Source organism: Trichomycterus rosablanca, chromosome 1, assembly GCF_030014385.1.
Source record: "Trichomycterus rosablanca isolate fTriRos1 chromosome 1, fTriRos1.hap1, whole genome shotgun sequence".
Taxonomy (NCBI): Eukaryota; Metazoa; Chordata; class Actinopteri; order Siluriformes; family Trichomycteridae; genus Trichomycterus; species Trichomycterus rosablanca.
In genome coordinates this window covers 32,162,378-32,306,556 of record NC_085988.1, presented here as the reverse complement: position 1 = coordinate 32,306,556, position 144,179 = coordinate 32,162,378, and the positions used below count along the sequence as shown (strand labels likewise).

Here is a 144,179-nt window from a genome sequence, read left to right as displayed (position 1 = left end):
AATAATATAACACACTAATACATTATAATTTATATTATAATAAAATAATACAATACAACACGTTTAAAACTAGAATGAAAAGGAACTTGTTTGAAAGTAGAAAACAACGTTTATAAGTGAGATAAAAAAAATCGAAACCTTTTTATAAATTAAATAAAATATGTTAAATAAATGACTTGTTTATAAGCAGGTTAAAAACTACAACATGTTTATGAGTGGGGCACAAAAATGTTCATTATAGCCTAAATTAAAAAAAAAACAGAAATTGTTTGTGTAAAAAACAATTAAAAGTAGAAAAAATAAAACATGTTTATACAAGATCGAAACGATTATATAACGAGAAAAATCTTCACCGAAAAGAAAAGAATCAGAATATGTCACAAAAAAGTAAATAGTATATAAATATGAAATATTATTAACGGACCACAAAATATATTTAAAAGTAGCAAAAAATCTACTACATAATTTGCAGGTTCAGAGAAACCCAGTCATTTTAAGTAGTAGACGAAACAATACACCGCAACGAATGGGTCGTATACTATTTTATTTAATGACAATTAGTACATCACAGTTTTAATTAACTGTTTATTAAATGCAGCTTGTACTCGGTGTTAAATAGATGTGAAACCTCCCGCTTATAATCGTCTAAACTTTTTTTGTACAAGGTTTTGGAACACTGATATAAAAGGGTTTTCAATTGGATGAACATATATAAATAAGAAGCCGCTATTTGCTGTGGAACAGGTGGGGTATTTGACATTGGAGCTCCCTCTACAGGGACTCAACATAGTCCCTGTATTTTGGATACATAAAAACTTCTTTCCTCACTACAAACGGAAAAATAAAACATAATTTTAAGTATTTTATTTGCTCACCAGTAAAATGCTCCGGCTTAAATGCATCCAATATCTGAGATAACATAATACCAATAGATGGTAATAAACAAGTTGTCTTCTGTTGAATAAATACACTTTTTGTATTAGAAACAGGCTAAATGATGTAAAAGACATCAAACCTTGAAGCTATTGTGCTTTTAGAGCTTTTGCTCGGGTGAGAAAAGCAAAGGACAAAAAGGCAGTGGACATGTCACTCGGGTGGACAACCTCTATAGAGAGGGAGGAGGCCCAGATTTCATGGCCGTTTATGAGTAAGCTTTCTGAGGGAACTGCATTCAGTGTAACACAAAGGCAAATCGTCTGGATGCTGGAACAGGAGGGCAGACCGGGGGCCTTTACCATTCACCCATCACTGGGCTAAAAATTCCTCTCTCTACTCCCACAACCCTTTTCATGAGAAGTTACAGGACAATTATGGTAATAGTTCCGCTTTGTTTGGGCTAAAGGAGAAGGCCTAGAGGCCAGAGAGTTCTTATTCCACTTGACATTTACGCCGGCCTTCTTTCTGTTTGCACACATTCTGACTGATGCAAGGTGCTAGTCTTGTATAGTTCTGAGAAACAGCTATTACTGGGAAAATGTGAGGAGATTGATGACATTGTACTAGTACCACACTCAAATCAGCTAGTACAATAGAAGTACTAAAATGAATTTCCGCTTGTTGCTGGGGTGATACCTTTTGTATCTTTAGTCTGTATATTTTCATATTAAAAGGTATCTATTACACTGTTATACTCTATATGACCTATATGTATCTTCCCACATTTTGCTAATTTCATTTCTGAGAGTGTAGGTTAGCTGATACCATCTAAAATAAGTCTAACCTGCAGCTTAGTCAACTAACTCGTGGTTGGGAAAACAACTTTTCTTACAGTTTGAAAGGCTGTACGTTATTCATTATAAAGGCCCAGAATTTAGACACAGTGTGTGAACTAATAAGACACAGTTTCTTCTTCACTTGAGAAAATATGCTGGCACTCATCTAACACAGTGGTGCCAGTTTCTGCATGGTGGCGGCTGGCCAAGCTCTGAGCTGAAGTCAATGAGCAGCGCAGTATGGATCTTCATTTCAGCATCACAGCTGTCCCTGTTCTTTGTTCTGCCCTATTTCATGGGGTGCATTATTTGTATTTTGGGCTATTATGTATGATACATTACCTCGGTTTCGACTGGTGAGACAGTTATAAGTGATATCTATTTCTATAATATGTGGGACGTCTATGAGCATTGCATTTCTTATAATAGTCACACAGGAAGCTTAATGCATCCTATTTAGAGTATACTTTAACTTCTGTGACATATAAGCTTAGAGGCCCACATAAAAGAAGACTGCAAAAACATCCTAGTTTTTCATGTTCACACTGTACTCTGTGAAAACTCCCATGACCTTGAGAAATAGGTAAGACCTTAGATCACCATACGATTAAACAATCAAACACAAAATAGAACCCTCTCATCGAGCTGCACCCCATATGACCATGGGAAATTGCATGGCTAATATAATTTTACAGGTGGATACACAGGAAGATTAGGATGTAATTACAAGCATTAAAATGTCAACCTCAAAGTATTCCCTAGAGTTGCTCTCACCTCCTCTTCAAAATGGTCTCAGTGTGTATCAAGTGGAGGGAGAAATATACAGTTGGTGGACTATGAACTTTGGTAAACATACATTACACGGGTAACACATGACCAATTGTAGAAATAGAGAAAAATTAACAGCGCGTAGCATGTGGGGTTAAACAGTTAAATCCACATCCAATTTAATTAACTTGCTTTAATTGTCTGTCATTTATATACCATTGAATCATTTCCCTGTAGTTATATTACAAGTTTAGAAGGTATTTCCCAAAGTTTATTCACTTTAAATTGTTAGGATCTCTTTTTATTCTGCAGAGGTTGAAGATAAGGGTGTTAGCTTAACTACATGCCTCACTGCATCAGTATACAAGTTCTTTGAAGAGATTTTGTCTGACACTCAAAAACCAAAATCTGAAGTGACAAGCTTTACCTGAAGCTATTTTTCATTTAAACATGTACACTCTGCCTTTTGGTTCCTTTCCGACACCCTGTCACAGCTAGGTCTCAAACACGTGTGCACCACCACTGCAGCTGTCCAAACACCCTTCACGCAGTATTGCGAAAATAGCACCAGACTAACCAGGCCACCAGACCGACCATGTCCCAGTATATGCTCATCTTCTGGATGGAGGGTGAGGTGTGGCCTGCTTGCTGGAAGATTATATCTGGCCCTTGTGTTGCCTCTATCACGCACACTCTAATGAAAAACAAACACAGTGATACAGTGTAACAAGGTCTACAGGGTTTAGTGGCATAATGTAACACAAAACATACATTCACCGGTCATGTTATTAGGGACGCTTGTACACCTGCTTATTCATGTAATTTTGCAATTGGCCAGTTATGTGGCAGTAGTGAGGAATGCATACTATCATTCATCAAACACATAAATGGGAGTGGCGTTGACAGTGGTGTGGTTGCCAGTGTCCGATGAGCTGGTTTGAGTATGTAAGAAAGTGTACATGTTTTGAAATTGTCTGTTGTTTATAGAGTTAACACAGAATAATGCAAATAAAAAACAAGTATTGATTCAGGTAGAAATGCCTTGTTATTGAGAGAGGTCTGAGAAAATGTCCGGACTAGAACTGATGTATAGGAAGCAAATGGAGGAGCAGAAAAGCATATTTAAATGCATAACACATCAAACAAAGGTAGACGATCACATTGGGTTCCACCACTGAAGACAGGGTTAAGCACCCATTTTCCAATTATTAAATACATGCTGATCATGTACATATACAATTATGGTTAGCACGTGTAGCATATTGGTAAGAGCCTGAGTTCCCTGGGTTCATATCCTAGGATGGGCTCACAAATTCAGAGGAGTCATGGCGTAACATGAACCTAGCTATTGGAGGCGACACATCAGTCTCAAGCCCCGATAAATAGGAGGGTTGCATTGGGAAGGGCACCTGGAGTGAAAACTGTGCCAAATCAAATACCCGGACAAATGATTTGCTGTGGCAACATCTAATCAGCAGCTGAAAAGAATATTTTATGTACATGTACATTTATGGTTGTAGCCCAGAGGTTAAGATACTGGACGTTTGATTAGAACTTAGTAAAAATAAAGGGGGTTTTTGATACATGCAAACAATTATAAGTCTACATGATTTTCAGTTTAAATAAAAAAACATTTAGTTCTCTTGACAAATGTCCAAGTACATAACCTGTAATAAGCAATGTCGGTAAGTGCTGACAAGCTTTAGTACATCTCTTGCTGAATATTCACCCATTTTCTAGTGCAAAGGCACCCATCTCATTGAGGTTTGATGGCTTTTGTGCTCCAACTGCTTTCTTTAAATCCCATCAAAGATTTTTTATAGGATTTAAAGTTGGAGAATGAGAAGTGCTCTCCAGGATACTTCTTAGGATATTCCTTAACCAAGCTTTGGTTGTCTTGGAAGTGTGCTTGGGATCATTGTCTTGCTTAAAAGTTCAGGTTAGTTCCTTCTCTTTCTTTCTTAAAATGTCTTGTTTTTGTGAATCTATGGTGTCAATCACATGGTCAAGATTACCAGTTCCTGCAGCAAAAAAGAAATTACTGACCCACTGACTTTGTTTTGGCTTCTTAGATCCAACATAATTATGTTTTTGAATTTGTGGCAACTGTTTGGGAAAGGTCCTTTGTTGTTTCAGCATGACAAGGGAGATGAGGGTAATAAAGATAATGTTTACTGGTCTGTCTAAAGCCATGAACAAAAATTTTGAATGTTGCACTGCTGGGGTGGTACCTCCAGGAGTACATATTTTTACTGGTACATCAAAGTCATACGTAGATACAGTACAGTTGCAATTGGAAATATTTAACCCCCCAAATTAAATAATGATTTATATCTCAGAACCTTTCTACAGAGTAAAATTTTGGTTTTAAATCAGTTGAATGATTTGAACAATTTGACAAAGAAAATGAATGATGTAGTATTTTTAAGCAGCAGAATATTTTGTTAACACTGCCAAGTCACAGTTATTCAACCCCTAGATAATACTGCTGACCTCAAAACCTTCTGCTAGTCTGTATGACCTAAAGTTGGGTTACAACATGATTGAACCACTGGGAATTCAATAATGTGTTAAATAAACACCACCCAGAGATTCACTGTCTAGTTTAAAAATTAAATAAATGAATGAATAAATAAGAATTTTTTTATAGTCTAGGACACCTGAGAAGGGTTTGGTTAATGCTATTTAAAGGCATAAGCTGCTTATTACACACCTGTTTGGACCTGTTGAACCTATTAGATGGATTATAGAAATATTGCTTTTCTCTTCATTTCTACTTTAGGAGATGTGTTACTCCTTTTCATCAATCTGAACAAGAAAGGTGCACTTGTCAGTGCACTCTAAGAGCTGGTCCTACAAATGAGGAGGGCTGCATCAGGAAGGGCATCCGGTGTAAAAACTGTGCCAATTCTCTCACAATTTGGCACAAAGTGGTAATCCCTGACCCATCTTTGCCTGCAAAACTGAGCCTTTGGTGGATCTAGCTTTCATACTCAATTATGATACCCTCACCTGTTACCAATTCACCTCCTGTTTATGGAATAACTGTGAACAATATGCATATTATATAAAATAGCATTTAAAAAAAGGCAAAGCAAGATGTATACATACACATAGATTCACGTAAGGGGTATGAATATACAGACTGATCAGAGGGGGTAAAATGTAGTTATTTACAAAAAACAGATAACCAATAAAACTGAGGTCTGGGTTACATGAACACACGGGAGTAACACAAGAGACATAAACAGAGATGCATGTACAGCATCATCTGAAAGGGTAGACCGGTAATGTACAGATCTTTAATTTATCAGCAGAGCAGACAGAATGGGAGTAGCTGGCTTGTAGAACTTATTTTCCTCATTCATAATTACAACTACACATGTAAGACCAAGGGCAGGCTAAGACCAAGGGTAGCCAAACAAAAGGTTTGATCATAAAAAAAGCATGAAAAAGTGCAAAAAGAATATACGGGAAGTCTCCAATGCCTTTGAAAATAGTATACAAGCCCTAAGGCTATCCTTTCTCCTGCCATATACCTAAAAAACACTGTAGCCAGAGGACTTTGTGGAATTCAGTTTAAATTAAATATGAGCTTGTTTTGCCAAGTGAATAAAGTAGTTTTTACATGTTCCAGCCTTGGGTGAATCAAAACATTATTTATATTCACATAATTATGTCTTAATATTTTTCCTCACCTGGGAGCTAGTTGATAAGTGGCTGTAATACGATTAAAATCACAGAAAGAGTAAAAGGTCAAAAACTACTTGAATATTCTTAATTTCTGTGTGGAGTGCTTCAAGCCTGGAGAGAGCAAGGGTGCTACAATTTCTCCATATTTTCCTCATCCTTGAGGAGAAAACTTTCTTTTTAAAGTGCTCTATCTTTTCGTCTCCTGGAAGCCTAGGAGGGAAATAGGAAAGTGAGAATAAATGACGGTCAAGAACAGAACTGTTAAAACCTCTTATTAAATACATGCCTTGCTGCGTCTAAGAAAGGGAATATTTCATTAAAAACGTTTTTATATGAAAGGACATGGTAACATAAGAAATCTAACAATCCACTAAAGCAATGCAGGGCTTTAGAAAATAAGGGAAGTTACTGACTAACACAGAGAGCTGTCCAGGTTTCTCAGTAGGATGTGTTTTATTTATTTGCTGAACTGGTGGGTGGATGAGAGGGTGTATTTGTCAGGTGAATGAGAGCAGAGGTATTGAAGTGTATGAAATATTCAGCAAAGAAGTAATGATTCCCCTGACAAAGCAGAGGGGTATTGAGAAGTGAAACTTGGAGGTGCAGAACAAGAGAGGTGGATACAAAAGCTCACAGCCCTTTTCCTACAGAACGGCAGACAAAAGAGTAAAGATGCCAAATAGATTCCTTTCAGAAGCCTCTTTCACATTCTCCAGTGGCATCAGAGTACATCAGTGGTTATGAATCCGACTGTTTCACTCAACACTCGACAGACGGTAATAAATGTGTTAAAATTCTTTTGTATAAAAGGCATCTCTGAGGGAGAATAAAAAGTGTCATAGAGGCTTGGGCATCTCTGGCCACATTCATATTTATGACTATTATTATTGCCAAGTGCAAATGTATTTGTCATACTGCATTTGAAGAAGAAAAGAGATAAAATAATCCACAAAACTGACTTCTGGCTGCTTTAAGCACATAGTGACTGTAAAATGAAAATACTGAAATTAAATAAACAAACCTTAAATATACAGTACATTTCCTGCCCCAATACTAAAGTAAAACACACATTTGTGGTGGGATTGGAATTGACACTTGATTTACAAACAGTAAAAAGTGAGTAAATAACATTCATGTAACTAAAACAAAAATCTAATTTTGAAGCATTTGTTCTAATCATCTGACAAGTTATAGATTCATAACATCAAGCATAAAGCTATTCAATTGTTCATGGACAATACAATACAAGTGGATCTGTTAGTATTGGAGAGCTTTGAATTTAATATAAATGTCGTAAGCAAAGAACATGTCCATTGCAAGTATTTGTTTGTCAAGTGAAAATATCTGCGAGCAACATCAGTAAACTATGAGCAACAACAGTAATAATTAGGGGTGCCACAGTCTCAAGCTACTTTCTACATAACTGACATTTTTACTCTTAACGATTTCACATTTAAACTACATTTTCAGTTGTTTTACCCAAAGGTGGTTCTGACAGAAACCTGTTTACCCACCCGAGGTTGAATCCTGCAAGTTGAGACTGCCGTGCCAAAAACGCTGCTCCTGCTAGATGTGACGGAACCTGGCGCGTTTGCACCAAAAATGTCAAGAACCCAATCCGGACTTTATCACAGACTGGACTGACTAATGAAGAACTCCAGTTGTTTCAATTATTATTTTTTGCTAGTTATAACTTTTAGTTCAATTTAATTTTGTGTGTGTATGATTTGTGATGATATGAAAATCCTAGGCCACCCAAGGAGGATGGGGGTCCCTGCTGAGTCTGGTTCCTCTCAAGGTTTCTTCATGTATTCTTAAGGGAGTTTTTCCTTGCCACTGTCACCCTCGGCTTGCTCAACAGGGGTTTTTGGTCTGTTGGTCCTAGATTCTGTAACGTTGCTTGGAGACAATGTCCATTGTAAAAAGTGCTATACAAATAAATTTGACTTGACTAACAGTCCAAACTCACAGAACAGGATCACAAATTGCTGCATTGTATTCTGTAAAAATATGCCCATATTTGCAACAACGTGTGTTTAAAAATGAGGGCAGTTCTAATGGCCTGTGACTGACAGGGGCCCTAAAATAATTTGAACATAGGTTTTTTAGTATTACATTATTAAACTATTACTAATGGAATATTTCATTTAAAATTAAATTTTGTTTTTTTATGGGCAAAAAGTAAACATCCACAGAGTCTCTGTATTGCTCTCCACTGTATTTACACGAGATGGTTCAGTCCAGGCACAAACAGTACTTGCTAGCCGTGAACTGTAAGCAAGGAGAGAAGCATCACATCCTATTTTAAAGAAAAATCTAGTTACCAATAACCGAAAGAAATGAAACTAAGACAGAAGAGAGAAAACAAAGGGCGACACAATGTCATCCAATTGTTCACCAAAAAGGTGGGTGTATGGATAGTGGATCACTATCCACACGATGCCCACAGGCTAAGAACAGACTGAGAACAAAATATATCTTAAAGTAATGGCTGGTTTGCCCTAAAATTTGTTGTGCACTATCAAGACCCCTAGTGAAAGAAACGACTTATTATTTATTTCATTATCAACATTAAGAGAATATTTCATTCTAGAATATTACCATTCAAATTATATTTAAACTGTAAAAAACTGTAGATGTCTTATAGAAGGTATTAGTCTTGTCTCAATTTCATGAATTCCATGGAATGCATGAATTCCACTGTATGCAAAATGCTCTCTGTCAGTATCCATTGGTAGCCATTTGAAAATTGGCATTTTCTATTTCGTGACAATGCTTTGGAAATACATCTATAAATAACTGGTTCAATGGTTTGGTAGGGAAGATCTGTACTGTAGTCCTAGACTCAACTCTATCCAACACCTTTGGTATAACACTGACTGTAAACCAGGCCTTATTTCCTGATATAAGTGTTTAATCTCTAATGTTAATGTTTAATGTTTTGTGGCTACATATAATCAAATACACCATCATTCCAAAATAGAGGCTGCTACAGCATTATGGGTGTTTTGCAAGCCCATGTGAGGTTTGCTTTGTCAATCTGTTGCCCGGAGATTTGATAATATTCTCAATAAATAATAAAATCCGCATAAGAACTACAACCCCAAATCAGAAAAAGTTGGGACAGCATGGAAAATGCAAATAATAAAAAAACTGATATATTTCATGTTTTGTCTGCTCAAATTCATTTCATTTATTAATAAAAATCCATTCCTGCATTTCAGGCCTGCAACACATTCTAAAAAAGTTGGGACAGTAAAGCATTTACCACTTTGTAATGTTGCTATTCCTTTTCACCACACTTAAAAGACATTTTGGCACCGAGGATACCAAGTGATTTAGAGTTTCAGCTTTATTTTGGCTCATTCTTCCTGCAAACATGTCTTAAGATGTGCAACAGTACGGGGTCGTCGTTGTTGCATTTTTCCTTTCCAAATTCTCCCCACATTCTCTATTGGGTACAGATCAGGACTGCAGGCAGGTCAGTTCAGTACCCGTACCCTCTTCTTCTGCAGCCATGCCTTCATAATATGTGCAGCATGTGGTTTTGCATTGTCTTGTTGAGAAATGCATGGATGTCCCTATAAAACATGCTGTCGTGAAGGCAGCACATGTTGCTCTAAGATCTCAGTGTATTTTTCTGCATTAATGCTGCCATCACAGAAGTGTTAATTACACTGGACAACAATTTTTTGCCAAAGTTCTGTTTCCTTGAATTTTTTTGGTGATTGTGACAGACCCATTTGATCTGAACACAAATGTAGTTTCTGATTGTCTGTATCACATAGAAATTTTGAGAAACATGAGATTAACTTTACTGATTATAACACATTTAAATCTTATACAGTGTATCACAAAAGTGAGTACACCCCTCACATTTCTGCAAATATTTCATTATATATTTTCATGGGACAACACTATAGACATGAAACTTGGATATAACTTAGAGTAGTCAGTGTACAGCTTGTATAGCAGTGTAGATTTACTGTCTTCTGAAAATAACTCAACACACAGCCATTAATGTCTAAATAGCTGGCAACATAAGTGAGTACACCCCACAGTGAACATGTCCAAATTGTGCCCAAATGTGTCGTTGTCCCTCCCTGGTGTCATGTGTCAAGGTCCCAGGTGTAAATGGGGAGCAGGGCTGTTAAATTTGGTGTTTTGGGTACAATTCTCTCATACTGGCCACTGGATATTCAACATGGCACCTCATGGCAAAGAACTCTCTGAGGATGTGAGATAGAATTGTTGCTCTCCACAAAGATGGCCTGGGCTATAAGAAGATTGCCAACACCCTGAAACTGAGCTACAGCATGGTGGCCAAGGTCATACAGCGGTTTTCCAGGACAGGTTCCACTCGGAACAGGCTTCGCCAGGGTCGACCAAAGAAGTTGAGTCCACGTGTTCGGCGTCATATCCAGAGGTTGGCTTTAAAAAATAGACACATGAGTGCTGCCAGCATTGCTGCAGAGGTTGAAGACGTGGGAGGTCAGCCTGTCAGTGCTCAGACCATACGCCGCACACTGCATCAACTCGGTCTGCATGGTCGTCATCCCAGAAGGAAGCTGACGCACAAGAAAGCCCGCAAACAGTTTGCTGAAGACAAGCAGTCCAAGAACATGGATTACTGGAATGCCCTGTGGTCTGACGAGACCAAGATAAACTTGTTTGGCTCAGATGGTGTCCAGCATGTGTGGCGGCGCCCTGGTGAGAAGTACCAAGACAACTGTATCTTGCCTACAGTCAAGCATGGTGGTGGTAGCATCATGGTCTTGGGCTGCATGAGTGTTGCTGGCACTGGGGAGCTGCAGTTCATTGAGGGAAACATGAATTCCAACATGTACTGTGACATTCTGAAACAGAGCATGATCCCCTCCCTTCGAAAACTGGGCCTCATGGCAGTTTTCCAACAGGATAACGACCCCAAACACAACCTCCAAGATGACAACTGCCTTGCTGAGGAAGCTGAAGGTAAAGGTGATGGACTAAACCCAATTGAGCACCTGTGGCGCATCCTCAAGTGGAAGGTGGAGGAGTTCAAGGTGTCTAACATCCACCAGCTCCGTGATGTCATCATGGAGGAGTGGAAGAGGATTCCAGTAGCAACCTGTGCAGCTCTGGTGAATTCCATGCCCAGGAGGGTTAAAGCAGTGCTGGATAATAATGGTGGTCACACAAAATATTGACACTTTGGGCACAATTTGGACATGTTCACTGTGGGGTGTACTCACTTATGTTGCCAGCCATTTAGACATTAATGGCTGTGTGTTGAGTTATTTTCAGAAGACAGTAAATCTACACTGCTATACAAGTTGTACACTGACTACTCTAAGTTATATCCAAGTTTCATGTCTATAGTGTTGTCCCATGAAAAGATATAATAAAATATTTGCAGAAATGTGAGGGGTGTACTCACTTTTGTGATACACTGTATGTGTCATTAGTTCAACTGAGCTAAAAGTGTTTTGCTGCTGATTTTCGTTTCTACTCAACATCTGGTGCATCTCGTATTAGTGTCCAGCAATAGTCAGCCAGCACTGACGGATTCCAGTGGCCTTGGTAACATTTTTTCATTGTGGCAATGTCTTGGTGAAAGCATTCGCCATGCTCATCACTTACTGCACCAAGATTAGGGAAGAAATGCAGGAAATTAATTTTCAGTGACGTTGCACTTCATCACTTTGTAAGCTTGAAGAAGGTTGTCACCCAGCTTGATGAAGTTTGGCGCTCGATAGTTGCAAAAAAAAAATTTTCAACAACATCCTGGAATGATTTCCAAGTGATTTTCTCAGGTCTCACCACCAGCTCTTTGAACTGATCATTCATGATGTGTCGCATTTGTGGACCAACAGAAATGCCTTCACTAATCATGGTATCAGTTATTCTTGCGAACTCTTCTTGCTTTTTATTTGTTCGTTGCCTTTATAAAAATTTTCATCAGCCCGAGTTTTAAGTGAAGTGAATATCTTTTTTTTTTTGGGTCCACAAGTGGTTTATGTGCAATATTGTTCTGCCCTGGGGTCAAATTCTGATGAATTGGCCAGTTATTTTTAGTGTAATATGATTCTTCTTATGACTGTCCCAATTGCAAATGAAGCAGCAATACTTGGTATATCTGAGCTGCAATCCAAGAAGCAGTGCCACTCTAAATCTCCAGCTGTTTCAGTTGTTGTTGCTGTACTTGATGTGTTCCAACAACAGTTCCATGTTCTGGTATGTTTCCTTCATGTGTAAAGCATACCAACAGGTACTGAAGGATAGACATTGTCACTGTATAAACAAGACAGCCTTGAGGCATGAATCAATAAAATGGTACGTGATAGGAAAAATTTGAGGTGATTTTTGTTATCAGCAGCTCAAAATACCTAAGACACACCCAAAAGTGTTCAAGAAACAAAATCTCTGTTGACCAGTGTTACCTTTACCAAGGGCACTGACACAGCCACATACAGTGACAGACCCTGGCTTTTGGACTTGTTGCTAATAACAGTCTGGATGGTACTTTTCGTCTTTGGTCTGGAGCACACAGCATCCATTTTTTCCAAAAAAGACCTGGAATGCTGATTCTTCTGACCACAATACATGTTTCCACTGTGTGATGGTCCATACTAGATGCCTCCGAGCCCAGAGAAGTCGACACCGCTTCTGGACATGGTTAACATAAATCTTCTTTTTTGCACAGTAAAGGTTTTTCAAAGTAATCCCTTCCCATGTGATTATATTATAGCTATTGTTGAGTGGCGGTTCTTGATGCAGTGCTGTCTGAGGGCAGTGCCATCTTTTTTTGGAATGTGTTGCAGGCCTGAAATGCAGGAATGGATTAACAAATAAAATGAAGTTGAGCAGACAAAACATGAAATATATTGGGTTCAAACTGTCTGCAATCAAATAAAAGTCAAAGTAAATGTAAACACTGCATTTTTATTTTTTTTGCATTTTCCATACTGTCCCAACCTTATCTGATTTGGGGTTGTATGAAAAGCTTTAAAATCAGGTTTATTTCGAATTTTAGCACAGTCCATCAGACAAAAGTAATGTTAACCTGACTAAATCATGTCCTGGCATAACACAGTGCATTATACAGCCAGGGTGAGCCAGACACACCAAAGCCGTCAAAACTGATGAGTGAAAACACTTGTCCATTTGTTTAATGCATTAGAGTAAATGTGCCTAGAGGCTGTTTACCATAGAAACAGTTGTCATTAATGATCTAAGTGATTAGAGGTCAGCACAGACTCACTTGCAAGAGGTGGAACTGCAAAGTTGCACTTAGCGAAATAAATCTAGGCATGTTCTGTTTGGTGGGCTGGAAGGAACTTCAGAAATGTCTAACATTTCCTTTAAATGTATTCTCTCTAGCTGATTTGTTCATCAGAAAAAAAAATCTTATTTTTGCATGTTATATGCGTTCCAGCACTTTGGCCAAATGTTTCTAGAACAATGAATGGTCAGCTTTTTAATCTCAGAAAAAGTATAGAAGGATCAACAAAGAACCTTTTATATATTGTGAGCAGAGCTAATGAGCTCTACTACTACTAGTTGATAAAACATACTTTGGTGAGTTCTACGGTTATGGCTTGGCCCACAGCATTTACATAAAGGTGAACTTTTGTAGGAATTATGCCATGTATTTCATCCACCACTCTTTACTCAGCATGAATGGGCTGTTTGTACAATGCACTGGTGATTTCCTTAGCAACAGCAGCCATGCACTTGTATTGTACTGATGTTCTCACTAATCATGTTAAATCTTTCTCAGGGTTTGTAATAAGTGTAGCTAATGACAGTGGTGGATTAGCATTTAAAATATGATAACAGAGATCTTATTTTTTAACTATGCTAAACTATTGAAAGAATACTCAGACAAAAAAAACTTCCCGAGAGGCTATGCCTAAAAAAGACTCATCTAGGCAGTACTGTAGTTAAGTTTTAATCAGAAGTGCATTAAGAATAGTAAACAAAAGAATAATAGTCTGGATTACAATAACACTGTATGTCCAGAATGTTGAGTGGAGTCCAGTGCAGGTATAGCACTCCACAATGCAGGAAGTATACGAGGCTCTGTTTTTGATTATCAGTATTAACTGCCTACAACAAAACAGAAAAGCTGATATATGAACCTACAAGAATTTTTATGACTATTGATAAGAAGCAACATTAACAAAAGTAACCAAAACCAAGACATAACAACTCCATGGCATTAATATAGAGCTATTGTTATTCATTAGTATAGTGTCTGAGAGACTACAATACAAGACCAAATACAAGAACAAGGTTTGTAGTGACAAAAACACCATACAGTAACAGTAACTATTTGGCCTTTTTCATATCAAGAACAAGAAATGTTTTATTCAAGGTTCACACTTCTGTTCAAATTTGAAGAATAAAATAATATATGAGGGTTTCTCTGCATGCTTTGTTTGCCCCCTTTCATGCTGTTCTTCAATGGTCAGGACCCCCACAGGACCACTACAGAGCAGGTATTATTTAGGTGGTGGATGATTCTCAGCACTGCAGCGACACTGACATGGTGGTGGTGTGTTAGTGTGTGTTGTGCTGGTATGAGTAGATCAGACACAGCAGCACTGCTGGAGTTCTTAAACACCTCACTGTCACTGCTGGACTGAGAATAGTCCACCAACCAAAAACATCCAGCCAACAGCCCCCCAAGGGCTGCATCCTGTGACCACTGATGAAGGTCTAGAAGATGACCAACTCAAACAGCAGCAATAGATGAGCGATCGTCTCTGACTTTACATCTACAAGGTGGACCAACTAGCTAGGAGTGTCTAATAGAGTGGACAGAAAACTCCAGCAGCGCTGCTGTGTCTTATCTACTCATACCAGCACACACTAACACACCACTGCTGAGAATGATCCACCACCTAAATAATACATGCTCTGTAGTGGTCCTGTGGGGGTCCTGACCCTTGAAAAACAGGGTGAAAGCAGGTTAAAAAGATATGTAGATAAATAGATGGACTACAGTCAGCAATTGTAGAACTACAAAGTGCTTCTATATGGTAAGTGGAGCTGATAAAATGGGCAGTGAGTGTAAAAACAAGGAGGTGTTTTTAATGTTATGGCTGATAAGTGTATATATATATATATAGATCCCTCGTAATTACAGAGATTCACTATAATTTACTATGTCAGAAGTCTCAAGATAAAGGCTATTGCTTTGTTGTAATGTATCCTGTTGGCAGTATCTCACAACAAAGTATCAATTCCAGCAAACAAACATTTTTCAATTACAATTACAAAAACCACAGGCATTAATTGAGTTTGTATGTGGGAATTTGTGCCTTTTTACTTAAAAGAACATAAAGCACTACTGTCCAATGGCTTTTAATACACAATTTACACATACAGTATACTTTAAATTTGAAAATTCACCATTTAGTGTCTGACTAACAAATCTGAGTTTGGTAATTACCAGAACAGTTGGCTAACATAATCGGGTACCATCAGTTTAAAGAGCTTTGTGTAGAAGAATCTGACTGGCCTGCACACCCTGACCTTAACCCTATCCACCACCTTTGGTATAAATTGCAACATTGATAACAGCTAACAGCAGGCACAACAACTACACACAGCTACCAATGAAACAAAATATGGTACATGTAGAGAGACAAATGACATTAGAGTCAATGTTAGGATTAATAAATATGCTACACACATTTACACCACATCTAACAGCATTGTCTACAGACAGAACTAAAGGCCACCTCCTCTTGATGCTAACTGACTGCAATAGCATGTGACAGAGAGACAAATGAAGGGAAACTATGAGCTACACAGACACAAGGTGACAGGAAATCATTACAGACATCATCTGTGTGAATATTTAATGAAGATTTGATCTGTTGCAGGTGGATAGATGGGCAGAAACAGTGTCACGCATTAACAGTGAATGAAACAGGACCATCTCTAATGGCACAGTCAAATCAGTGCAATGATCACTGACTTGACAAAACATAGAAAGGATTTTACTGGAGTAGCCACACAGCTACTAAGAGAAATTAAAAAATAACAATGCTTTGAAGACATAAAATACGTGTATAAGTAAGTATACACTGATCAGCCATAACATTAAAACCACCTCCTTGTTTCTACACTCACTGTCCATTTTATCAGCTCCACTTACCGTATAGAAACACTTTGTAGTTCTACAATTACTGACTGTAGTCCATCTGTTTTTCTACATGCTTTTTAAACCTGCTTTCACCCTGTTCTTTAATAGTCAGGACCACCACAGAGGGCAGTTGTAGCCTAGTGGTTAAGATACTGGTCCAGTAATTAGAAGGTTGCTGGTTCAAGCCTCACCACTGCCAGGTTGCCACTGTTGGGCCCTTGAGCAAGGCCCTTAACCCTCGATTGCTTAGACTGTATACTGTCACACTACTGTAAGTCGCTTTGGATAAAAGCGTCTGCTAAATGCTTAAAATGTAAATGTATTATTTAGGTGGTGGATCATTCTCAGCACACCAGTGACACTGACATGGTGGTGGTGTGTTAGTGTGTGTTGTGCTGGTATGAGTGGATAAGACACAGCAATGCTGATGGAGTTTTAAAAGGCTGTGTCCACTCACTGTCCACTCTATTAGACACTCCTACCTAGTTGGTCCACCTTGTAGATGTAAAGTCAGAGACGATCGCTCATCTATTGCTGCTGTTTGAGTTGGTCATCTTCTAGAACTTCATCAGTGGTCACAGGACGCTGCCCATGGGGCGCTGTTGGCTGGATATTTTTGGTTGTTGGACTATTCTCAGTCCAGCAGTGACAGTGATGTGTTTAAAAACTCCATCAGTGTTGCTGTGTCTTTTTCACTCATACCAGCACAACACACACTAACACACCACCACCATGTCAGTGTCACTGCAGTGCTGAAAATGATCCACCACCCAAATAATACCTATTCTGTAGTGCTCCTGGGAGAGTCCTGATCATTGAAGAACAGCATGATAGGGGGCTAACAAAGCATGCAGAGAAACAGATGGACTACAGTCTGTAATTGTATAACTACAAAGTGCTTCTAAATGGTATGGCTGATCGGTGTATACATATATGTTAATGTCAAGCAATAATAATAAACTGTTAGAGATCAATCAATTTCCATCATCTGTGGACCAAATCCGACCCTGTAACTGTGGTTTTAATGTAACGTTCAGTACATATATACACATGAAAGAGCCTACATTATGCAATTTGTTATAACTGCACATAGAAAGACTTGAGTCTTGAAAGAGATGTAAGTGTTCAAAAGTCAAAGCATATCAACAGAAAAAAGAAAATCTATGATTTATGTTTTGGTCTAACACGTGCATCTTATGCACCATAACAACTAGTTATGGTAAAGCTAGCTAAGCAATGTTTTATTAACTACTGACTAGTGAGTTACTGCGATGAGTTTAAATAATTATTGTTATAGGCTCCATTATTGGGTGCACTGATGGTCTGTAACGCGTTACTTAGTAACGCGTTACTCTAATCTGACCACATTTTTCAGTAACGAGTAATCTAACGCGTTACTATTTCCAATCCAGTAATCAGATTAAAGTTACTTATCCAAATTACTGTGCGTTACTATTTTTGTCATTTTCCTTAGTGAAAAGATATTTTTGCTTTCTTCTTGGCAGGGGCGGAGCCAGGGGGTGGCCAGTGGTTGCCATGGCCACCATAAAGTAATCTTCGGCCACCCCCCTGGCCCCCCACCACCGCTTTGCCGGCAATTTTTTTTGCGGAAGCATTTCTGCACGCAGGAGCAGCGCACCTCAGATGAGTAGTTCTTCACCAAAACAGTGCAGTAATACACTCAACATAAATGTCAACCACCAACACCATTACAGAAGTACAGTAGTACTATTTAGTAGTATTCGTGGCGCGCTACGAGTAAAAGCGCCAGCTGGCTCTGCGCATTCCAGTGTTGCCAGATTAGGCGATTATCCGCCAAATTGGGCGGATTTTGTTGGAAAACAATTTAATAGCAGGTAAATAACACTTCTATTTAAAAGAAAATCTTCCGTTTTAAGAAGCTCCAGCATTGTAGAAGGCTATTAAAAGTAAAGTCAATTTTCAATGCTGATTTAGCGTAATAGTGTTGGTCAGTCTGTATCATATTCTTGAAAGAAAATTAAAATTTGTTTTCCATGCATTCACAATGTTCTGGGATTCAATTGAGTCTCATCAGTACACACAAGTTGGCAGCCAAATGATAAAGTATTGCAAAGGAATATCTTTGAAATATTCCGCATTATATAACTAATAAAGTAACTTGTAATCTAACTAAGTTACTTTTAAAATCAAGTAATCCATAAAGTAACTAAGTTACTTTTTAAAGGAGTAATCAGTAATCAGTAATCAGATTACTTTTTCAAGGTAACTATGCCATCACTGATTGGGTGACAGTAATGAGGAACCTGAATCAAGTACCAGCCAACAGCCTGTTTACTTAAACCCTTGTTTACCCTCAGTCAGTCCCACCAAGCAACAAAGCCGATCTTGACCAAGCCAGTAAGAGATCCAGTAGAAAACATTTCTGACCCAAAGCAGTCTGATTTGCTACATCTCTGTGCTCATTTGTCATACTGAAATACATCTGTGTCAATTTAGGATGTGCCAAGTTGTGCTGTATAGCTTTAGGGAAACATGTCGTATAATTGGCACATGTATTGATGATGCTATACACTTGCTCTTATTGGTTCACCCAGCCCCCCAAAGCTCAACTGTTAAACTCCACCCAGTGCAGAACATAATGTTTTACAATTTTTGTGGTAATCCAATGCAACAGTGCTGTGTTTTATACGACAAAAGTTACATTCTGCAGCTCTATTGCTTTTAAGACCACATGAGATCATTCTAAATTATCTAAATGTAACTGATTTCTTTAGCACTGCAGCAAAAGCGTTTACTAAACGCTTATTACATGGTAATTATTACACAGTTTATGTAACTATCATTTAAGGCTTAAAATGCTCATTTAATGGTATTTGTAAGTCTGATAGGATGGCTTTCTCAGAGAACCACTGATTCCAACAGCAGCCTGGGAGCCCTCTGCTCCATAATGACTTAGAAACACAGCAAAGACAACAAAAACATCTAAATAGGGGAGAAATATGACTGTGTAAGACGGGATTCTGTGCTTGGGAGTCGTCTTCAGGGCTGCCAGTGAGTGATGCTCTGTCACTCACACAAACGACTGCCATCATCGGCGAAGTCCCAGTGAGCCACATTTCCTTCTTTATCTAATAGAAAGTAATGACACATACAGGCTGCCAGGCCTCTTTGGCAGCAATTGGGCCCTCTGGGGAGACATTTTGCATCTCTTGCCGCAATAAGAATAAACGCATAGGGGAGTCTATTTGGTTGAGTGTGATGGCTAGCGCGTCACTTATCGCAGCTCAATAAATCTCCATGCCTCAGTGAAGAGATGGGAGCAGTTATCGCATCTTGGCAGAGCTCACGTCGCACAAGCCTCTGTGACTGACGGCTCAGCGCATCATCACAAATTATTTATCAAGGTGGAAAGAGTGGAGGGATGATGTGATTTAGCTAGACAAGAAATAAAGGAAATCGAAAAATAAAAGAATTACAGAAATGGAGAAATAAAAGGAAAGAGAAGGTGAGAAAACAAATGAACATCTGAGGAAGACCGTACACTCAACAATGAAGTGGCAAAATCTGAGCTAAAATTAAACTGGCAAAGTGTAAGATCACAGAAAACTGTGATACTGATTCGTCTGTTTGTTCTGAAATTTCTAAAGCGGAGCATTTTAATTCCTATGAAATTTTATTATAGTAGTCTCCTTATCATATTAGCATTTTGGTCAAAAATGATGTCTCTGACTGTGCCCTATAAAAATACAATAAAACATTCAGAATCAGAATCTTTATTACTCGCCTAGTACCAAATGTACAAGGAATTTATCTTGGTGCAGGTGTCAACATACATACATCTAATTAAATAATAGGAAAGATAACAGTATATATAAAAACAGAATAAACAATACAACAGTGACATAGACAGTACAGCATCAGACGAGTGTAATGTAAAGATGTACAGTATGGTACACTGACCAACTTCAAGTAAAAAATTGTGTGATGGAGATAATTAGGTCACTAGTCTCACTCGAATTGATCCTCCACCAGGACTAGAGAAAAGGTATACACCAAAGGGCTTGGAAGTACATCAGAAAACTATTGTTACTTAACACAGTCCAGTGCTGCATCAAGAAATGCAACCTAAAACACAAATAGAAAGTCATGTATGTGTGTGTATATATACTGTATATATACAGTATATATAGACACATACACACACCGATCAGCCCTAACATTAAAACCACCTCCTTGTTTCTACACTCACTGTCCATTTTATCAGCTCCACTTACCATATAGAAGCACTTTGTAGTTCTACAATTACTGACTGTAGTCCATCTGTTTCTCTACATAATTTTAGCCTGCTTTTACCCTGTTCTTTAATGGTCAGGACCGCCACAGGACCACCACAGAGCAGGAATTGTTTGGATGGTGGGTCATTCTCAGCACTGCAGTGACAATGACATGGTGGTGGTGTGTTAGTGTGTGCTGTGCTGGTATGAGTGAAAAAGACACAGCAACACTGATGGAGTTTTTAAACACCTCACTGTCACTGCTGGACTGAGATTAGTCCACCAACCAAAAATATCCAGCCAACAGCGCCCCATGGGCAGCGTCCTGTGACCACTGATGAAGGTCTAGAAGATGACCAACTCAAACAACAGCAATAGATGAGCGATCGTCTCTGACTTTACATCTACAAGGTGGAACAACTAGGTAGGAGTGTCTAATAGAGTAGACAGTAAGTGGACACAGCATTTAAAAACTCCAGCAGCGCTGCTATGTCTGATCCACTCATACCAGCACAACACACACTAACACACCACCACCATGTCAGTGCTAAGAATGAACCACTACCCAAATAATACCTACTCTGTGGTGGTCCTGTGGGGGGCCTGACCATTGAAGAACAACATGAAAGGGGGCTAACAAAGCATGCAGAGAAACAGATGGACTACAGTCAGTAACTGTAAAACTACAAAGTGCTTCTATGGTAAGTGGAGCTGATACAATGGACAGTGAGTCTAACAAGGAGGTGGTTTTAATGTTATGGCTGATTGGTGTATATTATATATATAAGGTATGTCAACATAATTCTGTAACACATAAAAAAGTACTGCAATATAGACATGTGCTTAGCAGGTAGAAATGATGCATCTGGGCCCCTGTCGTCCCCTGAGCCCCCTGCTCCCAGGTCCTCTCATTACAACCAAGCTGAATTCCGCTCTGCTGTCACCTTATGAGGCAACGTCTCTACGCTAACGTTGCATTCATCTCGACCAGTGAGACAGCAGATAGTCTATATATAATGGAATGAAGTGTAAATATAATCAGTACTGTCACACACCTCGCTGGATTCAAGGCCCATTGATCATTAGCTGCCTTCAAATACCAGGTAGCATTTAATGTCGGCGGAGAGGAAATAATAAGCCTAACAAAGATGAATAATTGATGCGTTTGCGGCTACACACTCAGGGCGAGCTTTTCATCGTTATTGTTGAATGTTAGGAAGAATCTGGTTTTGTCTGTGTCAGAACTGGAGGAAAATAAGTGCACAGTTCATTATGCTCCAAACAAACACTGGCGAGTGAAGTTCAATCTGGACGGCTCAGTCAGATAAAAGCAAGCTGTCACTTTGTACTAATGAAATTTTTTTCATTTGTTTGTTTTTTCGCCAACGACATGCCTCAAATGTCATGTCCACCCAAGCAGCAGCCCCTCATTACTGCTGGTAATTAACTCTATATCTGACAGGACCACCAGCGCTAACCAAACTGAAGCTAGTGCAGCAGTGCCAAGACATGCTAATAAATCAGCACATAACAGACACGCTACATAATGGGAGGCAGATGAAAAAAGAGGAGAATTGTTGACGTGAAATGTGGTTATCACTGAATACAGTAGGGGGCAGGGAGGAAAGAGATGCACCTCTCATATTAATGCACTCTTATTCCCTGAGATGAGCATGGTTTTCCACAAGGTAGATGTCCAAGGGTAGGAAAAGACAACTAGAGAGATGGAAAAAAAGAGACTGAAAATAAAGGAGGGGGAAGAGGAAATTACCTGATGTCATGACCTCGCTCTAGTTCACAATCTAATGATGAATACTAGGCCGGTGCAGCATGGCAGATTATCCCAGTGGGGACCTATAAGCCTTTGGCTTGATTTATGGCATATTTATCCACCTCTATCTGAGAGATGTCACCTCGATGGAGAGGGAAGGAGCCTGCGAGCAGAAATGACAGGGAGAGAATTATGTGGCCATAATTGTCAATCATCACTGAATATGAGCTCCAACCCCTTCCGTTTTCATATTGGTGCCGCGATAAAGTTGTCGCTGAAACCATGAGGGCTTCTAATGCCACTGAGAAAGGAATAATATTCACATCATTCTTTTCCCTGCTTGCTGTGAGAGAGGACCTGTGTAGGCTAAAAGCCCAGAGGCAACCTACGGCCCAGAGCTGTGACATTAGTGCTGAGTATATATCTGCAAATGCTCCATTTTTCATATTTCTTTGAGGAGCATGATTAGATTAGATTGGGAATCATTTGTATTGCCTGTCTAGGAGGTTATAAAAACATTAGTCAGTCTGCTGCCTTTAGCCGGGGCTCCACAGGAGTAAAGTGGTTTCACCAAGGCAAGCACAGGTCAGACATAGAACACACCAGTCTGATGAATATGTGGGCTACCAACTTCATGCCTATAATGTGTATTTAAATCACAAAGGTTTCAGACAGTTTGACCCTATAAAATCTATTATATTGTTCTAAGAATTATTTTAATTCCATTATCATTCATTTTTCAGGTTTTTTATTTGGTTGCATAGTTTTAACATTTTTTATCCCTTATTTTGTACAGTAATAGTAAAATAATGTAAAATAATTTGTTGGATTTATGGAAAATTTATTTCAAATGCCTTACAATTTTAACAGTGCAGTTTTTCAAATTAAACAAGAATAAAATTACAATATAACAAAATCTTTTGTAAAAGTCTTTAAAAAGTTTCCCCAAAGTAAAAATAATATCTACCATTTTCCAAAGGCTAGATTGTAGTTACTTTAAGTCATAAAATGGGTTTTATTGAGACATTTATTTGGATGAGTAAATTCACATTTTAATAGTTTTTGGTAAAACATTTAAACAAAAATAGACAAATGTAAAAACATCAGTAACCAACTAGCAAAAAATTATTATGGCATCTATCTCAGAAAAGCCCTTTAATCTGAAGTATCTTGCCTAACCTAACTTAAAGAAAAAAGAAACAACTTTTTTCATTTAATTGATAGGTGTTAATGTTTTAGTGATGCTGTTTCAAAAGGTCCAACATGTTTTTCCACGTTTTCGGCTGGATGAAGTGACAGCACTGTGTGATGTAGACACCATGCTTACTTTTTTACAAGAGCAACTTGGTTACAATAGATAATTGCAACTGTACAGTTGCAGTAGTTGCTGGCACAATCAGGGACAATTATATGATATAGATTAAAAACTGTTGTTGTTGTTTTTTTATTCTTCCTATCCTATACTGTGTTTTCTTTAAACATTTAAAACCATTTAGACAAACTGACAAAAACTAAATAAAATCATGCAGGAAACAAATACTTTTTAAAAGAGATTTTTATGTAAAGACATATAATTTAAAATAATATTTTTAACACTTCAACCAAAGATTCTAATTCCATACACATTAACTTTTATCTGAAATCCATTTTTATATCTTGAGTCCACAATTCTCTTTGTGTTCTCGGCATTGGAGAAATTATAAGAGCCCTAAGTTCACTTTTACTCAGGAAACAGCTCTAAATCTATAAAGCAATGAACTGAATTCATACCATTTTAAGGCACTCAGTTTAATTGTTTCTAGTGAAATGGAAAAAGGTAGAACCTTCAGTTTAAATTATTTCATACTGAGTGAGTATTGATTGTGTTATGCTTTTCTAAGAGGAGAGTTCAGATCATTCAGTTCCATCACCTGAGTAAAGATTGGAGTGAAAGACGAATCCCAGGCTGGAAATTATCCCCATTACTCTGTGCGCTCAACTGGAAACCTCATTAAACTATGTATAATCCTCTTAATCAAAGCAAAAGAAGCTCAAAACTGATAGCCATTACCAAAACATCTCTTAGCTCACAATGTTTCTTTTCTCATTTAATTACAAATCAGGTGTGGGATTCATTTTCACACTAAGAACTGCTATCTCATATATCAATACACTTACTGAAATGAATTAAGTAAAATAGAGTCAAACCTGAAAAGCATATTCCTTTGCATATAGTCTATATTTTTTATCTAAACTGTATAAGTAGTTTGGACTTGTATAAGTACTTTTAATTGGCATGCTGTTATTTCACTAAGTAAACTGTTAATGAAATATATACGTTATATTTGTTACGTTGGGGAGTTTTTTTCCCCCTGTGCTACAAACAGGCTTATCATAAGTAAACTAAGACAATGGGCAATGTGTGGTCAAAGCAGTAACCCTGTTGATTCTCAAAACTGTTTCTACTATTATTTAACAGTTGTCTTGTCAGAATAAAAGTAGGGCTGACAAAGTGTTATAAATAATTTGTACTACCAAACTAGCTTTGTCTCTGCAAAATTTATATTAAGGTGCTCAGTCATGACAAACTCAAGAAAACTCAATCACACTTTAAGCATGGAGGAAAACATGAAGCCACGACAGCAGGCTTTAATACAGTGCAGAACGCAGATTGTGCTTGATAAACATAATGAAGTCTTGATACAATTTAAAATGCAGCGAAATCTGAAAGTGTTTGTGTTTATGTGCTTAATATGTGTTTTAAGTGTTTTTTTTTACAGTGAATTATTTTTATTTGGAATTATTTGAATGACAATATTAAGTCTAGTTGAACAATTATTTTTATAAGTAACAGTATTTTTACTAAAGTAACATTTTTATATTGTATCCACCTCTGTATATAATCTTTGCATTTTAACTATTAGAATGTATTGGTAATTATTGCATAATAGTAACTTGTCACTGTGCAAGCCTAAATTGTGGTAATGTAGCTGCCTGCACTCTTCTACACTGCTGACTGACAGCCCGTATGGCTAATTAAAGCAATAGAAGTGCAGCTGCAGAGAGCCACAGAGTTTTTACAGTGACACATGGTGCAAGCACACAAATAACCAGGCATCTGCCTAGTGCATCTAAGTGCCTTCCTTAGTGCAGCGCTTTTCATTTTTTACACCTGACAGCCAGGCGATCAGAGATCATCATTGGCAGCTGGTTGCGGGAGTAAGAAAGGGAGGAAGGGAAGAGCTTTAGACAGGGCTGCATGCGCCTTTCCGTAATTGAGGGGAGATTACACGGTCTTTCAACCATGTAGTTGGTCATCACAACCCATTAACCATTTATATTAGATGCTGCTCCAGAGTGTCAACAATCGTTTAGAGGACAGATGAGGTTCAATGGACGAGAAGGCAGTTTTGGTAATTGTGAGATCAGCAATTTGTTAAAATTTGTAAATAATTCTTTAGAATTAATGGTGAGTGCAAAAAGCATAATGAGCAATAAAATGACATACTTTTTTATGTTTAATAAAACATTTTGAAATAGTTTCTTTAATACCTCTAATGTGTGACATTATTGTAACATTCTGTGCATCCTTTATGTGAACATGTTAATGCATCAAAATAAAATGTCCTCCTTGTATCCAGTGTTAGGACTTTCCAACCTAAGTTTACTAAATACTAAACTATTGTAAATGTATCAAATATTTAAATTATTACATTATTTGTTATTTTATTTAGTCTGAAACATTTTAAATGATGACATTTTTCAACATAGCACAGTTTAAATTATTTTATTAATTCTCATGTTCTTATAATTACATGAGTTCTCTTTATTAAACATAAAACAACAACAAATACATTTTTATTTTAGTTGGCTTTTAGGAACAAAGAGAAAAGGATATTGCATCATTTTCTAAACCACAAGTGATGTTTTTTGTGCAGTTACAAAGCCACTATCCTATTTACAAATATTATGAATAATTTCTGGGTCATGTTGGGTTGGTGTCTCCAGATTCCAAATTTGAAAAAAATATGTATTTAATAAAATAAAAAGAAATAAATTAATACAATGTCTGTGTGCATTGTGTCAACTGACTATAAACAAGTACACTCCCTACTGAATGTTACAAAAATTTCAATATGCAGCAAGAAAGCATTCCTGTGTATAAGATTAGCTAACATACTATATGTTAAAAACCATCTCAACAATTTAAATTTCCCAGTACTCCACAGCACAGCTAACTAACATAAAGCCTAATATTACAGATATTTATTACAGGGTTTTTTCTGAGATGTGACTCAGAAAGAAAGGATAGACAGACATGAAATAATGGCTGGTCCCACACACCTGATAATGTTAGGACTACGATTTTGTTTTTGTTTTACTTTTAAAAAATAAATGTAAATTCTATAAAATAAATATTAATTAATCGATATCCTGGTAATATAAATTTTAAAGCAGATTTTTTTAATTATAAAAACTATAGTGAAAACTTGTGTCTTTGATTTATTATTGACAGTACCTAAAAGCTATTGTATGTAAGTTATATGTAGTTATATGTAGTTTGCACGGTGTTAAATTCACCACCTTAAAATGCAGGTCATATTTTGTGCTTTAAAGTATCTGTAGTCATACTTGACTTAGTCTGTAACACTCAATTGAAATCTGTATAGCCTTTAATCTAATCCATAAAGAACATTACCTTTGAGTACAGCAGTTTAGCAAGCACTCTCTCATAACTTAAACACATCAAATATGTGGTGCCATTCGTCTCGTGAAACACACGAAACAAGAATCAATGTAAATCAGTCTGCCCAAGTCATTATTAATACTATAAGAAAGTGCTAATTAAGTTACTTTGGTCTAATGCTTTAACCAAGAGGCTGAAGTACTGTAATCGTGTTTCAGGCAAAGCACAGTTAACCTCTCAGTGGCTTATTTTCTCAGTCAGAGCTAATCGATTGGAGGCGCTTACTAAGGTCAAAATGGCCACCCTCTTCATTTCCCAAACAACCTGACCCTGAGACTGTACACTAATGAGCTCATATTACACAGAGATCAATGGCATTGGATTCTCATTGGCAGCAGATCAGACCTGATTCAATAACACTGAGTGTCTGACCTCAGTATAGGAAGATGCAATAGCTATCAGCGCCAATAAAAGAGTCAAAAGTGATGTTTTGCAAACTCTCTTCATGTCTATTTTATGGTGTTAACACATGTAAAGCTTGTACTCTAGGTACTTGTAATGTTTCTTTAGACAAAGTTATTTGGAAATCCAAAGCCTCTGCAAGAACTACCACAGACAATCCAAGATAAAAGGTTTATTGATTATAACCTTTATGTCATGAGTAAGAAACTGCATACGATGTATATATCAGGTTTAGTGTTGAGGCCCCAACACCACTAACTTGTCACTGTGGGGCCCCTGAGAAAGGCTCTTAGTTGCTTGGATTGTATCCTGCATTCCTGTTCATAAGTTGCTACTGAGGAAGTTCTTCTGTAAGACACTCTGGGTAAGAGCAACTGCTGAGTGCTGTAAATATATATATTTCTTGGTTAATATACTGTACATTTCAATATAAAATAGAATTCATAATTTTAATAATGTAATTATGTAAAAATAAGGTTTGTTTATTAGGATTTTAATGTCATGTTTTACACTTTTGGTTACATTCATGACAGGAACGGTAGTTACTCATTACACAAGGTTCATCAGTTCACACAAGGTTATACTGAACACAGTCATGGACAATTTAGTGTCTCCAATTAACCTCACTTGCATGTCTTTGGACTGTGGGAGGAAACCGGAGCACCCAGAGTAAACCCAAGCAGACACAGGGAGAACATGCAAACTACACAGAAAGGACCCGGACCGCCCCACCTGAGGCCACCGTACCACCCTTTAGAAATAATGTAAATATGGTCACTAATTAATCAAGCAGCATACTGACTAATGTAAGGTCACAGTGTTCCACTCTGAAGTAATCAAAATAGTTAATTTGTATTGTTTTAAAGTCTTTCTGTAGAGAATGCTGTGACATTCAAACTGTCATGATCTTACTCCTAATTTCTTTATTACTCAAGCATGGTATAAAATCAGCAGTGTTAATAAAAAGATGATAACATTCCATAACAGAATAGAGTATTACCAAGACACTGAACTCATATCTAAATAAAAAAAAGGCTTATATTTACAGACAAGCATGCATTTAAAAAAAAAAAAAAAAAAAAATGGTGTGGCTTGTGACAGAATGCTGACTTTCAGCATATTTGAGGTATGTAATTAAGTAATATATGAATATTTAATCTGTGCAGTTTGCATGTATCATACTGCAACTAAAAGTTCACTCCAGTTTTTACCTCTAAGGTCATCAGGAAAGGTAATGAGAAACCATTTTAGCAGATTGTCAAACCCCTCTCCAGCGGGGCTCCTTAACATTTGTTAATTAACTCAGTAACTGTCATAATTCCCATATTTACACAGTCTGTCTCACCAGCATGAACACACATTAAACAGGCTATTGGAAGCATTCACTTTGCCTGACATTTTTTTCTTTTTTCAACATTATTTCTTTGTGCCCTTTTTTACATTGCTCTATATTTATATTTCAAAGCTGTGGGTTTTCAGTTTTACTTCCTTTAAACAAAGTTAATTCTCGTATAACTGTAAAATGCTCAGCTGGAAGCCAACAATATCATTATTTTACTCAGCACATACTTCTAAAATACAATTCATTTCTGGCAAATTTGACAACTACTTTGTTTCTTGTCTTAGCTTTAATTTTACCCTTTAGCTCACTCAGAGATAAAGGACAAAATATTTCTATTTTCAGTTTCCAAGCTTTCTCACAGTTAAGATTTTTTAAATAGTTCCCTCCATTTCAACAACACAAAGCAGATGCCAACAAGATGAGTAAGAGCAGCTTTTAGAAGTAAATAAAAGGACAAAAAAAGGTCTAGTAATTTTTCATAAAATTTAAATGTTCTCTGTTTCTAGTATTCTGTCATAATGACAGTAAATTCCAAGAAAATCATGTTGCTAAGTATGAAAAGAACATGACTTTATCATCTTGCAGTTCAATGCAGTATGTAATACACCTAAACTAAATGTGTAAATCGTATTTTACTGTTATAAATATTAGTAATAATGGTATAATTGCATCAGAATGATGACTGTGGCGAGATTTTATACATACTGATCACACTGTTAAAATGAACTAATAATAATAAAATTACTGCTACAGTAAAACTAATATTGCAAATAAAAGAAAAAAAATATTACACTATATTATACTATAACTGCTATACTGCATTTAAGCAGGATCTTGACAGTTGATTAATACCTTATATAGTAAACAAAAGAGCTGTTTTTGCAGGAGAAAGACAAAGAACTGAAAACACAAAATAAAAATCTAAATACATATACAATAAAAGAAGGAGCGGCTGAAAAGGTCCTACTGCCCTTAGGGCTCACCTGCATTGTGTTGGCTAAACAGCGCTGATTCATTTTTCAGTTGATAAAGGAAGACGTGAGCACCCTGGGCAGTAGAGCTTCAGTCTGGCCCTGAGTAAATATAGATTTGGTTATTCTGGGTGACAAGCCTCGTCGCACTATCAGTGACATTTCAATCAGAAAAGGATTAGTGGAAATACTCAGACGCTTCCCTGTACTGCTTCACATTCTGAGCTGCCTCTTTTGTATTAGTGTGTGCTCTAATGCTTTGTTATGAGTTTGTTATGTCCATGGCAAATTGAACAGTCATGGTTATATCAGCTACACTAGCATGGGTATTTTTGTGCTCGGAATAAAACACAAATATAATTATCTGTGACAAAAGTTATTTAGGACTGTCATCCAGGAGTAACTTAAATGCTTTAAAGAGGACTCAGCTGAAGAATATTTAGACCTAATCATTTTCAGAATTCACAATAATCTAAACTCCTTATGTATGTATTTATTTGTTGTAAGACTAGTCATTTAATTGCTAAATTCATGTTTTTCACCTCAGATGATAAAACATCAGTCTATAATCAGCATCAGTCATCCAAAAGTTGAGAATTTATAATCATGTTTCATTTATACCACTGTTTTTAACTGTACTTGTTGGGTGTATTCTAATTTTCCATTTCAGACATGGCATTAATGTAAAAACTGCTATAAAAGAGTGTGTGTGTGTGTGTGTTGGCAGAGGACAGTGGTGTCAGATGGAGTATAATTAGGAATCAGTGAACAGACTGTCCTCCCGGTGGGGTTAGGATACTAGATGCTGTTGGGATTCGGTCTTGTCAGTTTGGCCAAGGCCAGCGACTTCTAAATATTTGGTCAAAGACACTTCCTTTGTATCTGCACATAATCCCCATACATATTCAAGCCAAACAGTAATTACATAAACACACACTTACAAACCCACACAAAGCCCTGCCTCTAACTGTAGCTAACTCTAAATGTAGTGCATGCAATGTTCGTGTTTCTATAACTTAATCCAACTGTAACACTGGTAGTGTAAGTGTATCTATAACTAACTCTGACTGTAATCCTAGCAATCCTAGTTTTTCTGTAACTATCTACTTGCAATATCAGTGTTTCTATAACTTAATCCAACTGAAAATGTTAGTGTATCAATAACTAACTCTAACTGTATTTATTGCAGTGTTTCTGTAACTAACTGTAACGTGGTGTGTTACCATGCGAATGAAGAATGAAAATGGAATCCATGTGAAATGGAATCAACTTAGGTAGAACGATACTGTGACTAAAAGCCACTACAAAAAAGGGGGGCAGTCACAAATATTTCAGGTGGCCACAAAAAGACACAAAAGACACAATAACATTCGCAACATATTCAAAACATTAACAAGCTTGTAACAGAGAAAGTGGACAGAACAGGGATAGCGCAGAAGTGAGAGCTGGTTCTCACAATATGACAGGCTGCTCTGGCCATCTGCAACAACCCAGCTTTCAGAACCAACCAGGACCAGCAATGCATAAGCGGCACCCCAACCCCACCAACTGGCACAGCCCAAACATAACAAGGATTTACGACTGGGTCTGAAAATGAGACATCACATCGCCTCTGAGGCATTCTGCTCTTCCAGGGCGGTTCATTCATGAGGGCCAAAAATGATACCCCATAAAGAAATAAGTGACCCAACCCATTACACTAACCCTAATTACAGTTCTTGTAATCCTGTAATGCTGGTATTGTTAGTGTATCTAACACTGGTAATGTTTCTAATGTTTCCTTAACTCTATAAGTGAATTGACTTTAAAGTGTATTTAATGTCTCCCTGAACATATCATAATACTCTAACATATGTTCTGCCTGCTAACATATGAGACCGCCTGAACTTGCATTTCATGTTGAGAGCCTATAGAAAATCATTATATATTGCTTTTCTGTCTTACATCCTGAAATCAAAACCCACAGAAATATCAACATAGTTTTACAACATTAAAGTAATGAGAATTAGGGAAAATGTTCTAATAATATTTAATAATAATAAATATTATTTGAGCCATCAGTTTGTTTAAATATGTTTCTACCTGATTTGCACAGCTAGATTGGGCAATATTTTTCCTTACAGAATCGTTCGAATTTAGTCAGATTCTGACCTGGCCACAGAAGGACATTCCCCTTCCTATTCTTGAACCTGTGCTTTTTTTTTTTTTGGTGGTGTGTTTAGGATGGCTGTTGTGCTGGAAGGTGAAACTCCTGCTTATCTTCGACTGTCTAGCAGAGGGCCACATGAATTCATTTCCTTAAGAATATAGATGTATTTGGCAGCATCCATTTTCACTACAATCCTGACCAACTGCCTAGTTCAGCTGCAAAACAGAAACTTCCCACAATATAATGTTGCCACCACCATACTTCATAATAGGTATGGTATGATTTAGTGGTGTGTGTGTTCGGTTTTTCTCCAACTGACTATAAAACCTTGCCATATGGCATTAGAATCTTCCAAGTATTTCAGCATGGTACTTTTTAAGGAGTGGCTTCTATCTTGCCACCCAGTCATACAGGCCAGAAACATTGTGAGGTTGTTGTTACATGCACAGACCAACCAATCTTAGCCATGCATACTTGTAGGTCCTTCAAAGTTGCCACTGGCCTCTTGTTAGCTATCAATCCATCCAGGCAAGTTGTTTCCACTTCTTGATAATGCTCTGGACAGTACTCAGAGGGGTAGGTAAAGCTGAAATCTTTGTGTATCCTCTCGCTTACTTAATCCTTTACACAACTTCATTGCTGAGCCCTTTTGAAAGCACTTTTCGAACTATGGTGAATTTCTGTGCTACCATGCACTACTAGTAGTGGAATACACTAGGAACAGCTGGTTTTATTCGGAAGTTCAAACCCCATGTCCAGAAAAGTTAGGACCTTTTGTAAACTTCATTGTATTTTGTAAATATAACCAAATGTACAATTTGATGCCTGCAACATTCTCAAAAAAGTTGGGACAGAGGCATGTTTAGCACTGTGTTTCATCACCATTCCTATTAATGAGACTTTTTTAATGGTTTGGGAACTGACAATGTTAACTGTTGCAGTTTTGCAAGTGGAATCTTTCTCTCAGTCTTGCTTAATACAGCCCCATACTAAAACACTATTTGCTGGTAATTGGTCTGTATATATAGACATAAGATAATGTGGTTCTGAGGTTCCAAGTTCATTTCTCACCAGGATTCCATTTTATAAAATGCATTACTAATAATGTACTGTATTTAAACTTGCATGTTGACCTAACTTGTTCTATAAAGCCAAGAATAACACATTCATGTCTAAGTGTCTGAGTATAAGACATATAAAATAATGTGCATCTGCCAGGAAATGGATGTGGGTAAATTGAAGTCAGACATACCATTGCACGCTGGCGAAACATGTTTCAAGAAATCCCCTCTGATTAAAGCTAGTTAGCAGACGCTGCCTAAGCCCTGTGCTGTTAAAGCCAGAGTAATTAAAGAATAACAGCATGCCACATTGGGTGACAGCAAATGGCATCATATGTTAACCGGTCCAGCAGACCAAGTGAGTGTCATTTGGCACAGACCAGACAGAGTGCAAATGAAGCCAGGGTAGCCACCCTTATTGTATTCTCAGCTAGAGCTGCTTTATAATTACAGTAATTGCAAGATTAATTTTGAAATGCAGCTTACTATTACATGAGATACATAGAAGAGGTGAATATAAATTACTGTGTTATAACTATAATTAACAATGTTTTCTGAATGTTAAACATTACTGGTGTGGCATATGCCTCTTTGTTTAAACTCACCAAGAATAACATTTGTCTTATTATTCTGTTAGCACAAATACACACGTGTAAGGGTGATGTACACTATATGATTAAATGTAGGTAGAAACCCCTTATAATAACTAAGTTTAGGTGTTCAGCTACACCTAATAATGAAAATGTTTTTAAAAATAAAATGTATAAAATAAATTATATGGTTTAACCTCTGTGACAATAGTTTGGGAAGACTATGCCCCTATGCATAAAATGGGTTCAAGACATGGTATGACAAGTTTGCTGTACGTATTTACATTTTAATTTTTGGCATTTGGAAGACGCTTTTATCCAAAGTAACTTACAGTAGTGTGACAGCATACAGTCTAAGCATTTAAGGGTTAGAGCCTTGCTCAAGGCCCAACAGTGGCAACCTGGCAATGGTGGGGCTTTAACCAGTGACTTTCCAATTACAGTGGTACCTTGTAACTAGATGTCCCTTAACTCGAAATCTTTGAAACTCGACACCCAAATTTGTACCCTTAAAATTGACGTTTAACTTAAACTTGATGTGTGTGTGTTTTTATATTGTTTGTGTTATTTTCAGTGTATGTGTCAAAAACAACCCCCCTATTTTATTACATTAGCCTAAAATATACGCAGTTTTATAGGACCATGGAACGCACTAACAGGTTTCCCATACATCCATATTGGAAAAAAATACCTTGAAACTCTACATCTCTTAACTCAAGGCCACTCCCAGTACCAACTGACGTCGAGTTTCAAGGTACCACTGTACTAGCCCAGTATCTTAACCGCGAGGCTACCACTGCTACCACTGTACATATACTCCAATGGCTTACACAAAGTTCTGACCTCAACTTCACTGAAAACCTTTGGAATAAATTTAATTGCCAGTTACAAGCCAGTTGTTATTATAATGTTTAATTGTCATTGACTTTTTGAATAAATAGACCTGATGCTTTCTGTGACATTCTGAGCTAATGACACTTGCATAAAACCTCAAGTCAAGTGAAAATATGTTAGGAAGCCTATGCAATAAACAGCAATTAAATTCAAACAAGGGTTTGGGCCTGTGTTGGTATTATGGTCTTACTTATGTTCCATTAAACAAAGTCCGTCTTTCAACAAGAGCTTATTTTATCCAGCTATCCAACAATGGTTAGGTCTATTACCTCTGCAGGCCTCCGAGTCACACAATGACCTGTTTACATTTTCATAAAAAGTATAACCAAAGCCTTCCATGAACTGCTTAGATTTGCTCTTTTTCCATCTTTTGGTCCTGTATTGTTTTGATTTCATGTCATATAGAATAACACAGTAAAGATCAGACATGATGCATCAGTAGAAATTACATACAGTCAACAATGCAAAATGACTGGCTAGAATCAGTTCACTACCAAAAATATAACCTCTAAATAAACTAAATGTTTTTTTATGTACATTCATCCATTTACTTACTTACTCAAATGACAAATTAGAGTACCCATTGCACCTAATGCATGTTCTTATGTGGTAGGAGGAAACTAAAGTGTCAACAATTAGTAGAGAAAGGACTCCAAAATCTACCAGTTGTGCCACATCACCACCCTACAAATTGTATTAATGTTTTAACTGACAGAAATACATGGTTAGTTACAAATAAGCATTCACATTGCTATATACATTTTCTAAAATGCAATAAATGTTATATTTTGGACAATAAAATAAAAAGAAAAGAGAAGAATTGTGATTTAAGTCTCTTGAATCTTTATTTAACTGACCTGACATAAACAGAGAGAAAATATTTTCAATGTTTTACTGCTTCATTGGATTTTGTAAATATGAACACATTTAGAATTTGATGCCTGCAATAAACAGGTCACGTTTAGCACTGTGTTCCATCACCTTTCCTATTAATGAGAATTGTTTTTTTCTTGCTTGATACAAGACTTCAGTTGCTCAGTATTTTGTGCTCACCGGTGTCTAATTCTCCTCTTTGTAATGTGCCATACATTTTCAATTGAAGACAGATATGGACTGCAGGCAGGCAAGTCAAGCACACACACTCTGTGCCTAAAAGACACACTGTTAAAGCACATACAGAATGAGGCCTGGTATTGTCTTGTTGAAATACCTATGGACTAACCATGTCACATGGCAAACAAATTATTACAAAAACACAGAAATGTAAAATTGTACATTGCAAAATTGCCCTTAAGCTTAGTTTTATAGGTAATGTTTTGTAGATTGATTTATATATAGTAATAATCACATTGATTGATTTGGTTATTATTGTTTGTATTGTTGTTTTTATTATTGTTTTTTTTTTTTGGGTCATACCACATGACTTGGCAAACTGAACCTAATTTAAAGTTAAATTCATAAATATTTGTGTGAATATAAAATATTCTCTTCACTTTTCAAAAGTATAACAAATAAAAGTCTTTTGTTGTGGCATCACCAGCACCAGACTGCCCAGACCCCAGACTGCCAGGATTAGAGCCACATGTCACTTGTTTGGTAGAACAAAAGCCTGAGTAAATAAGTATGTTTTAAATCTGGACTTGCACCACTTGAGCACCTGGCCATGATTGTAAAGGTTTTAAATGCTAGCTAACCCAATACAACACGCTAATGCACTCAAACAATGACAATAAACATTATATTATTGACTCCATAACAAGTTAAAGATCCCAAGCAGAAGAGTTAAAAAAATAATAAAAAGAAATCTTTCCCAGCAATCAAGCCACTCAAGATTACTGTTGACACACACACCAATTAGAGGTGACATTACCAAAAAATGTTCACATTGTAATATACATGCACAGATGCAATCACAGTCTTAATGTTTTTAAATATAAAAAGAATGTTAAGGCTAATTGCTATTGAGTGTCTAATCCTGCCTGGAAAAGTAGACTTTAGCTAAGCCAGCATTCATCTGTAGACGACATGTTCACAAGTAAAATTAACAATGTTCAAAGCCACATCCTGGCAGGAGTGAAAGTGCCACTACAATTAGCCCTAACGCTAGGATAACAGTGCGCCAAATGGTGCCGTCAGCTCACCGTTTAATTGCCTTGGCACCACTGCCACATATAATCACCTGTCATTACTAACAGAGACTGCATCTGTTTACGCGTCTGTCTAAGGTGCCAAAACGTGCCCATCTTAAGGAGAAGACGGCTTTTGTTGAGACCCAGACGGAGCCCTAAACACGCAAGGTCATTCGTTAAATCAGGCATTGCACAGCGGGCACATCACAGACAGTTTTCACTAGGAAAATGAGAATACACAATTCAGACCTCATTTCAGCTTAAGCCTGTAAAATACTTTTGTTGCATTTTCCTTGGTGTATATGTTTTTCTTCTTTATTGGCTGTTCCCATTAGGGTCACCACAGTGGATCATTCGCCTCTATCTTCACCTGTCTGGAGCAACCTCCTTTGTCACTCCATCCACCAGCAAGTCCTCTTTCATCACATCCATAAACCTCCTTTTTGGCCTTTCTCTCCTCATTCTGCCTGGCAGCTCCATCCTCAGCACTCTTCTCCTGATATGACTCTCATTCCTCTAAATATTCCCAAACCATCTTAATCTCTCCTCCCTAACTTTGTCTCTAAAATATCCTACCTGCACTGTCCCTGTAATTAACTTCTTCCTAATCATGTCTATCTTTGTCACTCACAGTGAGAATCACAGCATCCTCATCTTTGCCACCTCCAGCTCCCTCTCCTGTCTTTTTATCAGTGCCACCGCCTCAAAGCCATACAATATAGCAGGCCTCACCAGAGATAGACACAGCGACTTTAGACTCGACTCGGACTCATTTCAAATGACTCGGACTCGACTCACGACTCACAAAAAAATTACTCGTAAACAACAAGAGTCCCTAGCGTCAGCATGTGTTAACATTAGTTATGTGTGACAATTATATTTGAGGTTCACTTCATTTGAACATTTTCGTTACCTTTGGATTGGAATCTCACTTAAAATGTTGGAATACCCTACGTAGTGCACTTCACAGGAACAACTGGGGTGAATGGAACACTCCTACAGAATTGGCGCTAATGGTTGAATGCTTTCTGAACCAATAAGACCTTCTGATTTTCATTTTTAGTAAGAAATGCTGTTATTTGCATTTATTCAGTTTGCGTCACACAGATGGGTCAATGAAACGCTTGACAACCAGAAAAAGTTTGGAGGTTTTTAATTATAAGCACACATTTACAAAATAACAGATTATATTCCTAATGGGACAACACACGCTTATAAATGTTATAGCATCGGGAAGAACATAAGCTAAGGTAAGCAGTGGTTATGATTTTTTTTGCTGTGTTTTGGATTTTGGCCGCTGTGCCCCACTACTGTCCTGTAAACTTTTCCTTTCATTCTGGTAGATACCCTTCTATTACAAATCACTCCTGCCACTTTATGCCACCCACTCCACCCTGCCTGCACTCTCTTCTTCTTCTTCACCTCTCTTATACACTTGACTCTATGTATTTAAACTTGTGCACTTTCATCATCTAAACACCCTGCAACTGTACCTTTCCACTGCCCTCCCTCTCAATCATGCATATGTACTCTGTTTTAATCCTGCTAACTTTCATTCCCCTTCTCCCCAAAGCATCTCCATCCCTCCTCAACCTGCTCCCTACTCTCACTACAAATCAGAATGTCATTTGTGAACATCATATCCTATAGAGACTCCTGCCTAACCTCGTCCGACAGCCTGTCAATGACCATTGCAAACAAGGACTCAGAGCTGACCCTTGATGCAGTCCCACTTCCACTTTAAACCCATCCGTCATTCCTACTGCACATTTACCGCTGTCACACTGTCCACATACATATCTTGCACCACCCTCACATACTTCTCTGCCACTTCTGATTTCCTTATATATTACCACAGCTCGTCTCTCTGTGCTATCATAAGCTTTCTCTAGATTTGCAAACACACCATTCAACTTCTTCTGGCTTTTCCTATACTTTACCATCAACATTCTCAAAGCAAACATCACATTTGTGATGCACTTTGCTATCATGAAAAAATATTGCTCCTTACAAATCCTTGCCTATTTTCTCAACCTCAAAATCAACTTTATGCCTCTATAGTTACTGTAGCTCTGCACATCATCCTTATTCTTACCCCTCTACCGCTGACATAAAGTTGATTTTCACATTCTAAGATTCTAACCTAGTTACAAACTCCACACCATCTCTCCTAGACAGTTTCATACCTTCACTGATATGTCACCTGGGCCAACTGCTTTTCCACTCTTAATTCTCTTTATAGCTGCCCTTCTTCGTTGCTAATCCAAGGCACTCCCCAGTCATTATCACTATCACACTCTCTCTCTCTTTTTCTTCATTCATCAACTCCACAAAATACAGTTTCTACTTGCTCAGTACAAACTCCAAATTTGTCAGCACATTCCCATCTGGTGCATATATGAAACATAGAACTGGAACAACTGAGGCTTTCTTGACCAACATCAGTGCCCAGCCATGCAAATGCTCTTTTGCCTAAATGGGCACAACTTCCCACAGACATAATTCAAGGTCTTGTGAGATGCCTTCTCAGAAGAGTGTCTGTTGTTTTAGCTGTAAAGCTCACATTTAGCTGCAAAGGCTGTGTTCGAAAACCTAGTGAGCTACCTTGCTGTCTTACTGCCTACATAGGCAGCTGCCTAAGTAGAGAGGATTCTAATAAGTCATCGACTTATAGGTCAGGTTATTCGAACGCGCTACTTAGACAGCGATTTCATTAACTTTCGCTTACTAAGCGAACACAGTTAGCCTCATGCCATTCAAACCAATAGGATGAGGTGGCACAATGCGCTAGCCTGTCAACTAACATCTCCCTCTGTGTACCGAAAACGGTTAAATTCGCTGACAAGTCCGAATTTGCACAAAAATTACACTTGTGCACCTATATACAAATTAAAAATCAATGATAATTTATTTAAGTTTGAAAAGAACATTTGTCCGCCATATTTATTATTTTTTTGTGAGAAAAGTTGTGCCGCACTGAATGCTGGGATTGCCTTCACCGCTAAGGCAGCATTGGATGCTTCCTCATTATTTAGGCAAAATACCCTTCAAATTTTAGGTGCCTTACTAGACAGCATTTTCAGGCATCTAAGAATTTGAATGCCTCCTTCTCAGGAGCAAGCATAGGATGAGGTAAAATGCTGTCTATGTAGAGAGCTCACTAGGTTTTCGAACACACCCAGAGATTATTCTATTTTAATAGCATTTGTTTTTAAAATGGGATGTCCAACAAGCTCATGGTCAATACTTTTAGTCTTATAGTGTATATGCTTAATGTAAAAGTTTGATTTAAAACAACTGTGTCAGCATGACAGACTGTAAAATTCCAGCCTTTAATAAAAGAAAAGACAAAACAGCCATGTCAGCTTTGTTCCAGCGTACTCCTCTCAGTGACAGGCCAGCCGGTCAACATCAGAGATTATGGAATGTAGCACACACACATAGCTTGCTAATTGACAGAGTGAGGGATGGAAGAGGATGTTCACACTTGACGAGCAAGGTTGCTTATACACCTGAGTGCCCGTCTTGGGCTAAGGGGGAGAGGACGGGCACGGGCGCTGATGTATGACCACGGATGGGTGGCACAGCTGTTGGCAGAAAGGAGCACCAGAGGGGAAATCTCACGCCTGCTGGCCTCACACTGCTGATCAGAGGAAATAAGGTACGTGGGGGTGTGCTGCTGTGTGTGTAATGTAACGTAATGTGATGTAGCTGACATCAATGAGAAAAAGATTTGGAGGGCAGTGAGCAAATTTGCCCAACTACAATTGTAGAGAATTGAAATATACACTGAGTGGCCAAATTAATAAAAACAGCTTATTATATGAACATCCGACTTTCAATTATATTTATTTAGTTTCACAAACTTCTGGTTGAGGTGCCTCCATAGTGATTGTGAGATGTGCTCCCCCATTACAAGAGTGTGTCTGGGGGAATTTTCAACCTATTCAGATAAATGGGCTTTTGTGTGATCAGGTTCTGTTGTTAGTAGAAATGGCCTGGCTTACAATCAACTTTCCAGTTTATGCCAAAAGTGTTTAACAGAGTTGAGGTCAGGGCTCTGTGCAGGCCACTGGAGTTCCTCCACACCAAACTACTTACTTCATGTTTTTTATGGACTCTGTTTTGTGCACTGGGGCACAATCATGCTGGAACAGCAAATGGTTTTCTTTAAACGCATTTATTCACTGTCTGTTTTACCACTGCTTTATCCTGGTCAGCAAAAAACACCCCAAACAGATCGCCAATCCATCACAGGGCAGGAACACACATAACATTTTAAGTAGCTCCAACTTGTGAGAGGAAACCGGAGCACCCGGAGGAAACCCATGCTGACACATGAACAACATGCAAACTCCTCACAGAAAGGAATAGAGCCCAGGCCCTTCTTGTTGTAAGGGCAACAGTGCTACCCACTGTGTCGCCCACTTTTTTAAACTGTTGCAACAAAATTGCAAATATACAGTTTATTTTTAATAATTATACAACCCCAAATCAGAAAAAGTTGGGACGGCATGGAAAAAGCAAATAATAAAAAAACACAGAGTTTTTTACAGTTACTTTGACTTTTATTTGATCGCAGACAGGATGAACCTGAGATATTTCATGTTTTATCTGCTCAACTTAATTTTATTTATTAATAAACATCCATTCCTGCATTTCAGGCCTGCAACACATTCCAAAAAAAGTTGGGACAGTAAAGCATTTACCACTTTGTAATGTTGCTATTCCTTTTCACCACACTTAAAAGACGTTTTGGCACCGAGGATACCATTGATTTAGTGTTTCAGCTTTTATTCTGTCTCATTCTTCCTGCAAACACGTCTTAAGATGTGCAACAGTATGGGGTCGTTGTTGTCGCATTTTTCCTTTCAAAATTCTCTATTAGGGACAGATCAGGACTGCAGTCAGGCCAGTCCAGTACCCATACCCTCTTCTTCTGCAGCCATGCCTTTGTAATGTGTGCAGCATGTGGTTTTGCATTGTCTTGTTGAAAAATGCATGGACGTCCCTGGTAAAGACGACGCCTTGAAGGCAGCATATGTTGCTCTAAGATCTCAATATACTTTTCTGCATTAATGCTGCCATCACAGAAGTGTAAATGACCTTTGCCAAGGGCACTGACACAGCCACATACCATGACAGACCCTGGCTTTTGGACTTGTTGCTGATAACAGTCTGGATGGTCCATTCCGTCTTTGGTCTGGAGCACACAGCATACATTTTTTCCAAAAAAGACCTGGAATGCTGATTCATCTGACCACAATACATGTTTCCACTGTGTGATGGTCCATACTAGATGCCTCCGAGCCCAGAGAAGTCGACGCCGCTTCTGGACATGTTTAACATAAGGCTTCTTTTTTGCACAGTAAAGTTTTACGTGGCATTTGTGCATGTAACTCTGTATTGTAGTGCTTGACAAAGGTTTGCCAAAGTAATCCCTCACCCATGTGGTTATATCAGCTATTGTTAAGTGGCGGTTCTTGATGCAGTGTTGTCTGAGGGATCAAAGATCATGGGCGTTCAGGTTAAGCGCTCTTGGCCTTTACGCACTGAAATTCCTTCTGATTCCTTGAATCTTTTAATGATATTATGCACTGTAGAGGGAGAAATATGCAAATCCCTTCCAATCTGTCTTTGAGGTACATTGTTTTTAAACATTTTAATAATTTTCTCACACATTTGTTGACAAACTGGAGATCCTCTGATCGTCTTTGCTCATCAAAGCCTTTCCTGGATGTTGTTTTTGTACCAAACTATGATTACAATCACCTGTTGACATCACCTGTTCAAAATCGCATCATCATTTAGTTTTTTCACCTCATTACTAGTCCTAAATTGCCCCCGTCTTAACTTTTTTTGGAATGTGTTGCAGACCTGAAATGCAGGAATGGATGTTTATTAATAAATGAAATGAAGTTGAGCAGATAAAACATGAAATATCTCAGATTCATCCTGTCTGCAATCAAATAAAAGTCAAAGTAAATGTAAGAATTTACTGCATTTTTATTTTATTTGCATTTTCCATACTGTTCCAACTTTTTTTGATTTGGGGTTGTAATACCTGTTAGCAATGGGTCTGGCTAAAATACCTAAACACAATGATTTATTTTAAATTATATTTTATATTGTATATTATTTCAGGTTGACATAATTTTATTCTCTGTATTTACATAAATGACCCAAAACAAAGCACTGGTTATATCGTAATTTAATGGTATTAAATCAAACTGACTTGTAATATGTACAGTCATAATGATTACATGCTACGTACTAGTGTAAGTAAGGGAGGAGCTTGACCATAGAGCATGGTGCAAAGTAAATTAATAGAAGAGGACAGCCTGAAGATTGGCTTAGTGGCTTTCTGCCCAGCACCCTACAGCTGATGTGTGTATGAGTGTGTGCGGGTATAAGTGTGTTGCAGTGACAGAGAGCAGTCCTGGGATATGACAGGCCCCCCTGGCCCTGGCAACCCCCCAGCTTTGACCCTGCACCCAACGATACCCTTCCACAATGCGGCCGCTGACAGGAGCAGCTGTGGCGCACGGCTGAGATTGATGAAATTTTCATAACTGCTTCCCCCGAGTTCTCCTTCACCTTCAGGATAATTTATGACCCACTCGACAGCCTTGAAGAGACAATATGCTTGCCTTGAAATTAACTGTAACAGTCTTGTAGGTTGTAATTAACAGTGGTTCACAGAGTGAAGGAGGCAACCATAGCACCAACTGGATCTGCATGAATAATTGATGGTGTTTCCAGGGGAAATTAAGAGCTCCTAATGTTATTGTTTCCACACACATGTCCACTCTGGTTAAAGTCAAGTCTGTGCAGTGTAAATGATAACAATCAGGCTCTGGTCCCTAGGTACTCTATATCTGGTTATGACAAAGAGGCCTGTAGTGCTGCAGGATTTTTACATGTTGTTTAAGAAATTTGCTAACAAGACTAGGAGAGGGGAAACATGAGGATAACCAATTTCATACATCATAGCATACTGAACAGGAAAACAGTGATAGAGCTGGAGAGCCAAAATACTAAGAGAGAGGCGAGGGAAACTGAGGAAATATCCCAAACTGGAAGTAGAGGAGCAGTAAAGGAGCAGATGGGCCTCTCATTGCAGTTCATTTATCAAACCTGGCTCCGGCAAGCCATACCCTGCCTTTGCTTCAGATTCCTGCCCCCCTGCATAACCTAAACCCCCACATTGTTTAGTTCAAATGGCCATTATCATGTAATAGCCTCTCTTCTATAAGTCAACATTGGTCTGAAACGATTAGAACAAAACCCCAAAGGCCCACTCCTGTATTCCTTCACTTATACTCACCACACCCATCTTTAACCGGCCTATTCACACACTTGCTCTGGTGCGCAGGTCAGCGTAGGGTCACTTCCTGGGTGGGTGTGAAGGTGTCAGCTAGGGTCAAGGGGGAAAGGTTACATGCACTGGTCCTCCTGGTTCGAGTGTAGTGAAAGGTGCTGTCATCAGACCAAACAATAGAGACAGTGACAGAGGTCTTACATGTGTACACATTTAGCTGATCTTCTTCACACACCCATTACAAATGAACTATTCAATGTACAGCCAAAGTCAAAGGTTTACATACACTTGTAAATAACATACAGCTATCAAAGCAGTCATAGCAGTCTTATGCTAAAATTTAATTTAAATTGTAATTATTTCTGCAACAGTTATTTTAGTAAGTGATTGAAATAACACAGGTCTACCATAAATTATAAGTGTGTACACAGGCGACACTATCTACAATCGTGCAAGCAGGATGTTGTGCAAGGAAGAAGCCCCTGCCCCTGTTTTTATTTGTCCAATTGATTTATTAAGTATTAGTTCCAATCATTCAGTCACAAAAAAAGAACAGATGAAGAGGTCATTGAAATCCTAAGACATCCTGACATATTTGTGCCTTACAACTTTTAAATTAGGATGAACCACAGTTTGGAGTTTACTTACATGTTTTGGGGGAGTATTTAGGGGGGTTTTAAAGTATGTGAAAGAATCACATTTAAATACATTTACATTTTCGGCATTAAGCAGATGCTTTTATCCAAAGCGACTTACAGCTGTGACAGTATACAATCTAAGCAATTGAGGGTTAAGGGCCTTGCTCAAGGGCCCAACAGTGGCAACCTGGCAGTGGTGGGGCTTGAACTGGCAAACTTTTGATTACAGGTCCAGTACCTTAATCACTAGGCTACAACTGCCCTATATACATAGAAAATACTCAATACAGAGAATACATAGAATGTACCCAAAGACAAGGTTTTGAGAACCAAAGGCAAATATTGAAAAGTGATGCTAGCACTTCAGTGTCTATACTCAACACATGCCTGTCATAATCACTTGTGAAGTGTGCTAGGTTTAGCAATGCAGTTTCTCATTACACTAATTAGTCTACAAAAACTATTATGTTAAACAATGTTTAGAATTATTCACGATTATTCATGTAGTGTGAGCACACCAATATCTACTTACAAGACGATACATGAGCAACCAGTAATAATGCAAGAGAAAACTTAGAATTGGGACAGTTGTAGCTTAGTAAGTAGAGCTGTTACCAACTAGAAGGTTGTGGGTTTAAATCCCAGCTCTGTCATGCAGCCACTAATGGACCCTAATCCTCTCGGCTCCAGGGTCTGCCCCTGTGATCTGAATTTTATTTTACTGTACACGTGTGTATGTAAATATGACAAATGAAGGATTATCTTTACCCTTGTAGACAAGAAAAACAGCACCCAACACCTATTTGTTTTCAAAATGCTTACTAACATATTAACTACAGTATCTCACAAAAGTGAGTACACCCCTCACATTTTTATAAATATTTTATTATATCTTTTCATGGGACAACACTGAAGATATGACACTTTGATACAATGTAAAGTAGTCAGTGTACAGCTTGTATAACAGTGTAAATTTGCTGTGCCCTCAAAATAACTCAACACACAGCCATTAATGTCTAATCCGCTGGCAACATAAGTGAGTACACCCCTAAGTGAAAATGGCCAAATTGTGCCAGTGTCAATATTTTGTGTGACCACCATTATTATCCAGCACTGCAAATATTATCTAGCAAATTGTGTGACCACCATTATTATCTAGCACTGCCTTAACCCTCTTGGGCATGGAGTTCACTGGACCTTCATAGGTTGCCATTGGAATCCTCTTCCACTCCTCCATGATGACATCACGGAGCTGGTGGATGTTAGACACCTTGAACTCCTCCACCTTCCACTTGAGGATGCCCCACAGGTGCACAATTGGGTTTAGTCCATCACCTTTACCTTCAGCTTCCTCAGCAAGGCAGTTGTCATCTTGGAGATGTGTTTGGGGTCGTTATCGTGTTGAAAAACTGCCATGCGACTCAATTTCCGAAGGGAGGGGATCATTCTCTGCTTCAGAATGTCACAGTACATGTTGGAATTCATGTTTCCCTCAATGAACTGCAGCTCCCCAGTGCCAGCAACACTCATGCAGCCCCAGACCATGATGCTACCACCACCATGCTTGACTGTAGGCAAGAGACAGTTGTCTTGGTACTCCTCACCAGGGTGCCGCCACACATGCTGGACACCATCTGAGCCAAACAAGTTTATCTTGGTCTCGTCAGGCCACAGGGCATTCCAGTAATCCATGTTATTGGACTGCTTGTCTTCAGCAAACTGTTTGCGGGCTTTCTTGTGCGTCAGCTTCCTTCTGGGATGACGACCATGCAGACCGAGTTGATGCAGTGTGCGGCGTATGGTCTGAGCACTGACAGGCTGACCTCCCACTTCTTCAACCTCTGCAGCAATGCTGGCAGCACTCATGCATCTATTTTTTTAAGCCAACCTCTGGATATGACGCTGAACACGTGGACTCAACTTCTTTGGTCGACTTTGGCGAAGCCTGTTCCGAGTGGAACCTGTCCTGGAAAACCGCTGTATGACCTTGGCCACCATGCTGTTGCTCAATTTCAGGGTCTTAGCAATCTTCTTATAGCCAAGGCCATCTTTGTGGAGAGCAACAATTCTATTTCTCACATCCTCAGAGAGTTCTTTGCCATGAGGTGCCATGTTGAATATCCAGTGGTCAGTATGAGAGAATTTTACCCAAAACACCAAATCTAACTGTCCTGCTCCCCATTCACACCTGGTACCTTGACACATGAGACCAGGAAGGGACAACGACACAACTGGGCACAATTTGGACATGTTCACTGTGGGGTGTACTTACTTATGTTGCCATCTATTTAGACATTAATGGCTGTGTGTTGAGTTATTTTCAGAAGACAGTAAATCTACACTGCTATACAAGCTGTACACTGACTACTCTTAAGTTATATCCAAGTTTTATTTCTGTAGTGTTGTCCCATGAAAAGATATATTAAAATATTTGCAAAAATGTGAGGGGTGTACTCACTTTTGTGAGATACTGTATGTTAGATGTACAAGTATTATGTGATTCATTAGATTATTATAGATTCATTGCTGATGTTTACATATTATTTGGTAAAAAGTATATGTTAAAAGACACAGTCAGTACTTTGTAGAATGGTTGTCCAGCCTTTGTTGTGTTGTCTTGAGCATGCAGACTAGGCTTTCATTCAATAGCTTCACAACTACTTTCTTGACATGTTTAACAATAAGTTTCTGCTTTAAATCATGACTAAGACATTTAATCTGTTTAGAGTAGCCAGTTCTTACATTTTTAAGAGACAGCAGGATTTTCTGGTGAGCTGCTCTGTGTTGTCGATTGAAAGATTGTGTACTGTGTGTCACTAGTCAGTGATTGATCATGTGGTGTGGACATCCCTGTGATCACACGAAGATCAATTGCAAGCAACTGAGTCATGTAGTGTGAGCTGTTAAGCAGTTCTAAAATACTGAATGTCATGTAGTGTGTAATAGTCTTAAGAAAAGACACTTTTGCTAAAGATGTATAGTATACTATATATTGCCAGATTTTTTGGTCTGATTATAAATGTAATATTCATCATTTTTATTTTATAGTTTTATTTTTATTGTTACTTACCAAATTAGCTTTCTATAAAATGTTTGAGTGTGAACAGTTGATGTAGCAAATGCATTAAGACTTATATAAATTAGCTACTGCCTTCTTCTTTGGATTTACCTGTGGTATATACAGTATATGTTCCAGTTACATCTAATTAAGGGCAGCAGTTTTTTGTTGTTGTTTTTGTATTACATTTGACCATCACAACAAATTTTCTCTCAGTATATGGTGAGAATCTGGGTTTTTTTCCAAAGCCATGCCACTAGAAAAAAGACATACATATAAATAAATAAATAAATGCACAAATAAATAGTTTTATATTTATAAGTAATTAATTAATAAATACATTTTTGTCATGAAAAAGGGCATTAAAATAAATGTCTTGAATTTATTTCTACATTTCCAAACATCGTCTATTTTGCCTATTCCTGTATTTCTATTTTTATTCATTTATGTATGTCTACATTTATATTTTTTCTTTCTGTATTTGTACATTGATTTATATCTGTATTTATACATCTCTTCATTTATTTATTTCTGTGTCTATGTGTTAATTAGGTGGGCTGTCCTAACCACACATTTACATGTGTAAACACACCATACATGACCAAAGCTAGCTTACCTTGCTTAACCTTCTATTAACCTTGACTACCTTTTATTAACTACAGAATGAAGGATCACTGGCAGACCTGCTGCAGGACGTAGCTAACCAGATTAAAAACAGTACATTCTTCAAATCTCTCAGTTATAAAAACAGTCGTTCAGCTAAGTTAATAAATGTTTTTAAACAGTTGTGCTTGCAATTAACATATAGACACAGAAAAAAAAAAAATGAACAGTTTAAATACAGAAATAAACAAATTAAAAAATACAGAAATACATAAATGTAAAAATACAATAAATAAATAAATGTACATAAATATTTAAATTACATTTATATAGTAAAGTATTTATGTATTAATTTATTTATTTACACTTATGTAATTTATTATCCTTTATATGTTTCAAATTTAAAATGTATTACCAAATGAATAATCTAAGTTGGTGGATGTGTATTTGTTGGTGTTTAGAAAACCCACAATAAACCTTAATTCTATCTATCTATCTATCTATCTATCTATCTATCTATCTATCTATCTATCTATCTATCTATCTATCTATCTATCTATCTATCTATCTATCTATCTATCTATCTATCTATCTATCTATCTATCTATCTATCTATCTATCTATCTATCTATCTACAGACTGTGAGCTGGATGTAAAATTTTGACCTCAGCTTAAAAAAAAGCAAATTAACTTGTACTAAAATACCCAATACTGTTGTGTGGGCTGGAATTTATAATAAGTACAAAATATTTGTCGGTGTATTTAATGCATTAATTTAGCTTAATGTATGTAATTTGGCTGTAAAGAACTAAAAAAAAAATTTATCATCACATTTTACTTCTAAGCACTGCTCTCTACAACCTGCTTTAAAGTCCAAAGTTCAAATGACTTCTTAAGCCCTAGGCTTCACCTCATTTACAAACAACATTTTAGTAATACACTGTGGGTTGCAGGGACTGACTAGTGAGAACTTACTGAGTAACCTGATTCACTCTAAGCCTCAATTTACCCCTTAAGGCAAAAAAGGTTTAGAGAGTTTTGAATACAAACACACATATTGTTGCTTTAAAAGTATCGTCAGTGATCCCATTGTAAAACTAACTTAACCTCGAAACATGCCTCAGACCTCTGGTTCGAGTAATCAGCTGCTGAGAGACGCTTTTCAGAATCAAACGCCACTCAGAAACATTCCTTTCAGCTGCAGCTTCAAAATGGCTCTGGTCACAGACCATCACATTAAAGCTATCTTTACCTTATCTAAAGGTCTTTGTGTTAGCTCAAGCTTCCTTAGACACATTGTATATGGACAGATGACAACTCCTGTTCTCTAATATAGACAAGAGAATTCCATATGACAGCAGGTTTGGGGTCAGTGAACGGACATTTCAATTAACTCCTTCATAAGGTTAAAGAAGCTTTCAACTCTTATTACATTTTCATTCATTATATATTAGTGTATAGGTATTACTACTTGTATTTTAAATTACCTGTCATAATAATGATGGTGTGGAATGGGAGCAGTGGTTTTAGCGGTTTAGTGGTTTTAGTGGTTTTCCTCAATTCTTAATGTAAATTTGCAAACACCACAAAACATATTTAGTTTCTATAAATCTGTTTTTGATATATATTTTCTGCTGCTCAGGTAGCGCAGTGGCCTATTATGCTATCCTAGGGTTCGCTGTACAGGGTATTTCTGCCTTTCCCCCAGTGTTTCTCAGTAAAACTGGATCTGCCATGTCCCTGACCAGTATAAATGAAATGAATATGTTTTTCTGTACATTTATTGATTTATATTATATAATTGCTTCAGCCTAATAAAGGCTGGAAGTAAGGTAGGACAACACAGAAATCCATCACAGAGCACATGTGTTTATTTTATTATGAAATATTTTTTATAAATCTTTGGTTTGCTGTGATTCTCACTTTACTACAAACTGGCAACAAAAAAACGAAACATTTTGTAGATAAACACAAGTCCAGATGCTAACAGACAGGTATACTAAATTATGCAGGTGGGTCCAAGGATAAGGTGGAATGGGTAGTGGGTTCAGTACCCCTATGTGGGGCACTCTAGTCTCAGCACCACAGTTGGAAGTAACAAGCCAGCTACTCAGTCCACCACTGTGTCACAATACAACAGCAGACCATGAGGTCTGTTAGCATTGACATTAAATAATAATGATTTAGGGAATCCTTTAAGCCCTCACAAGACACTCCATAAGAAACCGTCAGGCTACTGTGATAAATACAGCCACATGGGGTCAGGAGTATTTCCGAAAACAATAGCTGACCCTGCAATCCGATTCCAGACTTTTTAGATACAGAGTGCATGTGCTTGACTGACCTGCCTGCAGTCCAGATCTGTTTCCTATTAAAATAGCATAAATATATATCTGCTAAAAGTCATCTAAAGCCGTAAATGAAAGAAAGTATTGATACCCTCTTGAGGTGTGCATTTAAGTTTTAATTGCTGTATTTGCAATGTTTACCACATACAATCTATCAATCTACACTTAATCAGTAATGATGAATAATAAAAAAAAATGCATTTAGACCCATTATTCACTACTTTAATGGATCAGCAAGTACAGATCCAAGTCTAGTTGGCTACATCTCTACAAGCTTCGTATACCTGGATCTGGGCAGTTTATCCCATTTTCATGACACATCCTCTCAACCTTTGTTAGACTGAATGACAAAGCATATGTAAACTTCATTTTCTGGTCTGTGTTCTGGGCTTTGGTTAAGTCACTTATAGACATTCAGAAACTTGCCCTGAAGTGCTTGTCATTGTCATGATAAAAATTGTTGCCCCAGTCTGTGTTTGCATGAGCTGTGGTTCTCAGATTTTCTTTAAAAATTTTCTTATTGGTGTTCTTGTAAAATGTTCTTGTATTTTGTCACTCTGCCAAAGCCTGATTTATAAGGTGTCTGTCCAACAGGTTTTCCAATCTCTTCTCTGGACTTTTGGAGTTTTTTTCAAAATTAGATTTAGCCTTAGATATTGTTTCATATTCTTGCTTAAATCTATACATTACCCTAATTTATTTGCGAAGATATACAGACAATTCCTTGGGCTTCATGGCAAATAAAATGAGTCTAAAACCATGTTTTCTTTTCGTCATTATGGTTTATTAAATGTAGACTGATGGGTAAATATAGCAATTATATTCATTTAAAATTAAATACAAAACTATAAATTGTGCAAAAAGGTCAAGGGGCCTGAATACTTTCTGAATCAACTAAATAGTTTTAATTAAAATATTTAATACTATAATAAAATATAACAATATAATATACATTTGTCATGTTTTAAACAGTATTTTTAACTCCCACCCTTTTTTGAATAACCCATCTTGTTCTGTTGTTTTGTTTAATAAGTAGTGTGTATTCCAACCTTTTGTATGGTAGTAAAAGTAACAAGCCTGTAGGTAAAAATCAGTGTGACTTTAAACATGGAAAGGCTTTTGTTAAGATACCCAGCTTTCCCTAGTTTCTAACTTTACCATATAAATTCATGTGGGACAAAACCCACCTAATTTAAATCACCCCTCACTTGTTCACATTGAGAGTTCTTTGGCTCGACCAAAATAAGCTTCTCTGTTGCACTGGACACTTTCAAAAGAGTAACATCACTTACATCTGTGTCAAAGTGTGCCTGACAAATACAAAGTGCTATATGAGGTGTAAAACATTTGAGAACATGCCTCTGAATGCTGCAGGAAATGGGAACAAAAGCAGCTCTCCAAGGAAAAGCACCAACATATTGGGCCAATAAAAGCGGCTGTGTCTGCCTCCTATTTGGAATGCCAGTGATGTCTGGGCTTTCTATTGTACGAGCCTGTAGCCCTCCATTTAACCAACTGTTGCACCCTCGCTTTGCCATATGCTCTCTAAAGAAGAAGTGAGGCAGAATGAGCTGCATTTGTGTTACACATTGGTTATAAAAAGAGAAAATCTGTTTCAGCTCAGTTCAAACAGGCCCAGGGGAGGGTCTGTAAAAAATATTTCAGCCTCTATATATCTTAAGAATTAGGACACCATTTGCCTGGGATACATACTAGGTGGCATTTAATGTAGCTTAGTATCCTAAATGAAGAAAATAAAACATTACAATAATTTCTTATAAACATTTTTGTTAGCATTTCAGCTGGGTTGCACAATAAACTGTGCCATAAAAATTAGAACATACTACCCATAAAGAAAACATGTAGCATGTCTAAACAATATAGAAAATTACTACAAAAGCAACCATGTGTCCAGCTGGGTGTGCATTTCTAAATGTATTAGGAGGCTCCAATGTTGGCCTGTCATGATCAGGCTGTGTGGCTGTATTGTGTTTGGATGTGTCACCAAAGAGGTCGGCGAGCAGACACATAGGTCAGGAAAGCTGAATATCACAGCTCCTCCTGCTGTTTCATTCAACTGTCATGGGAATGAAGCAAAGTTTGAGCATGAAGGCCCAAAGAAGAGCTCTCTTTGGATTGTTAATCCAGCAGTGCGGTACCAATGAATGCTCCTCTTCATGCCACTATGCACCTCACAGCATATTTTAGAGTCCTGTGTCTTGAAAATCCCGGCAGTTTTGGTATCCCTTAGATTTTTTATATCCTAATAATTTATGTCAAACAAAACAATGAGCAACTTTGTAAATATGACAGAAACAAGGTGGTTTCTTGATAGCCAAAAGCCCTGAAATACTTTTTTTTGGCTTACAGTCTAATATCAAAACTCACACATATATATTTCTCCAGCTCTATTTACACATTTTACCCTATAACATTAAAATAATGTGAAAAAAGAAACTTTTGAAAATTAATAATAAAAACTAGAATAAAAGCATTGGGAAAGTTATCAGTCCCCGGATTTAGTACTTTAAAAAAACACCTTTTGCTCGTAATTACAGCCATCAGTCTGTTTGGGTATGTCCCTACCAGCTTTCCACACTAAAACTGTAAAATATTTGAAAAATTGTCCTTCCTTGCAGAATTGTTTGAGTTCATTTAAATTTCATGGTGATCTGGGTGCCAGGTGGTGCAGCGGGATATTCCACTAACACACCAACACTGGGATTCTGAACTCTCCAAGTTCAATAGGTTGATATATATTTTAAGGCCATTTAATTTTGGTTATAAATAGGGTAGACTAGATTCTGAACTCTTTGGTTCAAAACTCGGCATTGCCACCGGTCGGCTGGGCGCCATCTAGCAGACATAATTGGCAATCCCTGAAGGGAGGGATGACCAGACTATGTGGGTGGGGTCTTCAAACGCTGTGTAATGACCCTGATTAGCAGATAGAGAGGCGCCTGTGCAAAATGCATGAGTGAAAAAGGGTTCCGCTAAGGGCTGCTTGCGGGTCGGAGGAGGCGTGAGCAGCAATATACCCATCTGGACTGCAATCAGGGATCCCCCAGCAGCGGAAGACAAACTTCCGCTAAACTTCCGACAAACTTTACTACACTAAATTGGGAGAAAATGCATGAATACAACAGAAAAAAATAAAAAATAAATTGGGTAGACTATATTAACATAAAAAATCCAAATTGTTACTAAAGAAACTCTTTATACACATACATGTTTGTTTTATTTGTTTAAAAATGTCTGTTGGCAATTCAACACTCATTGTTTGTTTGTTTATTAGGAATTTAACGTCATGTTTTACACTTTTGGTTACATTCATGACAATTTTGTATCTCCAGTTTACCTTACTTGCATGTCTTTGGACTGTGGGAGGAAACCGGAGCAACCGGAGTAAACCCACGCAGACACGGGGAGAACAGGCAAACTCCACACAGAAAGGACCCGGACCGCCCCACCTTGGGATCAAACCCAGGACCTTCTTGCTGTGAGGCGACAGTGCTACCCATTTAGCCACTGTGCCACCCTAACACTCATTGAGCCAGTATTAATACTATCATTTGTTTGTTCTGTATCTTCTTCAAAATTAAAAAATATTCAGTTGAAATGAATGTTACCTTTTGTTACCTTTTTGTTACCATTTGTGTTTACATTTTAAAGGCTACTACACAGTGATGTCACCACTGGGGATGCAGTATGTTGGTATGTGGTTTGTGGCACAGGCATAGGAAGTGCTACAATTTATTGCAGGCTGACTTTTATTTTAGGAAGAACATTGGAATACCTGATAGGAATCAATGTGGGATAAAGCCTTACACTGAGAGCAGTTTGCATCACAAAGAACGCACCTCATACTTAGCCCTGATTTCTTTCCCCCTCAGTTGCACAACTATGCTTCATTGCTAAATTAAGTTTCATTTACATAGCCAGCAGTCAATCTGCCTCCCATATTTGTACATTCTCGAGCAGTCATGAAAATTAATGACATTTGGCTACTTTATTGCATCATCTAACTGCATTTATAACTTCTTGGTTATGTTTTGAAGTGGAATAATGCAATATAAGTGCTTTTTCTCACTTTTTGTTTAATAAGGGCATTTGAAGAATATTTTACTGAGACTGACAATTTAGGAGGATCATACGCTTCTTGTTGTTATGGTAACAGAAAGTAATTTCATGCATGTGCTTAACATTTGTATTACATCCAACACTAATAAAAATCATCTGATTCCTAAGCGAAATATTTATATAAGTAGTTCAGTAAGAATGAATTCATTTAGATTTGTAAAAAACCTTACATGTTAACACAATAATCCCTCTGATTTAATTCAAAAGTCTTATTTGCATTTTGCATTGTGCTAACCTAAAGTCAGCTAATTGTAGTCCAAGCTGCCAGGCTAATGGGTTGAGGTAATGGTAAACTAACTTTTCAATGAAGCTCTGCACAGTGCCTCCCATTACAAAGAGCTGGTGAAAAGCATGTTGACCACTTCACTTCTCAAAAGCTACAGGTCATCAATCGTCACTGTGGAAAGACAAACCTGACCCTCAATAGAGCAGCCCAAAAATCCAGTGTCCAGTGAAGCATGTCATCAAGCCATTTGTAACCACGAGCTCACATTGCACAGACACCCATTTTTATTACAACGATGAAACAAGTAAATAATTATCTTCAAAGATTAAAGACACCAGTGAAATGGTCCTTTTATCAATTTTGTAAGTTTGATTTTATTTTTTATTTCTATTTTTGTTCATTTTCACTGTTCTGTCTGGATTCTTTTAGCTACACACACAACTAGTTAATGTCTGACAGTAATATGACTGTAATAACAAACCTCATGCAAATTGCCTTTGTCAAATGTAAAGCCTTTATCAGCAAAAATACTAGTAAAATATGGTCTGATATTCATCCAAGTCATAATAATAGTCAAATAAATTTTGCTTAATCTACCTTCACACAAACAGTTGTACTGTTCCTGTACCTGATAAACACATCAATAAATTATTTACAGTCCATGCAGAAAAATGTGTGTAAGCCTCTGAATGAACAACTTGAAAAAGCAGCAAATAATGAAATAAGGTAAGAGATCTGTAGATATACAATCATACAGCTGAAAAAAAGTATCAAATATTATTTAGTGTTCATCAAATCAATTCAAAATTGTTTCATTTTTCCTCAAGAATGAATTTATTTTAATAAACATACCAACAGCAAGTGCTATGCTGAGGGATGTGAAACAGTAAGCCCAGGGCACCAACAAATGACCAAATGGAAACATGATGTACATGTGTCTCTAAGAGCAACACAAAACTAAAATGGTGTTAATGCTAAAAATAATAAAGTGTATTTATATGTGTTCTGTAAAGTTTGTGTATTATAACAGTGATGATTGTGTGCAAAATATAGTTCTATATAGATCACTCAGATAACTCCCAAATTTGAAGCATGTGGGAGAAGTTGATTGAGATTAGGGGCTGCTATGGAACTCAACATCTTGCAATAACTAAGGGAGCAATTCATGAAAAGTTATTAGTAAGTGTATTTACAGTAGTAGTAGTAAGTAGTAGTAAGTGCCTTTACAGGAGGGTGTAGAAATAATAGAAATAACCTTAAGCTAAACAGACATTGTACTGTATAATGCAACAGTACAATAACACACAAAACAAAATAAAAAAAAATAGACAACAGTGTCATTCCATCACCTACAGAGAGCTCTATTTACAGATTAAAAAATGGTCTATAGTTCCCCTTACCATTGTGCAACTGTTGCTAAAGTAGATCCCAGTTTTTATAAGACCATTGTGAAATATACTTCTTCAAACCTGGGCTGTTAATTGCGTTCAATAAAATTTTTTAAAAATTACAACCCCAAATCAGAAACAGTTGGAACAGCATGGAAAATGCAACTAATAAAAAAACACAGAGTTTCTTACATTTACTTTGACTCTTATTTGTTTGCAGACAGGATGAACCTGAGATATTTCATGTTTTGTCTGGTCAACTTCATTTCATTTATTAATAAACATCCATTCCTGCATTTCAGGCCTGCAACACATTCCAAAAAAGTTGGGACAGTAAAGCATTTACCACTTTGTAATGTTGCTATTCCTTTTCACCACACTTAAAAGATGTTTTGGCACCGAGGAAACCAAGTGATTTAGTGTTTCAGCTTTTATTTTGTCTCATTCTTCTTGCAAACACGTCTTAAGATGTGCAAAAGTACGGGGTCATCGTTGTCGCATTTTTCGTTTTAAAATTCTCCACACATTCTCTATTGGGGACAGGTCAGGTCTGCAGGCAGGCCGATCCAGTACCCGTACCCTCCTCTTCTACAGCCATGCCTTTGTAATGTGTGCAGCATGTGGTTTTGCATTGTTTTGTTGAAAAATGCATGGACGTCCCTGGAAAAGATGACATCTTGAAGGCAGCATATGTTGCTCTAAGATCTCAATGTACTTTTCTGCATTAATGCTGCCATCACAGAAGTGTTAATGACCTTTGCCAAGGGCACTGACACAGCCACATACCATGACAGACCCTGGCTTTTGGACTTGTTGCTGATAACAGTATGGATGGTCCTTTTCATCTTTGGTCCGGAGCACACGGCATCCATTTTTTCCAAAAAAAGACCTGGAATGCTGATTCATCTGACCATAATACACATTTCCACTGTGTGATGGTCCATCCTAGATGCCTCAGAGCCCAGAGAAGTTGACGCCGCTTCTGGACATGGTTAACATAAGGCTTCTTTTTTGCACAGTAAAGTTTTAAGTGGCATTTGTGCATGTAACTCTGTATTGTAGTGCTTGACAAAGGTAATCCCTTGCCCATGTGGTTATATCAGCTGTTGTTGAGTGGCGGTTCTTGATGCAGTGCCGTCTGAGGGTTCGAAGATCACTGGTATTCAGCTTAAGCTTGCGCCCTTGGCCTTTACGCACTGAAATTCCTCCTGATTCCTTGAATCATTTAATGATATTATGCACTGTAGAGGGAGAAATATGCAAATCCCTTCCGGTCTTTCTTTGAGGTTAATTGTTTTTAAACATTTCAATATTTTTCTCATGCATTTCTTGACAAACTGGAGATCCTCTGGCCATCTTTGCTCATCAAGGACTCAGCCTTTCCTGGATGCTGCTTTTGTACCAAACTATGATTACAATCACCTGTTGACATCACCTGTTTGGAATCACATCATTATTTAGGTTTTTTTCACCTCAATACTAGCCGTAAATTGCCCCTTCCAACTTGCAGGCCTGAAATGCAGGAATGGAGGTATATTAACAAATGAAATGAAGTTGAGCAGTTAAAATATGAAATATTTCGGGTCCAAACTGTCTGCAATAAAAAAAAAGTCAAAAAAGTAAATGTAAGGAACATTTTTATTTTATTTGCATTTTCCATACTGTCCCAACTTTTTCTGATTTGAGGTTGTAAAAAACAGCTGTGTAAAATGACTTTATTAATTACTATATTGTTTTTGCTAAGCATGAGAGCTTGTTAGTGATTATCTGTATGTCATTGAGGAAACACCTGTAGGTTTTTGTGGCAGTTGTTGTTTTCTTTTTTAGCACCATGTCATCCACTTATGGTTGGCATTTTCTTGCAGTATTTAAATTACACCTGTACCAATTATATAATCAAGTAAAACACACCAAAAAGCTAAAAAGAGCAACAACAAATGAATACATGTTTAAATGCTAAAGACAGACCTAATGCTCAGCAATTAAACTGTCATATCTCAACACAAAAGATGGCAAAGCACAATCAGGACTGAAACAAGAGATCAGTCATCTTACTCTGGTGGGTCTCCAGTCAATTATAAATTGCCTTATTATGGCTGACAACACAAATTGTTTATCCTTGTCTCTCTGCACACAGCAATTACAGAGAATATCACCAGATGAGCTTGTTTGTATTTATGACATGCCAATCATAGGGTAATGGTGTGACATACTGTATGTCAACATATCCATAGGAGAGCTGTCAGAAGTTTCAGATTAATTGCTGGGATTGGTACAGCGTGCATGCACACTGTCTGGTGATGAATGTCTATAGTATCATCCTGTGTATGCCTACAGCCAGCAGTATGGTCGCTTGTTAATGGACTATCAGCTAGAGTAGTACATTTACTCTCAATTAGCAATCAAAACTGTCACATTTTACTGCTGGGATAAATATTTAATGACACATGAAATGTGCAAATACTGAAGCATTGCGTTTGTAAACTTAACCTGTCCATTATTACATTATTTGTGATTCACAACCAGTGAAGCGATGCCCTGTTTATTAACAAAACACTCCTCCTACGCCACCTACTGCATTTATTTTTCTTTAGTTGCACAATGAACACAATTGCACACAACATCAACAAGCAATAACTTACTCTATACCATATAAACTGGTGAGCCAGCAGAAAATATGTTCACTTTAATAAGGGGGAAAATCATCATCAGCGGACATCTGAGTTAAAGTATCTCCAAAACAGCAAGAGGTGCTCACAGGCAGCCATAGTAAGTACCCACCAACAGTGGTCCAAGAAGAGACAAGTCACAAACTGCTGACAAGTAACTGGGCGACCAAGACCTGCCAGAGGACATGAAGGCTATGGCGTCTGGTATGGACCATCAGAAGAGCTTCTAAGGCTCATATTGCAAATCATTTTTTTTAATTGGTGATGAGGTGAAGGTGTTATATGGTTCACCAAACACTTGTGTGTATGGGTCTGCATGGTTGCAGTCAAAGTGGTCATGCTAACCTCTGTCAATCAATGAAAGACACTTAATGGCCATACAGGAACTAATGAAAGAAGGTTGACTAGTTTGGCAAATCCTGTCTTTACCAAAATCACATAGACAGTCAGGCGTGTGCATGGTTTACCTGTGGCAGAGGTGGCACTGTAGGATGTACAGTTGGTAATCCACGTAGCTACAGCAGTTGAAGGTCCTGCTGGCAGTTTTCTGGTACCATATACAGTACCACAGAACTCAGATGTGTTGTGGAATTCATGTCTTGTTTTGACAGCATATTAGATAGGTGGTCCTAATGTTTTGGCTCATCATTGTGTGTATAAGTCAGGCCTTTTCATTTATATCAACACTTGTTCTTTGACTGTATGACCACAAATACCTCAAAACTGTATTAAAAGTCCAGTTGAAAGTAGGGGTACAGCAATGATGTCCTATTGAATAGTTTTGAATGTGAAAGTTTAATGCTGACCAGGTTAAACATGTCAAAGTACCAAGATGTTGGAGCATTTTTTCAATAGAGCTACATCTCCTAAAGAAGGTAAAGTAAAGACCTCACAGCACTAAGGCAGCTATAAATAATGAATAGATTGACTCTTTGCCCTCAAGGGCAACAGAAAACAAAAAGTCTAATCAGTCATTCTGACAGATTTAAAGAGCTGGTCCAGACTGATCCTGATTCCAAATCCAATGAAAATATCAAAAGTACTGATTAACACCACAATATAGCGTCTACATCTAATCTGCCTCACAACAGAATTACGTAGATTTTGTATTACAGATTATCTGGTGTGCTGAGGTTTCACAGCTGTAACCAGTAATGTTTATTCGCCATCCTTTAGTTTTAATTCAGTACATAGCTTTAAAGCAAGAAAATGCTAGAATACTAAAATCCCCCAAAAAGAGTAAGGATCAATTGCTGTCAAGCAATAATACAATGTAATACAGTAATACAATGTAAACTGCTTTCCCTGACATTCAAACTACATTCTGTTCTGGCCTTTGATGGAAGGTGAGATCAAGCGGTCATAATCTTCTTCATCTGGCTTTTGTAGGTAATAATTTTTTTATTGACGTGACCATGGCATGGTAGTAATATTTACAGGAAGAAATGTGGGAATGAAATCTTTAAAGCTGAGGAAAGTCAAAGAAATTAAATAGGGACCCACTGGATGTACAGCCGTGTTGAAATGAAATTAAATATAAAATAAAATGTGATAAAAGCTACATACAAGTAAAAGCTGCAGATAAAAAGATACAGGTCAGTTATAAAAAAGCAAAAAGTGGAAACTAAGATTGAATTTAGAGGATTCTTCTTTTTATTGGTAAAAGGATGGAAATAAATAAAGATAATAATTTTATTAATAACAAAATAAAAAAAGATCAAGCAGTGAACGGAAAAATACAATGTTTCTAGTGTTTTTTCATACATTAAATTAATCCTGAATAGGTCATTTTATTTTTATTTATGCATTTTCTCCCAATTTAGTGTAGTCAATTTGTCTTCCGCTGCTGGGGAACTGTGATTGCAGTCGAGGTGAGTATATTGCTGCTCACGCCTCCTCCGACCCGCGCTCAGCCCTTAGTGGAACCCTTTTTCACCTATGCACTCTGCACAGGCGCCTCTCTATCTGCCAATCAGGGTCCTTACACAGCGTTTGAAGACCCCACCTACATAGTCCGGTCATCCCGCCCTAGCAGAACCGTGTCTGCTGCAGGTACTGCCAGTTATATCCACTAGAAGACGCCTAGCCGACCGGTGGCAACGCCGAGTTTTGAACCGAGGAGTTCAGAATCTCGGCGCTGGTGTGCTAACAGAATATCCCGCTGTGCCACCTGGGCCTGAATAGGTCATTTTAAACCATAAAAATAGTCTATGTACAAAAATTGTGCATAGGGACAATCTTTGCTCTTATTTAAAATTCCCAAATCATGTACAAGGTCATGCTTTAAACTGACTGTAGGTGTTAATGGTGCTGGACCCACCGCAACCCTGATCAAAATTAAGCACTTATGGTAGGGACACTCTTTGATTATTTTATACACCTACCAAAGAGATAAACTTTATATACAATTACTGCAGCGGTGTTGCTGGAACTAAACAAAACAATGCTGGGTAAAGACTTACTACCCTCTTTATTAGGAACACATACCCTGTTAGGACTTGTTGTAGGTGTAGAGTTAGAGAGCTTTAGAGCGAGCACAGCTTTTGCCGTGCACAATGTGTATTAATTGTGTTCTTGTCTTTGGCAGTGGGCATATTCTGATCACAGGACACTGTTAGCTATATAATTTTTGGTTAAAGCACTTGTCATCCCTAGTATTGGCAGTGAGGTGTTTAAAAATCCCAACTCTGCTTTAACATACACCGATCAGCCATAACATTAAAACCACCTCCTTGTTTCTACACTCACTGTCAATTTTAGCTCCACTTACCATATAGAAGCACTTTGTAGTGCTACAATTACTGACTGTAGTCCAACAACCAAAAATATCCAGCCAAAAGTGCCCCGTGGGCAGCGTCCTATAACCATTGATAAAGGTCTAGAAGATGACCAACTCAAACAGCAGCAATAGATGAGCGATCGTCTCTGACTTTATATCTACAAGGTGGACCAACTAGGTAGGAGTGTCTAATAGAGTGGACAGTGAGTGGACACGGTATTTAAAAACTCCAGCAGCGCTACTGTGTCTGATCCACTCATACCAGCACAACACACACTAACACACCACCACCATGTCAGTGTCACTGCAGTGCTGAGAATGATCCACCACCTAAATAATACCTGCTCTGTAGTGGTCCTGTAGGGGTTCTGACCATTGAAGAACAGGGTGAAAGCAGGTTAAAAAGATATGTAGAGAAACAGATGGACTACGGTCAGTAATTGTAGAACTACAAAGTGCTTCTATATGGTAAGTGGAGCTGATAAAATGGACAGTGTGTGTAGAAACAAGGAGGTGGTTTTAATGTTATGGCTGATCGATGTATATATATATATATATATATATATATATATATATATATCACCAGATCACCAAATCATTTCTAAAAAGCCATGCACAGCAACACACACACACACACACACACACACACACACAGCTGGGTAAGCTAACACACTTCTGCTATGCCACTTCACATGCATTTATTGTGTGCGTAACAAAGTAAAGAAACAACACTTGTGTCTTGGATGTCAAATCCATCAAATCATTACCAAATTCCAGAAGACAACACACAGGTGGCATTAACATAACTATCAGAAAATCTATAAGAGAAGATAACAAATTAATTATGTGCATTTTCATGGCTGAATAATTAATAAGATTAAATAGAAGTACTAATGAATTCACTAATGTATTTCAAAAGGCATTATAAAAAGATGCATGCTTATAAGCCTTTTTAAGGATTATCTTTCTGAGTTCAGATAAGGTGATAATGTGTTTGCAATAAAACATTATTCACCACGGTGTTCAGTTCATATTTACACACTGAGAAAAGACCTGAAGTGAAGCAAGTCTTTTGTTCGCTCTCTTGTTTGTTTATTAAAGCAAGATTCAGTGTAAAATCTCATTTCTTGTTGTCTCCCTTTTTTCAGCCAGAAATCAAGTTATACATAAAGAAATGTTAAATTAGCATACTCAGCATTCTTTGTAACAGAATTAACTGTCTGGATAAATATAATCACCATGCAGTGCTTCAACCGGGTGTGTGCTAAAAAGAGAGAGAAAGATGACAAGCCCGAGAGATGTAGAATTTTTTCTATTTAAGCTCTGAGCCAGAGGCCTTCCATCACACCAAGCTGTAGACTGCAGTAGATTTAGAGTGTCTTTGTCAGTTTGAAGACAGATCACAGTATTTACTTAGTAAACTCCTCATATACACTACCTGCCTGACACACAGCCCAGAAACAACGTGATCACATAAATCTGACAGAGCAGACAACCACGGTGACAAGCAGCAGGCTAAAGCTACACCACCTTTGGCAATACCAGCGCCATCATCAAACCTCAATCCTCTCTGCTAGAAATGTGAAGGAAGTGCTGCTGAACTTCAAGTGTATGCAGACAGGAAGATGTGAGCTGTAATAGAGTGAAAAGGAATATGACGAGCCTATATTGAAAAAAGTAAACATATACACACTGTGTGGTGAAGTTAAAAATGGATTTGCAGTCACCCTAATTAGAATGTAAATAACTATGGGTTTATGCAAAAAATAGCAGTACAAGCAAGAACTACAATACATAACATTTCTCATTTTCACATAATTGAGTTATCTACACTCACTAGGTGCATTTACATTTGCTTACATTTATAGTTAGTCATTCAGCAGATGTTTTAGGGACCTGCAAAAATATAAAACAACTAAAGTCACAATAAGATAAAGTTGAAAGTTATGAAGTACAAAATATTTCATAAATCATTTTGTTCCGTTTTGTTTCTACATTTTTCCACTCTCAGAAATGGAATTAGTAAATTGTACCTTTCTCATTACATAGGCGAGATGCTAAAGGACACATGTTTTGAACCGTTAGTGTTTATGTTTTTACAGAAGAAAGTACATCCTAGTACATTAAACTCACTTAAGGTACATAATACACCGTGGACAGTGAGTGGACACGGTATTTAAAAACTCCATTAGCGCTGCTGTGTCTGATCCACTCATACCAGCACAACACACACTAACACACCACCACCATGTCATTGTCACTGCAGTGCTGAGAATGACCCATCACCCAAGTAATACCTACTCCGTAGTGGTCCTGGGAGAGTCCTGACCATTGAAGAACAGCATGAAAGGGGGCTAACAAAGCATGCAGAGAAAGAGGTGGACTACAATCAGTAATTGTAGAACTACAAAATGCTTCTATATGGTAAGTGGAGCTGATAAAATGGACAGTCAGTGTAGAAACAAGGAGGTGGTTTTAATGTTATGGCTGATCAGTGTATACTGCTGTACCTAGGATAGCTTATTTGTCTTTGCCCGATGTTGGAATATACTCACTAAGGTACAAAATGTGTACATTTAAAAGCACCAGGAAAGGTACAAATGTATGAAGATGTCTAGAGGAATTGACAGCTTAGATTGTGGGAGGACACACCGAATGATCATAGACTGCAACACTCACTTTATCCAAACTGCCTCTGTAAGCAGCATCGGCTAAGGAACTGTGTGTAAGGCGCACCATGGCTGTTCAGACATACTGTATGCAAGCCTTAGATTACCATTAGCCTCTGAAGCAGTGAAAAGGTCTTAAAATCAGACGTCAAAGCAACCTGCTAATCAGAATTTGGAGGATGTCAGGAGGACAGTATTTGCCCAAATGCATAGTGCCAATTAGTGATTTTTGCTGCTCTGGGATGGGCTCTGTGGTTCCAGTAAAGGGAATTCTTTACCCTTTAGCACACATTAATATTTTAGAAAAATTGTACTACTACTTTGCAGCAATACTTTAGATAATGCCCCCTCCTGTCTTAGAATAACAATGCAACCAACACAAAGAGCCATATAAAAGTCGATAAATAGTAAAGAAAACTTGAGTGTTCCCAGAGCTCTCACCTTAACACTATCAACAATTTTAATATGCATAAAAAACAGTGGCTGGTGTTACAAATGCTAGTGTGTCAGTGAGTTCCACACAGGTCCTGTAATTTTCCATGTGCTTATTTTACTTTTCACAAGGTCATTGAAGCATTAAACACTACTCAAGGTGTACTTCTGCTCACTTCAATTAATCACTAACAATGCAGAACACCCTGTCTTACCAATGACATCTAATGTCTAATCCAGAGGGCACTGGACTCCTAAATTTATTCAACTTATTCTCCCAAGGTGTGAAAAGGAATACTTATTCGTCCATGTAAACACTGTAGACACTCCAACAAACTTAACCATTAGTCATTCATTCACACAGGAATTCACGTAGCAACAAAAACAGACAAAAAGGTTTAAAAAATAAGAAAACGGTCGTAAAAATAGCTTAAAACGTACAATGGTCAACGGCAACACAAAAATATTAGTAATACTGCAAAAATACAATATATTTGTAGATAAAAGTTAACAATATAGAAACAATATAGAGATAAATCGTAAAACAATGAGGTAACTTGTTGCACTGAGTAATAATGCTGGTCTCTGTTTTAGAACATTCTCTTTCACATTCTGCTTTATTGTGCCTTACTGTATTGCAATATTAATACTATATTGTCATACTGCTCAGTCTGAGACCTACAATAATATAATCATTGCTTCATCATCATTTTTCAATAATAACTGTGGTGAAAAAGTGCATGAATGTTTACCTACAATGATTACACATTACAACATTACACATTCTGCTAAATAATTTGCCATAAATAATATAAAAGGTAGATTTAAATTTCAATATAAATATAAAGTATCATTTAAAGTTTTAAATTATAACATTTATACTAGTATTGAAATATTAGTGGACCTTCTTTATAGTAATGTTTTGTTCTTGTATTTGACATTTACATTTTCAGCTTTTAGCAGACGCTTTTATCCAAAGCGACTTACAGTATACAGTCTAAGCAATTGAGAATTAAGGGCCTTGCTCAAGGACCCAACATTGGCAACCTGGCAGTGGTAGGGCTTGAACTGGCAACCTTCTGATTACTAGTCCAGTACCTCAACCACTAGACTACAACTGCCGTGTTATTTTATTACTCCTATGAAAAGTTAGTGATTGTTATAGCACAGTATAAAGAAAATCAAGCATCTCAAACATTAGAACATCTGGTATGCAAGGTCATACTAACAGCAAATCAAATGTAGAAATAAGAGAAAACAAAAGCTAGACTCAAAGTTCCATAATGCAGTAAAGCTATAAAACATAATAGAGTTTAATTCTGGGACATGAATCACAACCAGATTGTTGGTTGTGATGCAGAATGGCATAATTTGCAAATACATAAAAATAATCTTGATACACTTATATTTATTTAACTTTCTATACAACAAGTTCACAGTGGATTGTCACATCAATGAACATCAAATGCAGTAACTAACTTGATCTTAACCAGAAGAGTAAAAAAAAGTATGGGACATGGCTTTTTTGTGGCCACCTCCTATGATAAGGCCTCAAGCTTTATTTCATCATGACCACTGTTAAATATTCACTTTGCAAATCTACAGGCAAAAATGCTAAGTATTCCCATTCTCACCACACACTAAAAGTTTTCACATACCAACCACTGAAAAAAGTACATCTCAGATTAAGCAACACGAATGGGGTTAGAAAATTATTGCCAGTATGAATTCTGCTGAAGAAACAATGGACTGGTCATTTAAGGCTGAACGGGACAGAGATCATCTCTCTCTGTAAGACCGAGGAAAAGATTAATATTGAGATAGATTCATTCACCTTGCTGTCTGGTCTGTATTGATACTGAGGCTGGGGAAATTCATTCTGCTGCAGCCCTGTGGATTCAAGGAAGAGTGCAAAACAGTAGTTACAGGCTAATGCATTACTTAAACATGGTTTCACACATCCACCTATGATCTAAAGGGGATACAGGAACGGTGGTACATCAAAGAAACAAAAAAAGATTTGGCCCTGCTCAATAATTCATGAATGAAAAAGTGTAAATGTAGCACTCAGTCCAAAATAAAAACATTTTAATGTTTTCTTCAGTGTAGCAAACTGTTATTGATTACATTTCTCTTAGCAAATAAGATCCTCTTAGAACAGTTATTGGGTGTTAAGTAGGTTATCGTCAGAGGAACATTGTGAATGAGTGTGTGCAGAGAGGACGATGTGAGTAATGATATAGAGTGAGAAAAGCATTGATTAACAGACAGTGCTTCACACTTTTTAAGCTCAACACTCAATGACTTAGTGGTCTGACATTATGGACTGTAAGTGCTATCAGGAAGATGCTAATGCTTTTAACACCCTCTCAATAAGTGTATTTTTATGTTAGCAGGAATCAATATCCTTAAACACCGTGCTAAGAAGCTGTCCTGGTGCGTCATGGGCAGAGTGAAGGTCACAAAAAGATCTTCAATTGAAAACAAGCTAATAGAAATAGAATGTACAGGAGTTTTGTATTTAACCTGATGGTAACTTAAACTTTTAATTAACATACATTTAAAAAAACATAAGTAAATTACATATGGTGCTAATATTTTATTACATTGAGACATATTGGAGCAGCTACCTTTGCATATTAACATCAATAGTGAGGTTTTTCTGTGAGCCCCTAAAAGCAAAAAAGCACAATTTCAGCCATATGCGACATCATATTAATTAGAACTCAAACTTATAAGCTTAAGATACAACAGAAGCTGGATTAGTTCTAAAATACACTGCAAGATGTTGATTAAACAAGACAATATACAGTATAATTTCCATTTAAGATTTTAAAATTGTTGTCTCTTTAAGAAAGTCACTGGGTATCATTCACCAAAACAACACCTGTACAGCTTCAAAAAATACAAATATTTAATAGATGTTAATTCAAAGTTTGAGTTGGTTTTATTACCATCGTGTTTAACACAAAACACCTCTACATCCTATTTCTAAGTGTGAGTTTAATTGGAAACTATAACTGTCCTAAAGTCTGGCTTACAAGGCCAGTATAGCAAGTAAGATGATAAAAAACAGTGCTCCAAAACTATTTTAGCTATAGAACCCATTAAAATGTGGTCTTTTTATGTTTAGTTGAATGTGAGCATATAAATGTAATTAATGTAAATTAATGTACAGTTAAGTTACTGTTAGACTGTGTCTTTTACTTGTGTTTTGCCATGCAACATGTTAAAAGTTGTTAATTGTGGATGCTTAATCTTACTGTGACATTTTTAGCATTCTTTAAAAACTCTAACCATTTAATTTAACCAATGATCATGAAAAGGATGCCTCATCTTAAGTTTACCAGAAGCAAAAAAATAATTAAACTTTTAATGGAATGTGTGCTAGCAAAACTATGCATCAGTCAGAGATGGGGCTTTAGTCGTTTCCTCTAGTGAATAAGATCACAGCTTTATGCTTTCATCCAAAACTGGCCAATCCAGCTGTAAAAAGTCAAAGACTTAGAGTGTAAGTTTTGAACAACAATATTAGTGGTAATTGTATAAACTCAAAGTGTTGTGCATATTGTACTGACGTTTTAAACAATTGTTTGTATTCAGCACATCTAGTGGTGGGACACTTTTTCATTGGAGGGATCAAGCTACGCCACCTCCAAGCTGGGATCTTTAAAAAAGGCCATTAGCCTGTATTAGTTTTATGTGTAAGCTTTCTCAATTGCAAATTGCTTTTTGGAGGGCATTGGAGAAAGCGGAACCATCTGTACAGCCAACCATCGCAAAGCTTTGTGTTTTATATGGATGGATGGATGGATGGATGGATGGATGGGTGGGTGGAGATAGATAGATAGATAGATAGATAGATAGATAGATAGATAGATAGATAGATAGATAGATAGATAGATAGATAGATAGATAGATAGATAGATAGATAGATAGATAGATAGATAGATAGATAGATAGATAGATGCCTAAATTAAGCAAAGTTGTTAGACAAAGACAAAGACAAAAACAAGCTACTTATGACCCTAGACGCTACAGTGGAATAAGCAAGCTTCTACTCCACATAGGCTGGATTTTCTAATGCTGATTAAAAGTTATGGTGTCACGGTGTCACTGTGGATAAATCATTTTAAACGCTGTTCTACTATAACTAAAATAATAAAATAAATACATTTATAATAAAATTACAAATAAATACAATACAATTGTATAATACAATACAAAATAAATATAATTATGATTTTGGTCACTGGTACCGTGATAAGAAATGTATATAGCATCCTATCCCTGCAAGCTAAATGTGCAGCCATGCACATACTCCTTTCCTTGCTCTAGGAAATAAATATTCCACAAGGAACTGAATCAGTCAATCTTTTAACCACTACCTGTACAGTAGCTTAAAACTGTGAAAGTTTAACAGTGAAACAGACCACGACAGGCCTGAATGAAAGGTGTAATTTTGAAAGTGACATGCTGTGCATACATTAAAGTGTTGTTAATACAGAGCCAAGCAAAACACAAGGTCAGAAGCGCACGACCCAAGAGCGACTCACTTAACCCGAGGAATGTCAAAGCTGTCACGCAAAGAGACGATTTAAAAATAAAGGGCAGGCTGAGCTAAAAGGCGCCGGTAGTGATCTATTTAGCTAATTATTATGGTATATCAGGGCAGGTAACGGGGTTGACACACGGACGAGGAAAGCTGACTGGGCAAGAGGTTAAGAGATTACACTGTGCCCTATGACGGGAAAATCAAGCGCTTTAACACCTCAGACTCACTGAGTCGTGAAGAGAAGAGTGGACTGCAGAACTGCAATATCCAGATGCCACCTACTGGTTGTTTCTTGTCTTTGCTAGTGCACGTCTGCATGTTGTGTAAAACTTACACATTTCAGTCGCTAAAGTGGTCAAGGCAACTTTAGGTTAGCTGAAGAGTAAAACAACACAAGTCAAAACCAAATAATTGCCCGTTTTTTCACTTGTGTAAACATATAACAAACAAACCCATACTCAAATGTAATACATGTACATACAGCATATACATATTTTCATATATAAAATATACGTCCATATTTGTGCAAACTACATATGAAACCTATTAGAAACTGGAACAATTTCATATATTAACATATTAATGTGGCACATAGAAATATGTATGCTTATGTATGTGTAATGTATTTTTTGACATTTATGTAACATATACAATTATTTATACATGAAAGCATATATTAAATACATATATTGTGGCGAGAAGGAAGGTAGCATCTTCCAAAAAACATATGTTAACGTACAGCCTATTTTTTATATATATATTATGTTAATAAAATTGCATATATAAATTTAATATTTATGCTAACATATGGAGACAACATATAATATAATATTAAAATGAATCCTATAGATATACTTAGTATGTGTACATATACACATTTTATTATGGGTATTACACATACATACATACATACATACATACATACATACATACATACATACATACATACATACATAACATACATACATAACATACATACATACATACATACATACATTACATACAGTGTATCACAAAAGTGAGTACACCCCTCACATTTCTGCAGATATTTAAGTATATCTTTTCATGGGACAACACTGACAAAATGACACTTTGACACAATGAAAAGTAGTCTGTGTGCAGCTTATATAACAGTGTAAATTTATTCTTCCCTCAAAATAACTCAAAATACAGCCATTAATGTCTAAACCATCGGCAACAAAAGTGAGTACACCCCTAAGAGACTACACCCCTAAATGTCCAAATTGAGCACTGCTTGTCATTTTCCCTCCAAAATGTCATGTGATTTGTTAGTGTTACTAGGTCTCAGGTGTGCATAGGGAGCAGGTGTGTTCAATTTAGTAGTACAGCTCTCACACTCTCTGATACTGGTCACTGAAAGTTCCAACATGGCACCTCATGGCAAAGAACTCTCTGAGGATCTTAAAAGACGAATTGTTGCGCTACATGAAGATGGCCAAGGCTACAAGAAGATTGCCAACACCCTGAAACTGAGCTGCAGCACAGTGGCCAAGATTATACAGCGTTTTAAAAGAGCAGGGTCCACTCAGAACAGACATCACGTTGGTCGTCCAAAGAAGCTGAGTGCACGTGCTCAGCGTCACATCCAGCTGCTGTCTTTGAAAGATAGGTGCAGGAGTGCTGTCAGCATTGCTGCAGAGATTGAAAAGGTGGGGGGTCAGCCTGTCAGTGCTCAGACCATACGCCGCACACTACATCAAATTGGTCTGCATGGCTGTCACCCCAGAAGGAAGCCTCTTCTGAAGTCTCTACACAAGAAAGCCCGCAAACAGTTTGCTGAAGACATGTAAACAAAGGACATGGATTACTGGAACCATGTCCTATGGTTTGATGAGACCAAGATTAATTTGTTTGGTTCAGATGGTCTCAAGCATGTGTGGCGGCAATCAGGTGAGGAGTACAAAGATAAGTGTGTCATGCCTACAGTCAAGCATGGTGGTGGGAATGCCATGATCTGGGGCTGCATGAGTGCAGCAGGTGTTGGGGAGTTACATTTCATTGAGGGACACATGAACTCCAATATGTACTGTGAAATACTGAAGCAGAGCATGATCCCCTCCCTCCGGAAACTGGTTCGCAGGGCAGTGTTCCAGCATGATAATGACCCCAAACACACCTCTAAGACGACCACTGCTTTATTGAAGAGGCTGAGGGTAAAGGTGATGGACTGGCCAAGCATGTTTCCAGACCTAAACCCAATAGAACATCTTTGGGGCATCCTCAAGCGGAAGGTAGAGGAACGCAAAGTCTCGAATATCCGCCGGCTCCGTGATGTCGTCATGGAGGAGTGGAAAAGCATTCCAGTGGCAACCTGTGAAGCTCTGGTAAACTCCATGCCCAGCAGAGTTAAGGCAGTTCTGGGAAATAATGGTGGCCACACAAAATATTGACACTTCAGGAACTTTCACTAAGGGGTGTACTCACTTTTGTTGCCGGTGGTTTAGACATTAATGGCTGTATATTGAGTTATTTTGAGGGAAGAATAAATTTACACTGTTATATAAGCTGCACACAGACTACTTTTCATTGTGTCAAAGTGTCATTTTGTCAGTGTTGTCCCATGAAAAGATATACTTAAATATCTGCAGAAATGTGAGGGGTGTACTCACTTTTGTGATACACTGTACATACCATACATACATACATACATACATACATACATACATACATACATACATACATACATACATTACATACATACCATACATACATACATACATACATACATACATACATACATACATACATAACATACATACATACATACATACATACATACATACATTACATACATACCATACATACATACATACATACATACATACATACATACCATACATACATACATACATACATACATACATACATACATACATACATACATACATACATACATAACATACATACATACATACATACATACATACATTACATACATACCATACATACATACATACATACATACATACATACATGCATACATACATACATACATAACATACATACATACATACATACATACATACATACATACCATACATACATACATACATACATACATACATACATACATACATACAAACAGAAGGTTGCCGGTTCAAGCCCCGCACCCACCAAGTTGCCACTGTTGGGTCCCTGAGCAAGGCCCTTAACCCTCAATTGCTCATCGTGTTCAGCTCATTGTGTAAGTCGCTTTGGATAAAAGCGTCCGCTAAATGCTGAAAATAAAATGTACAGGTAATATATCACCTTCCACCTTACAGGGCAAGCTGTAGTGTAGTGGTTAAGGCACTGGACTAGTAATCAGAAGGTTGCTGGTTCAAGCCTCACAACTGCCAGGTTGCTGCTGTTGGGCCCTTGAGCAAGGCCCTTGACCCCCAATTGCTCAGACTGTATACTGTAATGTAAGTCATTTTGGATAAATAAATAAAAAGCGTCTGCTAAATGCCGAAAATGTAAATGTAAATATGTAGAAAAACCATTATTGATATAGGGACATATATGTCATATTTTACATTTCCGTCTGGGAGGCACCTGGCCTTTTGGTCCCTTGACTATATAAGTGCCTTTTTGCAAAACTTGTTCGTCCTAATTTTATAATATAATTTTATAATAATTACATTTCAGTCTGTTGAGCAGCTACTAAAGTCAACTACCTATTCTTTGATAATCTTATATCATTTTTTATATATTACTTTTACTACCTAATTTACATGAACCAGTTAATCTTTGGCATGTTTACGAGGGCCAAAAAAAAAACCCAAAAACACACACAGACAAAAAAAAATGCAGACTCTATAAACAGATGATGACTATAATAGAACAGAACGCCTTTATTTGTCATATACATATACACGAGTACAGTACAGCAAAACTTTTTTTGCACATCCCAGCTTGTTTGGAAGCTGGGGTCAGAGCGCAGGGTCAGCCATCGTACTGCCGCCCCTTGAGCAGAGAGGGTTAAGGGCTTTGCTCAAGGGCCCAACAGTGGCTGAATGGAAGAGTCTGGATTCGAACTCTCAACCTTTACCCATTTCTTACAAGTTCTATAATTTTTGCACAAAAGACAAATCTTCTTATTTATGCCTGAAGCAAGAATCAACCCTAAGTCTTTAATACCCATAATGTTGTACCACACCAACATTACCGGCTGAAACACTTTACTCTGATTTTTAAAATGGCCATTAAATGTGATTAAACTTGAACTCTAGTTTTTACAAGGTAAATAACAGAAGCAGATTGTTTTTTCCCAAAAGTACATTGGTGAAGGACAATCCATTATGCAAAGGAGTCTCACCTGTTTTCATTTGTGAGCCAGACTATGGTAGAGCAAAAGGCTTTTAGGTGCAAATCTACAATGCATCTAGCAGGAGAGAAGTAAACAAGGCAGTTTAGTTCTGTATTTTTCAGATGCTGCTTTACCAGTCATAAGATACATGTGTCTTCATCACATATAACCTACAACTTAGTTTTTTTTCCTGACGGTTTTAAAGTATACTGTATGTATATTTAAACTAAGTGCATTTTACTTGATGCAAGAGTAAAAAAAAAATCAGCCTATATTCTAATATACCACTGAGCGAGGTCACGTCTTCATGCACCCTCGATCATGCGGATGACAGTCCGACAGTGTGGTGGTAGCAGCGGCGGCGCACACACGGTGTAATAAAAGCAGCAGACAGGCCCAAGCTTCAGCCAGTCACACATAAATGAGTGCAGCGCTAACACTTGTGTGGGAGCAGTCACTCAAAACTATGGCGGGGCAGTAAATACAGGCCTGAGGTCAGAGGTGATTGAATAGGGAGACAGAGGAGTGAAAAGCAAACATTATGCACCAGTGCTCACAATGAGCCTGTCAACTGCAAAAACATGTAAAGCACCCCATACTGTCCATTTAGGCACGTGTCACTGCTTTAAATGAGACCATTAGTGATTCACAAAAGGCTAGAAAAATGTCCTGACATGAGACAGTGCCATTTAGAGCATTCTACCTACGTTAATTACGCAAGGATAGTTTGAAGGTTGAGATCTTTTTCCTTCTTCAGATAAGAAGAGAAATATTTACAAGTAGGTTAGAGGTTAAATGAATCCAGATCTGTGATCCATGCTCATTTGGGATCTAGCTGTTGTAAGCGGCCCTGGCGGACTAAGGGGTTATCCATGTCACAAAAGTGACATTTCCCTCTTGTAGCTAATTGAGGACTAGTGCTGTACAGTTCCCTCTCAATGGCAAGAACACAAAGTGTAAAATGACAGATGGGCCAAAAGTGGAGAGGGGGCTGTGTGGCCACCCACCCGCCTGTCACAGCTGTCAAAGGGCTGTGCTCCAATCATCTGCACATGACAACATGACCCGCCCCATGTCTTAACTCTGAATGCCTAATAAGATCACTTGGGACACCTCTTCGTGTCTTTTTCTCTGCCTTTCTTTTTAAGTGGAAGGGTCATTTGCATGTGTTCAAGGTGGAGTAGAACATCTAAGTGGCAGTGCTGGCTGGCAGTAATCAATATTATTGATCAGTGCCTGAGCAGAGCTAATGATGAGGTTAGACTAAACACATAAAGAGCTCACAGACCTTGTCAGTCGATACTGTGGATCAGTTAGACTGACAGACCTGCCGCCCAGCAGGAAAAATCCATTAAATACTGTGATCATACAGCTGCGAGGCTACACTAATCAGTTTGGTCATTTAAAAAATTAATACATTGGCAATAGGCATGGCTATTTAAATATCCCAAAGCATCTTGAAACATAAATACAAACCTTGTGAAAACAGATTATTTTACTACACAGAAGCCTGTTTACCACTGTGTTAAATATTTTTTCTTCAATGACAATAATTGAAGTTAAAGACAACAACTGATCCAGGTGAAGTGCCCTTGTCATTTCTGTGCTCCATAACTCTGATGATCAGAACAGGTTACCCATTCCATGGTCACCAATGCACCATGTGAACAATGATAGACCACGACACTGGTAACAATCGGGATGGTAGCTTTTTTCTTTGGCTTGAGAACACAAAGTCCATTATTTACATAAACAGCAGGGTCAGCGTGCTGGACAACAATACACACCCTTTTTCATGTAAGCTCCAGCACAGAGAAGTCAGGTTATTTGTGGATATGTTGATATATGGCTTTTGTTGTGCATAATAACAGATGCAGCAATGGAGAGTATTAATCATCAATGATATTCCTCACCCCCTGTTGTGCCAACTGAGATATGAAAGATCACGACCACTTAGTAGTGGTTTTCAACTTTGTCCTTTACACACAAAACTTTCTCTGGATTCCTTGAAACCTCTGCTGATAATATAGTGCAAAGAAATTCTTTATTCGCATATCCCAGCTTCTTTGTAAGCTGGGGTCAGAGTGCAGAGACAACCATTGTACAGCGCAATTGGAACTGAGAGGGTTAAGAGCCTTGCTCAAGGGCACAACAGTGGCAGCACCTTAAATACCTTAAATCCAAGAAACTGCTTGTGGCAAAGATAGTAACTGGATCAAATTTTGAATTAGCTGAGTTTATTCGGACCTGAGGTCAGATGAGAAAAAAATGTTCTGAATAACAATAACTAGTGGTCTAACGTGTTTTGTGCCTTGTATTATTTGCTCCATTATTTTTTCCATATTTTCATTTTTATTTAGCATTGTAGGAAAAGACTCAAATTTACAAATTTTTACCAATTTCACCATGCATGCCAATAATTTGAGCTGACTGTAGTTTTTGGGCAAGAAGCAACACACAGAACAATTAAACGGCAACATACAAACAGGTAATATCAAAATATTATAAACACTGACATTTCTAAAGGGTCAGATTTATTCCTATAAAACCTTTCTTTAAAGAAAGAAAATATTAGAAATATTATTTTCTAAAGAAAAATTTATTTAGAAAATATAATGCTAAAATATTGTTTAACAAAAATTCACAACAGCTTAAAAGACGCATAAAATATTTGCTACCAAAGCTGAGAAAACAGAGAATCCAGTGCAGCTGCTGGAGTATTCAGTGGAGGGAAAGCATGTATGCTGTGAGGCAATGAGCGTGAAAATGGGAATTAGCATTTTAAAGAGATGGGTTAAATCCCATTAAATTCAGTTAGATTCCATTCCACATCTTTAATATAAACACAGCCGTGTGGCACTCCGCGGCTAATAAGACTTAACAGGCTTTTCATTAAGCACAGTTATTAATACGCTTAACATCAGCAACACATCACACTGAGCACTAGAGACTTTAGAACCGACGTATTCACATGTTCAAAATGTTGCACTTTAAAGGCAAGAATTAAAAACATCAAATTATTCATTTAATAAGGTATTTGTCATGCATGCTTTTATAACATTGTTGTCTGTTTAAAGGATTATACAAATGAATGCAATTTTACTGACTAGACTAGAAGGCACAGTCAAAACAATACTTTTTACTTACTCAAGATTTGTTTTACTACTGAAAAATCGAGTTCCTTTATAATTTATAATACCTATTTTCCACTGTGCCAGTGCTTGTTCAGGAAACCAGCAAGCTGCATTTGGAGCCACATTTCCATTGATTTGAGAGCCAAGTCACAATAACAGTTTTTTATTACCAGCAAGCGAAACAATATTTAGCATCTGTTCCTTCATAGACTCATTCTGGTTGAAATGTTTACTTTATTCTTTTTCACCAATATCTTTAAATTCCCTTATATGGTTAAAAAAAGGCTGTGTCTCAAACTGCACACTGTCAACCTAAAACATACATCACCCATAATATGGATATTATGTTACCTTTAGCTGTCTACCTATTACGGGTACTATAACCTGTCAATTCACTATTAAATATTTAGGCATTACATCAAATAGGATCAACTTACATCTGATGTGGATGTTACTTTACACATTATAGAGTATGTAACATGTATTTTTAAACTAGCCAAAGCTTTGTAAGAATTAACCACTATTTCCAATTCAATCACTTTTAAAGTTCTAGCAATTTAAAATAGTAATGGGGTTACTACTCACATAATAAGTAGTATGTAATGTGGTCAAACAGCAGCTAAAGGTTTATTAACATCAGCAATACAGCTCATATTGCCACTATAATTAGAAGTGGTTCTTTCTTCCTTAATAGAATATTAAATTAGTACACATCTACAATAGCACGGTTATTTTACATAATATGTGTAATGTCACTGAAGTTTTATTAATATTAGCAGCACAAGTAGGGGGACTAACACTGAACAGTATATTTATTAAGTACATTTAACTGTTTGTTCAACAGACCTGTACATAATAAACAGAACATCAAGTAAGTCACCAGTTACATGGCGGTGACACAGTATGCCATTTAAATGTTATTAAAATGTTGTTAGTATTAGCTAAATGGCGAAAATGTTGTTAGTATTAGCAGGGTAGGTTATATTGTCAGTAATATTGCCAGCAAAGTGCGATTTCCTCAGACCACAGACAAAAAATTTAAAAACTTAATATAGGTAATGTGACGGCGCTCAGGTGCCACAGCGGTAAACCAGTATAAAACATCTTGAACTCGTGAGTTTGAATCTCAGCTCTGCTACCGGCAGGCTGAGTACCTACTCAGAAAATGATTGGCTCATTTGTTGGGTTGACTCCTCATAACCAATGCAATTACGACCTCTGCTGGCTGATCTATGGCGCCTGCACTGTGACAGGTGATAATGGAGATTAGTGCGTGATTCTCTGTGTGTGAGACTGAGCCCCATATGAAGTCGTCTTGTGCAGGTAAAAACAATTGCAGATGCTACTGCACACATGTCGGAGGGGGCGTGTGTTAGTCACAGCTCTCCTTGGTCAGGAGTGGAGGTTAGCAGCAGTAAAGAGGAAGCAAAATGCAATCGGGTAATTGGAAAATGTTATGTTGAAAAGCATATCAAATTAGAATAGAATAGAATAGAATGTCTTTATTTGTCATTTATACATTTACAGGTGTACAGTACAACAAAATTCATTTTTAGCATATCCCTGCTTGTTTGAAAGCTGGGATAAGAGTGAAGGGTCGGCCATTGTACGGTGCCCCTGGAGCAGACAGGGTTAAGGGCCTAACAGTGGGCCCAACAGTGGCTGCATGGCAGAGCTGGGATTCAAACTCTCAACATTTTAATTGATAGCCCAACACTGACTAGGCTACAACTGTCCATACTAGGCTACCACTGTTCCTTAAATTGTGTATTAATACAAAATTGTTTGATGGTATGTCGACTTTATAAATAACTAAATAACATTCTATTTAGTATGTAGTAAACAATTTTGAATATGAGATGAAGTGTTGTTTACTGTCTGAAAACTGGATTGTTTCATGGTAAGAAAAAAAAACATACAATTGTTTGATATTAGACTAGCAGCTTTAGCACCTTTACAGTGTTTGAAAAATCCAAAACATGTAAAAAAAATTAAAAAAAAAAAACTATAAACATGAAATGTTTAGGGACCATTTATATGTTTTAAGTTGTGTCATTGTCATGACCAATAATGTACTAAAACCCACTGCTGTTACCTATTTAACACATAAAGCTTAGAGTGATCATGGTCTGGATCCTCCATAATAGATCTCAGTGCCTCCAGAGCTTCTACAGTCACCCGTAAACTCCCCACCACTTCACTGCTGTCCTGTACATCCACAACTACACACAAACACACAAAATAGAAGAACGACAAATGGAATACTAATAATCAGATTCAAAGAAAAATATTCTATAGAACGCACTAGAAAATAAATGGAGAAGCTTAAACAAAACTATTGTAAAATAATAATAATAATACCAGACCACTGATTTTTTTTAACCTCTTTAAATATCTGCCTACGATTTATCCCCAAGAAAAATCATGCAGTAGACTCATGAATTTTTCACTTTATTTTGGCCGAGGTCCAGCAATGGATTGGCATTCATTCTGGGGTGTTACTACATTGCACCACAACACTGACCAGGATAAAGTGGTTGTAAAACATGAAAACTAAATGAAATTATTGCCATTTGAACCCATCAGTATACACCTAATCACCTAAAATTACAAAGTGAAATTATGGTTTTAAGGGTTGTTTTTTTTTATTAATTTAAACTCATCAACTGAAACTGCAAATTATGGTCAGGTGCATCCTGGAGATGTGTCTAGAACTCAATTGGAGTCCACCTGTTGCAATTTGAATTGATTGAATACAGTGTAATACACATAGCCAGGCCTATAAGGGCCCACAATTTACATCACAGTGTCGGAACCCAACCAAAGCCAAGAGGTCAAAGACCTTAGTGCATTGATGCCTTCTTTATTTGGGGCTGTGTAGTCACGGTGTTCACCTCATCAACACTATTAAAATTATCTGCAATTTGAGCCACAGTAACCTTTCTGTTCATCTGTACCTGACACCGTAGCCTGCATGTCCTCTGACATCAAAGCTCTTGGTCATCCAACAACAATTTGTTAGTGATTCACGATGTCTCTCTTCTTGGACCACCCAGTCAACCTGCTCATAATATCTTGGCAGCTTATCAAAGCTTATTTGATATCATTGGTTTTATACACCTGTTAGTAATGGATGAGCCTGCAACATTTAAACTGGTCTCCACTGGTGTACTTCTAACCATATAGAACTGACATTTATAAAGCCAAACCAACTGTCAAAGCCAATACTCACTGTCAAGACTTATGTCTGTCATGTCTCTCTGCTTCTTCAGAATGTCAGGGATCCTGAGATATGCAACACCCACATCTTCACACTCCTTCTCCTGTTCCTCCTCCTCAGGCGGGTCACTTACAACAGTGAAAGTGATGCTAAAACAACCAATTAGAGAGTCTGTCAGACAGCTAAAATTGATCACTAATGATATGTTCAAGATTAAGGATAAAGAAACTCTTCAGCCTGTTTTCAAATACATATTATAATCAGGCTGACTGAAATGTTGCCAGAAGAAAGAGGGGGATAATATACTTCTCTAGCTTTGTGTTTCTGCCTTCCAGTACTGCTCTAAGCATGTGACGCCTGGCCTGGTTATTCTCCACATCCACATGGATCACTGTCATTATGGATAAAACAAATAACAGTAACACTGCATTACTATAAAGAACGTACACAGTCAAACTACATAAATGAAGACACAAACAAAAAGAAAATTGTAAAAACAAATAAAAGTAAAAAAATCATGTAAGGAGAAATGGTGGAAAATTTAGTGAAGCAGAGCAAATAGCTGATTATTATTGGCCACCAGGGATTCATGTTTTAGTTGTTTTTATGGTTTTATGATTCATACAAACATTTATTGGGTTTCTAGTGACAAATTATCATAGGATTATTAATACTACACTGGAATACTGTGTGTAGGTACAGTCTTTAAGCACCTGAACTGTACTTTTTCCTGATTCAGATGCATTGACTGATTTGACAGGTCACCAGTCCATCACACATCGCAAATATACACACACATTCAAAACAATTTTTAGTAGCTCCAATTAACCTGGCCGCATGTCTTTGAACTGTGGGAGGAAACCCACACACACACGGGGAGAACATGCAAACTTCACACCAAAAGGACTCGGACTGCTCGACCTGGTAAACGAACCCAGGACCTCCTTGCTTATGTCCCACAAAGCAATTTTTTTTGCAGAAGTGCAAAATGTGACAAATGAGCACATTGTTTTGATGTTTGGGTCATTGCATTGCTGAGAATGGTCCACGACCCAAATTACATCTGCCAGTTTGTGTCCTATGGGGATCCTTTTTGAATGATAAATGGTGTACAGGTGGTGACAGTTTACAAAACAACAAATGGACTACAGTCAGTAATTGTATTCTTGCAGAATGCAATGACTTCAGACTGAATGAAATCTGCTTAAAATCTAAAAAAGCCAAACGATGTGTGAACTCAAATGTCACAGAATAAAGATCATAACATGAGCCTATAACCTGTGGAAGTTTGTGTGTGATTGATTGTATGGCCCTCACCATTGCTGTAATTGTAATAGATGCTGTGTCCAGACAGAGGTTTGGGCAATGACAGCGGTGTCTCCTCTGAAGGCAGGTCCAAGAATTTATATTCCACAAACAGCTTGGCCACACTAGAGTCCATGGAGAGTCTGGAGTCCGGCTTCAGACTCAAAGACACAATCTCTACACGAATCCGCTCTGATGGCTAGAAAAACAGCACAGACATTTACACTTCATAAATAAAACCCTAATTCTGACACATGACTTATTTTTAAGGTTCTTTACGAGAGCTTCAATTTAAATATTTGAATACATATTAATATTATTTTTATTTTATGAAAAATACATACAATCTGAGCATAACTCCCACAACAACAGGTCTCCACCTTAACAATAAGAGACACCCTTCATACTCTATACTGTATGACAGATTTTCTTTCTACAGTGATGCACTATTAAGAATGATAGCCACAATACAGACATTATCTTTTTCCCTCAAAGATGACACACTGTCCGCTGAGAATGTCTGTCTGATACTGATGGATAGACTCAAAGCTGTTACTCCACAGCTCATGTCAGACTGTCAAGCATCCAGTCCAGTTTTCTCTAAAAACACTGTCAGATAGTTTGGTGAAGAACTGAAACTCCTTTTGAATTCTCTCTCAAAGGATTTTTCACTTCTCACTTTTTAGCTAGTATGCTGTCTCTCATTTAGTGTTACAACTAGAGAAGACTTAAGCTCCAGTGAAAGTCATTCTTCATCTATTTCTTTTAGGACAAAACCCAAACAGGTGGAAACAATTACGAGATCCAGGGCACAGAAGGTTTGTGTTTCAATCTGCACCATCACCAAGATGCCACTATTGCATCCCTGAGCAAGACTCTAAACCTTTAAATGCTTACATGGTATTTAGTCCCAACAAAATGCTGTAAATGTAAATGTACACCAAACAGAGGATGATCGGCGCACAGTAGATGACAGAATGCAGCAGATATGTGAGCACTATAATCCACTGTGTACCATCATCCTCATGGCCAATCGTCAGCTGGTTGGTGTACATTTACAGCATTTTGTTTTGACCCAATACCATGCAAGTAATTAAAGGTTAAGGCTCTTGCTCAGGGATCCAACACTGGCAACTTGGTGGTAGTGCCAAACCTTCTAATCACTTTATGTTCATTTTATGTTGTATATTCCCAGACAGATCACTTGGACAATAGAGACTGAGGGACTATATATCAAGGTAATGGAAAAAGTTCTGTCCACTAATTATGGAATAAATAATGTTTAACAACAAATATGTTGTGACCATAACTATGTGGACACCTGACCATAGGCTTGTTAGAGATCCTATTGCAAAACCATGGTGCATGGAATATCTATTTAATATATTAATATGAGTGGTGGTAGCTCCACAGTAAAGTTACAGAATAGTGATCAGAAGGTCACTGGTACACCAGTCTAATACACTAGCCCACCATTGCAGATGCCACCAGCAGTGCCACCAACCTAGTCCAACAGACACAAATAGCCATATTTAATAAAGGGGAAGCCGGATAAGGATTCTCCTCCTTGTTGCTTCAACAGCAACTCCAACTGTCTTGGGTGGCACAGCAGTCTGATGCACTAGCCCACTATTGACCACCCTTGTGTCGACAGAGACACAACTGGCTGTGTCTGAGGAACAGAGGTTGAACAGGTCCCTCATTGCAACTGCAGCCTCTGCTGACTCTGCATAGTGGAAGAGGCTGGTGACTGTGCGCATGTCAGAGAAGACACACAATAATTTGCAGTGGTCTCGGCCATAATGGGGTCTGCAGAAGAAAATTACATTTGGGGAACTGGATATATTAGAAGAAAAAGAAGAAAATTCCTTGTTAACTAGCTTGTATGATATGATTCTTTGGTTGCAAGGGAAAAAGATAATCTGCTGCTGTATATCACCTTGTAATCACTATGTCCCTGTACCATAAAAATAAATCACTAGACACTAGAGATTGGGGACTGTGGTAGAGCTTTGGGCTATTAATCGGAAGATTGTCGTTTCAAATCCAGGCTCTGCTATGTAGCCACTGTTGGGTCCTTGAGCAAAGCCCTTAACCCTGTCTACTTCAGAGGCACCGTACAATGGCTGACCCTGTGCTCTGACCCCAGCTTCCAAACAAGCTGGGATATGTGGAAAAACTATTTCATTGTACTGTACATGTGTATATGTATAAATGACAAATAAAGGTATTCTTTATCATCTTCGTAAATAATCACCAAACAGCAAGCAGTAAAGTACAGTAAAGTTCTTGAAAAAATAAATATTGTGCATACACAGTAAAAGTTCTCAATATAAGTAACTTGGAAAGCAAATCAATTGACAAGCTGTACCTTCCTATAACTGATGTTTACTTCAGCAATAGTAAAACTTGTTTTTTCCCCCCTCAGCAGCATCCCCATTAGCAGTGTGTAGTATTGCATTTTAGGCTCCACTGTTTATATGCTGTCTTAAATCCTTTAAATACAGCCTGGGACGTGGGTAAAATAACCTTCATAAATCCTCTCTCACTGCTTTAACATACAAGTAAACAACACACACCTGTTTCCTAGCCTGGGTGGACTGAGCAGGTACGATACATTCATCGCTGTCTGAGAGGATCGATTCACTCAGATCTGAGCCCTCTACCTGCTGTGTGTCTGGTGAAAGAAGGAAAACTACCATAATAAAAAGTACAACAGTAGGAAAGGAAAAAGAGAGAAAAACAAGAACTGAGAACAAGTACATAGATATTGCAATTTGTAAAGGCTGTAGTGAGGTTATTCCAAATAGAAAACCTAACCTCTGGAGAAGATTCCTTTTTTTCCTCCCAAGTGTAACATCACCCCACAGGCCAGAATAACATAACAGTGACACGTTAGACAACATGACTTTGAAAGAGTGAGTTTGCGAAGGTCGACTTCATTAAAAGGTTTGATGCTGACTGTCATGAGACAGCATGTCAGGATATTGGCAGCAGCTCATGCAAAATTTATGGGTTTTTGTTTGTTTGTTTTAGATTGCTGTAAGAATGTCTGGAAAACAACGAGGTAGATGCTTTTCCAAACAGAAGTAAACACAAAGCCAGAACATAATTGATTCTCAGGGAATGCATGTGGGATTTAACGTATAACAGCTAAGGAAGGGTTTCTAGTACTGCAACAACTAAATATAAAATATTTATTTATATAAATATAATATTTATATTTATATTACTTCTATCTCATTATGTATTATTGCTTTTGTTATATTTCAAAAACCTTTTTTTTCGGTAGTTTGTGGCACAGTATTTCTTGACTTTCAAGGCAAGTAAGAGAAGTAACATTTATAATCTCCAGGGCTAGCTAAAATCAAGGCTATGTTTAATTTAATAAGCTGGCTTGTAAATTTAGTAAACTGGGTAGATAACCAAGAATCAGCTTCTTTTCACCGACATTTTTTTCTGGTGTGCACTCATTTAAGCTCCAGACCTGTTTCCTATGGACCAGAGATCTGTAGTTAAGGCCGCACCAGGGCATGAAATCTGCTTTTACTCATACAAACATACACCGATCAGGCATAACATTATGACCACCTTCCTAATATTGTGTTGGTCCCCCTTTTGCTGTTAAAACAGCCCTGCAACTGCGATGCACTGCATATTCTGACACCTTTCTATCAGAACCAACATTAACTTCTTTAGCAATTTGAGCTACGGTAGCTCGTCTGTTGGATCAGACCACACGGGTCAGCCTTCGCTCCCACGTGCATCAATGAGCCTTGGCCACCCATAACCCTGTCGCCAGTTTTCCACGGTTCCTTCCTTGGATCACTTTTGATAGATACTGATCACTGTAGACCGGGAACACCCCACAAGAGCTGTAGTTTTGGAGATGCTCTGACCCAGTCGTCTAGCCATCACAATTTGGCTCTTGTCTAACTTGCTCAAATCCTTACGCTTGCACATTTTTCCTGCTTCTAACACATCAACTTTGAGGATAAAATGTTCACTTGCTGCCTAATATATCCCACCCACTAACAGGTGCCATGATGAAGAGATAATCAGTGTTATTCACTTCACCTGTCAGTGGTCATAATGTTATGCCTGGTCAGTGTACAACAATAAAAGTTGGGGAAAAATTGGTTTAAAAAAGTGCTAGTGTGAAAAAAAGCTTAAGTAACACCTACCTTCCTCTGGCTCAGGCAAATCCTCCGAGATCTCGGATTCATCAGATACAGACTCGGAGTTGACCGGAATCACCTGTCCCTCTGAGAAATCCTCCTCGTCTGTAACTGCAGAGGCCTGAACCACCTCAACAACTCTGACAGCTTGCTGACACTATGACAACATGTTTATATTGTTAGTATATACACAGAGGTTTAAAAGGAATCCTAAAGCGTATTCATGAGTACAAACCTTTGCTGAAGAGCTTGTTGAAGGCTTAGCTTCCTGATCACCACTGGGGGGAGCAGTTTCAGTTTTACTCTTCTGGAAATTTAAATCAAGAGCAAAACAGTACAGACACAAATACAGTACATATTACTTTAATATAAATACACTAAAGGCAAAAACTGCACCTTTTTATCTATCTAAAACACTTACCTGGTCTTCAAGCTCTGTCACATCCAGAAATGAAACTTTTTTAGTAGATGGTTTTGTAAGGTTGCGCAGTCTGGGTTTTGGCAATGGAGGCTAAAATATCGAGAGAATTGAGGGAAATTTTTCAGTTTTTAAATGTTCTGCCCTTTTATCAGTACTACAACTAGGTGTGGTGCAACTTTAAAACATAGTTAACTACTTTGCTTTGGTTTTGTAAATGACCATTGCTGCATTCAATATTACAGACACTTTTATTTTTAGAGACTTTAACAGATTAAGAATTAAAGCAAAATTTTACCCAACAATAAAACTACTCTTTAATTAAATATAGTCAGTCAAGACATACTTTTGTACAAAGTTTGCCTTTAACACTAAGACTAACGTTGCTACCTTGTAAGAGAATAGCTATAGCTAAAATTCAAGACTGGGTAAACAAAATGTTGTGGTAATCCCACACTGTGCACTTACATATAACAATGGAGAATAACTGCTAAAAGAATAAAAACTACACTATTGTTGTTATTACTAATAACAAAATGACACTGTCTGAAATCACGCAAGTCACTTAAATTAATGGAATTCAATACATTTGTGGGGCAGTAAAGTGGGTCACCTCACAGCAAGAAGGTCCTGGGTGCGAATCCCAGGTGGAGCAAACTGGGTCCTTTATGTATGGTGTTTGCATGTTCACCCTGTGTCTGTATGGGTTTCCTACAGGAGAGCCGGTTTCCTCCCACAGTCCAAAGACATGCAGTCAGGTCAACTGGGTACACTAAATTGCCGTAGGTATAAATGTGTGGGTGAATGTGTGTGTGTTTGTCCTGTGATGGACTGGCAACCTGTCCAGGGTGTTTCCTGCATTTCGCCAAGTGAATCTGACCCACCGCCACCTTGAATTGAATAAAGTAGCGGTAAACAATGATTGAATAAATACACTTTTTGACCGCTTGGTGGCAGTCTAAATCCTCCTATGACAACCTTGGCCTTAATTAAATATGAATTATGTGTTACGGTTGTGTCCTATTTGTCCTTATATATTCCGCATTATACTAATGTTAAATACTACAAAAAGTAAAGGCACATTCTTTAAATAATTAGTCTTTGAGAGCCTTCACCAAACTTGAGGTGACTAAACAGTTCAGACAGCCCAGGTAACCAAAGCAGCTTTTCAACACATTTTAAATAAGGATTTGCCATAGCTTAAAACTAGAAACGCAAAGTGGTTTTCAAAATGTAGAGAAAACACAAACTGTTGATGTGGAAAAACTACATTAAACCACCAACACTGATTAAAGTAAGTATATGATGCTTTAGGCATTCTGTTAGCATAATGCATAACAGTCAGCTATAAGCCTCTATTACTTGTTAGTGACATCATTTTGTAGCCTTAGTGTGAAACATAAGAAAATCATTATATATTCTGGCTAATTTATGTACTGTCTGTTTTACCATCACTTTAATCTGATCAGGGTGGCGATGGATCTGTTTCATTGGGCGAAAGGTAGGAAACACCCCAGACAGGCCAACAGTCCATCACAGGACAAATACACACAAACACACTGATACTTAGAGCAACTTTAGAAATTCAAACTGGCCTGACTGCATGTCCTTAGACTTCTAAAAGGAAACCAGAGCACTCAGACAAAACTCACACAGACACATGGAGAACATGCAAACTCCACATAGAAAGGACCCTGGCCAGGGAATTGAAGCCAGGCCCTTCTTGCTGAAAGGTGGCAGTGCCACCTAAATGACTTTATTGGTGTCAGTTGTGTGTATGTTTTGGCATAGTGCTTCCCACAATGTAATACTGTCCACACATTAAAATAAATAAAAACATACAAACCTGAAAAACAAACCAACTAAATTGAAGTTAGCAACAGTGCCGTCCATCTGTGATTTAATTTGCAGAATGGTACAGTATATAGAACTTACCTCAGTAGCAGTGGAACATGATGAAAGAATTTCCCTCTCTTTCTCACTTCTATTCTTTTCATCTGCTAGGCTGATAGGAGTATCTTTAGCAATGAACTTGGCCTCCTCTGCCGTCATGACTAAGCCAGAAGGAGGCAGGTATGTAAACTTCCATTTAAGAGTCACATCCATGTAGCCACTTTGCTGACCAGCTGCATCCGACAGCTCAAACGTACCTAAAAAAGTCATTCCACACATCAGACTTACACAGGTCACAGTTAAAAGCTCTAAAAAAATAAACAGACATTATGAAGTATATATGAAGTATATAAAAACTATTCACCAGTGATAGCTTTATCATGGGCCAAAGATATGAGCGGCACTCTGGCTTTGCCCAAGTACAACTGATTCTCAAAATCCAGATCATCAAACACATATAGGGTCAAAGCCTCCACCTTCAGATAGGAATCAGTGTCAGCGTTCATAGTTATAGGAAAGGTTTTGTGATCCTCAAAGTGTGGCTCACTGGTGGAAGGAATGATTGGTGTGTCATGATCTGGGAAATCATAGAGTTTGTAGATGACATAGGAACTGGGATAAGGATGAGGTCCTCTGGATTTGAGTTTAGTGCAGCAGTGTACTGTGATGTGGAGTTCATTAAGGTTTCCATTCTTTAGTGAAGAACTGTGGAGAGATGCAGTCGAAGCCTGGGAAATAAACACAAAGCACACTAGTCAAAAAGACTGTTGGATGAGATTCTTAGTTTTTTTTTTTTTTTGGTTTTTTTTTACTATTCATTTGAGTAAAATTCATATGTAATTGAGTATAAAACACATCAACGGATCAGCACAGAAAATATGTAAAATCCAAATCTGATCAGGGAATTGGTGGGTCAGTTTTCCCCAGAATCACTGGGTGCAATGCAGTAACTCAGCCATCCTCTACACTCAGACACACCCAATCATGTCTGTATGCTGACAACCGACCAGCCAAGAGCACAGCTGGAGATTTGAACCATGAAGCCCAGCGGTAGGTGGCTAGCATAATTTACCTTGCCACCTAAGTGCCTTGTGATGCGACACTTTAAGCTAATGTCACCGTGATAGCAATTCTTGTATATTCCTAGTATATATCATGACTGCATTGTTGTGATCCCCCTCATGCCTTGTGCACTTATCTCACCGATTTCTGTCAGTAATATCAGTATTTGCAGCTCTATTTTTATTAACATATAAAAGTTCAACAGACCAATTTAAATTCCAAAAATTTATAAACCCCATTGTCAGAAATGTTGGGGCATTTTGTAAAATGCAAAAACAATAACAACCTTTATTTACCTGATAAAATATTTCCAATATTTTTACTGATCAACTTTATTGCAGTTTGTAAATATAAGCAAATTTAGAATTTAATGCCTGCAACACACTCAAAAAAGTTGGGCCAGAGTGTTACATCAACGTTCTTATTAATAACACTTCTAGTCTAAACTTTTATAATGGTATCAAATGAAACATGGGCATTTGCAATATTATGTATAATATAGAGCACATTTAAATGGTTATTGTTTGTGGTTAACCGTTATTAATGGAAACAACCACCAAATACATCTAAATATACACATCTTACCAAGTAAAAAAGTTTATACTGTGCCACCTAATCATACTTTTGCATGTACAGTCATCTCAGTACATGCAAAGTAGTAGTACCTGGCCCTGGTCTTTAAAGCTGGAGTTGATGTAGCTCAGTGCTTTGACTCTCTCTTTATACAGACGGATGGCTTGCTCCATAGGAACCCTTAACCTAAGCCAGTAGTCCAGTGTGCCAAACACCTGGATCTCCCCAATAACTCCTACAAGAAAACCAAAGTTATACCACTGAAAAATACATGCAAATAAAAATACATACCTGAAAAAAATGAAATGCATGAATAAAGCCCCAAATAAATACATTAAGAATGTATATAAAACTTGTTCTTGACTCCATAGGCAATGTCTTTTAACTGGGCTAAATAAAACGTTACCACAATTAGTTACCATTTACCATAATAAACACATTTCCGTGTACAAAGAAAGCTGACTTGTACCTATTTACTAAAATTTTTTTCCATTTCCAAAAAAAAAAAAAAAAACCTTGAGAAATGAAATGTTTACTAAGGAAGCACTTCTGTAAGTCGCTCTGGAGAAGAGCGTCTGCTAAATGCAAAAAATGTAAATGTCAATATAATCAATACTTAGTTTTTTTTGCATTAGTTGGATTAGCGTAATCGACCATTGTGCCACCTGAGCACCACAATAAGAACATTTATGAGAGACACATTAAATCTTAAAACATTGTGTGTGTAAATTTATGGATATATCCACTGGAGGTATAATATATAAAAACAAGAATTGGTTAAATAATTGTTTCCCCTTTACTCCATGCAAATGAACAAACCATCAGAAACAATGTAAAACAACATAAGCTGCCAATGCCAAGTGTTTGGACAAAAAGGATTAATAGATTCTACCTTCCAAAATGCAATTATTTGAACTTACCTATTAGCTGTAATGTGCCAAATACTTTCCCATCTCTCTCCAGCACTTGACTCAAGCGTATCTGTCCTGCAGCTATGGTACGGAAAGCCAGGCCCTCAGCTAGCTGTGCTTCCACAGTTATAGAACTGCTGTGAAGGTAATGGAGGAAGAGGTCGTCCACCTTCACAAGGTATTGGGAGGTGAAATCATAAGCAGGCTGAGGTCCTCGCACCACAGCTGTGGACTGCAGCTCATAGTCATAAAATGCAAAAGTGCAGAAAGTGGATGGGTCTTTGTCATCAAGACTGGCCAGAGCTTCCACGCTGTAGTGTGCAGTGCCAAGGTGGATCTCAAGAAGATTTTCTCCTCGAGCTAGGTGCACTGTTTCATCAAACTCATCAGCCACATCATCATCTGTGATGTCTGGTCGAAAGACACTGTTCTTGACTCCATAGGCAATGTCTTTTAACTGGGCTAAATAAAACGTTACCACAATTAGTTACCATAATAAACACATTTCCGTGTACAAAGAAAAAAGTCCCTGCCCATAATGCCTTATTAACAATTGCCACTGAGAATGTTCCTAAAGTGCACAAGTTCCAATCTGCGCAGTGCCATCTGGTTAAGGGTGGGAGGGTCAAAGTTGTTCCTCATTGCTGCCACAAATGTGACCTATGCTGGCTAATCTAGGCCCCTACATAAGTGGTGAATGCTTCACAGGCCATACAACAACATTTACATTTATGCCATTTAGCAGATGATTGTATCCAAAATGACTTACAACTATGATTGAATATGACTTTGAGCAGTTGAGGGTTAAGTCCTTGCACAGGTTCCCAACTGTGGCAAATTGGCAGAGATGGGGCTTGAACCAGCAACCTGCTGATTACTAGTCCAGTTGAGGTACTGAACTAGTAATATTTACTTGCCCAACTCTCTGTTAGCCTCTGTCAGAAACAGAAAGCAGCTGCATGTAAAAGTCTGCAGCTCTCCTCAGACAGGGTGAGGATGGTGCAAGAGAGAAATGCCAAGACAAGCAAGGTCTTATTTCCTAAGAATTTATGGAAATGGCACTAATAATTATTAAAATACGTAATTACTTAAATCATTAAGTATCTTTTTAAGAATGTAGCAAACCTTCAAGTTTCTTGATCTTAGCAGCTCTCACGTCCAATAGCTGAGCAAATTTCTCCTGTTTAAGTTCATTCTCCAACTTCAAATCATCCATTCTACGTGTAACAGCTTCAACTTCTGCCTAAGCAACAAGGTTTTCAACAAGAACACATGTTAAAAACACTTAAATACAGAAATAATACTCAATCAGTCTGACATAATGATGTGAAAACTTAATTCCAAGTTTATATTCTGTACCCTGCACCTGCAAGAATTAAAAATTAACCCAGTTTACCTTGTTAACCAAGCTACAATTATACTGTGTCTAAAAAGCCACAAAAAGAGTAAAAGGAAAATAAGAGATGGCTAAAATAACAGAAACAAAGTAACAAAAGAAATATCTGCAGCCTGCAGTCAACAAAGAGGATAGAAAAAGGACAGTTCAGAAATGGTTCCCAGCAGAAACAATAATGTGCACCTCCATGCCCCCTATTCCAGCCATTTTTTCGCAAGGCACAAGGACATGATTCCATTACCAAGCACCCCCAATCTATTTTCACAACAGGTGGGCCTGTTACACTCTCAATATCTCTTCAATAAGAATGCTTGAGCTCTAATGTGTGTTTGGGTCTTATATTAAGCAAAACCCCTCACAGTAAACAATAAGTTTACCTCATACCTTCATTGATTCAGGTTAAAGAAAGTTACCAAAGGACTAAACAGTGTCATGTTTTAGATAGTAATGGATCATCTTAAATGTATTTTCTATTTTTTTTAATCCATACTTTATAATTAAAAACCATAATAAATATTTAAAACCCATAAGTGTCAAACGTTTGTGCAACAACATTCTGACCAGTTCTATATTTATAACTGACTAATACATTTTAAACCAGCAGCACCAAAGCTGAAGTGCTGGGCTTTACTGCTCTTCATGTACCTGGTAGTCTTTATTGATCTTGTGCTGGATGATTAGCATGTTTCTGGTCTTCTCCAGCTCTTGAACAGTCTCAGCATAAGCAGCCTGGAGTTCTTTTAGTGAGAGTTCAGTGTCAATGTGAATCTCCTCCTCCACCTTCTCCAGAAATCCCAACTGGCCATTCTTCTGTGTTTTACGCACCTGCAAGTCAAAATTTATGTACATTTAACATTTACAACAAGGCAGAATACACCCTGGAAAAGACATTCATCTATTAGTTGTTTTTTTATCAAAATAGAACACCTTGTAGACATGGCACTCTGTAAAGTGAAATACTAAAGACATTCAAAGATGTTTTATATTTCCATGGGACGCTATAAGCTTGTGAGTTAATGGTTAACCCTTGGCTAATGCCGGTCAAATATCGGATTAAAATAATTGGGTTTTTTTTTTAATCGGTTAAAGATGACTGTAACACTATTTACCTTTATTAGCATCAACGCTTCACTGAGTTCAGCAGCATCTATTTCACTTTCCTACAAAAAAAGGTTAAAATGTTTACTAATTTAAAAAAAAAGATTGTTACAAGGTAATGTTCTTTAATATTACCTTTGTAAAAAAGCACATGCGATCTTTCATTTCGTCTAATTGTTGTTTTTGTTCCAGAAAGTGCAGCTGAAATTCTTTATTCTCCTGCATCAATTTCTCATTTACATCTGAAACAGCCAGTACCCATGTATTAAACAAACAAGCTGAACAGTGATGATCTTAAATATCTTACACAGATCTCTTAATAAAAGATTAATATATGAGTTTGATATACCTCTTTCTGCTTTAATTTTATCCAAAATTTGGTTCTTATCAGTGAGGTCAGATTTCAAAGTCATTTCCAACTGAGCAATCTGCAGTTTGAGCTGCTGCTCCCTCGTCTTCCACTTTTGTTCCTGACTAACATCAAAAGCACTATAAGAAAACAAAAAAGAAAAAAAGCTTTTATTTCACAGCTAGAACTTACATTTCTGCGCTTTTGAAACATCAGCATCAGCAGAGCATAAGACACAGCAACAGTCAGTGAAAATCAATATCATCAACCCACTGGACTCAAAATCACACCGAAAATCAAAGTAAAACATTTAAATCACAGGCTGCTCCAATTTGCATGAATTACATCATGGAAACTCATAATGTGACTCAGTGGTGTATATGGCCCCCACGTCTGGGCATGCTCCTGGTCAGACAGCGGATGGTGTTCTATGGGATCTCCTCCAAGACATGGATCAGGGCATCAGTGAGCTCTTGGACAGTCTGTGATGCTACTTGGTGGTGTCAGATGCACTGATACGTAACATCCCAGATGTTCTCAGTTGGATTCAGGTCTAAGGAATGTCAGGGCCAGTGAATGGCATAAATGCCTACACACTGACCACATGAGGCCGGGCATTGTCCTGCACCAGAAGGAACCCAGGGCCCCTTGTACCTGCATTCAGTCAGGGACCACAAAACTGGATGATGTTACAGGCAGCATAATGTTCACCACAGCGTCCCCAGATTCTTTCACATCTGTCGCATGTGCTCACAGTGAACCGGCTCTAATCTGTGAAGAAAACAAACATGCCAATTCTGGTGTTCTTCGGAGAATGCCAATCGAACTGCATGGTGCTTGGCTGTAAGCACAGGTCCCACTAGAGGGCCCTAATGCCACCCTCATGGACGCGGTTTCCGACAGCTTGTTTAGAAATATGCACACTAGTAACCTGCAGGAGGTCATTTTTTAGGGCTCCGGCAGTGCTCCTACTGTTCCTCCTCACACAAAGAAGCAGAAATTGATACCTAGCCTAATGAAGGTGTTTCTTACATTTACATTTTCGGCATTTAGCAGACGCTTTTATCCAAAGCGACTTACAGTCTAAGCAATTGAGGGTTAAGGGCCTTGCTCAAGGGCCCAACAGTGACAACCTGGCAGTGGTGGGGTTTGAACCAGCGACCTTCCGCTTACTAGACGAGTACCTTGACCGCTAGGCTACAAATGACTTGTTTCTGTTTTTAGAATTGGTGCTGTTAAGCAAAGAACATAATTTTACAATCCTGTCATTCATTCAAAAATCAATGTGTGACTTTCATCATTAGTAAAATTATTAATTACCTGTTTACTAACTTATCACAGTTCTCTTTGAGCAAGTCCCTCTCCTTCTCCAAATCCTGTATTCTCTCAAGTAACTGAAAAAAGAAAACAGCATTGTGTAATATGTAATGAGGTTTTTCTGTGCATAGTCTTGCGTTCTGAACTTACCTCACTAATCCTTCTGTCCTGCAGTGCTTTGGCTTGCAGTTGTGTCTCCAAACTCAGACTTTTCAGCCTCTCCTCTTTTAACTGCCCACTGAACTCTACCACTTTAGCCATTGCTGCATCATGACTTGCCTTCATGGTCTTCTGGGTCTGCAAATATTCACATGAATTTACACAGATGAGGCATAACATTATGACCACCTTCCTGATAGTGTTGGTCCCCCTTTTGCTGCCCCATACGCAACAAACTGTGATGCACTGTGTATTCTGACACCTTTCTATCAGAACCAGCATTAACTTCTTCAGCAATTTGAGCTACAGTAGCTCGTCTGTTGGATTGGACCACACAGGCCAGCCTTCGCTCCCCACGTGCATCAATGAGCCTTGGCCCCACATGACCCTGTCGCCGGTTTACCACTGTTCCTTCCTTGGACCACTTTTGATAGATACTGACCACTGCAGACTGAGAACAACCCACAAGAGCTGCCATTTTTCCTGCTTCTAACACATCAACTTTGAGGATAAAATGTTCACTTGCTGCCTAATATATCCCACCCACTAACAGGTGCTGTGATGAAGAGATAATCAGTGTTATTCACTTCACCTGTCAGTGGTCATAATGTTATGCCTAGTCAGTGTATAAGTGAAGCAGTAAGACAGTTATTAGGTAAAAGTTGTTAGCGAACTACACTTAACTGAAACTGATCTGTAAATAATAGTGTTTTACAAATCACAGGTAACTACTAAAACTATTATATTTGGGGAACCTCAATATGTAATATGCTGAATAGCAAAATAAATAGCAATCACCTGAACTGTTTGAAATCATTGTAGAACATAGGAGGTCCTTGTGTAGAACCGTGACTCAATGTTATTCCGATCATAGTGTGGTGTGCAGTACATAAAAGTAAATATTGATGTGAGAGCGTACAATAACTTAAATTTTACTATAATGTGGATAGTGTGAGGTGGCCAAGGGTGCCCAAATTTGGTCCCAAAACAGCCTAAATTATTTGCATTTGCTCAGATAAACAGAATTTAGTATTTACACATTTACCCAAAACAGCTCTGGTGGAGCCAGACACAGTCAAAAATGGATTTTGTGTCCTGGATTCTATGGATTTTATATAAAGTCTATAATTAAAGCTCATTCGCTGATTAGCTGGGGCATAATTATTTCAGGGTGTGTTATAGGGATGCATTTTCTAAATGATTACCGACCGGCATTAGGTGACACTAAACCAATAACCGACAGGTTTATAGTGAGAGTCCCTTACAATATATATCACTGAGTTTCATGTTAACAAGTCAGACGCTTTTTTTGAATGAAAAAGCATAGCCTAGTAAACATGGCAGTAACGTAGAACAGTAATATACAGTACATTTAAAGACTGTGAGCAAAACCAGTTCAGCTTTCAGAATGTAGATTTTATAAAGACAGTAGTGAACAGCTCATCACAAGCACTAATTACACATGCCAATTTGAATAAATAAAGATACAGACAGTATATTAAAACGCTTCCTGACATCAGTGTTGTAATAAGGTGATAAGCAGAGTTTCATGCTTATACTGGGAAATGATGCAAAATATCTGCATCATTTTTGTAAGAGAAAAAATGGGGGAGGGGGAACAGACTACACACAGATGTGCATGAGCATTCAGACTCCACACCTACACACAACAGTTTTGTTGAGCTGGTGCACATGCAACTGAAAGTGGGTCAGGGTGTGGTTCACATCAGTGTTCTTACTATGTACAGACTGTAGCTTTGCCTGTAGCTTTGCTTTAAATTGAAATTAAGGGTCAGATGTTGAAAATGAATTTAAATGGCATTGTTCAACTCTGATGACCATTTTGTAACAAAATAAAAAGTAATTTTAAGAATCAGCATGTGTTTGTACATACAGTCAGCTCATTGTCACACTGTTTTACTTTTACCTCTTGTATTTGAAGAAATCTTCCCTCCAGCACGGTGAATGAATTTCGTTTCTCAGACAGTTGCTTCTGCAGCTTTATTATTTCCACATTGTCCTTGATAGTCGACCTGAGAAAATGTCAACATGGCATATAGCATCAATGTGGTTCTTAAAACATTTTTTCACATTTACTATTGCCAGAAAAACTGCACCCAACCCATGCCAGTAACTGATCAATTATTATCGCCATATTATATAATTGATTTAAATAACAATTTCTTATATCTAGCATCCACTCTGGGGTGTGTTACTTAATTGCGGCAAGTGCTTCTGGGGAAACTGGATCCACCACACCGCTGACCAGAATAAAGCAGGGTAAAACATGAAAATAAGGCTGACAGTATTTCCCAGCCCTAGTGTATATCAAACAATGTTTATTTAAAGAGAAACCAAGTTACCTCTGGCCAGTGGTCTGCTGCTCTCTTAACTGAAGGAGAGACTCCTCATACTCTCTCTCCTTACATCTTAGATTCTCTCTCATTATCTCTGCTGATCTCTCCATCTCCTCCATCTGAGCCTTCTGCATTTCTATTACATTTTCCCTTTTAACAAAAGAAGCTAATTATAAACAGTCGTTCACATTCTTATTCAGAATGTTGTAAATCCATAACTTACAAATTACGGATCTCTGAACGGGCCTCATCCAGCAGACTGTGCCCATACCGGGGTAAAACCCCTTGTGGTGGCCGGCTGCTCGTTTGCCCCTCCACATGTCTGGTTCCTGCTGACAGAACACCATTCATGTTAATTTGTTCTTTATGATTGAGCATTAAACCACAATACAGTTCCAACAGTGTAATCCACCTTCTCTAGGTGTTACTGGCTGCTGGCGTAGTACAGGTGAATCCTCTCTAAGTTTGCGCAGACCAGAGTTGATGCGAGACTGGATGTGGTTGTAGGGCGTTGGTCTTCGACTCTGGATCTGAAGCTGCTGTTTTGCTGTTAGAAGACGCTGTTTGAGACTTTCGTTTTGTTTCTCCAGCTCCTGAACTTTCTCCTGTAGTTCCTCAATCATCTCCTCCATCTCAATATCTCGACCTGCGACTACACGGCCTGAGGGTGCCTGCTCTGCACGCTTACGTTCTTTTACCAAGCGGATCAGCTTGGTGGCCATCCTGTACGCCACACACATGTAAGCACATAAACACAGATACATATGTTTACACAAATGTTTACAACAGTCTGTGTCTGCTTTTAGGGCTTGGAAAATAATAATAAATCGATAAATTTTTTACTGACATAAAACACTAGAATTATCCACTATGACGAGCCCTAAATATGGTAGAAGCCAAAAAAGTAAACAGCCTTAGAAGCAAACTATTAAAAACATAAAAATCTGCAAAATTCAAATGCACTTAATCCACTTCACTCCTAAAAATGTCAGTAATATTGCAATTAAAGGGAAATTTTAAATGCAATTCTTAGTTAGCAAGAAGTAGCTCAGAACTCCAACAAAACCAAAACTCCCATATACAAACAAAATACCTGTTGAAAGATTAACACAAAAGTGGTGATGCAGCATTCTACTGTGTAGAACTGCCTGCAAAACCATGATATGTTTGGAAGAATAATTCAAGGAAACATCAAATAAAAGTCCACATACAAGGTATGCAAAACAGCATCTACAGCTGGCGTCTACACAGACACGAGTGGTTATGTCTGAGGGCCGAGGCCCTGCCATGGATAGGTGCCCTGACCAAGGTACTCCTGCCCTACACCAAGTGTTTTCTGGTGAAGACGGGCCGACGGTGACCCTGATCAGGATAAAGAAGTTGAAGAAAATCAGCCAAATTCTCAGTGCTTTAAACCACAAAACTTAGGTGATACATGCTGTTTATTTGATCACTGCAGTATCTAGTTAAAAATATTTACAGTATTAGTTAAAACATTTTTTTTTATTTTTAAGAGAATTGTCTTAGCTTAAAAATGTGTGGTTAATCTATAACTGCAGTCTGTGGCTTGGTGAGTAATGAACTTAACAAAAATAAGCACCTTTTAATCTTGTCCTCTTGTTTGTGAGTGTGCTGTTTAAGTAAGAGGATTTCCTCCTGTAATCGTAGGTATCGGTCCTCCAGCTCATCTCGGCTGATCTTGACCACAGCTTGTCTGGCTCGAACATTTTGGGAGAGCAATGATTCTATGGACAGAATATAATACCGATTTTTATGTAATACCAGGTTTACTTTCTGCAACTAAAAGACTGAAACACAACTATGAATTTAGGTTTACTGTGCACTTTTGAAATATCTGAGAAAACCTGCTGGGTCAAAATATACAACAACCAACCTGAAATATAATTTTGGTTGTGAAACTTTGAGGTTTGGTCCTCTTATTACTTGTTAGTAAGCATAATTGACTACAGCTGGTGGCTTCTCTTTTCCCATATAAATAGGTCAAGTTTAATTAAATACATTAGAACTTGGCTTCATTAAAAATGGATTAAAATGGTTTAATTAAAAATATTTTGTGGTAGTTCAGTGGTCAGTGGGAAGGTTTGAAGGTTCAAATCCCAGCTTTGCCAAGATGACACTGTTGGAGACTTGAGCAAGGCCGTTAACCTTCTAAGCTCAAGGGGTGCTATATGACAGCTGACCCTGCACTCTCACCTTAATTTGCAAACAAGCTGGGATAAGAGAAATACATTTTCATGTTACAGTAGATGTGTAGCTGTATATATGACAAAGATCTATTTTGTCCCTTTTTGTTTATTGTTCTACTGAAGTCCATTCCTTACAATTCTTAAATTTTAGACTCAATGGGTGTTCCACCAGGACAATGACCCAAAACACTAGTTGGCTAGATTAATTAGTAGATATTCAGATGAATGACTATTCACTACTGTACTGACCTAAACTCTGTCATTTAATCAAGAATATTGGTTCTAGCTCTACAAATGTTGCCAAACTGAGTCACAGAACCAGAGCCTAACTGACAATTATCAATAGCAGCTGATCAAGGTACAGAGAGCTAAAGGACATAAATTATACTTATATATTTTATACACGCAGTGTGTAAATGTTTAGCTTAAGCTTATAAAACTGCATGACTGTCATTGTATTCTTCAACTGTACATTATTAAAGTAATTTTTAATTGTCTAGTACATTTGTATACAACATATTTTGCTTATTCTATTCGACCTTTCTCGAAACCTGAAGTGCCCGCTGTGTTGAGGGTTAAGGTGATGTCTCTCACAGGAATATCTGCAGCAGTTTCATCAGCCAACATCATCACAGACATCCTTACATCTGAAACACAGATAAGTTACTACAGTTCTACCGCCATCCAGCGTCATTCAAACTGCACCAAACTAATCACAAACAATGCATTTTACATGCTAAATCATACAAATCATTGCCATTAGGTTCAGTAAGTAACCATATTCATGCAGAAAATCAAATATTTTCCATAACGTTAACTGTTTAGGTTAGCTAGCTGTTATTGCTAAGGCTAATAAACTGCCTGCCAATAATAGGATAGCGTAACTTATTATTTCACACAATCTCAAACAACAACTTTTAATCATTTTTACGCGTTATAAATGTACAGATACAATGTACCACATCTAAAACGCTATAACTTTATAAATCCAAACCTGTATAATTATTTTAAGAAATCACAGCCATATTAATCCATCCACAGCGACTGTTGCTACAAACAACCTGGCTTCCTCTCCCTCACACGGTTTCCCGAACAGACTTATGGGAAACGTAGTTCCAAGCACAGTTCCTTAAAGCACGGAGACTGTATTTTGCTTTGTTTTGATTTTTTTCTGAACTTTTTAACACAGCCTGTACGGAGCCCCTTAGGGGTCACTAAGGAAAAAAATATATATGAAGACAAAATCCGTACCCTCAGTTTAGTAAACCGTACGCACGGATTAGTAAACCGTACGCACGGATTAGTAAACCGTACCCTCAGTTTAGTAAACCGTACGCACGGATTAGTAAACCGTACCCTCAGTTTAGTAAACCGTACGCACGGATTAGTAAACCGTACCCTCAGTTTAGTAAACCGTACGCACGGATTAGTAAACCGTACCCTCAGTTTAGTAAACCGTACGCACGGATTAGTAAACCGTACCCTCAGTTTAGTAAACCGTACCCTCGGTTTAGTAATCCGTACCCTCGGTTTAGTAATCCGTACCCTCGGTTTAGTAAACCGTACGCACGGATTTGTAAACTGTACTCTTAGTTTAAAGTCCGTCCGCGGTCACGCTAACTGCGCTACAAGTTTTACTGTGCGCCTAAAACCCGTTTTACGGTAATACAGTTGCGAAGCATTGAAGAGGATAAAGCATCTTTTTGCAGCTTAATATATTAGATATAATAAACACACACACACACACACACACACACACATATATATATATATATATATATATATATGTGTGTGTGTGTGTGTGTGTGTTTGTTATATCTAATATATAGTATGTTAAGCTGCAAAAATATGCTTTATCCTCTTCAATGCTTCGCAACTATATATATATATATATATATATATATATATATATATATAGGCAACAAAAGCACATAACATGGTAAAATTATGCAAATGTATAATTTTAAAATTCCATTAAAACAAGTGGAATTCTTACAGACCAATTTGAAAGGTCTTAAATAAGCAAATCAAATTATTATCAAAGTACTCCACTTTTTTCTTTAAGAGCATTAACTCTTTTATTAATGGAATACATTTCATACATCTTTACTGTAGTAATCTGGGGTGATGGGATAGCAAACTTATTAAAAAGTCAAATCAATAACAATAAATAAACAATAAATAAATCAATAAATAACACTAGTACTCATCTTGTGATTTTGAGACTATTTTACCCTAGGAATTTAGAATAATAGGATTGCAAACCAACGTAAAGTAAAATGCAAATCAAATTATTATCAAATCGCCCCATCAGACTCTTAAAGAATACTTCTACTTCTACTTACTGACTTTATGAGTCTCAGACATTTATACTGTACATTTCACTTTACGTTGGTTTGCAATCCTATTATTCTAAATTCCTAAGGTAAAATAGTCTCAAATCACAAGATGAGTACTCGTGTTATTTATGATTGTGGGGTGGCATTTGATAAGATTTTGATTTGACTTTTTAATAAGTTTGCTATCCCATCACCCCAGCTGTAAAAAGATGCTTTATTCTCTTCAATGCTTCGCAACTGTATTACCGTAAAACGGGGTGTGGGCGCACAGTAAACCTTGTAGCGCAGACAATCCGTGCGTACGGTTTACTAAACCGAGGGTACGGTTTACTAATCCGTGCGTACGGTTTACTAAACTGAGGGTACGGTTTACTAATCCGTGCGTACGGTTTACTAAACTGAGGGTACGGTTTACTAATCCGTGCGTACGGTTTACTAAACTGAGGGTACGGATTTCGTCTTCACATATTTTTTTTCCTTAGTGACCCCTAAGGGGCTCCGTAGTACAGCCTGTTTAGATGTAGCCTTGCAAATACTTAGAGGTACATACATACTGGAATAATATTATAATGGAATACATGTATAAATGATGAACACAAACACGTAATAATGTCTTAGAGATTTAAAAATTAAATCACTAGGAGTCCTTTCTTTGTACTTTTGACAGATATAAATATTTGAGAGAATTAATCACAAATTCTTCTTTTTACTGCATTTTACAAAATGACCCAACTTACATTTACATTTTCAGCATTTAGCAGACACTTTTATCCAAAGCGACTTACACGATGAGCAATTGAGGGTTAAGGGCCTTGCTCAGGGACCCAACAGTGGCAACTTGGTGGTAGCGGGGCTTGAACCGGCAACCTTCTGTTTACTAGTCCAGTACCTTAACCACTGAGTTATCATTGGCAACTTAATATTAAATATGTAATATTTAATATGTAATGTGTGGTTATGACATTTTTGATACGTATGAATAATTCTCCTGTTTAACATTAATTTTACCAGGTTTTAAAAGCTAGAAATTAAATACAAATACATATATTACATTTTTAAATTGCACAAATCTGTATTTTTCATTTTAATTAGAACACCGTTTTTTACTTTTTTTAAATCCCTATGTCAACAATCTCTAAAATCCCTTAAATGTACAATAGTATTTAGTTTGTGGTATAGACCGTAATACAGCGTAGTACAGTGAAGTGAACAGGAAGGTAGGTTTACATTGTCAGAGCAAAACCGACTGTCAAGGCAACAACAACATTTAGGGGTTGTGCAATGTGGGCGGGTACATCAGTTCCGCATGTTAAGCGCCTACGTACAGAATATCTATTCCTATATAAACTTACGCTAGAATGAGCAAATGCGCTGCCTTTAAGAACTCGCTGTGCGCACCTGACGTACATCTGCTACGCAAAGTCGTAGCTGTCACTCACAGGGTATTTAAATGGCTACAATGTATAATAGTGTCGCTTCAGTCTGCGGTACAGCACTGAAATAACTCGTTTAGCCTGTAATTCTGCACTTAGCTATTCAAATGCCGGGTTTTACCACAGAATATTATATTTTACAGATGATCGCATGCATTAGATAGTAAGAAACTATAAGAATAGCGGATACTGTGCGGTTTGAATCATGAGCGAGGAGGAAGAAGCTGTGCCGAAAATAAGATCGGCGTTTGAAGACCTGTGTCGAGCTCTGAACATGGACGAGGAGGCGAGTAACGGGGCATGGAAGAGCTATGAGAATATCAGCAAAAACTATACTCTTGAGGTAAGAGAGTAAGCTTATATACTGCTGCTCTCCCCGGGCCCTGTGCGCTTCTCTCTCCGGTATATTCAGCCGAGTATTGTTCTGTCTACACACTGCCAGCCTTAACACACAGTACAGTGTGCGTGTGTTTATATAAATGTATGTAATATGTAATATGTATATATGTATATATATATATATATATATATATATATATATATATGTATATATATATATATATATATATATATATATATATATATATATGTATGTGTATGTATATATATATATATATATATATATATATGTATATATATATGTATATATATACAGTCCCTGACAGAAGTTCTGTCGCTTATCCCTGTTGTGGAAACAAAAGCTTATAACCTGACTTTAAATTCATCCATTGGTTTTAGAAATGACTCATATGAAAGCTGAAACCCCCCCAAATGAGGTTTAATTTACGAAAATAAATTTGCTTCACTGCAGAAATATTGATCATTTAATGAACACAGAAAGGTCAGATTTTGGCAAGACAAAAGTTTTGTCGCCTTGTCATATAATGCACCCAATCCTAGTTTACAGCCTCACCTGTGCTCACTAATTGATCGGTTAATTAGTGGGTGTGTATAAAAAGAACCCCAGAACCCCAGACCTTCACTTGAACTGCAACTTCACCTCTGACAACATGCCAAAAATCCACCCTGCGACCAAAGCCTTGATTATCAAGAGGCTGAAGACCAGATCCACTGCAGAGGTGGCTGGCACCTTTAATGTGTCTCAGCGTCAAGTACAAAGAATTAAAAAAAGATTTGAAGAGACTGGAGATGTTTTTGACAAGCCCAGGTCAGGCAGACCCCGCAAGACAACTGCTAAGGAGGAACGTTTGTTGGTTAGAAAATCCAAAGCCAGCCCCTCTTCCACTGCAGCAGAGCTCCACCAGGCCTGGTCACCTCAAGTCCCTGTGTCAACTAGAACAGTTTGTAGGATTCTGTCTCGAAATGGCCTCCATGGTCAAATCAGTGCCCAGAAGCCAGCACTAAACAAAAGGCAATTTAAAAACCGTGTGGCATTTGCCAAGGCCCACAGCCTGCTAAACGGATGGACGCTGGAAAAGTGGCAGAAGGTGGATTTCTCAGATGAATCTTCAGTTGAATTACACCACAGCCGCCGCAAATACTGCAGGAGACCTACTGGAGCCCGTATGGATCCAAGATTCACCAGAAAACTGTTAAGTTTGGTGGTGGAAAGATCATGGTCTGGGGTTACATTCAGTATGGGGGTGTGTGAAACATTTGCAAGGTGGAAGGCAATATCAATAGCCTAAAATATCAAGAAGTATTAGCTACCTCTTACATTCCCAATCATAAAAGGGGTCAAATTTTGCAGCAGAATGGTGCTCCATCTCATACATCCATCTCTACATCAAAGTTCCTTAAGGCGAAGAAGATCAAGGTGCTCCAGGACTGGCCAGCCCAGTCACCAGACATGAACATCATTGAGCATGTTTGGGGTAGGATGAAAGAGGAAGCTTGGAAGACAAAACCAAAGAATCTTGATGAACTCTGGGAGGCATGTAAGACTGCATTATTTGCTATTCCTGATGACTTCATCAATAAATTGTATGAATCATTGTCGAACCGCATGGATGCAGTCCTTAAAGCTCATGGAAGTCACACAAAATATTAATAATAGCACCACAACTTCATTCACCAATGTTATGAAACATATCTTTGTATTTGAAGTAAATTATTTGTTTGATTTTCACATTACTTTCGGTGGGCGACAAAACTTTTGTCTTGCCAAAATCTGACCTTTCTGTGTTCATTAAATGATCAATATTTCTGCAGTGAAGCAAATTTATTTTCGTAAATTAAACCTCATTTGGGAGGGTTTCAGCTTTCATATGAGTTATTTCTAAAACCAATGAATTTAAAGTCAGGTTATAAGCTTTTGTTTCCACAACATGGATAAGCGACAGAACTTCTGTCAGGGACTGTATATATATATATATATATATATATATATATATATGTGTATGTGTATGTATATATATATATATATATATATATACTGTATATACACACACACACACTATGTATGAACGTATGTAACGTGTGTAGCAGTGTGTAGACAGGTATGTATGCATCTGTATGTATATGCATATATGTATAGATATAGATAGACAGATAGATATACTGGATATAATTATATCACAATTGTATGTAAGGTTGATACGTTTTAAAGTAATAAATAAGTAATAAACTATAGATAAGTAATACAGGCCAGCTGTACCCTAGTGGTTAAGGTACTGGACTAGTAACCAGAAGGTTGCTGGTTCAAGCCCCACCACTGCCAGGCTGTCACTGTTTGGCCCTTGAGCAAGGCCCTTAACCCTCAATTGCTCAGATTGTGTACTGTCACAGTACTGTAAGTTGCTTTGGATAAAAGTGTCTGCTAAATGCCGAAAATGTAAATGCAGGCTGAAATATTAATCGCATATATTAGTTTATAGTCTTTACATAACATTTAAATGTTTTAATAATGTTCAATTGTCTATATAATGTTCTAATGTTCTATAATAATGCTTAATAATGTTCTATACATAATGTTCAAATGCATTCTATACATATACATATTTTTTATATTATATATTTTAAGGAGTTTTATCTACAGTATGTCATATTATAATATGTATATTTTATTAACTTATTTATATTTATTAACTTATTTATACTTATTTATATAACTATATGGTCATCTTTATATGTTGGCAGTTTTATTCTGGTGAGGGTCATGGCAGGTCTGGTTCCACCAGGAAATACTGGTTGCCTCGGCCCTTCTCCCTTCTCAGACATAGCCAATCATGTCTGTGCAGACAACTGGCTGTCCAATAGCACCGCTGAGATTCAAACCCATATTACAGTTGTGGTGGGCTAGTGTGATAAAATGCTGCACCAAGTTGGAAATTTGATGTATATATACTTGTCAGGGTTCTGATGCCTGTGGATATTAGAAACTTGTGTAATTTATTATTACATTGATCTGTTACTGGTTTTTTTTTGTTTTCTTTTTCTTTCTCTTTCTCTTTATTAGGGCAGTGAACTACACTGGCTGGCATGTGCCCTATATGTTTCCTGCAGAACGTCAGTGCCTACTGTGGGTAAAGGCATAGCTGAAGGAAATTATGTGTCTCTCACACGGATTTTACACTCTACACAACAGAGGTGTGCCTACCACCACACAAACCAATATATATTTACATGTGGTATGTCACAGTGTAGTGATGCATTGAGTTTTAAGATTAGAGATTCTAAAAAGTGGATTAATAGAGGCAGAAATGTACATGCACATATGCTTATACTTTTATTATTAATAATAATATACTATAATAATTAAAATGTATTAATACCATATTATATAAAGGCTACTTCTGAAGTATGCAAATATGATTTAATAGACGTTTACACGGTAAAAATGTTTTGGTAAGTGTTCGTCACATTTTAAACATCAGTTGTTAACTGGATTAAAATCAATAGCCCATCTGTGCTCTTTTCTGTTTGTTCTCTTGGGATTCATTTAGGATCTTAGGACATGATTGCTGACTCTAGGAACATTTAAATTGTCTGTTATTTGTTTTTCATCAGTACAGTTAAATATTGATCTGTTTGACACCTCTTAAAACCAAGAACAGTAGTCAATGTAGTAAACAACAATAAGAATGATTTTAAAAAGAATAAAGTTGTAAATGTAATACTACACATTCAAGTAAGTATGAACTCCCTTTTTTACAGCTTAATTGAGTTTTTCAGCAAAATGAAGAAATGGCAGGATATGGCCAACTTGCCAAAGGAATTCCGGCAGAGTACAGAAAAGCTGGAGAGGAACTTTACTGTGACATCTGTCATTTTTAAGAAATACGTCCCTATTTTCAAAGACATATTTAAACCCCCCTCTGAGGAACCCCCTAGAGCTCACAGAGGCAGGAAACAAAGGTAAGTCTTAAGATAAGTGTTTACTATATGTACTGTATTCAGTCCTGTATATCTCTGTTTCTCCGCCTATCTCATCTCAATTTATTACCCAGCCTCTGTCTCAGTTCTCACCTGTGTCTCTTTTGGACCTATCTGAGATCTTAACAGGGATGCGAAGCTCCACTTGTGTTTTGGATCCTGCTCCATCAAAACTTGTTAAGGGTTGTTTTCCAGTTATCTCATCACTTATCACAGAGATAATCAATTCCTCTCTTAGTTCTGGCTCAGTCCCTCAATCACTCAAATTGGCTGCTGTTACTCCCATACTTAAAAAACCTGGACTTGACTCTAACATTATGAGTAACTTTCGGCCCATTTCCAATCTTCCATTTCTGTCGAAAATACTGGAACGTGTTGTTGCCTCACAGCTCAAAGATCACCTAAATTCCAATAATCTATTTGAATCATTTCAGTCTGGTTTCCGCCCCCAGCACAGCACTGAGTCAGCCCTCCTCAAAGTCACAAATGACCTTCTTCTTTCCTCAGACTCTGGACAAATTAATATTCTCGTCCTCCTTGATCTTACTGCAGCTTTTGACACCATTAATCACTCCATTCTTCTGTCCCGCCTTGAATCCTCTGTCAACATCACTGGTACTGCCCTTTTGTGGTTAAGGTCATATCTCATAAACAGACAACAGTTTGTTAATATCAACAATTGTAGTTCTGCCATTGCTCCACTGTCCCAAGGCGTTCCCCAAGGCTCAGTGTTAGGTCCCCTTTTGTTTATTCTTTATATGCTCCCCCTTGGTGACATCATACGTCGGCATGGTTTACATTTCCACTGCTATGCTGATGATATTCAGCTTTACATCTCCTCCAAATCCATTAATACTGAACTTCACTCCACTCTGACAAATTGCATCACTGAAATGAAATTGTGGATGAAAGCTAATTTCCTCAAATTAAACTGTGAAAAATCAGATATGATCATCGTAGGTCCTACAACCCTGGCAAAAACCACAAAAAATTTTCAAATTACCATTGATAATGACACTTTGTCTCCGTCTTCTAACATCCGAAATCTTGGTGTAATTTTTGATAGCAACCTCTCTTTTGACCGCCATGTAAATCACATCACCAAAACTGCTTTCTTTCATCTAAAAAACATAGCACGTCTACGTCCATCACTCTCCTTTTCTGCCGCCGAAACCTTGATTCATGCTTTTATTACATCCAGAATTGATTATTGCAATAGCATCCTTTATGGTACATCTAACAAAATCCTAAAAAAACTTCAGTATATCCAGAATTCAGCTGCTCGCCTCCTTACTCATACTCGCTCCCGTGATCATATTACACCTGTTCTACAAAAACTTCATTGGCTTCCCGTTGCTCAACGCATTCAATTCAAAATTCTTCTATTCACTCACAAAGCTCTCCATAATCAGGCCCCATCCTACCTCACCGACCTGCTCCATCAGCACATTCCCTCCCGTAGCCTTCGCTCTTCTGAGGCTAACCTACTGTCCATACCCTCTAGGACCAAGCACCGGACCTGGGGTGACAGGGCCTTTTCCATAGCTGCTCCATCTTTATGGAATGCTCTCCCCAAACACCTACGAGATTGTCCTGACCTGTCCAAATTCAAGTCACTTCTCAAAACTCATCTATTCAGAGTGGCATTTAACTTGTAACAACACAAAATAAATGCTTTTATTTTTGCTATTCTTTTTAATAGTTTTTATACTTAGATCACGACAGAAATGTGAAGTCCTAGATCCTAAAACTTGTAAAGTTTTCAGTTTCCTGATTGCATGTAAATCTGTCCTGTTTCTGTCTAATTTTAAGAAATTGTTCTATATTTGTTGTTCTCTCTCATAATTTAGCTAATTTTTAATGAACTGTCTTATGCTGCTCTCTTTGTTTTTATCTTAATTATTCTTGATGTTGATGTACTATTTTGATTTTGTACTATGATTTGTATGGTGTATGTACGTATTTGTTTTGATTATTTGTCTTATGTAAAGCGTCTTTGAGTATCTTGAAAAGCGCTATATAAATAAAATGTATTATTATTATTATTATATATTGTGTAGTTACTTTACATGTAACAGTTACTGACATTGTCAAAGGTTGCTCATACAGTAGTAGCTAATTACCTTTCTTAATCCCATTACTTTTAAATATACAGTCCCACCCCCAATTATTGGCACCCCTGGTAAAGCTGAGTAAAAAGGGTAACAACAAAATCACCTTTTCATGAATAAGTTTAAGTAAAAAAAAAAAAAAAAAAGACAAATCAAACTTCTAAGTAAATTTATTCTGGAAAAAATCCTTTAATGATTTTAACAAAACCACATGTGCCACGATTATTTGCTTTCCTGCATTTAATACTTTGTTAAAACTCTCTTTGCCAAAAACACTGCACTTATCTTCTCCTATAGCATCTTATATGCTTGGAGAATACAGAGCAGGAAATTTGAGAGCATTCCTCTTTACAGAATCTCTACAGATCTTCCAATGTCTTCTCTTGTGTACTCCTTTCTCTTTTCTTTTTTTTTTTTTTTTTTTTTTTTTTTTTTTTTTTTGCAGAAGCTTGATTTTGTGTTCAGCAAATCATTTTAGTGTTAATGTAGACATATGTTTTAGATCATTGTCTTGTATGCAGTACGTTTTTTGTCTTTTTGCCCATCGGTAGACTCGGTCTGAGCTGACTTGTTTTCTGTGTCCTCAGGCGACACCCCTGCACCGTTGCTGAGCTCTTCCACTTCTGCTGGGTCCTGTTTGTGCATGCAAAAGGTAAAGAACCTGACATGGCAAAAAAAAAAAAAAAAAAAAAAAAAAAAAACTTTTTAATTTGGTATGCTTTTAAAAAAAATAAGGAGCCAGGTATTCCACTATTTTGAAGATTTTAGGTAAATTTGTGAGTGTTTGTTGAAATGGACTTGCATTCAGTGTTTTCATGTGGTGCTGTACCCACCATAATTCTGAACAGGATAAAGCTGTACTGAATTGCGAATTGTCGAAGCCCTACACCTGCAAGAATAGAAATAGAACCCAAGTGCAAATGTTTAAACAAGGTAGAATAATACTGTGGCTAAGAAGCCACAGAAAAAAGGGTAACAAGCACAAATGAATGAGGTGGCTATTTTAATAGCAAAGCAGTTGTAGCCTAGCGGTTAAGGTACTGGACTCGTAATCAAAAGGTCGCTTGTTCAAGCCCCACCACTGCCAGGTTGCCACTGCCCTTGAGCAAGGCCCTTAAATTCCAATTGCTTAGACAGTACACTGTCAAAGTACTGTAAGTCGCTTTGGATAAAAGCGTCTGCTAAATCCCAAAAATGTAAATGTAAATGTAATAGAAACACATTTACAGCCTGCATTAAAGAAAATGGTTAGAACAGGGATAGCACAGAACCCGAGAATTTGTTGGCACAATGTGGCATGCTGCTCTGGCCATCTGCGACAACTCAGTTCTCAGAAAAAAGGAAAGATAGGTAACTTACAGAACCTGCTGGTTCCAACAATGCAAAAGTGTCACCTCAACCCCACCAACTGATGCACCCTGTGGGGTCCACTTCAGAAAAGCCTCTGGGGCAGTCTGCTCTCCCTGGGCTGTTCTATCGTAGGACCCAAAATGCTGCAACACTGGGGTAAGTTTCCAGAAAGGTATGGCATGCTGGCATTGCATGCCAGCCAAAAATCAGACCAGACCAAGCAGCCCAGCACCACAGTTTCAAAGAAAAGGAGGTTCACCAGAAAAGGGAGCTGAAAAACCCTGATACATAGAACAATTTTGCCCTAGAGGGAATTAATGCTCATGAGGCATAAATGATTGTCAGTCAAGAGTAACTGACACATCAGTCTTCGCCTCTGTGTCTCCTCTGCTGGCCAAAATGGCAACTCGGAAGGACACCACTCCAAATATAACTTACCGCCGAATTCATTCAGCAGATGAGCCATGTTACAAATATGTAGTAAAAATGAATGAATAAAACCTGTGGACCTTTGAACCCCCGGCCATAGCATTAAATTAAGAAAAGATTAAACTGATAAACGTCCATTTTAAAACACTGTAAGAGTCATTTAAAAAATATTTTAATACTAATTAAGCTGTTGTGATTTGGGCTTCGGTGGGTAGCACTGTCGCCTCACAGCAGGAAGGTCCTGGGTTCGATCCCCAGGCGGGGCGTTCCGGGTCCTTTCTGTGCGAAGTTTGCATGTTCTCCCCGTGTCCGTGTGGATTTCCTCCTGGAGCTCCGGTTTCCTCCCACAGTCCAAAAACATGCAGTCAGGCTAACTGGAGACACTGAATTGCCCTATAAGTGAATGGGTGTGTGTATGTGTGTGTGTATGTGTGTCTGCCTTGCGATGGACTGGCGTCCCGTCCAGGGTGTTACCGTGTGACTTGCGCCCATTGAAAAGCTGGGATAGGCTCCAGCAACCCCCAGCGACCCTAACTGGATAAACGGATAAGAAAATAAATGAATGATTCGGGCTTTTGCGTTTATCTGCTCCTGGCTCAAAAAAGGGGTCGTGTCAGTCCCGTGTCAGTCCTACGTTCTTGCATAAGTGTCTTTTGATTAGTAAGTAATTAACACACATTCACCATGGTGCAGGATTTGCAGAGCAAGTGTTTATGCTTAGTCATGTGATTACCAATCATTATTAGGGGCCTGTGTAGGCTTGTTTGTTTAAGTTAGGAGCTCCAGGAGACTGCAGCCGCACTCTCTGTTGACCTATTGCAATGATTTTGTACAACCTTTCTACGAACTCAGTTTGCTTAACCACTGTAAAAAAAAAAAAGACTATGAGAGTATTGTGTTAGTGTCAGAGTATGAAAGATGTATTCTGTAATCCTTGTTGTAAACAGAAGCACTATAAACAGGGTTGCCTGAACCAATGAACTTGCAAATGTCAGTGAAGATGTTAAGTGGTGCATGAAATTTTAAAAGGATAAAATGTCCAGTATCAGGCTTACAGTCATCAAAATAGTTCGAAAAATCATTTGAATGCATGGATGTGCTAATGCATAAGCACAGGGCAGCATGAAATGTGACAAACCATATGACATTACAGAACAGTAGGGTTTGATAGCTGTATGGCTCAGGCTTTTTAAGAGTGCCCAGTGAGAACAGCAGGGGGAAGAAAGCACACTAGCTGAAACAATCATTTTTGGGCATGTGCATCATGCATTGCTTATCATAGCAACCACTGCAGATGACAAGTCAGGGCTTGTCTGCATATGAGTAGCCAATGCTATCTGCTAGACCAGTGGGGATAGACTATAGTTCCCTCTTTTTACACTCTAGTATAAATTGCTTTCATTCTGCTTTTCTCATGTGTATGGAATGGTCTAGACTTCTCAGTTCAGCTTGTTTTTTTGTGAACTATGATGATGATTTTGTAAGTACACATAGAGTATTGAATATTAATAAGACAGGCACATAAGGATTATACAGTCCAGAAAACTAATCTGATATAAGTGTTGTCCTTCTTACTTTGCAATGTAATGTCAAGTTGTACTTTGTTTAACCTTTTATTTCACTCGATATACAGAGATTATATTAAAATAGTTTTTTGTTATTAACATTTTCTTGTTTCTATGTTAAAATGTGGGTTAGCATGTCTCTGTTATTATAATCTCATAATACTCTATAAATGACGGTAAGCAGACTTGACTGTGTGGAGTGTTGCCAGAGCAAAATACCTGACAGGGAGATTTGTCATTATTTATTGGTAAGACCATGTCCATTATTGCCTGGGCCTTGTCCGGTGTACACAGTGCTTCAGTCATAGAAGTTCATTAAACAGGAAGAAATAAATTTACACCATGCCACCTTGCAATGTAGTCTACACTTTGCAGACTTTTCCTGTTGTGCAAATGAATCAGGCTCCTGTCTGTCATAATGTCCAAGGTGCGCTATGGTAGTTTTAAAGCTTGGTTCTGCTTATTGTTTAAATTGGGTAATGCCTGGTTCCCAGTTGTAATCTAGCGTGTCTGTATGGGTATAGAGTCCAGGAATGCACGTTTAGCTCTGCTCTCTGGTTAAAAGGGACGTTGTGAACTTGGTATAAGTAATCATCATACTACCGTTATTGGAAACATGGTATCATCAGTGCTGTTTATGTTTCATGGGTGGCAAATGTATCTTTTTAACAGGTGTGTCTGATTTATCAAAGCTGGCACAGTTTTCATTCAGCCATGTACTTTATACACTTAAAATTGTTTTTTAATCATAGATTAAAATGTTTACGTAAGTTTGAATGTAATACAATGGGCGAAATTCCAAGTTTTCCAAGGTCAGTTGGTAAAACTAGTTTTAAAGTATGCTTCTATACCATACACTTTACATCCATTTTTTTCTGTCTGTAGGAAACTTTCCCATGATCAGTGATGACCTGGTAAACTCCTATCACCTTTTGCTCTGTGCACTTGACCTGGTTTACTCCAACGCTTTACTCTGCTCCAGCCGCAAAGATCTGCTCAACCCTTCCTTCAAAGGTAAAGGACCAAGTATGACTCTCTCATTTTGTCATCCAAATACAACAGCAACCTAATAGTGTCCTGTCCAGTAAGACTTTTATAGTTGTTATAATGATTGTCTTGTCTCAAAGTTAAATTTTATTTGTTATAATAATTAAAGTTCGCGATCTGAAATTTGTTCATAAACCCTTGGGGGAAAAAAACAAACTTGTGATGCACAATAAATAATATTTATATTTTATTGTTTGGTACTGGGGTGGCACGGTGGCTAAGTGGATAGCACTGCTGCCTCACAGCAATATAGGTGTGCAGAGTTTGCATGTTCTCCCTGTGCCTGTGTCCTCCGGGTGCTCTGGTCCCCCCCCCCCCTTCCCCCCGACCTTGATTGGGTTAATGGTTAAAAAAGTGAGTGAGTGAGTGTTTTGTACTGGGCCTCAATTAACGTGATAATTTGATTGTTGCAAAATTAAAGTTTGATCTTGATTTCTTTTTTTGAAAAAAAAAGTGTGTGTCTGTGTGTGTTTGTCAGAAGGTATTAGCAGTAAGGACTATAAGCCAGGTGCAGGGCCGATCTGCTTTATAGAGCAGCTTTGTGAACTGCACGATGGGCTTGTACTTGAGGCTAAAGGAGTAAAGGAACACTTCTGGAAGCCCTTTATCAAGAAGCTGTTCGAGCGCAAGGTGAGAAATCCTGCTGTAAGACGTGTGCATTATATATTGAGCCAGTAATGATTTGTTAGATAGTAATTATGTAACTGTATACACTTGTGGTGCAAAAACAACTGTTCTGATTATTGTCCAAAGTTGTTTTAAATATTTATTGGGAGTATTTAGAATGTATGTTTGCCATAAATTAGAAGCTGCTAAAACATGAGTAATACAAGCTAGCTTGTTATTGTCGTGTGCTTTAATGGATTTTCTTTAAGCATTTCAGTGCCAGTTTGGGTTTTCTTTCCAAACCTGGCAAGAGACCAAAATACCTTTAATAAGTCAAACTAGCCTTGTTTATATAGACACAGAAAAGTCACCAGCAATATTCTTATTAGTAACAAGAAATAAGGAGGTCATGCTACAAAGTTAATTTAAGTTATAGAATATTCTAAAAACACAAAATTAATAATATCATTTACATTATTTATACTTTGACCTAAACTGTGAAAGGTTTTTTTTTTTGCTTGTGACAAAAAGGTCTTTGCTTCAGTCATTAAATAATTGAAAACTCATAACTCAAAACTGTATGTCCCCTACAAGTGTATATTATTTATGCCTTTCAGATTTTAAAAGGAAAAGAAGAGACACTTACAGGATTTTTGGATCCTGCTCATTTTGGGGACAGTCTGTAAGTATGTAGAATTGCGCAGATAAAACAACTAGCATAGCTAATAAATTAGTTGTTTTAACTGCTGGTGCATGCTTCATAGATAAGCATAAAACAAGACTGCAAGCTCACTTTAAGCTTATTGATGAAAACTGAACATATACATGAATTGCCAATATTTTATGCATGAGAATGTTTTTTCAAATCAATCCATCCTAGGACATCTCTATACCGAGCATACGAGGAGCACATCCTGTCATCAGGAGCTCTGGATGAGCGAATATTTTTGGAAGAGGCAATGAAAGAGGATATTGGTACCCCAGCAACATGTCTGTGTGAAGGAATGGAGAATAAGGATCGTCCTGCCAACATTCTGCACAAATCTCTTAGTGTAAGTACAGGCAGTATAAAGTCATTCATTCATGTGTGCACACAAACACTGCTTGTTTTCAAAATACCAGGCAATCCAGTTTGAAGGTCATTTTAAGTACATTACCTTCCTTAAACATTGACTTTTCTATAGGATGCATTTAACTTCTGATTTTAAAATGGCAACAAGCTTTACACCATTTGGCCCAAAGTATGTGGACACGCCTCGTAATGATTAAGTTTAGGTGTTTTAACCACACCCACTTCTAACAGTTTATTTTATGTTACAATTACTAATTTAAAATTAATTATATGCATTCATCTTTGTGGCAACAATTTGGGGAAGGCCTCTTCTGTTCCAGTATGCCTGTAATTATATGCACAAAGCAAAGTAGTTTGAAGAGTTTGGTATGGAAGACCTCCAGTGGCCTTCACAGAGCCCTGACCTCAACCCTATTAAACACTTTTGAAAAGAAATAGAACCTCAATTGCTAGCCCGACCCTCTCGGCCAAGGTGCCTGACCCTATATTTGCTCTTATGACCGAAAGGGCACATTTCCTACTGACATGCCCCAAAATCTTATGAAATGCTTTTACATTTTCGGCATTTAGCTAAAATGACAATTATTAATGAATACAATTCAAGCAATTGAGGGTTAAGGGTCTTGCTCAGGGGCCCAACAGTGGCAACTTGGCAATGGTGGGGCTTGACCCGGCAACCTTTTGATTACTAGTCCAGCACCTTAACCGCTGAACTACCACTGTCCCTTGATTGCTTGTCCAGAATGCTTGTCCAGAAGAGTAAAGGCTGTTGTAGCCACAAATGAGGGACGGCAATCAATTAATGCAAAGTTTGGAATGGAACGTGTCCACATAATCTTGGCCATATAGTGTGACTTTTAGACCAATTGACTAAGTGTTACTAATAATTAAAACAAGTGAATGAATGAAGTGAATGCAGTGTAGACAATGTGGTCAGTACTGTATTTGGTATTATTTCTTATTGCCAGGCAGTATTATTATATGATATTAATAATGAAATATTAGCATGTCTACAATTTTGTATATATTGTGGGTGTTAGATGTCAGTGCATTCCCAACTCTATTGCTACTTATTATAGCCATTAACCGAATGGCAAAATGTGTTAACACATTTCTGAAATGATTGTGCTGTTAATCTCATATTCAAAATTTGCTGGTACTTAGTTATCAAATATTTTAATCAAAATAGTGAGAGTAAGTGTGTATGTATTAAAAGATGAGAACATTTTAAAGAGTGATGCCGGTACAGTATTTAAGCCGCTTGATAAGTTACTTTACTTGGCACTGTGTCCCTCACAATTGTTGTTCTTCTGGACAGTAATAAACTAAAAATGTTCAACTTTGTATCAATCTAAGGTAAATGATGTGATTACTTAGTCTGAAATGACACCTACAGTATATGTTTACTTCATAGGCATCTGCTCTGAAAGTGTCCACTCCACTGACAGGCAGGGCGTATTTACAGGAGAGTGGGACCAGCACTCCAGTGTCCAGAACAATGCAAGGTGTTGCACGTCTGCACAGTCTCCTAGCAGGACTCAAACATGGACCGAGCCAGAGACTCAGAGACACGCTTAAGTAATACAGACCATACATATCAACATTTACAATTGCACAACATTACAGAATATGTCCACAGCATGTCTAAAATGTTAGCTTACATATCTGTGATTAATGCTATAGCTAAATAGCAATAAATCAGACATTGATGAGCTATATAGCCAAATATATTTGGACACCCCTTTAAATGATTTGAGTTTAGGTGTTTTAGCTGCTCCCACTGCATTCAGGTATATCCAGGCTGTGCATTGTCCTCCACCAGGAGGAACCCAGGGCCCACTGCACCTGTGTAAGGCCTAACAATGACTCTGGGAATTTCATCATGGTACCTAACAGCTGTCTGTTGGGTACCATTGGCATTCACATGGAGGTTTGTGTAACCCTCCAAGGATATGCCTCCCCGGACCATCACAGACATTTCACATTTACCACGGTGTCTCCGGACTCTTTCACATCTGTCACATGTGGTCAGTGTGAACCTGCTCTTATCTGTGAAGAGAACGGGGCACCAATGGCAAATGCCTCTTGAGCTGCACAGTGCTTGGCTGTGAGCACAGGACATTGGCGTACGTCAGGCCCTCATGCCACCCTTGTGGACTCAGTTGACAGCTTGGTCAGAAACATGTACATCATAGATACATAGATTTAATTTGGGTGGTGGGCCATTTTCAGAACTGCAATCACACTAACACGGTTATAACATTTTAGTGTGTGTTGTACTGGTATGAGTGCGTCAGGTGCAGCAGTGTTGTTGGGATTTTTAAACAGCTCAGTGTCAAAGGTGTGCCTTATTAGAACTGAGCCTGCTTCCAATTTAAACTGCAAATGCTTCCAATTTGGTAAAAACAGTTTAAGAAAGGCTCTTCTCTATATTAGCATGAATGTGCTGCTGTGCACGAAGAGAGGTCCATAAACACATGGTTCGACAAGATAGGGAGTGAGGAACCTGCACAAAGCCCTGACTTTATTTGCCTAATGGGCACAGGTACCCACATATTTTTGGCCATATAGTGCAGGTTAAGGGGGCATTTATTTATTTAAAAAAAAAACAATGTTAAAACCCTAAATTAAAATCTTAAATTAAAGAAAAGCACACAAAAAGCACTAATTATATGTTTTTGATATGCATATATTTGCAGACTGTGATTTAAATAAAATGTCTTAACTTTGAAACACAGGGCCTGTGCAAGAAACCCCAGTGAGGCCATTGCTGACAGACTGAAGGAGATGTCTGAAACCTTTCTCAAGACCTACGAAACTAAAGGGGATGAAAATAAAAGCCTTGCAAGAGGTTGGAAATCTTATCAAGTCTGTTGTATAAACACCATTCCTGGAAAAAATGGATATTTTGTAAAAAGCAAAAGATTTCCAGTGTTTTCACTGACCAATTGATTGCATTTTGTGCATATAAACACATTTAGAATTTCATACCTCAATGCACTCAAAAAAGTTTGTAACCTTATTGGTTACAAATAGGATTTAATAGGATTTAATTACTTGGGAACTGAGGATACACATTTTAGCAGTTTGAGATCTGAGATAATATCAGGCCCAGAAAACTGCCTTGTATTTGAGCGTAGAGTTAATCTTTGACTTTGTATAATAGAGATTCAGATTGCATATTTTGTTGCAGCAGTAGACTGTGTAAAGAGAGAGCAGTTTTGCCTAGCCCAAATCTATTTTAGTAGCATGACATTTTGTCATTGAATGCCGTCTGAGGCCTCAAAAGTCACGCACATTTAACACAAGTTTCTGGTCTTGCTGTACACAGACCTCCCCAGATTTCCTGAATCTTTTCACAATATTATGTACAGTAGATGATGAAAGACCTAAATTATTTCTAAATTTGCATTGAGGAATGTTCTTTTTCAACTGATTGACATTTCCCTCATGACGTTTGGCACAAAGTTGTGAGCCACGACCCATCTTTGACTGAGCCTCTGGTGGATCCTCCTTTTATCACCTGTTACTAATTGACCTGCTTATTGCTCCTTTTGGCCTTCCCCATGCTTATCCATCAACATTCTCAAAGCAAACATCACATCTGTGGTGCACTTTGCTGGCATGAAACTATATTTCTTCCACTTCTCTTTCCCAGATTTTTATGCAGCTTTATGCTTTTATAGCTTTTTTACTTTTCATCTTTATGCTTTTATAGTAACTGCAGCTCTGCACATCATCCTTATTCATAAAAATTGGAACCGTTATGCTGCTTCTCCATTTTGCATGCTTCCTTCAATATTTTGTTAACAATCTAGTTCAAAAATCCATTGCCATCTCCCTTAAACATTAGTTTATGTTAAGAGAAAAGTTGCCCAGCACTAGGGTGGCACAACAGTCTATGCTAGCCCACCAACGCTGAGAGCTGGGATAAAATTTCAGTGCTACTTGACAGCCAGGCATCTTCATAGACACCATTGGCTAAGTCTTAGAGGGGTGGCCAAAGCCCTGCGATGGACAGGTGTCCTGTGCAGACTATTGCAAATCGTAATTGTGCCCAGTTTTTTCCGGTGAAAAAAGACCAGCCACAACTCTCACCAGGATAAAGCGGTTTTGGAAAATAAAGAGTTACAGAAAGCTACACAGTGAGTGCATGGGCAAAAGATCTAAAGCATATTGGTAGCTTATTAGGTAGTTGTTGGATTTAGAAGGAAAATGGGTCAAATTACTGTAATAAAAAAAATAGCTTTGTATTTTGAGCTGTACTGTGTAGCATTTGGTGTGTGGAAATTACTGTTCTATTTTGATCAGTAATATGACACTAATACACTTAAATATTTGTACCTGTCTGCACATTATTTGCAGATCTTGCAGTAAAATACTTTTGCCTGGCTGAGGCACTCTACTACAAAACTCTGGAAGGCATCATTGATCAGGAGAAGAGAAGACTTGGAGATAGTGACCTTTCTGTAAGTTTAAAGTTCTTTATAAAGAATCTTGTATGTGTCCTAATATTACATTTGACTCATTTAAATTCAGTATAAAGCACACGCTGAATGATCATGTCTTTTCCAGTGTATTCTAGAGCAAGACATGTTTCACCGTTCTCTGATAGCCTGCTGTTTGGAAATTGTAATGTTCTCCTACCACCCACCTGGTGAATTCCAGCGGGTCCTGCAGATTTTTGACATTCCGCCTTACCACTTTTACAAGGTATGTTAATACCAAACTAACAGTAAGATTCAATACACATGCAGATTTGGTGCTGCAAGCATACAGTGGGGGAAATAAGTATTTGATCCCCTGCTGATTTTGTAAGTTTACCCCCTTACAAAGACTTGAGCAGTCTATAATTTTTATGGAAGGTTTATTTTAACAGAGAGAGACAGAATATCAACAAAAAATCCAGAAAAAAAACATTAAATAAAAGTTATAAATTAATTTGTATTTAATTAAGGGAAATAAGTATTTGATCCCCTACCAACCAGCAAGAATTCTGACCCCCACAGACCGGTTATGTGCCCATGAGGCACACAAATTAGTCCTGTCCCTGTATAAAAGACTCCTGTCACAGAATCAGTTTCTTCCGTTCAAATCTCTCGACCACCATGGGCAAGACCAAAGAGCTATCAAAGGACGTCAGGGACAAGATTGTAGACCTGCACAAGGCTGGAATGGGCTACAAGACCATCAGCAAGAAGCTTGGTGAGAAAGAGACCACTGTTGGTGCGATAATTCGAAAATGGAAGAAATACAAGATCACAGTCAATCGCCCTCACTCTGGAGCTCCATGCAAGATCTCACCTGGTGGGGTAAGAATGATTCTGAGAAAGGTGAGGTCAGTCCAGAATTACACGGGAGGAGCTTGTCAATGATCTCAAGGGAGCTGGGAGCACAGTCACCAAGAAAACCATTAGTAACACACTTCGCCGTAATGGATTGAGATCCTGCAGTGCCCGCAAAGTCCCTCTGCTCAAGAAGGCTCATGTACAGGCCCGTCTGAAGTTTGCCAATGAACACCTGAATGATTCAGAGAAAGCTTGGGAGAATGTGATATGGTCAGATGAGACCAAAATTGAGCTCTTTGGCATCAACTCCACTCGCCGCAAAATTCATAAATAAAATAAATATTATTATAAATTTTATTATTATAAAAAAATATTCATAAATAAAATTCGCAAAAAATAGCGCAACAATTCGTCTTTTAAGATCCTCAGAGAGTTCTTTGCCATGAGGTGCCATGTTGGAACTTTCAGTGACCAGTATGAGAGTGTGTGAGAGCTGTACTACTAAATTGAACACACCTGCTCCCTATGCACACCTGAGACCTAGTAACACTAACAAATCACATGACATTTTGGAGGGAAAATGCTCAATTTGGACATTTAGGGGTGTAGTCTCTTAGGGGTGTACTCACTTTTGTTGCCGGTGGTTTAGACATTAATGGCTGTATATTGAGTTATTTTGAGGGAAGAATAAATTTACACTGTTATATAAGCTGCACACAGACTACTTTTCATTGTGTCAAAGTGTCATTTTGTCAGTGTTGTCCCATGAAAAGATATACTTAAATATCTGCAGAAATGTGAGGGGTGTACTCACTTTTGTGATACACTGTATATATATATACATATATATATATATATATATATATATATATATATATATATATATATAGAGGCAACAAAAGACATACCATGGTAAAATTATTCAAATGTAAAATTTTAAAATTCCATTAAAACAAGTGGAATTGTTACAGACCAATTTGAAAGGTCTAAAATAAGCAAATCAAATCATTATCAGAGCACTCCACTTTTTTCTTTAAGAGCATTAACTCTTTTATTAATGGAATACATTTCAGACATCTTTACTGTAGTAATCTGGGGTGATGGGATAGCAAGCTTATTAAAAAGTCAAATCAATAACACTAAATAAACAATAAATAAATAAATCAATAAATAACACTAGTACTCATCTTGTGATTTTGAGACTATTTTACCCTAGGAATTTAGAATAATAGGATTGCAAACCAACGTAAAGTAAAATGCAAATCAAATTATTATCAAATCACCCCATCAGACTCTTAAAGAATACTCCTACTTCTACTTACTGACTTTATGAGTCTCAGACATTTATACTGTACATTTCACTTTACGTTAGTTTGCAATCCTATTATTCTAAATTCCTAAGGTAAAACACTCTCAAATCACAAGCTAAGTACTCGTGTTATTTATGATTGTGGGGTGGCATTTGATAAGATTTTGATTTGACTTTTTAATAAGTTTGCTATCCCATCACCCCAGCTGTAAAAAGATGCTTTATTCTCTTCAATGCTTCGCAACTGTATTACCGTAAAACGGGGTGTGGGCGCACAGTAAAACTTGTAGCGCAGACAATCCGTGCGTACGGATTACTAAACCGAGGGTACGGTTTACTAAACCGAGGGTACGGATTACTAAACCGAGGGTACGGATTACGCTCTTCATATATATTTTTTTCCTTAGTGACCCCTAAGGGGCTCCGTACCAAGGGGCTCCGTAGATAACTAAATAAAAACTACATAAAAGGATAAAAACTATGACGAAATAAATTGACACTTTCGTCAACGAATAAAAACGAGACGAAAATGATTGGCAGGGACGACATCCAATCAGAACTGATTTAGTTTTGTGGAAGGTAGGGACAAGTTAGAAAGAGATCCAATCATAACTACTTTAGCGTATGTGGAGGGGCGGGACAAGCCGATTAGCCATCCAATCAGTACTAATCTTTTGCAGTATCGCGGTAAGACCACACTCGCACATATTTGATCTAAACCCGGGAAGACCAGACTGGCCTGTAAACTGTCTTTACTCATGGAACTAGATTAACTCCACAATGTCAACAGGGAGAAAGAGGAGAGTTGATATATGGACACATTTCTCATTTGACGTCGTGAAAAACAAGACGATATGTAAACCATGTGGGGCGATCTCGGGTAAAAACACAACAAATCTGAAACATCTGGCACTGCTGGCAGTATAATGGCAACATATATTTTCGCGTTAGCTCCTTGTCCACTAGAGGGAGCTAACGCGCCATAAACGCACAGGTTTAACTTTAACTTACTAGGTGGGCTTATTATTCCTGCTGGAACCGTGTAATTCATTTTAAATGTTAATTCTAATGCTTCTAAACTAAATACCTTAATATGTCAATATAAATATATTTAAGGCCTTATTAAATATATAAAAATCGATTACTTTAGTTTGAAAATGTCGTCATGCATGCTGTATTTGCAGGCTTGGTAACAACAAACCAACTTGCTTTGGCTACAGGTTGTTTTGTTTATTATGATTTTAACGTCATGTTTTACACTTTGGTTACATTCATGACAGGAACGGTAGTTACTCATTACACAAGGTTATATAGAACACAGTCATGGACAAGTTAGTATCTCCAATTCACCTCACTTGCATGTCTTTGGACTGTGGAAGGAAACCGGAGCTCCTGGAGGAAACCCATGCAGACACGGGGAGAACATGCAAACTTTACACAGAAAGGACCCAGACCGCCCCACCTATATATGATGATATTCTGGACAGGGCAGATAGATGGATGGATGGATGGATGGATGGATGGATAGATACCGAAGGACATTAAAGCCCCAGTAGCATAATACAACAAATAATTAACAGTACAGAAAAAGTGAGTAGTTCTTGTATTTTACATAAAATGGATAACTGGTGAATGTAATGACTATGCATGAGGTATAGTTTTAGTGTAAAGATTGCATAGTAATTAAATTATTCAATAGTAAAGTGACGTGACAATATTGCACAATGAGGCCATTATAGCCATATATATATATATATATATATATACAGTATATGTATATATATATATATATATATATATATATATATATATATATATATATATATATACAGGCTAATTAAATGCGATAACATAACGCGTAAATCATATGAGCAGGGCCCTTTCCTATTCCAGCATGGAAAGCTCTGCAGAAGAGTGGAGCCTGGTATAGCTGCAAAGAAAGTGGACAAAATTCATATTCAATAATAATGCCATTACTACTACTACAAATAATAATACTAATAATAAGCAAGGTCCATTAATACATTACATAATTTGAAGTTTTGTACCTCAGCCCAATAAACACATTTGGGAATGAACTGGAACACTGATTGTGAGCCAGGCCTTCTTATCCAACATCAGTGCCTGATTTCACAAAAGCCTGTTGGACTAAATAAGCACAAAATAAGAGAGGAGTGGAGGTTGTTAAAGTTATTATAGTTCATAGTCTTCATATAATAATAGTAATAATAATAATTATTTAACATTTTGGTTTAATTTTGACCTCCATTAATGTATATATGTCTTCAACTTTATTACAGAATTACAGATTTAAGCTTGGTTCACAGGTTTACATTCTCAATCTGTTTCCATTAGAGCGTTACAAGATATTGTTCATGAGTGTGTAAAGTTGAACCATCTCAGACTACACATTGGCAGAATCTCAAACCCATGGTAAATTAATATATTAAATGGCTGCTATAATTTGATCGGTGTAGAGTAAACGCAGTATCAGAGTTCATGTACAGCAGCTGTGCTGTGTGCTGGGTTAGAGGCGGAGGCATTCCGGTGACACAGGCTTGGCCAGGGCAAATGCCATCTGAAACCTGGACTTACTCAAGCATGATCTGTCTATGACTGATTTGCTTCTGCTTAGTTTTCCAGCATCCAGAGCTTTTAAGGCACGCTATATGGTCAAAAGTTTGCGGACACTAAATAATGAGCTTGCTGAACATCCCATTCCAATAGCATGGCTGGGCGGCATGGTGGCTCAGTAGGTAGCACTGTCGCCTCACAGCAAAAATGTCCTGGGTTCAATTCCCAGGTGGAGTGTTGTCCAGGTCCTTTTTGTGTGGAGTAGCATGTTCTCCCCGTGTCTGTGTGGGTTACCTCCAGGAGCTCTTTTTTTCTCCCACAGTTTAAAGACGTGCAAGTGAGGTGAATTGGAGATACAAAATTGTCCATGACTGTGTTTGACGTTTGACTTGAACTGATGAATCTTGTGTAACCAGTAATTACCTGTCCTGCCATTGATGTAACCAGAGTGTTTAAAACATGATGTTAAAATCCTAATAAATAAATAATACCATGGCCAGTAAAATGGAGTTGACCTTCTTTACCTTTGTAAGTGAGGCTTTGTTTTTACATTTTGGATTGTGCTTGTGGAAATCTGAGCATTTCTAAGATTAGGCACTAATGTTGAATAGAAAGGCCTAGCTCATAGTTGACATTTTAAATCAACCCAAATGTGTTGAAGGTCAACGATTTCTTAATAGACCTTGCTTGAACAGCCATACAGTAAGAGAAAAGCATACAATTTAATTTATATACAAGTTAGTAATACACATTAGCACCTAAACTCAATAATTAGGAGTGTCAAAATACTTTTGACCATATAGTGTAGATGTCTGCTTTAATTATTCATGTGGCTTATTTAAATTATACTAACTTACTAAAACATTCTGCCCATAGAGACAGCTGTACTGTTCTTGTTTTAGTTTGACTCAATAATAAATAATTTATAGTACAGGCTAAAAAAAGATAGGAAATATTGAGATTAAAAATTATTTGTTTGTTTATTAGGATTTTAACATCATGTTTTACACCTGGGTTACATTTATGACAGGAACGGTAGTTACTCATTACACAAGATTCATTAGTACATAAGGTTATATCGAACATAGTCATGGACAATTTAGTAACTCCAATTTACCTCACTTGCATGTCTTTGGACTGTGGGAGGAAACCGGAGCTCCCGGAGGAAACCCACGCAGACACAGGGAGAATACACAGAAAGGACCTGGACCACCCCACCTGGGGATCGAACCCAGGACCTTCTTGCTGTAAGAAAATTATTTATGTAAACCATCCCAAGATAAAAAAAAACCTTAGTTATAAGCGGTAATTGTTTTTATTTCTTGTAAAAAAAAAAAAAAAATCATTTTTATAATTTAGATGTATAGTTAGTTTATTAGGATTTTAACGTCATGTTTTACACTTTTGTTACATTCATAACAGGAACGGTAGTTACTCATTACACAAGATTCATCAGTCATGCAGAACATGCAAACTCCACACAGAAAGGACCCAGACCGCCCCACCTGAGGATCGAACCCAGGACCTTCTTGCTGTGAGGCGACAGTGCTACCCACTTTGCCACCGTGCCGCCTCTGTATAGTTAGTGTAATGTTACTACAAAGGTTGGGACTGTGTGTACATGAACTAAGTCAGAACAAGCCTGTATTTGGAGATATAGGTACTTTAGAACTGATTTGGATTGTGTTCTGACTGTCCAGGAGGCTAGGTTTTAAAATGTTATAAAGGTCAGTCTTTTTTACCTATAGGATTGCATTTGTTTTGACAGTTAATTGCCCATAAATGTGCCCATCTCTTAGCAATGTGTGCACTGTAGCAGTTCAAAAGCATGACACAAGGGCCTTAGGCAGTAGCCCACACATCCTAATGATCTTGCTTAAATGCTTTCTGCACTTTTAATAGCCTACCCTTGCTTAATATCATCCTAGCTATGTTGTAACATACGTGGACTAGTTAGTCAATTTATTTTACTGAATTAATCAGTGAGAGGAAATCCCTAATGTTTATTAAATACCCTATTATAATTTCTAATGGCATCAAGAGGAATCTAGTTACTGCAGTCTCCCCTGGCTGGGTACATCTTATCTAGCATGGTCTACTCACCTAATTCTTGTACGCATGCCACCTGCTTGCTGCTGCGTCTTACGTTCCCCTTTTGTGCCTATCGTTGGCAGGTGGCAATGGGCAAGTAGTCGAGTTCTCAGGTTCTGTGGCTTTGAAACAGGTTTTGGATCAGTGCAGAGCAATTAAGCAATTAATTAAAGACCAGGTCAATTAGTGTGATTAAAGAGAACTGTGGGTTTGGCAAACATGCCCCTACAGTCTCGTGTGTGTGTGTTGGGTGTGTTAAAGTAATGCACACTTTGATGGTGCCAGTAAAAGGTTATTCTACATAATCACCTATTTATGTGGCGCTCAGGTAAATTTCACTAGTCCAATACTGTGGGGATCCGGGGTTCAGACGGGGGTGGGGGGGGGGGGGGGGGGGGGCATCACGATGGATTGGTGTCATGTCTGGGATGTATTATTGCATTGTGCTCATTGTATCTGGGGAAACCAGACCCACTGCAACTATGAACAGTATAAAGCAGTGGTAAAACATCAAAATAAAATGAAAAAAAATTTAATACATACATACATATGGACAAAATATTGGGACTCCCCTTCTCATTATTGAATTCATGTGTTTCAGCCACAACAATCGCTAAAAGCTGTAATAAAACGATTTTATATTGGAAGTGCTTCCAACTTTGCAGCAACAGATTAGGGCAGGCCCTTTCCTGTTCCAGCATTACTGTGCCCCTGTGCACAAAGCAGGGTCTTTAAAGACATGAAGAAAAGCTTGGTTTAAAGAAACTCCTGAGGCCTGCACACAGCCCTGACCCCCACTGAACAGCTTTGGAATGAATTGGAAAATCAGTTGAAGCTTTCTTGACAACATCAGTGCCCATATTCCCACAAACATACTTCAAATTATTATGAGAAGCCTTTTCAGAAGAGTGGATGCTGTTATAGAGGAAAGATCACATAGAGGTCACACTATTTTAATATTATTTGTTTTTTAATTGGGATGTCCAAGCTTGTAATCAGGGTGTCCAAAAACATTTGGCAATAAAGAGTATGTTATAGACATATTGATGGCCTCCTCTTTTACTGCCAATAGTTTTAAAAAGGGTTTTTCACAAAATTCCGGAGTATAACTGGAAGTATTTGCTACAGATTAGCTAAAATCAGCATAAAATATAGTTTGTTGTTTAATGCTATAGGTTTGCAGCTAGTCTTTCAAATCAAACCCAGCTATCTATTTGTAACCAGAATGATCAGTGAAAAATGGTTAGATGACTGATGACTGACTAAAGATGACTGAAGAAATAAATCTATAATGTTGTATATATAACTATATATCACTCTAAAGGGACCCTTATAGGGTCCTCACTGTCATTTGGGTGGTGGACCATTTTCAGCACTGCAATGACACAATGAAGTGTGCATTGATGAGTTAATGTGTGTTTCAAAAATCATCTGATTAGTGAGAATCCTATGGGATTGATATCAAAATTGATAAATGGGGCACAGGGGTTGACAAAGTTTACAGAGCAAATGTGGCCTGTATTTAGTAATTGTATACCTACAAAGTTCAGCTGTATGGTAAGTGATTCAATGTGATCATGTACATACCAGCTAAGTGCACGTTATAGTGCTCAGAGAGTGCATATAATTTATACACTGAAGGAATTTAAAAGTCATTGTACTGTGATAGGTATGTGTCTGAAACAATCCTGCTTAAAAAGCATAGCATTGCTGGAAACATCATTTTGCTGATATGATGGCCTAGAGGCTTGTACATGCATGATGTGTTTTATAGCAGGCAGCATTAACTGTATGCGCTCTGCTACATGGTGGGAACAATAGGCTGCTAATGAGGCAAAGGGACTGTGAGAGCACCATAAAATCAAATCTGGTAACACAGAGCACTAGAGTGATATTTTTCCACTCTGGCCTGTGTTCCTGACTTTTTGGCTCTCGGAAATCTATTAACTGTTAGCATATATTAGAGTGAGGGTGATGGGAGTGATTCATTCAATTATAAATAAGTAAGTATGCCTCAGGTATTTTTCTTGCATTACATTACTGCGACACAGATGGTACTTGTGCTTGCAGGAGAGGTTGTGTGTGTGTCCTGAAAATCCTTAAATAAACACATCACAGTAATTGCCTCAACTGTGTCCATACATTGTGTGAAGAGACAGTTTTTAAATAATGAATCTCTATATAGATCTGATTTAGAGCTTGTTACGTAACATTAAGTATTAAAGAGTGCTATAAGTATCTACTGCTATTTTAGGACACACCTGGACAGGTTGCCAGTCCATTATGGGGCAAACACACTTACACAAACATTCACACACTTCGGACAATTTTGTATGTCCAAATAACCTGACTGCATGTCTTTGGACTGTGAGTGGAAACCAGAGCACCCAGAGGAAACCCACACAGACATAGAGAGAACATGCAAACTCCACACAGAAATCACCCAGAGCGCTCCACTTGGGAATCGAACCCAGGACCCTCTTGATGTAAGGCCACTATGCTGCACTTTTAAGCTACAAGTTACTTTATGCAAATGTAGCTCAGCTGTAGTGAATCTATCCATCTCAGAAATGTTGCAGCAAAACTTAAACTAAACTATAGTATTTAATGAAGTACACTATTTTAATATCTACAAATTGTAACACAAAGCTATATCTCTAAACTATCATTCTTCTACTACACATAGTTATAATAATAATAATAACAATAATAATAACAATAATAAAGACAATACTACTACTTCTAATAATAGTTATTATAAAAATAACAGAATACTTAACACCCACCAACTGTTACTAATACTAAAATAGTACATTTGCCATCAAATATAATAATATAATGTATATAATATAATATTATATATAATATAATAATATCTATAACCAAATTAAATTTACAGTTGGGGTAAATGTCACCAGCCACAGCAAGGCATGCTTACTGCCAGACCTGTTGAATCTTAAAATGACTTACCTGTCTGGAGATGTGATGCAGGCTAAAAGGTCCCAAAAAGCGTGCTCTGAAGGGATTTAAATACAGATGCGAACTGTCATAAATCTCTAAGTGGCATTTTGTGCTGAATTAAAAAAAAAAAAAAAAACCATTTGTCTTATTAGTTGTGTTGAGCTATTTAAATTGTTCTTGTTTGATTGATTTATTGTAACCGTTAAAAGTTTGTAAAGTTTGGTAATAAACCTAATTTGCAATGAGGGTTGAATAATTTTGATTGCACCATTATACCATTATGCACAAATGGAGAAAACTCACCTTTTCAGGAGTGGCCATTCTACCAAAATTTCACCTCAAATGCATAGACAAATCTTGGACATTGGCTTCCAGTTCACTATTATTCTCATTTTGCATGCTGCAACTGCCTTCTTCATTCCACCAAAATGATTCATTTATTTATCTTTCTATTTTTTTTAGTTTTACAAATGTAAGTACTTCACCATATACATGTCTTTTCCAAAACAAACTTTACAGACCTATAGCAGCAAGCAGAGAGAGATGTAGTGCCATGTGACCAAAATTGGCAGTTGGTTCAGTTATGTGTAATGTGTAAGATTGGTAAACAGCTTAGTACAGCTTTAGCAATGGTATAGACAAACGCAAAAGACACTGCTAGACTACAGTACATTCCTAACACCATATCTGTGAGTGTATTTCACTAATTGTTAATTGGATTCCTTGGTGCTTGGATCAAGCTGTGATGCTCTATGATGATGTGATCAGTGTTATTACATTACATTTAAAGTGCAGTGTGTAATTGTGATTTACCAGATGGTTAAATAGCTCAGCTGCAGGCACTTGATATAGCAAATTGTGAATGAGTGGGTATGTGTGTGTTGTGTGTGTGTTTAGATCTAGCTTCTAGGTTAATTATTATACATGTGAGTTTACACACACACAGCTGCTATTGCTATTACAGAGATCAGGGTCAGAAAGGTCACAAAGGCCTGAAAGGTCACTGGATAATCTACTTTCAGCTTGTTGTGATGTCATGGTTATGTTGCACCTTACCCATTAATTTACTAATAGTACCGATTAACTTCTGAACAGTGTAACATATAGAATTAAACCCTTTATATTTTAAAAAAGGACCATCTGCCTTCTTAAATCCTCACAAACTTTTACCGCTGCACCATCGAGAGCATACTGTCCAACTGTGTGACAGTGTGGTACAATACCTCCACGGTGGCTGAAAGGAAGGCCCTTCATAAGAACTGCTCAACGTATCATTGCTACACAGCTCCCTACCATCGGAGACCTTCACCACCAGCATCATCAGGGACCTCTACCACCCCAGCCACACACTGAATAACATTCTGCCATCTAAGAAGAGATACAGGAGCATACGTGCCAGGACCAGTCGGCTCAAAAACAGTTTTTTCCCCACCTCAATTACTTTATTAAACACCACTCTTCGCAGCTAACACCACAACACCCTGGACTACACACCGGACCTATTTTTTATTATTCATCATTTGCACTGTTAATACCATCAACACCCTGGACTACACACCGGACCTATTTTTTATTATTCATCATTTGCACTGTTAATACCATCAACACCATGGACTACACACTGGACTGTTATTATTATTATTTATCATTTGCACCTGCACTTTACATGACTGTCATATATATATATACTGTATATATATATCTCTATATCTATATCTATATATATATATATATATATATATATATATATATATATATATATACAGTATATATATACAGTGTATCACAAAAGTGAGTACACCCCTCACATTTCTGCAGATATTTAAGTATATCTTTTCATGGGACAACACTGACAAAATGACACTTTGACACAATGAAAAGTAGTCTGTGTGCAGCTTATATAACAGTGTAAATTTATTCTTCCCTCAAAATAACTCAATATACAGCCATTAATGTCTAAACCACCGGCAACAAAAGTGAGTACACCCCTAAGAGACTACACCCCTAAATGTCCAAATTGAGCACTGCTTGTCATTTTCCCTCCAAAATGTCATGTGATTTGTTAGTGTTACTAGGTCTCAGGTGTGCATAGGGAGCAGGTGTGTTCAATTTAGTAGTACAGCTCTCACACTCTCTCATACTGGTCACTGAAAGTTCCAACATGGCACCTCATGGCAAAGAACTCTCTGAGGATCCTAAAAGACGAATTGTTGCGCTACATGAAGATGGCCAAGGCTACAAGAAGATTGCCAACACCCTGAAACTGGGCTGCAGCACAGTGGCCAAGATCATCCAGCGTTTTAAAAGAGCAGGGTCCACTCAGAACAGACCTCGCGTTGGTCGTCCAAAGAAGCTGAGTGCACGTGCTCAGCGTCACATCCAACTGCTGTCTTTGAAAGATAGGCGCAGGAGTGCTGTCAGCATTGCTGCAGAGATTGAAAAGGTGGGGGGTCAGCCTGTCAGTGCTCAGACCATACGCCGCACACTACATCAAATTGGTCTGCATGGCTGTCACCTCAGAAGGAAGCCTCTTCTGAAGTCTCTACACAAGAAAGCCTGCAAACAGTTTGCTGAAGACATGTCAACAAAGGACATGGATTACTGGAACCATGTCCTATGGTCTGATGAGACCAAGATTAATTTGTTTGGTTCAGATGGTCTCAAGCATGTGTGGCGGCAATCAGGTGAGGAGTACAAAGATAAGTGTGTCATGCCTACAGTCAAGCATGGTGGTGGGAATGCCATGGTCTGGGGCTGCATGAGTGCAGCAGGTGTTGGGGAGTTACATTTCATTGAGGGACACATGAACTCCAATATGTACTGTGAAATACTGAAGCAGAGCATGATCCCCTCCCTCCGGAAACTGGGTCGCAGGGCAGTGTTCCAGCATGATAATGACCCCAAACACACCTCTAAGACGACCACTGCTTTATTGAAGAGGCTGAGGGTAAAGGTGATGGACTGGCCAAGCATGTCTCCAGACCTAAACCCAATAGAACATCTTTGGGGCATCCTCAAGCGGAAGGTGGAGGAGCGCAAAGTCTCGAATATCCGCCAGCTCCGTGATGTCGTCATGGAGGAGTGGAAAAGCATTCCAGTGGCAACCTGTGAAGCTCTGGTAAACTCCATGCCCAGGAGAGTTAAGGCAGTTCTGGGAAATAATGATGGCCACACAAAATATTGACACTTCAGGAACTTTCACTAAGGGGTGTACTCACTTTTGTTGCCGGTGGTTTAGACATTAATGGCTGTATATTGAGTTATTTTGAGGGAAGAATAAATTTACACTGTTATATAAGCTGCACACAGACTACTTTTCATTGTGTCAAAGTGTCATTTTGTCAGTGTTGTCCCATGAAAAGATATACTTAAATATCTGCAGAAATGTGAGGGGTGTACTCACTTTTGTGATACACTGTATATATATATATATATTTAGCAGCGTCTTTTATAGTTATAGTTACAGTTGTATAGTTATCTACCTTTTATTTTTATTCTTGTTTTATAATACATACCTAACTAATCTTTTATTATTATTACTGTTATTATTATAATATACACCTAACTAATCCCATTTTTATTTATATGTTTATTATTTTTATTGATATTATGTATATAGTACTTTGTACATAGATATAACTCCATATATGTAAATAGCTAATATAGCTGTTATAATTATATATATATATATATATATATATATATATATATATATATATATATATATATATATATATATATATTAATCATAGATATGTACGTTTACTGATATTCTGTTTTCTTTACACAATGCTACTATTTGCACTTCTGGTAGATGCTAACTACATTTTGTTGCTTTGTACCTGTACTGAGCAATGACAATAACGTTGAATCTATCCATCTATATCATGAGATTTCTATTTTAAAATATGTATTTAAAATATGAATAGCTATCCTAATTATAAGCACTTATACTCTTTTTACCACCTGAGTGAGAATATTATCACAAAAAATGGCACTAAAAACTTGTTTAATAACGTAATGTCAGTATTATTATTAGTAGTATTATTTAACTTTACTATTCTATTACTATTCTATATATATTTCTTATTTTTTAAACCTGTGGTGTTTTTAACGTGAACCAATGCACGTAATCTCGTTTTTTCTGTACACTTCGGTGTACAGTAAAATGACAATAAAGTAAATCTTGAATCTTGAATCTTGAATACAACATATTCACTAATTATACACTGATTCCCATTTCTCATATTTAACCCGTTTATTTTTGTTATTTCATATATTTCAGTCCAAATATCTACTTTAATTATACTTACATAATGTCTAATGACAAAAAGTATGTATTTCTCAGCATTAAGTGAAATATATTAAAAAAGGAAATTAAAAGGAGTGAACATAGTATTAAATCATAACAACATTTATATATGTACTTTAAACATAATCAAACAACAATCAAATTGCATCTAGTTTTAGTCTACAAATGTTTCCACTGGTAAGGAAACACCTTAACATTACTGTCCATAGAACTGGTTTAATAATTTGCAAGATGAAAATTTTATGACACCACAAATCTTTGCAGGACACATTTATAGTGTGTTGACTAATAATAAGGCTTCCTTCACATGACAAGTTATTTGGGGTTTATTCACCATGAGACTGGGCTCATATTGCACATATTGGTTTCTTTGAGGTGAAACTCGTTACCTGACTTGGTCACATTTATGTGGTTTATGTAGGAAGTTAGAAAACTTGGAGTCTATCAAGCTTTCTTAATGTCGTGTGGCTATGCATATCAATTCATCATGTAATGTACACACAAGATTAAACTGTTAGCTGCAACATAGGTATAATTGCATGGACTTTTCATTATACTCATATTATTTGTGACTGACTCTAAATACTACCTTGAGCCTAAATTAATTAATATAATTACATTTAAACAATTCAAGAATAATTTTATTTTCATTTTATTTTCATGTTTTACCATCACTGTATCCTGGTCACAGTAGGCCTGTTTTTACTGGAATCACTGCGCCCAATACAATAACGCATCACGAACAGGACACCAATCCAACCCAGGGTCTCAGCCAATAGCACTTCTGGGGATTCCGATCCTGGATCCAGTAGTGGGCTGGCATAATTTACTGATGCACCACCCAAGCACTGCAATACAAGATGAATTACCAATTAGTAATCATATTTTTGTGTAAAGGACTTTAAACCATTATTTTAACTAGGAAACCTCTCAGTAAGTGTTAATTAGTTACTTAACATAAACACACGAGAGGAAAGTGCTGTTGTGTGTGTTCCAACAGTTTTTTTTCCCTAGAAATTCTCTTCAGCTTTGTCAGTCCTGAAACAGGTATTTTTCCCTGTGTATCTCCTCGTCAGCACATGTGGATGGAAACAGAATAATGCAGTTTTGCAGTTTCTCTCTCTCTCTCTCCTACTCTCTCTCTCTCTCTCTCTCTGGTGTATATGGCCATCCATCGCAGGCTAGGTTCGTTGTCAAAGCTTGGCCTTTGGGATTGTTTTACATGGTGCCAGCAGTACTTCAGGACTTTGTACACACACACACACACACACACACACACAGTAGTGAGGTAAAAAAGAACCTTGATGCACATAGCTATGCACTTCACATGAAGCAAGGACATTTGATTGGAAAGTGACAGCTCATTACTACAGGGTGACACAACAGAAGGTATGTATTCCATCATCTTGTTCTACCCTGTAGGCCGGCCATGTAAAGGTTACTGTGGACCCAGTGGTACGAGAATGCTTTGACCTCTATTGCCACTGACTGTTCTTAGCTGGAATCTTGCTCTGTAGATTACAGATGCTCACCTCCATATGTCATAGTTGAACGTTTTATATAGACACACTTAACCCAACAGTCACAACTGCACTTCTTGTTTTTTGTTGTCAGAAAGAAAACTGTGGATTGATAATACTCTCACCCCCTCTTTACTGTGTCTCTGAGGTGCAGTAAGCCATAACATACGCACACTCAAGCAAACACTTTAGAAGTGAGTTTTCACTTTCTTACTGCTCTGTGGTATATTTCACAGTCTTTTATAGCATCATTACATCATTGTAAAAAGTGTATTTAGTATATAGTAATACTCATTCCATGCACATAATACAGCCAGTATTTTCTCACTGACAAGGGAAAGACAAGTAGGATAAACCAGGAACTGTATACAGTGTATCACAAAAGTGAGTACACCCCTCACATTTCTGCAAATATTTCATTATATCTTTTCATGGGACAACACTATAGACATGAAACTTGGATATAACTTAGAGTAGTCAGTGTACAGCTTGTATAGCAGTGTAGATTTACTGTCTTCTGAAAATAACTCAACACACAGCCATTAATGTCTAAATAGCTGGCAACATAAGTGAGTACACCCCACAGTGAACATATCCAAATTGTGCCCAAATGTGTCGTTGTCCCTCCCTGGTGTCATGTGTCAAGGTCCCAGGTGTAAATGGGGAGCAGGGCTGTTAAATTTGGTGTTTTGGGTACAATTCTCTCATACTGGCCACTGGATATTCAACATGGCACCTCATGGCAAAGAACTCTCTGAGGATGTGAGAAATAGAATTGTTGCTCTCCACAAAGATGGCCTGGGCTATAAGAAGATTGCTAACACCCTGAAACTGAGCTACAGCATGGTGGCCAAGGTCATACAGCGGTTTTCCAGGACAGGTTCCACTCGGAACAGGCGTCGCCAGGGTCGACCAAAGAAGTTGAGTCCACGTGTTCGGCGTCATATCCAGAGGTTGGCTTTAAAAAATAGACACATGAGTGCTGCCAGCATTGCTGCAGAGGTTGAAGACGTGGGAGGTCAGCCTGTCAGTGCTCAGACCATACGCCGCACACTGCATCAACTCGGTCTGCATGGTCGTCATCCCAGAAGGAAGCTGACGCACAAGAAAGCCCGCAAACAGTTTGCTGAAGACAAGCAGTCCAAGAACATGGATTACTGGAATGCCCTGTGGTCTGACGAGACCAAGATAAACTTGTTTGGCTCAGATGGTGTCCAGCATGTGTGGCGGCGCCCTGGTGAGAAGTACCAAGACAACTGTATCTTGCCTACAGTCAAGCATGGTGGTGGTAGCATCATGGTCTTGGGCTGCATGAGTGTTGCTGGCACTGGGGAGCTGCAGTTCATTGAGGGAAACATGAATTCCAACATGTACTGTGACATTCTGAAACAGAGCATGATCCCCTCCCTTCGAAAACTGGGCCTCATGGCAGTTTTCCAACAGGATAACGACCCCAAACACAACCTCCAAGATGACAACTGCCTTGCTGAGGAAGCTGAAGGTAAAGGTGATGGACTAAACCCAATTGAGCACCTGTGGCGCATCCTCAAGTGGAAGGTGGAGGAGTTCAAGGTGTCTAACATCCACCAGCTCCGTGATGTCATCATGGAGGAGTGGAAGAGGATTCCAGTAGCAACCTGTGCAGCTCTGGTGAATTCCATGCCCAGGAGGGTTAAGGCAGTGCTGGATAATCATGGTGGTCACACAAAATATTGACACTTTGGGCACAATTTGGACATGTTCACTGTGGGGTGTACTCACTTATGTTGCCAGCCATTTAGACATTAATGGCTGTGTGTTGAGTTATTTTCAGAAGACAGTAAATCTACACTGCTATACAAGTTGTACACTGACTACTCTAAGTTATATCCAAGTTTCATGTCTATAGTGTTGTCCCATGAAAAGATATAATAAAATATTTGCAGAAATGTGAGGGGTGTACTCACTTTTGTGATACACTGTATATACACATACACCGATCAGCCATAACTTTAAAACCACCTCCTTGTTTCTACACACATTGTCCATTTTATCGGCCTCACTTACCATATAGAAGCATTTTGTAGTGCGTTATTAGCCCCCTTTCATCCTGTTCTTCAATGGTCAGGACCCCCACAGGACCACCACAGAGTAGATATTATTTAGGTGGTGGATCACTCACAGCACTGCAGTGTGTTATAATCCACTCTTACCTGGTTACTTTCGTTTTCCCTGATTCATTATTTTTCATGTTTATTTTCCCAGCCGGTTTACGTTCTGTTATCCTCCGTTTTATTTTGTTTTCTTTTAGGTTTATTTCGGACTTTCGCCTTTTTCTTCTAGTTAGATTTGCGTATGTGTTTTTGCTTGCCCGGCTTCCTTCTCCCCCCAGCGGCTGGGAGCGGTACTGTTCCCGGAGGTTGCAGTGGAAGCCAACCAATGGATCGCTGGAGGGCGGACCTCACTCACCTGTGCCTCATTCTCCACTTAATCAGCTACTGCTCTTAAACGCCGGCTTTTCCACCACCCATCGCCAGATTGTCTGCTTGTCACCGCGGTACAGTGACACCTGACTCCTGAGCTAATCTTTCTTTTGTGAAGGACATTATCTTGTTGCTGTTCAAACTATTTTTCAACGTTGTTATTTTTCTTCCCTGTTGATTCTAGCCCAGCGATCCATTCATCATCTGGCTTCCCTGTTGGTTCCTGGACTTGGCTCCTAGCTCCTGTGACCCTGGTTCATCTTCCACTACCACCCCTGCACTCCTGTTGGTTCTTGAACTTGGCTCCTTGCTCCTGTGACCCTGGTTCTTCTCCCACTGCCACTGCTTGTTCTGCCTAAGCTCTGGACAGTGTTGGACACCAACCCCTCTTGTACCTGGACTCAGATCATAGCTCCTCTTAACCCACAGTATTGCTCCAGCCGCTTCAGTGTCCTCTGTTTGGACCTATCACCATTTTCCTGGTTTTTCTGAATCTCAATAAATATTCATTGTCAACTTCAGTTCGCGACCCTTTTTGTGTATCCATACTTGGGTTCCCCCTACGTTATGGGTTTTCTCAAACCCGCATTCTAACACAGTGACACTGACATGGTGGTGGTGTGTTGTGCTTGTATGAATGGATAAGACACAGCAATGCTGATGGAGTTTTTAAACACCTCACTGTCACTGCTGGACTGAGAATAGTCCACCAACCAAAAATATTCAGCCAACAGCGCCCCGTGGGCAGCGTACTGTGACCACTGATGAAGGTCTAGAAGGTCAAACAGCAGCAATAGATGAGCAATCTTCTCTGAAGACAGTATTTAAAAACTCCAGCAGCATTGCTGTGTCTGATCCACTCATACCAGCACAACACACACTAACGCACCACCACCATGTCAGTGTCACTGCAGTGCTGAGAATAATCCACCACTTAAATAATACCTGCTCTGTGGGGGTCCTGACCATTGAAGAACAGGGTGAAAGCAGGCTAAAAAGGTATGCAGAGAAACAGATGGACTACAGTCAATAATTGTAGAACTTCAAAGTGCTTCTATATGATAAGTGGAACTGGTGAAATGGACAGTGAGTGTAGAAACAAGGAGGTGGTTGTAATGTTATGGCTGATCAGTATACACACACACAAACACACTAGTATTGTTTGTAATAACTTTTTCACTTTCTCACAGCTGGAGGTAATTTAGAGTAGCCTGTTAATCTTCTGTGTTGCTGGGCCGTGGGAAGGAAGTACATGCCAAACTCCACAGAGAGAGTAACTTGTAAAGTCCCCAGCACCCTAGAGTTGTGCAATATTACCACAGCAGTTTTAATGAATTGTTCAAAATGAGTTTTCATTATTATTATTATTATTATTATTATTAGAATAGTGGTCCTGAAGCATGCTGTGTGATTAAAGCAATAAGCCACGAGGGGCCGTGCATTACTGTGATTTTAGCACGGGGATGACGTTTTTGGCACGACGCGAAGCGGATTAAATGTTTAATTCATAAATGTATTTATTGTGTATAAACTTACAATAAAGCATTCTTCCGCGACGCAAAATAGTTCGATTAACAGTGTTGCTAGGCAACATGAGGGCGAAAATAACATTAACTTTTGTATTCAGTGGCGTATTAATATGGAATGATGTGAGGTGGTCCTAGGTGTGCGTTTATCGGGGATTTTACAACGGCTTCGAACGCGGCTCAGCCAATCAGATTTTAGGACCGGAACTATCCGTTTTATAATACTTATTTTATAATGTCCCAAAAACGTGTTTTTGTTTATTGCCCCACAAAAAGTGCCACACATACCAGTTTACACTAATCTGTGTTCTCATTATCACTTGTCTTCTTCTGTCTCGTTCTCAAGGGTTTTGTTCACTACCCTGCCTCTCTAGCTTCTGGCAATGACTGGCAAATGTGTGAGAAATATCAGCACTAAGCTACTAATGTCTTATGACTATTTGAGGACACGAGTCTTGTTGGCCCTCACTCTGCCCACACACTCTCACCATTTTTACTCTCTTTCACCCTCGTTCTTTCTCTGTGATATTTCCTTGAGAAGAGAGACTTTTAACCTCCTTCATCTGCTGAAGCAGGCAGCAGATGGCGAATTAGCACCAATTAGCCTCAAACTCAATCTAGTCTCACCCTGATCTACTTGGACATAGCGGCAAGACACAGGGGAGAGTTTCTAAAAAAGCATCAGAATTATACAAGAATATTGAATACTGCAGATAGAGATCCTTTAAGTGATGCTCCATCATCTAAATCTTACCTCTTTCCAACAATGTGTTTACGTATATTACACATTACCTGTTTTGTTTGGGCAAGAAGTAGTGTTGGTATCACACAGCTCCAGGCTTCCAGATTTCATCCTCTGATTCAGGTACTATATTTGTGGCGTGAGTACCCAACAATGGTGATTTGAAGAGGAAGAAAACACAATCCACCGACAAGGTGTTGGGCAGCCAAGGCTAACTGATGTCAAAAGCTATCTGGTACAGTTTCTAGTACAGACCAACAAAAAGGCTTTTGTGGCTCAGATTTCAGATTAATTGAATATTTGTCACACACTTTGTATCAAACCCTTCTGTGCATGGGACTGCATTGTCGCAGACCAGTCAAGTGCACATGCTGACCCCTGTCCACTGTCAAAAGCACCTGCAATAGGCACACACGTCTAAACTTGACATTGTGATGTCAAGCTCCACAATTCTAGGTTTATCCCTCTGCTCCAGGTACTGTATTTGTGGAAGGCATAATTTTTTGTGTCCAAACACCATTATATTAAACTGCTACAACTTTTTCTGGCATACTATTTGTTTATTTATAAACAAGTATGCTCACATTGCTACTTGGAATGTGTAATATGTGTTTTGGGATTTAGGAGATAGCATCTCTCAAACAGCTTCAAGCAAGAGATGATCCTGATTTTTTATGCTGCTTGATTTGTTAGGGGTATTATAAAACAATCTCTTTCAAACACATCTCACCTAAGACAAAAAGTCAAGCAAGAGATTATCTTGATTCTTTATGCTGCTTAATTTGTTAGGGTATTATATAATCTCTCACAAACACACTTATTGAAGAGAACCCAGCATCTCACTAAAGCCCCCCCCCCCCCCCCCCCCCCATTTTTTCACATCAGTCTGTCAAAAAGCAAAATGAATCACTAAGTAAAAACAAATCAGAAACGACTCTTTTCAAACAAATTATTCATTGCAATCGAATCAGGGAGCTGTGCTCCTATCTATGCTAAAGAATCATTCGTTTTGCTCACTCTATTTCATTATGGTGTCATAAGTAAACAACTCCATGGATCAGTGCAACTGTTCCAGAGATTCAGTCGTGGTTCAGGCTTTGAAAAAACAACTGTATAAACCAATCAGAGCTTCCGAATTCAGATTTTGGGCGGAATTTCAGTTGTTCCTCTAATCCAAAGCACTATATGCTAATTTTTTTTGGAGTTCTCCAATGTGTGTCATTTAGGTGAGCTGGCAATGAAAAACTCTCTCTTCATTGGTTGTAGAAGTATAAGTGACAGCTTAGATAAAGAATTACCATTTTCAGTTTTTTACCCCAAAAGCCGATAGAATAAATTATCCACCCAAAATGATGCTGTAAAAGCCAGTGTGTGTTAGTTACAAGGTGGGTAAGGACAGTTAAATATGGATTTATATATTCTGGAAACGTCCAAGATGGCCACCAAGAAGAAAAACAGTTAATGGAACAACACATAGATCTCAGTTTAAAGAAAAGAAGCTCTGGTAAGCAGCAGTTATGATTTTATTTCATTTTGCAATGATAGCAAAACATTATCAAATATTGAATTTTTTCGGGATTTTTTATGCTCATTTATTTCAAGTAAAGCGGACAGCATGAATGCGATTGTGAGAAGTGTTGTCAATATTACTACAAATACAAACGCTATATTTTTTCTAAATTTATCGGAACTATTGTTTTGTGTTTTTAGGATAACTTATAAACAAAATAAGCTAAAAAATATTTTGCTAAAAAAGTACATTGCTAACAATTATACATTTTAAGCTTTCAAATGGTACCTTTTTTACCAGCAAGGGATACGTTGACAATGTAAAACTTACAGATAGTAATTCTTGTTGATTTCTGGGCCCAGGGACAGCCAAGGGGTTAATGCTTTTTTGAGTATATTTTTTGTCTAGTATATAAGGAATAGGATCTAGATCCATCGTGACCCTAATTACCAAACATAAATGAATGCATTTATAAATTTATACACTCTTTCTATCTTTTTTTTTTATATAATGCACACCAAATAGCTAGAAGTTTTTTTTATTGCTTATTATTGTTGCATGTGATCAGATCATATATAGAAACTTACAGTGAAACTCTTAAATCCTTTCATTCATGCTTAGTGTTGCCTTAACACCTGTATCTGAGACCCTCATTCTCTTTGTGAAATTGTAAAATGCTAGATAAAATGCTTATTCTGATCACCTACACATTACTCACTGTAGCCCTGCATTCACTTTAATCCAAACAGCCCTGTTTCAGCACTTAGAGGCTTCAAGTTTTTGAAAACAATAACAATAGTTAACACTGTAAATAATGTCTTTTTGTTCAATTACAACTTTGCTAACCAGGTTAGTAGTATTTTGAATATTTACATTTACATTTTCAGCATTTAGCAGATGCTTTTATCCAAAGCAACTTACACAATGAGCAATTGAGGGTTAAGGGCCTTGCTCAGGGACCCAACAGTGGCAACTTGGTGGTGGCGGGGCTTGAACCGGCAACCTTCTGTTTATTAGTCCAGTACCTTAACCACTGAGCTATCACTGGCCCTAGGAATAGGAATAGGAACAGAGATATACTTTATTTGTAGGTCATGACATTAAGCTATGCAGGCTGGATAGATGCACAGATGCACAGCAAGTTCTGCACAGTTATTGTCTGTGTGCAGTCTAGCAATTCTTTAATCGTATTTTTGGAGGGGGGGGGGGGGGGGTAATCCTCCCTTACGTTCACACACTTTAATATGACACATTTTGCTTCTTTATTTCTGGTTGTGGCATTAAATGACCTAAATTTTGGGTTGAATGAGGAAGTCCCTTTTTTCTGGTCACTTTAATTCTGAGGTAAGACAGAAAGAAGTATACGATAATTTGACTGTTTCACACTTCCTCCCTTAGGATTTTATCAACGTGTAGTGTTAAGCTTGTATTTCTGAGGTGAATACATGTGCTAGAAGAATGTTCGCGGTTTTATCAGTCTAATAGGTCTTGTACACATAGAAACTCTTAACATGTGTATGCTCTCTATGTGAAAACACTTGTTATAGGACTAGAAAAAAACATAATGCTGATAGACTGGCTGTAAACTAGCTGGCTGTAATACACTCCAGTTTTATTTTTTTATAGTTGTATTAAGGTAGAGCAAGTAATTTTACAAGAGAGACACAAACCAAAACTGTTTTAAAAAAAGTTAAATTAAATGCTAGGGTTAGAGCTAAGGTTTGAAAGCCACCAGTCAACATGCAGCTGCCCATGTGTTCTGTGTTTGTATTGCTACCTGCATAGCAAATATTTTACTTTTTATACCTGACTGATACTACCAGATGATCTGACTGATTGAGCCTCCCACAGCAGGTGTCCTGATTTTTTTCTCTGATTATCCTGTAGTGTGTTTTCTGTGTAACCAAACCCATTTTGGGACTGTCGCTATAGAAAATGATAAATATTAAAATATATTATATATGAATCAGCATTCTGTATTGTGGGCAAAACACTGACTGCCTAATGCAATGGTCCTGAACACATGGGTTTGATCTTCAGATATTGGATACTGTGTGTTTAAAGTTTGGTATATTTTACCACTGTGTATATGAGTTTCCTCAAGGTATCATGGTTTACTCCCTCTTACAAAAACACACAAGTTAAAAAATTATAATTTTTGGTGGTGTAAATGAGTGAGAACTGACACTTTTCCTGAAGAGCATAGGACTCTGTTGAATCTGATTCCTTTCATGCATCATCCCTGAGTCTCTTATTGACTCTTATTAAGGTTCCTTACAAGCT

At 37.9% G+C, this 144,179-nt stretch overlaps 2 protein-coding genes across 8 annotated transcripts; one reads left to right on the top strand and one right to left on the bottom strand.

Moving 5' to 3' along the window:
• Positions 1–78,890: 78,890 nt before the first annotated feature.
• rpgrip1l (RPGRIP1 like) lies at positions 78,891–100,590 on the bottom strand. Of its 2 annotated transcripts, XM_062991427.1 has the most exons (26): positions 100,309–100,590; positions 99,854–99,961; positions 98,708–98,852; positions 97,520–97,830; positions 97,331–97,436; positions 97,114–97,257; positions 96,678–96,783; positions 94,742–94,888; positions 94,595–94,668; positions 93,275–93,414; positions 93,061–93,167; positions 92,937–92,987; positions 92,473–92,652; positions 91,557–91,674; positions 90,441–90,893; positions 89,613–89,755; positions 88,250–88,613; positions 87,928–88,142; positions 85,996–86,085; positions 85,810–85,881; positions 85,581–85,731; positions 83,976–84,073; positions 81,409–81,595; positions 80,398–80,482; positions 80,104–80,240; positions 78,891–79,093 (listed from the first exon to the last, which is right to left on the bottom strand). In XM_062991427.1, exons 2-26 carry the CDS (start codon positions 99,951–99,953, stop codon positions 78,963–78,965), a joined length of 3,855 nt encoding a protein of 1,284 aa, XP_062847497.1. In that variant the 5' UTR covers positions 99,954–99,961; positions 100,309–100,590; the 3' UTR covers positions 78,891–78,962. The 2 variants fall into 2 exon arrangements, with proteins under 2 accessions (XP_062847497.1, XP_062847506.1); XM_062991436.1 differs by lacking the exons at positions 98,708–98,852; positions 99,854–99,961; positions 100,309–100,590 and having other exon boundaries at positions 97,114–97,273; positions 97,520–97,593.
• A 2,573-nt stretch (positions 100,591–103,163) lies between these two features.
• On the top strand, positions 103,164–138,639 carry LOC134309922 (retinoblastoma-like protein 2). 6 transcript variants are annotated; one of them, XR_010011240.1, is made up of 14 exons: positions 103,164–103,429; positions 106,505–106,635; positions 107,203–107,403; positions 110,120–110,184; positions 113,762–113,890; positions 114,402–114,553; positions 115,147–115,211; positions 115,410–115,581; positions 117,016–117,179; positions 118,340–118,452; positions 119,967–120,070; positions 120,177–120,314; positions 138,028–138,192; positions 138,303–138,639. XR_010011240.1 is itself a non-coding variant. In XM_062991388.1 (13 exons), exons 1-13 carry the CDS (start codon positions 103,292–103,294, stop codon positions 137,980–137,982), a joined length of 1,608 nt encoding a protein of 535 aa, XP_062847458.1. In that variant the 5' UTR covers positions 103,164–103,291; the 3' UTR covers positions 137,983–138,116. The 6 variants fall into 6 exon arrangements, 3 of the variants coding, with proteins under 3 accessions (XP_062847458.1, XP_062847466.1, XP_062847472.1); XR_010011242.1 differs by lacking the exons at positions 138,028–138,192; positions 138,303–138,639 and adding exons at positions 123,578–123,788; positions 126,195–126,517; XR_010011243.1 differs by lacking the exons at positions 138,028–138,192; positions 138,303–138,639 and adding exons at positions 123,578–123,788; positions 125,803–125,833.
• Positions 138,640–144,179: the final 5,540 nt, after the last annotated feature.

What these genes read in the sequence shown, in the direction of transcription:
- rpgrip1l (XM_062991427.1), bottom strand. Translation starts at nt 99,953, where the DNA reads ATGTCTGTGATGATGTTGGCTGATGAAACTGCTGCAGATATTCCTGTG. An exon ending in TAAGATCAAGAAACTTGAAG is followed by an intron (nt 90,894 to 91,556) that starts GTTTGCTACATT and finishes CGTTTTATTTAG; the next exon opens with CCCAGTTAAAAGACATTGCC. An exon ending in GACAGACATAAGTCTTGACA is followed by an intron (nt 79,094 to 80,103) that starts GTGAGTATTGGC and finishes GTTTGTGTGTAG; the next exon opens with TTGTGGATGTACAGGACAGC.
- LOC134309922 (XM_062991388.1), top strand. Translation starts at nt 103,292, where the DNA reads ATGAGCGAGGAGGAAGAAGCTGTGCCGAAAATAAGATCGGCGTTTGAA. An exon ending in AGACTCAGAGACACGCTTAA is followed by an intron (nt 117,180 to 118,339) that starts GTAATACAGACC and finishes TTTGAAACACAG; the next exon opens with GGCCTGTGCAAGAAACCCCA. An exon ending in AAATAAAAGCCTTGCAAGAG is followed by an intron (nt 118,453 to 119,966) that starts GTTGGAAATCTT and finishes CATTATTTGCAG; the next exon opens with ATCTTGCAGTAAAATACTTT.